General features: G+C 45.4%; 1 protein-coding gene across 1 annotated transcript; it reads right to left on the bottom strand.

The window, feature by feature from the left end:
• Positions 1–5,469: 5,469 nt before the first annotated feature.
• RAPGEF6 (Rap guanine nucleotide exchange factor 6) lies at positions 5,470–107,561 on the bottom strand (the record flags this gene model as incomplete). The annotated part of the gene is made up of 31 exons (XM_079542376.1): positions 5,470–5,495; positions 7,014–7,325; positions 11,040–11,551; positions 13,654–13,873; positions 16,857–16,970; positions 18,291–18,425; positions 18,895–19,080; positions 20,795–21,015; positions 23,346–23,369; positions 25,297–25,420; positions 26,295–26,506; positions 28,467–28,850; positions 29,939–30,179; positions 31,682–31,696; positions 32,752–32,909; positions 33,596–33,839; positions 35,759–35,867; positions 36,597–36,800; positions 37,145–37,252; positions 38,429–38,593; positions 39,163–39,315; positions 39,858–40,016; positions 40,948–41,084; positions 41,923–42,106; positions 47,780–47,911; positions 73,101–73,244; positions 77,985–78,054; positions 87,001–87,084; positions 87,558–87,614; positions 88,182–88,252; positions 107,493–107,561. 31 exons carry the CDS (start codon positions 107,559–107,561, stop codon positions 5,470–5,472), a joined length of 4,974 nt encoding a protein of 1,657 aa, XP_079398502.1.
• Positions 107,562–109,626: the final 2,065 nt, after the last annotated feature.

The following is a 109,626-nucleotide window of genomic DNA, read 5'->3' on the forward strand; positions in this document are numbered from 1 at the left end:
AGAGTCCAGACACATCCTGCAATTAACACCTTGAGTTATTGACTTCAAATTGACATCGGAAGTCTATTAAATGCTGCTGTAGGCAATGTGGATTTGACATTGCACAGGTGCACAACACAATGGCAAAGCATCCCCACAAATGGCAAAACTCCACAGGGCTGCAGACATTCCCCCCTGCACAGATGAGACAAAGCCACGCTGAGCTCCAGCCATCCAGCACCAAGGGTGATCTCCATCCAAAGGCATTGACTGAAAAGCCACCAGAGCCCCAACAAATAAGTCTTGTAACACAGACACACGTACAGGGACAGCCTAAGGACAGACAGAGCCCCCAAAGGACTGAACTCAGAACATCTCCTAGCAGCTCTGCGATTGCTGAGCTCTGTAGGGCTGCACTGAGCAGTTCGTACCCCATAGGAAAATACCCCCATGGCCCTTCACTTGGCACTGTCCAAATCTCCCCTTCTTACACTGGTTTTTATGATGCACTTTGGGCACAGGGGTTAGTTTAGAGGCTTCATGAAGTGTTTCCTTTTTCCCTTTTACACAAAGAAGCCCATATGGGGACTCTCCTCTGACCCTGGGGACATTCCGGACAGCTTAGCAACCAGCTATGGTGCTACTCAAGCCTTGAAAGTGAGCAGGAACGTTTGCACAGATATGTGAGGACACAGAGCCCCTTCTGAGCTGTTTGTCCTATGAAGGCCCTAATGACACCACTCCTCATTAGAAGCCACATCTCCAACTGCATTCAACTGCCACTGCTGTAAAACTAAGGGTGACGTCTTGCTGATGTGATGATCTCTGCAGATGGTAGATGCAGATGTGGATGGCAGACACACTGCATGGTGCAGGGGAAGGGACCTGGGGGGCTCAGCGCCCCACAGTGGGACATGGCACTGCTCTGAAATCTGTTTGAGACCCTCCTCTCCACTGGCTGTGTATGAGTACAGGAATTCAAAGGAGAGGAAGCCATGAGGAGGGCACAGGCTTTCCAGCCCTCCCCCCTATAGGTGCTGCAGAGGCTGGTGGATGTATCACACAAAAAGGGACAACTCAGCCAAATTCAGCCTGTGGTCACACTGGCAGACAGCACCACGCAGCTCGTGTAGTGCCAGCCATGTCTCAGCCCTCCAACCCCTATTATAACCCATAGAAGGGTTACATCCTGCGCACTCTGGCACCAGCGCTGTGCCTTCCCCAGAGCAGCAGACCCCAGGCACCGTGCTCACAGCCAGCAGCCTCCCAGAACACAGTTCCCATCTCATTGCTTTCCCCACAGAGATGGGACGACACCATCACCTTGCTCAGGGCCTTCCTTAGAGCACGATGGCTTCTGCTGCGTATCAGTGCCATCCCAGAACAAAAGTGCATGCTGCTCCCACCATGGCCACTGCCCCATAGCTTTGTGCAACACGAGTTGTGCTCGTGCTCGCTCAGAAATGAGCATGAATTTATAATACTGGTGCGAGTAGCAAGTCTAAAAAACAAGCCAGTTACCTGCCCCTCCCAGCTATGATCCTAACACAGATGTTTTGAGGGCATGAAGCTACGCCCTGAGGCTCAAGATTGCAGGTGCAATTACAACCTTCATTTTTACAGCTGCTCCTAAGCACTGAATGCAGGCAGAGCTGCAGCTGGAGCTCAGTAACTGCCACTCCACCCCCCACCCTACAGGGCATTGCTCCCACAGACCCCGTGCTTCCCTGAGTCAGGAATGGGAGAAGTGGGAGCAGTTCCATCACCGCGCACCTCCAGGACCTTTAGGAAAGTTCAAAGCACCCAAATTACGAGACGAACTGTAAGAGCTGTCAGAAACATCACGGGGTCTATAAGCATTCTAAGCGCTTCTCCCAAAGCGAGGGTGGATGAGCTGTATTTCCCCAGCCCCAGAACACAGGAATTAAATAAACACTCCGTGCTCAGAGATGGCCTTCATGGGATGGTGAGTGCACAGTCAGGGCGAAGGGAGAAGCGAGGATGAGAGCAGAGCACCCCCACGGGCACAGCCAAAGAAGCTTCTGGATGTAGATTGTTTATTGATTCCAACATATTAATAGATTGGATAATAAACAGTACTTTTAAACATTCTCTTAACCAAAAATATAACAAATATTTACAATCACTCAGTAAAAATACAAAAAAGCATACAGAGGCACTGTCTTTCTAAAAGACATAAGTGTAAGAGGTATCAAAAAATAGGAGACAAACATTGCTTGTTACAGAATACTTTACAATCACTGACTTGTGCAGTACAATTGCTATTGGAATATCATTACATCTGTGCAGTTTTGCCAATATGCTCACATAGTTAGAATTTAATTAATACCAAGCTAAACTGCATTCCAGGTATATCAAAAATAAAGATAAAACAATAAAAAGCACAACGTAAGCAAAAGCTGGATTGGGAATTCAAGGTAGATTACCCTCTATACAAGCATTCTAAAATACAACGTGTCAAGCTTTTCTAAAGAGAGAGTATCCCTTTTTTCCTCTGCTCTTGCACAGGCAGTGGGAAGCTTATCCTTAAATTAATTCTAACCCAAATGCTTTATGAGAACTGCCACGCCAGCATCCCTTCCCCACACAGGACAGGCTGAGTCACAGGGACAGCCTGCACACAGCTCCGTGCCATGCTTTGCACCAGGAGAGGAGGGACCACAGCTCAGGGCTCACTTACTGCCCCCTTTCTGCTGCTGCAGAGGCCTGCTGAAGTTCTCAGCGCTGCATTGCTCTTTAGGAAGGGCTGGGGGTAAAGGACGCTGCTGGAGGGCAGCAGTAGGACCTGGCTGGGGTCCTATCTGCACCTCACTTTGTGGAAAAAAAGGGATAATGTCTCTTCAAACCCACAGTGGACACAGCACACCTGGCTATCGGCCCCGATCAATGTGATCGGTTCGTTTTAAAACGGACAAACAGAAGGAACCACGGCAAGGACGAGCGGAGGGCAAACCACCGTGCGCTCAGGAGAAGCAGGAGGGGCAGCTCGCGTGTCGATAGTCGGCGCGTGATTTATTTACACTGGCTGTATTGGATGCCAGGGAACAAGGGGAGCAGACTTTCACTCGCTCGAGGAGTTTGTCAGTGCCCAGACAGACGGGCGGTTTGTCACCTGCGGCCACCCGGAGCAGCGCAGGGACACGGGAGTCTCAGCAGCCCTTATCCCCCAACCTTTGTTCAATGGCTGCAGCAATGGCCAGCACGGGTGGCTCACCCAGCACTGCTGGGACTGCACAAGGAAGGCAAACAGCAGCGCAGTGGGACGGCCGGGGTTCAGATCCCATCCCCACACATCAGTCTAACAGCTCCGTTACCAACACGGCTGTGCTGGAAGGAACTTCCCTGCCCTGCAGCGATCTGAGGCTCGCATTAACCTTCGTTCATTAAGGCCCTTGCAGGTTCGTGGTGCTCATTAAGGCCTCGAAAAAGCAAAACGCTTTTGTGTTAAGCTATACCTCACGTGATTTAAGACCATTTCCCAGCTACCCGCTCCTTGGATGCTCGTGCCATGAGGTGACAGGGGGCAACCCCATCCCTGCTCACAGCACCAGCATCACCATGGGGACAGCACATCAGAGGCTTTGGGGTGTTTTCGGTTGTGACACAGCACTCGCCTCGCACCCCCCCCCGCACACATACAGGGAAAAACAAAATAATAATCTTAAAGCTCTTCACAACTATGGATATAGAAATCATTTCTGAGGCACTGTAAAAATGACAAACATCTTCTTTCTAGCTTAGGCTGTAAACATCACAACAAAGATTTACAATTAAATGTTTAAATACGTATTATTCACACATTCGTGTCCAATTAACACTAGAATGGGTGTCATCGTGTGCTAGAAGGAAAGGAAAAGGCAGGTATTTCCAGTTTTAACCCTGTGCGCTCCGGTTAGCTACACAAAACCAAAGCAAATTGTCACCTACTCAACCATCACCAGACAGAAGCTACAGGGGCTGTGTGTAAGTCAGGGCCTTCAGGGGCACCAGCAGCTTCAGGGCTCCTACTTAAGGTTTAGAACAGCGCATTGGAGATCACCTCTATTTTCCAAATGAGCACAGAACACAACAGGTCTGGTTCTCCAATCCCCCACAAAACACACTGTACCCACACCTAAACGTTACGCCATCTGTAAGGACAGGAGGCAGCAGATGCAGCTGCTTTAAACCAGCTTCAGATCGCCCAAGAAAGGCAGCACTCACAATCTGGCAACAAAGAAAAAGCCCCCATTGTTACCCCATTCTCTTACCCCATTCCGAGAACCAGGGCTCACCCGATGCTCCAAAGGAGGCCATTTCCTAGCAGAGATCCTTCCCCTGCCCCTGCCAGTGCTCATATGAGGTTGGCGAGGGCTGCACCCTGGGGGGGCCCTGGGATTGCTGCCACCTGTGCTCGCAGGGCCGCCTACACCCCTCCACCAGGTGCTCAAATCACTGGCTCGGGCTGTGACCTAACAGTTCCCATGCAGTCGCCCAACATTCGGTTTCAGTCACTTTAACGTGAAAGGAAGGCAGTTTTGTTTCTCTACCTATTTCTTTTCTAACCTTTGCCCCTGAACACTGCAGCAGCTCTGGCAGAGGGCCGGGACGCGTGGGCTGAGCTGCAAACCCACAGCACGCGGCTGGGTTTGGGCTGCCAGCAGCATCTCTGCACGTGGAACCCGGCCAAAGCTCCTCCGGGAAAGCATCAAACTCACCCAGCAGCTGCGAGCGGCAGCTGCCGCTTCTCAAAGGGCTGCTTAGCAGGGGAGGAGAACACGGGCGACGCCACTCATCGGCCGGCGGCTGAAGAACATCCAGCAACGTGCAGCGTGCTGTGCTGGGAGGCAGGGCCAGCAGATGGCAGCGCTGCCCTTGGCGTCCTGCTGGAGCGCGCCTGGAGCTTTGGGAGGGCGCGAGGGTTTTACGCGGCGCTCTTGCGCCATCACGCGTGGTTCCACGTTCGACGTTAGCCAACCTGAGCGCTCCCGACACGAAGGAAATTCCCATCCCAAAAACCAAACCAAAACAACAACAAACAACAACAACAAAAAAAAACACCAAACCAAAACAAAAAAGAAATTTAAATTAATAAATTATTTTCAGATATTGCAGCAACGTCCTTCGGTTCTTGCTGACTTTTTTTTTTTTTTTTTTCTTTTTCTTCTTCTTCCGAGTTCATAAAACAACACTCTTAGATGTAGAAAATAACGAGGAGGGAACTACTGAGGGATGGATGGGATCCTACAGAACTCTTCCTGCCCCACGGCCCTCCCGGCGCCCTGCCTGCTGGGCACACAGCCCCGGGGATGTGGCAGAGCAGAGGGAGGGGACAGCAACGACCCCAACAGTTCATCCCATCCGTGACAGAGGCGAACTCGATGAGTGAGGTGAGTAGCAGCAAGTCGTTAGCAGTCGCTAACGGGATCCTGTGGTCCTCCTTCCAGCATCCCTCGTGCTTTCAAGTGGTTTATGTGGACAGCTCGATGGTTAGACTGCTGATACTTGTTCATCTTCTGCAAAACAAGAGAAAACAGCACCTTATTGCACGGGCCTGCTGCCTCGGATGCAGACAGCACAGAACAGAACCCAATCGCCTGATCGCTGCGGTTCTGTTAAGACTTCAGCGCTGCACTGCGGTGCTTCCGCTGTCTCAACAAGAGCCTGCAGCATATCGTGGATCCCCACGTGATGAACCCTCACACGTGTGAGAGGCACACAGTGTATGCACTGCGAAATGGGGAATCCCATTGCCTCCGAGGGTTGGCATGCAGCTCCCCATATCCCCCAACCTACAGACTCAGGGCGAAGCAGTAAATCACATCCCAGCATGCAGTGATGGTTGTGAAGACGTTCCAAACAAAATTAACCAGGCACTTGCAACACAGCGAGAGGTGTATCTACAAGTGCATGGTTCAATTTAGTTCAGAAATGTTTTAATTACGATGTTTGAAGCAATTACTTCCTTATTCTTACAGCAGAAAGATTTGATATCACTACTGAACGGATGCTGGGCAATTGTAAGACTTTTAACCCAAATTTGGATTGCAGTACTAATACACACATTAAGTGCCATTTACACATCGGAACAGGCCAAGACAGGATTACTTTGCATCAGAAATCATTTTCATCCCAATTAATGTTTGTTTTAAGCCAGGCAGATTGAAAGAAGCGACCACAACGCCCCGATAAATAGTCAGTTCACCAGAAAGGGTACAGAGAGATCACATCAGCGCATAACAATTAAAAGCAAATCAGCAGATAAACAATGGAGCAGTAATTGCCCTAGCTGGGTGTTGACACCATGTAAGAGCATTCTTGTACTCTGATCACAGGATATATGCTGTGCTCCGCAGCGTTGGCTGTTGCTTCAAACAAGACTGAGGGGAATTTCACTGCAAGGGACGCTGCCAGGGCTGGTGGGCTCAGCTCAGGTTCTATTAAATGCACTTTTCAGAAGAACAAAACATTACTGCTGTTTTCTTCAATGTTTTTAAGCTCATACTCCAGAAATCCCTATAGGGGAGGCACATTAGGGGTACAAATGGGACACGAGGTAAGAGTTACACAAAGCCTGACCACAGCGGAATTCGAAAGAACCAATTTAGGTCATCATCCCCAAAACAGTGGGATGCCAATTAATTAACCCAGGCAGGTTGGAGCTCATCTGCATGTAATTTAAGGCCTGACAGTGTCCCTTAAATCATCACCACTGAGTGGGGGCACATTTTAGAGAAAAACCAGCATCTCCACGCTTGTGAGCGTCTCGTTTGGATGTGGGAGGGCCCACCCACAGCAATTAAATTCAGTTTTCTTTTTCTGAAAAGAAAGCATTATTTTTTCCAGATGTGCATATATACAAACGTGGGTGTAGATACGCACACACCAACACATTTGTGCATCTAGAGGTGAGCGAAGTTTCAGCCTCAAAGCGGGACGAAGAGAAAGCCCGGACCGTCACTGCGAAGGAAGCACTGCACAGACCCATTAACACGGTGTTAATTAACGTCTCCCGAGCCAGGTGTTCCACATACCATCCTCTTCACTATCTGCGCCAGGCATATCTGCTAGCTGGGGGCCGGACGGCTGCCGACTATGCCACTGAGGCATCTTCGATGCAATACAGGCCACCGGGTCGCTCCCGAGAGGGGCTGACGAGAGTCTAGAGAGGTCACTGTGCAGCATCTTTGACCTCTGCACTGCCACACTATAGTCGGGAGGTTTTAGGTGTGGGTGGTGGGGCGATCCTTCCTTTATGTCCGCTAAAGATATCCCCATATATCCCGGAGGGGTGGGCGGAGGCTCCCTATACCTATCGTCCTTCTTAGGTGAGGTGACACAGTACACTGGCACGAGAAATAAGCAATGGAAATGTTAAGGAAGAAAACAAAGGAAACAAAACGTTAAAAAATCATGAAATGTTACAATGGCAAAACAGAAACTGATAACAAAATGCAAATGCAGAAACACTGGTTATAACGACAGCAGCAGGTATTTATGCTTTCGATTATGCCTTGTACTTATTTCAAGAAGTCAGAGCGGCAACAGAAGCAGGAACTCACTGGGCAGGGTGCCCAGCTGGAAGCACAGCATCCCCTACAGCCAGCCTGCAATGGCAGAGCTTGGTGTGCCGCTGCAGGACGAGGGAAGCTGCTGGTGCCAGCGGAGGGCAGCAGGGCACTGCTGCAGCCAGGTCTGTGAGCCTTCATACAGCCCAGGAAGCTGAAAGAGCAGCACTTCAGGCAGCAGCCCTGCCTTGTATGGCACAGCGTTGGCACCCGTGAGCAAGGACTGCTCCTTGACTCCAACGGCATCAAAGGCGCTTGGGGGCTTCATAGAAATTCACTGTAATTAAATACCACCTCATTAACTGATGTGTGGTAAGATATTTAACTATTCCATCAGCTGTGCTACAGGAGTTTTAAAAACTGTATCACATGAAGCTGCTCCTATGAGGCAAAGTATACATAGAGCCTGTACCCAGTATTTTGCACTTTGCAGTAGTTAACAATGGCTTAGAATATACACGCTTTTAATTATTTTTTATCCTGTATCTTAAATTCTCTGTTTACAGGTGATGAATAACCAGAAATCACCTTTGGAAAGGCTCCGTTACCTTCTGCACTCACCAAGAATTGCTGACAGTAGCATTTAATCACAGTGGCCATTTGCAGAACTCACCCCCTGCCTTCCTTTCCCATCCATCGCTCCTTCACATCTCACAGCCCCTCATCCCAAACTTAGCTTCCAGCACACGACCTCCCCTCCCACCCACTCCCAGCTCAAGGGCTCATATGCATGTTAAATTGGGCTTTTTCCATACACAAGTTGCAACAGGATCGTTTCAAAGCTAGGATAATTCAAAAATCTGTTAGCAGAGTAAATTTGCATTCTTCTTGTGGATACATTTAAAACAGTGCACGCTCGTTACAGTTTCAATTACTTCAGCAGCTGTAGTATCTTCTTACAATGAGGTGGAAGAACAAAAATAAAGCTGTGTTTCTTATCGTGTCGGGGACTTGTGTGATTCTGGGCAGTAGTAGCAGGGATGGGAGTTGGTTCCTAAGGGATGACCTGGGTACGTGCCTGGCTGCTAGCAAAATGACACTGGATTCATGTGGTAGGAGCTTTAACAAATGGGTAGAGGTGGGTAGAGGCAGTGACTCTGATTGAGAGAAACCCTTTTCATATAACTGGCATTACACTTTGTTGGGTCTGAGGCTGACAAGGGTGGGTTATGTTCTCCTGTGAAGGAGAAAGCTGCAGCTTACCTGGAGCTATAACGAGTCCGCCCTAATAATGAAGGTTGGAATAATGGGGACTTTGGCTCAGCTCTCTTTCATACTATTTTACAAATGCTATAAAAATAAATAGCACTTCATATCCATCATTTTTTGTCACTCACTCACAGTCCCTGGGATTACAGATTACAGACCCTCCCACCAGCTGTCCTGCAGGGCTGGGCTTTTTCTTGCAACTCCTTCACCCTCTCCTGTTCCCACCAAGATATTCCCTCCAACTAAAAATCACATCTCCTGGCCTTTCTCTCTCAAATAACAGAGACACTCTACCACTCTCTTACTGCCTATATACTCCCAGAAATATAAACTCCCTTCCTTCTCCATGTGTGCTCTCAAGCAGATGAAACACGGCAGTGATCAACTGAAGCTTGGAACACAGCTTGGGAAATCCATTACAGTGTTAGGAATAGCTAAGGAAAGCCTTTTAATAATTAAGATCTGGACTTAACTAGAACCATAATGTCATGGTGTGTTTTAGGTAAAATCTCGTCTTTTAGGTAAAATCTACTGAAGGTACAAAACAAAGTGCATCACAGATCCCCTGCAAAGAGCTGATTACCTACACAGACATTGACTTTATAAAGAAAACAGGGTGATCCACACAGTGGTTAAGGGAAACCTCACTAAGAGGCAGAAATAAACTGTGTACTGTGGGTACAAAGGAGGAGAAAGCTTTTCCATTTGGACATACAATGATGGTCCATCATCATCCCACACTTTCTTGCCTGTAAAGCAAAGGTTGCAGCAAGAAACGTTCAGTGCTACAGAATGCAGAGCTGGGCACGGAGCTGTGAAGTCATCGCACCCACTGCCTCTGCCAAGAGCACAGTCTGCCATCAGTGTGTGGGGAGTCGCTTTCCAGCCCTGTTTTAAAGGTTTCAGGCAAGAAAGCTCGTGCCAATTCTTTTGCGGACTATTCAACACCAGTTCTCATTAAGCAAATGAACTGAAGGTTCTTGTTTTGTTTACAGTATCCTGAATTCAGGCAGTCATTACGGACTCTGGTAACAAGCTGTTTGAAGGGAATAAGCAAATGGTGTGAAATAAAGCAAAAAATATCTTTGGTATATTGTATGATGATGCATAGCTCACAGATTAGCATTTGCAAACCATGAATCCTATCCACCTCCATCAGCTCTTTAAGCAAGTGAGCGCATGCTCTGCTGAAGCACACGGCAGGGTGCTGCTTACCGGTGTGCTGTGACTGCATACAGGAGGCAAGCTACACAGTGCAGTGTGCAAAGGGAATTAAAAACAAGGGGAGAAGCTGTGAGCAAACGCAGCACGTCCTGAACAGCAGCTAACGTGCCATACCCTACAGCAGCTCATCAGCAGTCCTGAGAGGTGACACTGGTGGAGTGCATGCGTAGGAGTGAGCTGTGAGCAGATCTGCTGCAAGGGACCCCACGCTGCCTCTGCAATTTGCACTCCAAGACCTCCACCCTGTGTGCAATCTTTATTCAGGCAATTACCTTTGATAACATAAGCCCTCTAGCAATCTAGGCAGTAATTAATGTGCATTTCAGCTGCACTCATGGCTTAGAATTTAGAAGCTTTGTACTCCATGTTTTATCTCGTTCATAACCCAGATCCTTTTTGTGGGGCAGTTTTGCCACTGAACTCACTAGGACAGTGGAAGAACATCTCACATCTCACTTGCTAAAAGCTATGCGTCTTTGAGAAGACATAAGGCTTTCTCCTTTCATCTGTAGTGAAACTGCAGCTGTGTAACCAAATAAATGACAGCGTAAATCAAAACTTTGCCCTCAAGCCCCCAGGGACAAAAGGACTGCAGCCAGAAGGTGCCCAGCTCCAGAGGTGGGGCTGCTTTGCATCACCCAGGAGTCACACTCCTCTCTCTCTGGATCATGGAAAGTCTGCTCTGTGAGGATGCTTCGAGGAGCCAATGCTTGCTGCTCCTTGCCAGAATGAGAGTTTGCAGTGATGAGGGTTTCAAATTCCAAAAAGATAAAAGGTCACCGTGCAGAGAGGAACTGCCTGACATTTTCATGAAGGCAGCTCTTCCGCAGACCCATGAAGTGTTTGGGAAGTGTGCTGCTTTGTTATTTCAAGATTCGTATTGCAAGGGAAGGTGGTTTGAAAACACACTGTCTGAGCAGCGCTCTAATTAAAACCACATGTAAAGCTGAATTTAACATGCAATCCAGCCCCCGCATCTGCTGATGTCATTTCTTAACAACTCAATATCAAAATGCAGACCAGATGTAGAAGCTCCCATGCGCCGTTGGCTTGCCTTACCTATCAGGCCTTTCTCTGTACTCGAAGTAACAGTTTTGTACGCTGTGTCAGTGCCAGGCTTAGAGTCCAAAACCTCCGTCTGCTCTGACGTCGAGTTCTCCAGCCCCCTGCGTTTAATGGTCCCATAGTTTGTCTCGTACGTGTCTGACAGGGAGCTCGAGGAGGCCCAGCTCTGCCGAGACTGATCGAGCTCCGTGCTGGCTTTCGACTGCCTGTTGTTTTTGGAAAAGGCTTCGGAATATAAATAGGCCTCCTCTGAGTAACAGTTTGTGGGATCAACCTCGGCGATGGGTCCGTCCAGCTGGGTGTGGCGGTAGGAATTGAGGAGATCCCAGCTCTTCTGGTTTGGGATATTCTGGAAGTTGTCATGAGAGCTGCTTGAGCACGAGGTCCAGCTGCCCCGGCCGCTGTCTGCTGCCTCCACCGTGATGTGCTCGTGGGAAATCTCCTCGTTGCTCATGGAGGAGGTGAAGGCCATCCCTCTGATCAGAGCGGGCCTGGTGACCGACCAGCTGCAGTTGGAAACAACGGGAATCAGACACCCGTCAGCTTTTAAAACAACAACATTTCTTGCTTAAACAAATGGTTGCTAAAAGCTCTGGTCAATATCACTACATAACTAAGAAAAAAATCAAGCAGTCAGGTTTGCAGGAATTTAGAATAAAGAAGTTATGACTAGTAGGCTCTGTCTGCTTATGTGAACAACACAGGAAGCACAACACGAAAACCCAACACTATCCTCCTGCAGTTTATTGACATACTGGAGATCAAGGAATTCCTCAGATACGTGCAAATAACTTCTTTTCTCCTTGCTTTTCTATTTGACAAATTCTAGCATAAAAACTGTTTTCTTACCTCCAAAACCCACTAAAACTAAGGCATGGAAAAGCAGCCACAGCCCTTGGATAATCTGCCTCCCACGTGCAATCAGAGCAGTGAGTTTAACAGGCAGCAACTCACTGTGCATCGGCACTGAAGGTGGCTTTGAATACCCAGAACCTTTGCAGGGACCCCTGCAAAGGGACATTTTGCTTGGCACACAGACTGCTCTGACTGCACTCTCAGCATGTGCTGTGCCTTTTAGAAAAGGGAATTACTTCAGTTTACAAAGCTCACCTTTTAATGCCCATTTCAGCACAACAGGATAAATCAAACTGACTTCTTAAAAGCTGCAAAGCATATGCTAATAATCTTTTTCACGCAGGAGAGAACACCACAGAATACTGGCACGTCAAAATCAATTACAGAGGAACACAAAGCTCTGTGTAGTGTCCAGTCATAAAAAGATTAGATTGCTTTTGAGTCGACCTACAATGATTAGAATTGTAAGAAGAATCTCCCATTGACTTGACTCCACAACATCTGAGGACAGAAGAAGCCATCCCGAGGAGATTCCCACATAATCAACCCTGTGGGTTAAAATGTAGTAAAACCCAAAACATCACAGTTGAAAGGGGCATCTCAGGATATGACCTCATTGCACTCAGGTAACACCACCTCTTGTGCAAGTGGCAGAAAGCTTCTGCTCTGCCTAAGCAACCAAAAGAACGGTAACAAAAAAATCCTTTAAAATCTTATTAGAGTATGTTAAGTGACTGCTTCTGCTGACCGAGGTAACTGCTGGGATCCTGTTCTGCTCTCCCAGCACTGTATGGTGAGTGCTTTGTTAAATATCACAACAGCTTTTAATGCATTTGCAGCCTCCTGCAGAAGACATCCAGCTGAACCCACTGATGCGATTAAGCTGTTGTCTATACATGTGATAAAGTTTCATGGGAAAACATAAATTTCCCACACAGAGCAGCCAATACCTCAGCTTCTGGCAAGTGCTTAACACCATCACAGTGTCACGGAACCATAGGGGTTGAAAGGGACTTCTGGATATCTTCCAATCCAACTCCATTGCTAAAGCAGGTTCCCTACAGCAGCTGCACAGAACAGCATCCAGGTGGGTTTTGAATATCTCCAGAGAAGGAGATTCCACCACTTCTCTGGCAGCTCGTGCCAAGGCTCTGTCATCTCCACAGCGCAGAAGTTCTTCCTCATGTTTTTATGGAACTTCCCATGTTGCAGTTTGTGCCTGGTGCCCCTTATCCTGTCACTGGTTACCACCAAACACAGCCCTGCCCCGTCCTCCTAATGCCCTTCAGATACTGATCAGAACTGAGCAGATCCCTTCTTGGTTCTCCCTCCCCAGGGCTCTCAGTCTGTCCCCATCAGGAGGTGCTCCAGGCCCCCATCTCTGCACCCTCCTCTGGGCTCTCTCCAGCAGCTCCCCATCTGCCTGCAGCTGAGAACCTCACACTGTGTGCAGTGCTCCAGATGTGCCCTCCCCAGGGCAGAGCAGAGCAGAGCAGACCCTCCATTGCCTGCTGGCCACACTCTGTGCCGTGCACCCCAGGGCACCATTGGCCTTTTTGGCCACCAAGGCATGCTGAGGGCTCATGGCCAATCCATCAGTCAACCACTGGTCAACCATGACATCACTGGCCTTCTTGACCATGAGGGCACACCGCTGGTCACGGTCAAGCACAGTTTGCAACCACCCTCCCTACAGCTTCGTTCCCCTCTCTTCCACCAGAAGAGCCCAGCCAGCCCAGCACAGCTGTCTCACCCGGGGCAGGGCTGCCCGTACTCTGCCTGGGAATGCTCCTTCCGTTCCATCCCTGCTGAGTCCACCACCAGCAGTGACTGTGACAAGCTGCGCTCGTCCTGCAGCGCGGCCGACATCGAGTCCACAGAGCAGTTGCTGACGATGCTGGAGCGGGAGGAAATCTCACTGTGACTGGAGTCTGAGAAGTTGTCAGATTTGGTGGAAGGAATGAGGGCATAGCCTGAGGGAGAGAAGGAGAAAACGTCCCATTCAGTGACAAACATCATAGCTCTCTAAATGAAAAAAAGAAGGAAAAAATCAAGCCCAACTTGATTACAAACAGTCCACTGAGGTTTTTATGGTACTAAAGCCTTTAGCATGTCAGCATCTATCCTGCAATTTATTAACGCAAGCCAGGTGCCCCCAATAACCTAAGCAGCAGCTCCACAGCGATCCACACCATATGGTTTCACCAGTACAGACAGGAGCAGTGTCTGCAGTGTGTGCAGTGGGCGGATGGGTCAGATCTCTCCCATTTTGCACCGTTCAGTCCCAGTAAAATTGCAGCACGCTCCCACAGCTTCCTCTGGCCGACTGCTGTGAGACTCACGAAAAGATTTTGGCAGTGGCTGAGGAGACGCTGACTGAGGTAAAAGCAAGCCATCAGCACTCGGGGATACACCATATGGCCCATTTCAGCTTTATTAGCTGTTCCAGGATTAACAGATCAGGAAGCGAAAGTGGGAAACAGCAGCAGGGCCAGGCCTGCAGGAAGGAACGGCTGAAAGCCTCAGTGGGTTCAGAGCAGAGCAACGCACTCCTGCTTGGTTCACCCTAACCCTCAAACAACAAGTTTCAAATACAAATGATGCACGTAGCCACATATATCCAAACCTCCTACAGCAACTGGGTAGACATTAAAGGGACCATCTTAGGGCCCTCCATGCGCTCTGGCTGCGTGCACCTTGCATACTGCTCTGCTGGCACAGCTGAGGTGACTCAGAACAGGACGTCTGTCCCTGCACAGTGTCACAAACTCCCTCAGTATGGACAACTCACTTAAACCATTTATTGCGAGCATCTTACAGGAGCAGGGAAAGAACTGCAATGAACTGAATAAGGCAAACTTCACCTGTGCTGATCTGAGGGCAAACATGCTCTGGGGTCCTTTGGGGTGATGGACTGGCCCTCTCCAGCTGAGGAAAGCTGCAGGAGGGTCCTACACTGTGCTGTTTCATCAGCCTCCTACTACCTGAGTTCAAGATCCTCAGATTTCAAGCTCTCTGCAGCATATACCTCTCTGGATAAGTCCATGCACCATTTTTCGGGCCAGCAGAAGCTCACTTTGTTTCTGCTGTCAGGAAACAAACTCAGGAGGTATCTGGTGTCTGTTACATCTGTCTAGTTTGTTGTTTGTTTGAAATACTTTGTCTCAAGTAACTGTCCCACAGCTGTTGCTTGCTCCCATTTGTCTGAGGGCAATAGGTCCTGGGTTAATGACTGTTTTGGTGCTGTTTTTGTTTGTTTGCTTAAATTTATTTATTTTTCTTAGTTCCCGTTGAGTTTCCCAACTGCAAATTCACCGCATGTCAGGAAGTACATCCCTGCCTTATGCTGCCTTCCCTGGGAGCATACAGCCTACGATGTGCCTTACACTGTGTGCAAAGCATTATAAAATTAGAATCTTTATTTGAAAATACTGGGTCAACAGCTGCTTCACATATAGGCAAATGAGTGTCTGTAAATTAATGGAAACATTGCCTTCTTGCTTTACAGGAGACCATATCAATACACAGTTGACACAGTCCTTGGATTAGTATTTTTTCTCCAATTTCCTGCCAATTAATCAGTTTTTCACATCATTTCTATCTACTAATGCCTTTCAGCTGGGCTGTCACACATTCACATCAGTTTGGTGAAAATATGAAGTGACCAGGAAATTAAAAACCACACCAGCAATACACACAACTTGAAAGCTGATGTGATTTGGTCCACAAAATACACTCCAAACAAAGATCATGTAAGATGACATTTGGAGCCACTAGCATACAGCCACCGAGTGCACAGCTGCACTTTGTGGGATTTCACAGTTGAAGCTTGATTATTGCTATAAGACTTTAAGAGCAATACAGGCAGAAAATATCATCAATATCATCGAACTACAGAACCGGTACACTTACGATTGAAAAACTTAACATTAAGGACCAGCATTTTTAATACTGAATTTCAGTTTCCTTTCCTTTGGCAATAATTAATATCTCATGTTCTTTATTTAGTCCAATAGTCTCTTTCAAATTAACACCACTGGAAGAAATGTGCTCAATGTGCCCCTTTTAAGGCACTCCTCTTCAAGAACCTGAGATCTGGAGAACAAAAGGACTCCTCTCTCTTAGTGAACGAGCTCTTGTCTGAAAGCTGGGACATTAAATAATGGCACTTACACACAGGAACAGGAGAAATGCAAGTCTTTGCTGGACTGAAAAGCTTAGCAGAATGAGGCCAGCGCAAATCCACACACAGACCCAGCAATGCTGGAAGTGAGCATCTGATTTCCATCACAGGAGGGACTACTTAGAGTCAAATGAAGAGAATGTTACAGAACTTACTGTTTTGTTGGCATCTGCCAACACTAAGAGAACTGCCACTGTACCTGCTCCTTGATTTTCCACTTCTCTCGTTACCTATGATGCTGTATGTGCGGTGAGTTGGTAACACTGCCACAAACACCTTCTTGTTTTGGACAGGTGAATGAAGTACATTGGACAGCTTAAACACATTTCAGTGCGCCTGTATGTAACTGGATAATGCTAACATAGATTGCATCAGTGTAACTGACACTGAATGGACATCAGTCTGTCTTCTAAAAATACATCAGAGAGTCTTCCTTCTCCTCCTAGGCCCCATCTGCAGACAGTCACATGTCAGTGAATTGCTGTTGCTATAGATACTTGCTGTACTCAGAGCATCGCTGTCTCTGTCCTTTTGGGTTTTGCTGCTTTCTGAGGCTTGAACGTGCTCTGCTTCCCTTTTTGCAGTAAAAGCTGTTCTTTCCCTGGAGAAGCTTCTTTCCCTAAGTCTTCTGAACAGGGGTCCCTTCTCTCTCCTGCGCTCACGCTCAGCTTCTGCCTTTTCACTCTCATCCTTTCTTTCTCCCTTTTCGCTTATGTCAGATCTGTCTCTTGCTTTGACAATCATCTGTATTTTCTTTTGTAAGTAAGCCCCACCTATTCCGTAGCTGCGCTGCCCGCTGTTCTTGTTGCTGGTTTCACTGGCGAGGGACGAGGAAGACCCAGAGAGATTCATCTGACTGCAGTTATCCGACCTTGGGATGTTACCAACTACAATGAAGTACACACAGGCAAATCTTGATAAATAACAGCGAAAGTAATGGGTTGATTTAAAAAAAGAAAACAAACTTCAGTCCTACTTGCACACCACTTGGGCATAGCTCAAAACAAAATGAAATCTAAGATTTAGTGAAACGTGTTCATGCCTAAAATTATGTCTTTCAGCTGTCTGTGAAGCACCTAATTTAAGTTCAATGAGCTGTGCACACGCAACAGGGTATGAATTACCTTAATCAAATTAGTCCAGTGCTAACAGTATGCTAAAAGCAAGTTGAATTAATGAAATAATTCCCCAAGAAACAAAGTATTTTCAAAGAAAGTCAACTAAATTAACATGTTTACAGGAGAAATAGAAGTGAAATCCCAGTGGAACTGGGTTTGGCAGCCCAAGTAGTCGAGGTTCTTACACATATGCTGTGTCTAAGTAAGTGACATTCTCCTCAAGAAAACAGTATCTTGTGAAGGCAGAAGCGGATGGGCCAGCAGATCTCCCACTGAAACTGGTGAGAAGATGCAGCAAGTCACCATGCCATGCCATGCCAATGCTGTGGGGCTCTGGGCTGCCAGTGAGTCAAAAGCAGCACAGAAGGGATGGAGAAATGCCTTACACTGTTGGACACTGACCACACTGGCTCACTATAAAGTGGTGCTAAGAGATTTCAAAGGAATTCCCATCCAAGCTTGACTAATGATGAAGTGATGCAGGTCTTTTACGAAGGTATCAAAAATAAAGGGATTCTCAGGGCATCAGTACAGACAGGGATAAATACAAAGCCCTGTGCACAAGAACAGAAAATATCAATAGCAACTCCAGGATTTGGATGAATGCACTACTTTTGTAGCTATCAAAACCAACTGTTCTGGAGATTTCATCTCCAGCTCCCTCTAATCCCCTGATACTCCAGCTACCTTAGGCAAAAACATAAGACGTGAATAGCTGCAGTCTGTGTGCAACACCTCTGTCTTCAGGAAATCCCCAGGTTTGTGAATCCTGTTCACCTGAGGGGTCACCTAAATCAGGACTGATGGACTGGTGGGTGCCCCAGCACTTAAACCTATTGGGAACTCTGTCAGAAGCACTTAAGCTATTCTAAAGAAATGAATCCTTCCAGTCCTTACAGATTAGGTCACTTTGGAGGCCAAAACATGTACAATATATTGGAAAACAGAGTCTATTATTAACGGACAGAAACACACGACTCTATTGTTGATATGAATTATGCACCTTACCACCCCTCTCACATGAAGTTACCAACAAATGATCCTGTGACAGATGCTGGCACCTGCTGCACACCCCTGGAGCACACGTACCTTTGCGTGGAGAGCCCTGAGGAGAAGCTGGGGGGCTGGAGTGCAAAGAAGATGCCATGGACATTGTGTCATCTGTCTGCTTCTTGCTACTTACTTCCTCAGACAAGCTTAATGACTTCTGTGGTGAGCCTGTACCTATGACAACAAAGGAGCCATTTCAAGCTATGCAAATACGTTACAAGTATTTTAATAGGTAATAGTGCTTTGCAAATGGCAAGCTTAGAAACAAAGTATTTGATGCTCAGAAGGGGCAACAAACAAGTGTTGCTCCTTTGGAAAAGAATGTTCTCACAACAGCGTTTCAGAGCTGAAATATTAAATGTATTTGATTTGTTCCAACAATTTGACATATATATTTCAAAATATATTATAATTCTTTCTGTCAGGAAAATAAACCAACTATGCCATTCTTCTCAACTGAGGCAAGACATCTTTAGAATGTAAAAATACACAGGAAAAGGCTCAGCACTGTACATCCAACCTGTTCAAGAGAGATATTAAGACTTCCTTAGAAGCAGTCAAGAGAAGGACTTAACTTAGATGCCTGCATAAAGGGATCTTAAATAACCCACCCAGCTCCAGCTGGCTGAGCAGGGATACTCACTGAAGGTGACATGATCCTTTGTCAGCCCCTTCTTCCTGCTGGGGTATAAGTTCACAGATGGAACCTGAAGAACTTGGCTCATTCTGTTCTGCTGATGGGCCTTAGTGGTCTGACCGATCGATCTCATGGGCACTGGAGACATTTCTGAGGATTTTGCCCCTCTTCTCTCACTTAAATTCTTTGTCACTGTTATGGAAAAACTGGATATCAGTATTTGGCCCTTTGAATTGCAGGGTTATTACAGGCACAACCAGATAAAGGCAACTGTGGTATGAAGCAGACAAAACATTTGGAACACTCTGTATTCCCAACACTCCTGTCTCATCACACTGAAGAGGCAGGTGCAAAATGACATTTAAAAAACTAAACTGTTAAGTGTCATAAAGGTACTCCATCCAAAACCAAAAAAGGTTGTGTTTTATTTCAACTGCAATTGAGTTCTGTATCTAAAATGCTCGTGCACAAAAGCAGAACAGCATCTCCTTCAAAATGACGTAATGCCACAGAAAGGAGAGGAAATGGTTGTTCTGCATCCAGCATCAGATCTCTCACTAGGTGGCACAATTGATTTACAGCACAGGGCACTGATTCAATTTCTACTTTAATTACACAGCAATTAATAAACTCTGGAGTTAAGGCCATCCGAGTTCCCCTTAAGTAACCTTGGAATTGTCTGGACTGCAGCATAACTGCTGCTCACTGCTCCTGCAAGCAGAACTGGAAGAAAGAAAGAAGGCGTGAGGGTGGGCAGCTCTACCTCTGACTTCTCTGAATGTGAGAAAAACAAATTATCTGCACCAAAGCCATCTGCAAAGCCATGCACCAGCACCCCAGACAGAAGAGGCACAACCTTAGCAACTCATGCCTTCAATCTTCCTATGCAGAGCTCCTCTGTTATTTCCAGCAACCTCAGGTGTAAGACCAATGCAAATGCCCTGAATTTGACATTTCAAAACGGAGTCAGGTGTTTCCCTACATAGTTTCTATCTGAGAAAAAAAAAAACAACACAGAAAGGCTCTCTGGGAGACAACAGGAATTTGCGCTCTTAATACTGAATAATGGAAAGGACTTCAAGCTTTATCTTCAAGGCGTCATTTCCTATTCATGCTTTTAGGTTACCTCATCACAGATAAAATGGTATTTGAGGACAAAAAAAGGCGTAAGATGCTGCATTTGCACATCAAACAAGCATGAGACATTACTTGATTAGAGAGGTTACCACCTTGCTATTTTGAGACAACCCTACTGATCAGGAATCTGAACATTTCTAAGGATCAAAATAAAATGCAATTACCATTTCTCAATTTGAAATAAGAATTACTGTGCACTGTGTAAGAGCAGATTTGTTCAGTTAGACAGCTGCACAGGACTTCAAATTACGAAAACTGTCCCGCTATCGTCCTCTATTTTGGACTGTCAAGCCATGTCAATCCCATCAGTCAATATTGACTTGACTTCTGCTTCTCAGCAATCTTGGTTTATTCTGAGCTGTAAGTCACTGCAGCTTCTGTATTGATTTTGTCTCGTTTCATTTTCTTGCTGTTCATATGGTAAACGTTACTTTTATCCTTCCTAATTCTGTACAAGGACAAGAGGGCAAGAACAGAGCTCATGTGCTATTGAATTTCCTTCCAGGCTGATAAAAAGACACACACTTTAAGAACTAAAGGTTAAAATAAAAAATGTCACTGAAGTTTTCTGAACTCAGCCAAGATCAGAATGTTAATGCTGGCTTGCTGAAACTCTATCAGTTTGTGACGACATGAGCTGACAAACAAGCTGCTTCCCAGAGCGAGTTTTCCTGGAGGGAGAGGACAAAGATCCTAGGTGCCGCTTCCAGGGAAGGAACCATGTTTTCAAACATTCAGAACTGCCACCCTCACAGATCGCTGCACTTACGGGTGCTGTAGGCAGGCTCACACTGCAGGGACAGGATCTGGATCTTCTCCTCGTCCGTCTCCACGTTGAGGTTGGAGAGGTACTGCTTGACCTTCCTCGCCATCTGTGCGTCCTCGTACAGCTTCTTGGCGTTGAGCAGTGAGCTGCGCCGTGCCCGCTTCTTGTGAGCTCCTCCCTGCACGTCCAGCATGTTGGAGTTGGTGCTGCCCTGGCTGAGAGACCTGCAAAGGAGAAGAGCACAGAGGTCAGGCCTGGGGTCTCAGCAGCAACTTGGAGCTGAACAGTGAGCGTCAAAGCAGGTTATTACCAGTATTCTTCAGTTAGGGCTAGTGCATGCTGATGCAAATGAGTTAAAAAAAGATGAACGGCATTAAAACGTCGGTTGTCTTAAAATATTCTGGTCAAAAGAAGAGCAGCGATTGGAGCCTAGGAAAAGGACTGCACGTGGAATTGTGGGACTTGCAAGAATGCGGCACAGGCTGTGCCAGGCACCCAATCTGCTCTGCTGATGGATTGTGCTCCTGTTCTGCACAGCCCACGCTATTTCTGCAGGACAAACTTGCTAACTTCGTTTGTCTAAGGAATTTGGTGCCCACTGTGTGCTGCAGGCTTACTGCAGTAACTTGTCACCATTGCCACAGCAACGACCACTTAGAAACCTGAGCTTCTGACTGCGCGTAAATGAGGGAAAAAACTGCGTTAAATATGCAAAGCACCACTTGTTGCATGCCTGATTTCTTTCTCCAATGAAGTAAAAACAGCAGCTCCTTGAAAATGTATTCCAACAAAGGTCAGGATGGCAGCCGTAACGTACATATGCTTGTATGGACTCACATCTATGAAAGGTGACGACATCAGTGCCCAAACAACTGATCAGATACAGTGAGTAATACACATCACATCTGTTCAACTGCCAGGAGTCCTACGGCCACTTCAGCTCTAATCCATTTGTGTGTTTGAGTAAATAGAGACCATCACATATGTTACAAGAAAACTCCCGTGGGAAGTTGCAGCAAAGCTGCTCGAAGAGGGTGTGATTTTTGGTTTTATATTTAAAAAAATGAAAAATAAAAAAGTCAGAGGATTTTAAAAGGCTGAATTCTTTGTCAAGTTACTTCTCAAAAGCTTGGGTGCGTTTCCAGAATCATTTGTGGGAGGATAAACAAAGCCCAGCACAGAAGAGCTGCCATAGCTAACAGACCCAGAATGAAACATACTGCTGGAGGAAGCCTGAAGGATTGAACAAGTTGAGTTTAAAAGCAAAGAAATGGTGGAAACCACCTGCCTGCAATATTTTTGAAGATGATTCATAAATGAAGCTAAGAGAAGATACAAGCTTAAAAACTGTATGTATAGCTTAATTAAACAAAAAGCTAACGCTGTTACAGGCAAAGAGCAGCAGATGGCACAATGGACTGTTGACACTCATTGGAACTGATCTCTGTACAGGCAAGAGCAAAGTTAATGCCTATTTTGTAACAAAACAGGAAAATATACCATCTTTCCTCATATGTATAATACATATTTTACTTTATGTGTACACACTGTTTCTTCTAACTTTGGAGTTCACTTTTTGAGTCAGCTTCATTTCCCTTAAAAATCATTTTCCCTTACGACCTCATATTCCCAGCAATGCCAAAGGCTGGCAATCACTACAGCCCAGCACACCTCCTGCTCTATCATGAGCACAGCACACCTCCTGCTCTGCCTGGAAGGATTCCAGAGGGACCTGGGCCCTCTCCCCTCCATGAGCCGCACGCTGAGCCATGCCCCGTCCTGCTGTCAGCCCAGCTCACTGCAGGGAACAGCACCCAAAGCCGTGCCCAGCCTGCCCTGCTGCTGGTCCCTCCCCAGTGTGCACCTGTGTCTGGATGCACAGCTGGCTTTGAGCCCATAGGATGAACAGGAGAGCTTCGAGGGGCAAAGGCACATAGGCTGAGGTCTGCAGGTAGCAGCTGAGGGGCAAAGACACAAGGGAGAATGCACAAAATACAGCTGCAGGTCACCTGCTGCTCACTGCCCCATGGCACTGCCAGCTTGCTCACCAGGTAACCCCAGTACCCTCCATCACAGTCATTTCAACATCCAGCCTTGAACAACTAAAGCTTCAGCGAGGACTCTGGAACATGAAGTGTATTTCAAATACACACTAAAAACAAAGACTTTGAAGCTTAAACTCTGAAGGGGGAACTGCTCAACCAATATCAACTCAATGCCTCTTCACAGTTTAAAACGCATAATGGCTTAAAGACCAAGTCATTAATTTCCAAACAGAGTTTGCCTCCTGCTATAACTGCACAGCCGTTTGTCTCTTTATGCAGTAAGCCAAAACTCCAACAACTTGTCTAGCAACAGAAGCGACTCAGCATCTCTACAGGTGCTGCACAAAGTCGACTGTCAAATCTCTTATTCCTGTTTTCAAAAAAATACGAATTGCAGGGTTAATAAAATGCATGCTGTACTTCAGGAGCATGCACTATCGAGGAGGATGCAGTATGTTAAGAGTTGCATAATCTTTATTTATCTTAGTTGCATTCAGCTCTACACTTACCCCAAACTTCTCCACCTCTTCTTCCTGTAAGCAAGAGCCATATACATTGAAGCATGTATTTGAACAGAAAAGCACAGGAAAAAAATAAAACAGTTGAGAGTCAGGAAGAAAGATGTAGACAGGAAAGAACAGAAAAGAAAAAAATCTCTATACAGCAAAATTCGTCTCAAACAATAACACAATGTTTTCATGGAATGCAAGGACAGGACTTGCTCAAACACTCCAACATGGAAGAACATCTATCAGTTTTTTTTGCTTATTTTTAAGATTAACCTTTGAATTGAAAATCCAAACTCATGCTACATTTTCTTGTTAAGTGATTCCCGTAAGTCACACTCAATTTTGGTGGAGCAAGCAAAAGCTTTTTAACTTATTCATACTGTAGAAAAAGTGATTAAGTTAATTTATTCTTTGCATTAGGATGGCAGTAAACGTATGAGAAATCATCAGCATTCAAGTTTATGGTGCTGTTTTCCCTTGATTGCTTGCTGGAAAACAAGCCGTTTGCCAAACACACCCTGCAAAGCTCAATGCTCTGTATTAATTGGCAATGAACTCGTTAGCAGGTCTCTCGTTACCACTAACAAACATCTTTTCTTGTTCGTTTTTAATCTTCTTCAAAAACGTTTGTTGGTGCTTCATAACACAAACTGATAGATCAAACACCAGAGGCAATGCAAATGAATCTAAATGCTGAAAACAAGGAGTCGTTTTCTTTTAATCTTTGGCAGCATCACTAATATTAGATGCTGTGCATTGTAACTCGGTAGGCACTTTTGAAACTGTGGTCATTAAGACGTGTTGTGTTAATTCTGGCAAGGATACGAAAGGTAACTATTTGTTTCCTACTAATTCATCTAGTGATTAGGCTTCATTAGGACTCAGAATGGGAAGGAGCATCAGGGAAGCTGATGTGCACATCATTTAATCTGTGAACGCCGTGTTTTTTGAAAAGCAGCTAACTGAGAAGAAGCTTTGTGATTAAAAAGGAAGTTTCAGTGGCTGAAATATGACAACATGAAGGCGACCCTCTGCTTTCAAATGAATCAATCCTTAAACAACTTCTGTGAGGGATCCATTATTTTTTCCTCAGCCTTCAACCAGTCTGATTTTAAACCAAATATTCACGGCTGCTGACAGCCAGCCCTGAAGGCCAGTACCAAACAGGACCCATTGGTGTCGATGAATCCCAACCACTGGCTTGTTCTGCTGCTTTTCTAAGCAGATGCTGTGCAGTTACTCATGGACCCAGCTCCCCAGTGGGCTGGGCACTGAGCTCAACAACGGGGTGGGATGGCCAGAGCTGGGGATGCTCTCTAAGCCAGGGACAAGCAAACAGATGCAGGGTATTACTCAGTTCCACTAAGAGTAATCTAGAGCTCACCAGCACCACATTAGAAGCCATGGCGCTTTTGTTTTGCAGTTTGTTAACATGAAGCCTGCTGATGTACTGCACTGAGGAGAAAAAGGAAGAAAAACAAGGCAGGAAGACACTCTCCACCTGCATACAGCCTGAAGACACCAAACATTACGTAGGTGTAGCAAGCTGTGCTTAGAACAAATTAAAAATATTGCTTTGTTGTTTTATTTTTAAATATTTTATCAGGTTTTTTGTGTGTTTAGATTGTTAAAAGCAACATTTCAGATTCATAGATTTCTGTGTGTTATTTTACATGTATGGTTTTTGCCTAATACTACATCGCTCCTAAAATTCGACTGATCATTTTATTGAGCATTTTCTTTTTTGCTTTATTAGACAAACTGATTCAGCAGTCATTAAAAGTAACTTTTAGGAGCATCGCATTGCCAAAACTTGGTAAAGATTTGGGTTCTGATGGTAAATGTCAATGGTAAGTCACACAATGAGATACAGACGTATTGATGCACACACAAACCCAGATCCCTACCCACTGAGCCACCTGCAGTCCTACTGCCTTTCTAATTTGCACACCTTTGTCTGAACATTACGGCTGGATCCATGTTGGCTGAGGTCATCCTCACCACTTGGCGGATTTCTTTGGCAATCATCCTGAGCTTCTCAAAATTTACCAGGCCGTCCACTTTGGAGTCATTTCCTGCACCATTGAAATGCACACACAAAAAGAATAAGAATTATTTCTGTATATAGAATGTGTTTCTAGCCCCTCCACATTAGCCTTCCTCCCTTCCTGCCCTCCATCCACAACTCTGCTTTAGTCAATGTAGCTTTAGTCAGTGTAGCAGGAAAACGAAGAACTCGAGCAAAAAGACAGACCCACTCCAACTATCTAGCACTGCTCTCATTAATCAATTTCTAAAGCAGTATGTATTAGGAAGAGGAAAGAGGAGCAAATGATGCCCAAATTCATTGGCATGAGTGCTAAATAAAGAACTGACATCTGTGGCATTCACATTCTGAAAACAGCACAAATAGCTCTGAGGGATCCAAACCAGGAATCCGGCATAGTTGTGAACACTCAACCTCAACCAACTGGGAGCAGAACTTTTTGTAAGGAGAAAAAAAGGGGATGGTTTAAACAAAAACCCTTAAAAATGCTGAAAGCAAGAGTAGGAGGTGTTGTATCATCATAGCTGTCTGAAAACCACAACATAGAACAAGAAACCTAGAAACACTGCAGCAACAAGTTCTTGTAAGAGGAATATATTTCTCCTAGCAGTGTCATTACTAGGCAGCACAGTCATCCTAAACTTTAGGACAGCTAATGAAGACTAAGCATTGCTTTTAAAATATTCAAAATACTCACTTCATGTTTATTTTTTTTGGGCTGGGATTGGTCTCTTCTATTATGCATTCACAGTTCTATTTCATTGTGCTCCTACAAAGGATGCATCAAAAGCACCCTACTGGCAACAGCTTCCTTTTAGACATCAGTTGAATCACAGAGCACCAAAGACAGGGCTGTAATGTATTCAGTGCCTGGTTTATTACTTTGCTGTGTTTGACATTACCTTCATGTAGGAATGTGATATCCTTCTTGACAACAGGGAAGAGCGGAATAATTGGAGGCTGCATGCTCTGACTGCTAAGGATGTTGCGGTACTTTGCCATGTTTCGAGATGGATCAAAAAGATCTTGAAGGTCTCTGAGGTGCTTCTCATACTTGCTTGGTAACTTTTCCCAAGTGCCTCTGAGACGTGCCACGGGAGCCAGATTTAACCCACTGCAAGGCAGACACCATTATTAGCTGTTAGTGGAATGGTTCCCTTTCGAAAGGAATCAAAGGGCTGTGGGGCTTTTTGGAGGGGTTACAAACAGTTTTCACAAAGTTAACTGAAAGCTGGGGGAATGCCAGGCTGCAAGTCCGTCAGAAAGCCCACTGCTGCTCGCTCTTGTAAGCAAGAGAAAGGCAGAACTGTAGACAGAATGACTGCTCCTTATTCACAAGGAACGAACTTGGAGTTCGTTGGAAACCGCACTGAGCATCATTTAATTTGCAAACCACTTTTCTCCTGTGAAAACATCTACTGCAAATAAGGACAAAAAAGGTGAGAAATTCGTGTGGCAAACACACGGCTGTAGAGGCAATGGAGAAGGGCAGCAGGCAAAATGGCAATGCTGGGGAGAACTATAAGGGAGCACTGAGGGACTGAACTCAGAGAAGCAGATAAGCTGCACTTTGTCACTATGCCCCACTCCCACACTAAGTAAAGATATAGCCAGAATTAGTTGGACACAGTAAAAAAAACATAATTAACTGTAATCACTCCCAATGATAACTGGTCACCAATTTTGCTCAAGAAGTGTCACAGTCATTGCAAAGTTTGACCGTGCTTCTAGGTGCAGTACTGGAAGGCGATGTCCTCCAGCACTCACTGTCAAACCTGGATTGATGCAATTTGCTCCTTTAAGAAGATTTTTCCTCAGTTTAAAAGTCTCCAAAACTTATTTTGCCATTTTTTTGACCACAGAGTTCTCCCCATGCTATTGTAAAGTCACAAACAAAGCCTTTCTCTCACGAGAAACCTAACATATGTCCCCACACAGCTTCTCTTTTCTGTGCTATATTAAGATGGTATCTTCCTGTTTCATGTAACACATGGCATCGTATTGACACGAAATGCAAGGCAGGAAAGAGAATCCTTGTGCCATATGCCAACAGAAACATACTCCTCTGGAAACCAGGGCAAAATAAAAGCTAATTTATTTGCTACTTTTTGATCAAAGACCACTTCAGTTGTGGCCTTGTGAGGCTGAACTCAGAAATAAGACAAGTTAATTTTCCACCTACAACAAAGCATGGGAGATTAGGAAGCAGGAAATAGAAATTAGGCTCAGCATCCACATTTGTATTCACCATGTACCAAGTACAGCCCTGACGGCTGAGCAGCATCTTCTAAGGGAATTCATTAACTCTTTAACACACGGCTAAACAGAAGCCTATCTCATTTGATACAATGGCAATGCATGGAAGCAGACCTTCTGAAATTAAAATTATAAAATGGTATTTTCTACGACAGGTGCTGGGATGCAGTACGAATCCAGAGCTCTGTCTGATGAATCACAGTGATTTTTTCTTTTTAATACAATCAGGGCTTTGCAAAACTGCGAATAAAAGAAATGCTGAACTGTCACCATTGAAGTCAAAGTAGCAGCACCAAGTATAAATCAGAAGAGAAAGTCTAATCGTGAAGAGGGAAAAAGAGGAACGAGCCGATGAGTAGAAAGAATGAGAAGGAATATTCAACTAAAACAAGACTGATTTGAGGAAGCCCTTACGATGAAAGGAAGACAGTAACCTCATCACTGCAGATATGACTCAATGCACATTAAAAAATAACACTGACTGAAAAAAGGGAAACTGGGTGCTAGAATCACAGAAAATGGCAGCAACTTTCAGGCACGTTTCTCAACTTCATCAATCAAACGGCGTTCTTGTCCAAATCTTCTCCTTCCCTGCTAGGTAATGGTTAAAGAGGAGACAGTCACACACAGAGACTGAGCTTCTGAGGGCAAGGGAGGCACAGAACACAGTGACAGTGGGCCACTCTGGCATTTGGAAAAGCCTGGCTCTTCCCTTGACAGCACCCCACACCACTGGCAATCTGTGAAGATACACCTTCATATTAACAGAGCTGCCCGTGACACCACGAATCAGATCTGACAGATGAGAAGTGCTTTACCTTATAACTGCAAACATGGAATTGAAGTTCTTGCACTCTCGACAGTGGAGGGCAATTTTAATAAAATGCTTAATAATCTTCATCCTTTTGAGTTGATTGGGCTCTGCTAAAATCTCCATGGCAACCCAGAAGGTCTCTTGATTTATGACGTCCTCAAACTGCTTCAAGTGAGCATTTCCTGTTTTGGAGTCCAGCTTATAAAGGTCATCGATGTACTCTGTAGGCTCAATGTTACGGAATAACTCGAAGTCTCTCATGGAAAGCTGAGTGGCCACCTCAATGGTGCTCAGCTGCAGGAGGGAAATCTGGCTCTCTCTCAGCAGCTCTTGAGCATCCTCATCTGAGCATAAGGTTTCCGTCTCCATGTTGTTTTTCAAATAATACCTAAGAACAGTGGAGTTGCAACAGAATGTTAGAGATGCTCTTCAGAGGGTGCGTGAGAACAAAGGCGCTGAACCACAGCCAAGCAATGCAGACATTACTGACACCAGAGGGGTGTTTGGAGGAGAGCATTTCCACCTTGTTGGTGACAATTGAGAATAAGAGGCAAAGAGAGAGGCAGGGACAGCGTACCCTTTGTACGTTATGTGCCTCATCCTTCAGCATTTCAAAGCTGTTTCAGTCTATCTCTTTGCTAATGTTTTCTGTACCGTACTCAGTAACATGCTGCAGCTTTCATCTTCAAACAAAGGTCACTTTTCCATTCGTAAATTTAGCAGAGAAATAACACTTTAAATGCACATTAGTCTTGAGAAATCTCTCATTTCTCTATTTCTTAAACAAATTAAGCATGGTTTCTTATGTAAATACAGTGTGGCATATTAATATTTACATGAAGTTCACAGTATTCAGGAAATGAAAAGGTATCTGGAAAATTAATTTCCATGGTCAAAAGCAGTTCGTTTTCAGATACATAGAACTTTATTTCTCATAAATTCTCTCTGTTGCTCAGCAGAGAAGACTAAAGAAGTTTTTACTTAATAAACTCCTTTCTGGCATGGAGCAGGTCATCAGATAGAGCTGAAGCACTTTACATGTCAGAAAACATTTGTAACAGTTTACATAAAAATGGAAGAATTTATCTCAGGTTAGTATCAGTTCATTGCAACATGACATCACTGGCAAAAGTTAATTGCATACTTTAATCCTGAAGTACATATGGAAAGTGTCAGACGAAATACAAGTTTTTCTTTTTAAGTGAAAGCCACTATACGTTATCCTGATTTGCTGAACTTAGCTCTCATAAAGAGAGCTTGCTGTAAAGTCAGGGAGGATGTTTTTGCTTAAGGAAAAGGAAGGTAAAACAGGGAGAGAAGGAAAGAGAAGGAAAGCACTGCTGACATTCACTTCCTTACTCTCCCAACAGACACCCGTCTGTTTCCATTAAAACATCGCTCCCCACGTTCTTTCAGATGCTTCAACCCTAACATGCAAACAAACCCCAACCCAACCCCAAACAGAGGCTGCATTACCTCCCATTGAGCTGAATCCTGTCGGCCAGCTTGGAGAACTGATCAGGAAGGCGGCGCTGCTTGATGACCCCCTCGGGGCTGACGGACACCTCGCACAGGGAATACGTGTCCGGGGCTCCGGTCAGGTTGAACTCATTGACGGCGTGACTCACCACCTCCTTGGCCGTGGTGTCCTTGCTGATGATGATGTAACAGCTCTGCTGGTCTGCTTTGAAAACTCTTATTACTTGGTCTGGAATATCTGAAATAACAGAAGAACACCTTGAAAGTAGGAAGTTACTTTTTGTGTGAAAAGACAAGAGGTTGCTTTCTGCATCGTTGGGTAAATGTCCATGTAAGCATTCAGTCTTTGAACGGAAAAAAGAGGAGTCTTTCACCTCTCTGCACTTCCACAGCTGAATTAACTTCTACCTCATCCCATGAACACGAAGCTCGAGACATCTACATGTCCAATGACTGTCCTGTACACGGCCCTTCTCAGCATACACCAAAGTCCTTGGAAGCACTGCTCCTTTTTGGCTTTTGTCCTGTGATCCAGAGTTGAGTGCCAAGGTGCTCCTGCAGGGAGGTGCACGCACGTGGGCAGGAGAATGCAGGTGAGAAGGGAGACCTGGCTGCATCTGTGAACTAGCTGCACACTTCTACACTCCCTCTCTCAACCTGAAAGAACTCAGCTGCTGCCAGCAGCTAATTCTTTTGCTAGTGGAACTATTTAAAACATATTTTAGGAATTATAAACGTGTCAGAGAACAGTTTTATCTGGGGCAGACTATCGCATGAAACAACTATTTAAAGAAATGCATGTTTAGTTTATAACTTGACACTTGGAAATAATTCTCTCCATTACAGTTATTACAGATTCTCAAAATATCTCTGACTGGCAAAAAAAAAAGTCTGAGGCAAATGTATCTTAAGCCCCACAGCAGAGATGCCCAGGGCTATTGCAGAGGTGCCTCCTCCTCTCTGTTACTTGCCCAGCCTTTAATAATCTCAGTGGTAAGAGCCGCATCCACAGACAGGGGCTGGCCAGGCAGGGCATCCCCTGCCCAAGGGAATTGTTTGGGAAATGTCTGCGCTCATTAAAATCATCACAGATTAACACAAGAGCCAAAACACCCATACCGTGTTATTAGCATACCTAAAAATCAGAACACACTCAAGTTTAAAGCCCAAACTGAAGTCTAGTTTGGAAGGAAAGGAATGCCATGCAACCAGAACACGATGTGACTTGTAAGTAGCAGGTGATGGAAACAAGCACACGTCCATCTCATCACCTTCTCTTCTAAGCAGGTAAACATTAGTAAAAAGTACTTTCCTACACACAATTCAAGTTCTGACTGAACAGGACGCATTTCCAATTTGCATGCACAAATTTTAGTTAGGCAAAGTTCAAAAGCAGAACAAACCCAATCTCAAAATGCATTATCATCCAGCTTCCATAAGAGGGATGCAAGTAATTACGTTTAAAGCAAGGTCTCAGAGAAGTGAAGCAGCCTGCCTGATATGTCTTCCAGCATATCAGTGGCAGAAATGGGAATTAATGAGGCATTCTCTGCTTCAGCCCAGCCCTCTGCCACGAGCTACAGCGCTCAGAAGGAGCTCCTATGGACTTTTATTAAAGGGAAGCTCACAGGACTCATGATTACCCACTGCCCACACAGTATAACTACACCAGTGCAATGTGTTATCAGGCAAGCCATGCAACATTAAGGCCTTCAGGATGCTGCACATCGGGATACTTACAGTAAAACCCAACAGCTGCGGGCAGGGAAGAAAGAGAAACACCGTGTCAGCATCAAATCAAGATGTAGATGTTTACAAAACTTAAAGAGCATGTATTAGATGGTCAGAAATATTTTGGTTTTCTCTAGCATTCAAAAATAATTGCATAGTTGTTATGGTAAACTTGCGAAGGTCCAGTAATCTACTGCTCATATGATGCAGTAACTTGTACGGTAGAAGATTATTCTTAGAGAACATGTGAGTAGCTCTCTCCTCTCAATGTAGACAGTAAGAAACTGGGTCTCCAGAAAGAAAAGGAACTTATTTGGCTATGCTATGGATATTTATGCATTTGATAGGATGCATTTGTTCCTTTTAAAGGGGAAAACTGCAAGTTTACATAAACATAAGCTGTAGCCAGAAGGCACTTCACAGAATATATAATTATGCACAGAACTTACATCTGAAATAGGGAAACGTGATTCTGACTTGACATGTTTACAGGCAGCTGCATGTAACAGCAAATACCTCCTGCAGCCACCCTATCTACTGAGTTCCTTCAGTACCAGCAATGGAAGCCCCGATTGCAAATCTCAAAACACTTTTCAGTTTTTCAGACATATAACTGAAAGACCTTAAAGTCTGCACGACATTATATAAAAAATAACGTAACGATGTTGGTACCAAAGTTGTCTAATTCTATCCACAGTACTGTTAGGAATATTTACAAAAAGATGGTGGATGGAGAAATCAAGCCACAGAAGTATTGGTATAGGGAAGAGATGAGAACACAAGACAGAAGCAGAGGACGACAACCTGCTTCCACCAGAGCTCTGGTAAATCAAAGACATTTGTGGGTGGGAAAATGGATGTATTTATTTATTTATCTAAGAGAAACCAGGTCTCACACTACAAAAAAGCAGGGAATAGAGGTTTGGGCTGTCTGCACTTTCAGTGAATTGCCAGTTTGGACCCGTTAGGGTCACAAGAGAAAGAGGTAAACTCACTCAGTGTGCTTGGTCTGGCAGAAGGTGTAATTTTCCCCCCAAAACCAACAGTCTTGTAATTACCAAGCTCATGCTCTTGTTTACCTGAAGGATTAGAGAAATCCAGAATGCTTGTTGTAGGCTGCAGCAGGTCGGGGCTGCTGGATGAGAGGGTCCCAGGAATAGGCATGATGGCCAGGCTGTGCCGGCACTGCCGCGTCCCAACGATGCTGTCGTCCTGCGATTGACTCACGCTGCCATCACTGCAAAGCAAATTGGTTTCAATCAGGTGGGTTAAGTTCTGCATGATCATCTTGGGATGAGTGAATCTTGGGGAAAATAACAGCGGTCAGATGTTTTAATTAAGTGCAGTAGGCAAGCTTTAAGAACAGAGAGTAAGGGAATGTGTGTTTGAAAGCGTTCACTGGGACAGAAAACATATTCTGGTTTTGTTCTGCAGTTCAGGCCTCATTGTGGCCTTCCAGTATTTGAAGGGAGCATATAAACAGGAGGGGGAATGACTGTTTATGAGGGTGGATAGTGATAGGACAAGGGGGAATGGTCTTAAACTGAGGCAGGGATGGTTTAGGTTGGATATGAGGAGGAAGTTTTTCATCCAGAGGGTGGTGACACTGGAACAGGCTGCTCAAGGAGGCTGTGGATGCCCCATCCCTGCAGGCATTCAAGGCCAGGCTGGATGTGGCTCTGGGCAGCCTGGGCTGCTGGTTGGTGACCTGCACATAGCAGGGGGTTGGAATCAGGGATGATGATCATTGCGGTCCTTTTCAACCCAGGCCATTCTATGATTCTATGATTCAGATTTACTGCTTTTTAAAAGAAATAAAAACAATAACAACAACAACAAAAAAAAGCAGCATGGACGTGTCTGAAGGTAGAAAGCAGCTACAATAAGGAACAACTGCTGTTCAACCAGGAGAGCCCAACGCACCTGAAGAGTTTTGGAGGCAAGATGCTGAATCGAGTCTTATCTAAAATTTTCCTGATTCTGTTTCTCCCACCAGATACGGTGTTTGCTTTCAATTTCTTGTTTCCTTTTTCACGGGGGAACATCTGTTCCACATCTCCAGGCATATCTGGGATGGAATAACGGTTGTTTTTCTTCTCTGCAATTTTCGGGATATGTGGAATTCCATTCTTCTCTTGCCCTATCCTGCAGAGCAGCTCCTTGAATACTGAAAGGGAAGATACAACCACTGTCATTTACCTTTGCACACCTAAACCTTCGTGTTGCATTCTTCTTTCCCCTCAAACCCTTGGTTTCCCACATACCTGCAGAAAAATTAAAGCAGAATCCAAAACAAAAAGGTAATGCACTGCCAAACCAGGCTATAGATTACATTTTAATCTTGATTCTAAGGGGGCAGGTCTTTTCCCATTGAAGGTTTGCTGTGGAATTCCTTGGCAGAAAGTTTAACCCCAAATGCTGAACCAAAAATGATGCCCCATTCTGCACAGCTGGACTCTCCTGGCTACCTTCAGAATGAGCACAAACCTCAGCACATTGAATGAAGATATTTCAGCCTTCACAAAGGCAGCCAGATCAATAAAAAGGAACCTCTACATTCACACCAATCTCTCTACGTATTTAATGACTGTTGTCATCTGCATCTTTGCTAATGGTTCAGGTGCACCCTGAAGAACTTCAGGACAGCTCAGAATTTCCTTTTTTTCCTTCATTTTCCTTCAGTAAAACATAAGGTGCATCAAACCTCCTCCTGCATTTATCAAACTAAGGCAGTCAACCACTGACACTCCCAAAAGATATAAGGAAAAGAAGCCAGTCTTCATTGTTTCTGTTTCTCCCCACAAATAAAAGGTAAAATCAAATTGTTCGGACTGGTTTATCAATGCATAGGGGTTTTCCTGCTTGTTGTGGGGTGCTTTGTTTTGAAATCTTTGAGGTCACTCATGTCAGAAATGTGGTACTTTCTGTTGAAAACATGGTACCAAGAGAACACAGTGCTGCGCAGAGCTGATTTCTTGGCCTGACAAACAAGACATGAGGGACTTTATGCATATTCACAGCCAAACTGCATATTTCTATTATGTGACACAATTTCTGGCTATAATCCTTCACCATATAAACTCAAATCTAAGAAAGGGGATTGTCCACTGCCAATTCCAGGCACTTAGCACTCAATTAAAAGGACAGAATCACAACTACTGCAGTTCAAAACAGCTTCATGACGTGAATTCATTAAAACGTATCAGAGAAATCATCTTGAAATTTTATCAGCTTGCAGGAAAAGAGGTTGGAACCCATTTGTTTGTAACCATCACTGCCTCAGCTACAGCAATGCTTTATTTTATGCCTTTTCATTAGTCTAGTCGACTGATTACTGCAGTCGTCCTATGCTGTGATTAGAGTTATGATAATAAATAACAGCTAGGATCTTAAAACTTTTCACATGCATAGCGATAAATAGAAAATCATAACTGAAAAGAAAACTCATAGGGAACACAGGCAGGTAACCAGCAGGAGGAAATATTAGAGGGGAACCACCATTAGCTCTCAGATAGCACTACAGAGGAAGGATCTATCTGGTACGCACAGCCTTGTACTTTCTGTAGCTGTGGTTATTCTGTTTCCTGAACAGGATTATGGAAAGAGAACAGATGGTTTGAATGAGTGTTTAAGGAGGTATTTATGTGTTTATATTCACACTGACAATTAAAAGCTAACATTTATATACTACACCGCTTTTTATATTCCCTTATCGATTTGAGACAGAAAGGCCATTCATCCTATTGTTCTTACTGCCATCATAAAAAGTTTTACGAAAACCCAGTTTGACATTTTTTGCTGTTTCTTGGCAAAATATTTTGGCCCAGCTCCTTTGGCTCCGTGTCAGCCATATCGCATGCAGGGACACTAAAGCTGCTAAAGCAGCCGTTGGAGGATTTCTCACGGAGCAGAGCGCTGGCTACGCTGGCTCAGTGCCTCCCCATGAGGCTGCACACTCTGAGCAAATGGAGGCACAACCAGGGGACTCCTGCGTGATCTTTCACTCCCAGAGCAAGTTGTAGAGCCAGAGAGACTGGAGGTTTTGTGCACATACACGGAAATACATCACCTGTGAAGTCTACTCACCAAAAATGTTTGTTTTTACAGTGATGGAGAGATGAGTATTGTTCCTTAAGATTTCGAGAGCTTTTGCAAAGGTAATGTTCTCAAAGTTCTGTCCATTTACTTCCATTATCTTCAAGGAGAAATGCAAATTGAACTATTAGAACAGCTGTTTATAATGGAGTTACTTTACAACAGTTACAAATGTAAAGGCAACAATACAAGCATGTTAAGTACTTGCCAGAAGTTATCATACTATCTTTACAGTAGCTGTACCATGAAAGCATTCTTTGTAAAATAGCTGTTTTCATTTCCCCACTCAAGTTCCATCCCGTAAATGAGCCAGGAACTCCATTCCTATCCATCAACTACTTTAACCAAACTCAACTTCTGGGACAACATTCTTACATTTAGCATCTGCACCTGGTGGATCACCAGCTGCACATCTGGTGTTACAACCAAAGCACAGATCAACTGCAGGGCCCCGAGGCTCCCCGGCCCCAGGCTGGGATGCTGAACACCCAATGAGAATCAACCCAAGAAAACGATGTGACGGCTTCAACCCAACCATATTCCCCTAAGAAAGTGTCCTAAAGCAACCAAAATTCTCCACAATTTGTCTACTTTTCTCCATTTTGTTTTTGAAATACCTAAACACTTTAGATATTTCAAATGCTATTTAATAGGAACGCATATTAAACATACAAACCTAAAGTATTGGTATTTTTGCTTTTTTTTTTCCCCACTCTTATCTAACAGTCAACAGGATGATCTTTTTCTTGGAAACAATACAGTCGGCTAAGCCAGATTTTTTTAATTAAGAGATGGATGTTTCAAATTAACTTAGCTTTACATTTCCTACCTGATCACCACGCTTGAGTCCAGCTTCTGCAGCTTTACTGCCAATTTCCACAGTCTCAACAAAGATACCAAAACCTTTGTCACTTCCTCCAAGAAGGCTAAAAAAGAGAGGGGAGTCTCTAGAAGGCTTCTGCAAGGTAATTTGTCTCCATTTTGCCTTGGCAGCACAAGCAATATTCAGCAATCTGAGATGTCCCTTCATTTTCTGTAACACAAGAGACATGAAACCAAGTGTGATGCTTCTGTTAGTAGAAATGGAAAAAAAGTTGTGTAGGAAAAAAAAAGTGTCAGAAAGAGAAATTACGATTCTATGTATCCAGTTCTTAATAAACCTTCTGCAGTGACGCGAAGACACAGAAATGAGTGCTGTGTGCACTATTTTATGAGAGCTTTGTACCTAAATATATATTTTATAGCAAATACACCCATGTTAAAAGCCACCTCTTCAGTGCTTTCTTATGGACTACAATGTGTTAGCCCTTGCAGACACGCTGGAAAATGGAAATGCAGGATGTTAGAGGTGTGACAGTTGTCCTTTTTCACTCCTACCGTATTTTCTAAGTTCTTTTCAAACTCTTCCAGAAATCGAGTCATAGCAGGATCACCTTCAAAGTCATTGAAATGATTGTTCACCCACAGTAAAACCACTCTGGTAACCTAAAAAAATAAAAGCACACATCAAAATGTTTCTTCTCCTACAGGCTGTAATCTACAAGCGAAAAAAGAATACAAGGACACAACAGAATAACACAGCACAGATTAATGCATTCCTCAGCAGAAGCAGAAGCCATTTGCACTTGAAATCAACTCCTGATTTCCTCTCCTTGTGGAGATGAATCAACAAACCAAGCATCAGACATCTCTGTATCTGGCTTATTACATCACCCAGTACTCAGCGGCACAGTCATCTACCTTCAGTTCTCTCTTCCTTTTGCCTTTCCTAAAACACATCCTTTTAAAGCCTCCTAATTACATCCTCTCCTAGGAAGCTGCACAATGTAACAATAAAAAACTTGCTTCTAAGTTTTGAAGCTAATTGTTTGGGTTGCATTTATGTGTGTGACAGTTGTGTGCTACTCATGAGGAATTCAATCTGACAACTGCTTTATCCATCCTCACTATCAAGAAATGCTAATCCAGGGCAGCTTCTCTTCTAAAAATAACAACTTCCTCTTCTATTTGCTGAGATTGCTTTCTTTTACTTTCCTTCTTTACATTCATTTCCCCCCCCAAAAAAACAACAGTTGTTGCCAGAAGGAGAACAAGGAAAAAGGGAGCACCAGTAACCATAGTGAAGGAGCACAGTCAACTTCTTCCACAAAAACCTGCCTTGCCTCCATAGCTGAGTTTCCTTCGGCTCCATCTCAAACATATAAAACTGATGGCCAAGAATTTTACTGCCACCATTTTCAACAAACTGGATATGAGTACAAGTTCCAAACCATGTAAATTTTCCGTACGCATCTGCATACAGTTACACAGAGTTGAACGTGGTTCTGTTCATGGAAGAGTTATCAGCAGCACGGTTTGCTTTGAGTACAGACTTCTCAGTAAGCTGCTCTAAGAAGATATGTTCAAAACACCGAAAAACTCTACAAAGAACAACTACAGAAGGTGAACACAAGGCTGATGTGAGAACAGGGGTGATATATCCAAGAAATCATGAACAAAAAGATCCCCCAAGGCGTTGGTAAAAAAAAAACAAGAAGAATTTCAAAGAGACAGACGTTTAAATCTTAACATTAAAAAGGCAATCATCCTGCAGAAGAGAAGCAGTGACACTTTGCAGAGAACACCATGCCTGTATTTGACAGCCCGGAGGCTGGAACCCACCTTATCCCTGAGGCTGTCCACTGTGAACCACTCCAGGAGTTTATTCCCAACTTCCAAGGGGCTTGTTAGAAACGTTCGGTACGTTAAAAGGAAATCTTCGATGTAAGTTGGATCCACAATAGAATGCTCTTCTATCAAGTGCATGATGAGCCGCTCAGGTGTCGCCTTAAAAATGGAACGCAAATACAGCTGACATCTCCTGCCAGTACCTTTCTCAGAGAGTCCCCATGTTCCAAACTTCAGTTTTGGAAAACCCATGGAAAAAAAATGCACTAATATATTTAAATCAAGTCCTCATGTTCCTCCCAGACCATTTTGCAGCTTGTAACTGGCCAGAACAATCGGTAACATCTCCTAAAAGCCATTTACCTGGTGTAGGGAACCTGCTTTGGCAGGGGGGTTGGACTCGATGATCTCTGGAGGTCCCTTCCAACCCCCCCAATTCTGTGATTCTGTGATAACTTTGTTTATTACAAACAGATTAAGTTCTTCTTTCAGACTACAGAAGCCAAACCACTACACAAGAAGTGCTGTCAGTACAAACCCCAAAGGTCTACACTGATTAAAAGACGTATGGAAGTAGATTTTTGCAGAGCAATACAAATTCCTTAGAATTAAATTTTCGAGGTGAGACAGACAAAAGTGAACATGAGTTCCAGGTTTAAACCAAAATGAACAAAAGTTTAATTATTAAAGGTTTAATAGATTAATGGAAAGAATGGGAAGAAATTCACCTTGATAACGATGTGTCCTTTTCTGGTTCCACTGCGATCCAGCTCCCTGTGTTCCTTTACCATAACAATCTCTCCTTCTTCCTCAACTTTATGAGTGTTTTTTTCCACGTGGTTTAGAATTCTCCAGTAGTCTTGCTGGGCTATACACACAAACTGTCCCAGACAACATGTGATCATTAATAAATACTCAAAACATGAATGCATCCTCGTGCCCCATCTCTGGGCTGCTCTGACACAACCACCACAGCACAGTACTTGTTATCAGCCCCAGTCTGCTCTGCCCAGCTACACCAGAAAGTTATAAATAGAGGAAAATAACACTCATCAGCACGTTTTGTCTCCAAAACATAATGATAATCATACAGGGAACAAACACTGCAAAAGCTGGACATGGCTATTGTCTGTTTATCTGTTCTTACTGCACATCAATCACACACACAGCACAGCTAGGGTGAACTAAGGTTACAGCCAAAGTTACATTTCAACAGAAAGGTCCTGTTTCTCACACAACAGCAATGTAGAATAAATCTCTGCTGCTCAGTGTACAACTATCCTAACACAGGCAGAGCCCCTGGCCCATCCAACACCAACCTCCTTTCTTCTGCTCCTGGAATAACGATTGTGCCTTAAGATGAAAGAAGTTTGCTGTCTCTTATTGGATGTTTAGAAATACGAGCTAGATGTACACATCTTACCTGACAGTCGTCTACTTTGGTTCTGACCACTCCATTCATGTACTGTTTGTCCAAAGAGGGAGTAATCCCAAAACTATTTCCCATACAGAGGCTCTCGCTCTTCCCATCAGGATAGCTGATTTCCACTGTGCCATTTAAAATAACATACCAAGAATCGAGCTAGAGGGAGTGAAAAACAAATTTAAAAAGTGAAGCTCCTTCAGCAAATTGTATAAGCTGTTCCAGCACTCTGATCTCAGAAAGCTTTATTCTTGCAGTCTCCAGTTTGTTGCCACCACAGTTTTGCAACATGTAATTCACCAGAAATGTGTACTGTAAAGCAAGCAATAAAGCTGACTGAAACAAGAATGCTTTTCAGCATTCTTCTTTCATTTCAGTACTAATTCAGTAGGGAGCAATGCTGATGAATAGATTGCTTTTTAATCAGTGTGCTAATTGCTACAGTATATTTATACTATTTAACGAGCATGAGGGCTCTTCCCCCCACTTGGTCACTACTGGAAACAAGAGCACATTCAGCACCCACAGAGCATTGATGGGCTCCAGCTACCCCAGATCTCTGGATCGATGGACAGGGAGAGGCTGCAGGTAAGAATTCAGAGCACCAGCATTGGGAGTCCAACCACTGCCTAACTGGCAACTGCTTCCAATGTAGATATTTAGGTTATGGTACCTACATCTTATTCAAGGATCCATCTCCACGATTATGGAGATTCTTACATTGTAAGAAGAGAGTTATTTGACCAATGGAAATCATGCATTCTTCTGCACAAGTGATCTCCAAAATAAAGTCTTAAATTTTAGCCCTTACAGTAATCCACAGCATGAATTACTGAATGCTGGTTTTGTTTTCTTTTTTTATCTATACTCAACCACAGTGAAGTCCTGAACAAGGAAGTCAAGAGCACACAGGCAGGATCTAACACATAGATGGACTAAGGTTTAGGGATTTTGGAAGTGGGTCACGATAAGAGATGAGGAATTCTCTAGCTTTCAGGAGTGGGAGAGCAGCAGAGGACATTCCCCAGCCCCTCACCACCTGCAGCCTTCTGCCCATGGTGCTTCAACTGTGTTGCAGATGGTTACTTACCTCCTGGCCATCTTCAAGTATGATGGCTCCCGCTTGCTCCACTACTTCAAATATCATCACTGAGCAAAGTTCTCTTCTTACAGACATCGTCATGTTTGCGAAGGCAGGGAGTTGATGCATGAACTCCAATAATTGCTCTGTTAGACAAAGGAAACATTGGTACGAAGACTGCAAAGCCCAGGGGTTCCTTAGATATCATGCCCTCCCACAGGTACATTAAACCTCAGATTAATCCAAGGAAGGAACTGCTCAGTGGTGTTACAACCCTTGTTAGTGCCTGCAGCTAAATGAGCCCAGTACGTGTTTTGTCATCAAAACTTGGGGAAAAAAGCTTGGCTCCACAGTCCTGATCATGCCCTGATTGACTCTTAAGGCAGCAATCTAGCTAAGTGTAAAAGCACTTCAGCTTCAAACATTTAGAAGAAGTAAAAATACTCTTACTGTACAGTAATTATAAGCTCATCAAGAGCACAAAACGCATTTCAGAGTTCACAGAAGTAATCAAAAGTATAGCAGAACCTAAATTTTGCCATTAAACTAATGCCAATTTCCAGTTAGGCACTGCAATGAATTATTTTCCTTTCAAATATTTTGCAGTTCACGATTAAGCTTATCTACACTGCAGCACCAGCATGTTCTCTTCAACATTCCATACTTAATTAATTCAACAGTCACAGGCAGTCAAAATTACCACGTTACCCTCCTATCAACAGATACAATGATTGTAACACTGAACACATAGTAAGTTTCAAAGACTGTTTTTTCAAAATGCTTGAGTTCTCAGAACAAATACTCTTCAGATAGAAGAAAAAACATTTAATTAGCAGTATCCCTAGTGCAAAGTGATCTCTGGAAGGCATCATTCATAATGATGATGATACACATTTAACATTAAGTCAACAGTTTACATGTACGCTCTCTGGCTGAAGTTACACGACACAGGTTTACACAAAGATCTGCTTTTTTTCTCCTCACCAATGTCATCATCAGTTTTATCTGCAGGCTCTTTCTCAAGGCACTCTCGTACAACATCTCGCCCTAGAAGTGGATCTGAAGTTCTGTCAATATCTTCATCTTCCTCTTCTTCTTCATCTTCAGAGTCTACAGGTGCTTCAGGAAGACCTGTTAAATCAACATCTCCCATCTCACTTTCTGTAGCCTACAGAGAAGACATCCATCAGATAAAGACTTCAATGATTCCATTCAATTAATTTCGGTCTTATCTTAGTAGAGTTAATAATACCAAAAAATTCTAAGACCAACAATTTAAACTAGAAAGTAGACAGTACAAATATATACCCGTGGCATGAAGCAACAGCATGCTACTGAATTACCATCACCAGTTCTGAATTGTGTACTGGGCACGTGCCTTCTTTACTAATGACACTCCCAATGATCTGCAGGCAACACAAGCCCACTGACACCAACTGTGTGACACTGAGGGACAATAATCCAGGCTGAGTGGGATCTGATCTTACTTTTAATTCCAGTATTGTGCAATGGTTTGTAATTTTGGTGTATGATCAATATGTCAGGTGGAGAATTGCCTCTGAAAAAAAGAGATCAGGACGACTACTCCTACCTCTGCTGGCCAATTCTCCCTTCTTTATGGCACTTAGTGCCTTGTGAACTCACGTGAACAAATGGCTTCTCACAATTTAAGACTTAATATTAACCAAGTAGTAATATAATCCAGTAATAACAGTAGTCACCCAATGTCTATAGACACATTTCTGCTGTCATCAATAGATGGCAACATAGACATCAAACTGAGCAGACGCACGAGGCCACAGTTGAAGATAAAGAAATGCTGGCACCAAAAAGCAGCATCACACAAGAACTGTTTGCAATATTTTCTCATGTAAAGTTTAAATGATGTAATGGAATGAAAATAACTTTCCAAGCAGATGGAAGGCAAGAAAAAAGAAACAAAACCAAGCAGTTTCAAACTTCCAGTTTCCACAAAATACCTCCTCAATCATTTCATCTTAATTTAATGCAGCAACTGATCAATGCACACCTATTGTAAAATCCTCTGTAAACAAACTCCCACTGGCAGTTGTTAGACACAAATTGTCTGAACATTAATTTCTATGATTTTGTTTTGCAAAGTGCCATTGGTACACGGTGTATTCTGAACACACATATTCCATTTTGGTACGTTTTCAAAGGCACACATTTGAGAAGGTGGCAGAATTATGAGTATCTATGCCCATCTCCTTTATTGTCATTCATTTTTACAACCATCGGAAGAGCCCCAGTGGAACCTTCCCCCACAGTCAATTAGAATATTGTTCATTAACACCAATTCCCTGACGCGCCCACAACATTTCACTTCCAGACACTTCCAGACACGAGAACGGCTGGAGATCCAGCGATGAGCTGACGACTACAGCACAGAGCAGAGCTGTTAGATGCCTCTGCTCCATTGGGTGCAACCCAATGTTTGATGGCAGGATATTAAAAAGGAGACGGAACGCTCTTTGCTCTTCTGAAGTGAGAAATATTTATCAATAACCCAAGGACGGTTACTAATCCTGTCTCCTGTCTCCTGCTCGAAGCCCCAGACGTGACATAAGCAGCACAATGCTGAAGCACTGCTGTTTTCAAGTCTGAGTTGCATCACCAAAGCCAGCGTTGATTTGATCAGCAAAGCGCTGCCCCCGCTCCTCACAGGGCTGCCAATGCAAACCTGACCTCGGGCAGCTGGAGCAGCACTGCCCTATGCACCAGGCAGACAAACACTGGGTCAGGTATATTCCTGAGGTCTTTGGACTTGTCCTCCTTGTTACAATTACTCACCAAACCTAAGAAAAGTTTACGTGACTTAACAAGCATTTCCTACAGAGCAGGGTGGCAAAACATAGGGTTAAATCTGTTTTTATTACATCACTTTGCTGGCTTATGGAGCTCACGCATTAACAGTTTTGGAATTAAGCCGAAGTGCAAATTGTGCTTGGAGAGCCTTGGCAGCACATGCTCAGTGCTGCGTTTCATTCTAAGACCTTTCCAGCATCTCTTCATCTGAACAGCCACAATTCATATTCAATTTCCCAGGCAGAGTAAAACTGAGCACAGTGTGAATTCCCACTTCCATAACATTAAGCTAAGGCAACAAAATGGAGGATACAGGTTCTACAGGAGGTGATATTTAACACGTGCTCTGTACAGCCTGTATGGAACAATTAACCAATCTTCCCTTTTCCTGATAAATAAGTTGCAATCCGATCAAGCTACATTCTTAAGAGAAAAATAACGATTCACTAATTTACGACAAATAAACCAGAAGCTCCAATCCTCAAAGTTGGCACAAATATGGTTCTTCACGGTTGGGTCTATTGGGCAAAAATACCGGCTGCCAACCCAGCAGCACGCACAGCACAGGACGCTGAGCATCAGCTCACTGTCAAAACCCTCGTTTGCTATTTGAAAATCACACCATTTCTACTTGATATCGCCTGTTAACTTCTTTGAGGAGACAACAGGACTGTGTTTGGTGAAGCTTGTTCCTAGAGATGCCTGCATTGGCTTTGGAAGCCAAGGAGCCCTCATAACTTTGGTGATACTGACACGTATTCATGTGAAGGACTCTCTGTTCTGTAATAACTCTGCATGGCAGGTAATTTTAGTGCTCATGGCTCCCGGTGCAACCTGCTATTAAGAACATGGGGATTTTACTTCCCTTCATGTCAATTCTTTCGGGGGAAAGCTGTCCAAGTCTTCAGAATTGACAGAAAACTCGTTAGTAAAGCCCCAAACCCTGATGCATATTTTATAGACAATCCATCTTCACTCAAAATCCTTAACCACAGATGGAACTATTGCTGGGCAGTAACATTGCTGCCCACAGATAACACATACTGCTGAAGTGACAAATGAGAGATGGAAAAAAAAAAAGAGAGAAAAAAAAAAACACTGAGCAACCACTGGCAGATCTTAAACAGATAAGGAAAAATAGATGAGAATTTGTCACTCGGTAAAAGAAGAGCATTGGAAGTCATTGATAAAGGCAGCAACTCCATTGCACTCAAAGTGAGACCATGAGACCATGCCCACCCAGGCCTGGACTTACAGCCTGGATTGCCTATGCGACCCTTGCTGGCCTTCTTAGAGCCCACCCCATGGAAAAGCAAACGGAAATGTTTGCTGACTGTAATACCTGCAGAATAGCTTTTCCCTGAGGATGCCTATTACAAGGCCAAGGGGCTGTTTGCAGAAGTTATAATCCCTCATTTCAACTTATATGCATAACCACACAGCTTCTCCTAAGAGCCTGAACACCCGAGCTCTGAAGGGAAGCATACTGTCAGAAAGAGGCTGAAGAAAAACAAACACATAAATTAAATATATTTAAAAAAAAAAAGTAGGAAAAGCTTTCACATACATATAAATGAAGGTGTGAAGGGAGAAAACATCATCATAAATTTATTCTCCTCAGCAGTTTTGGCTTCAATGCAATGTGTTTGCAGCCGTGCTGCAGGCAGGGCTCGTTTCTGCTGAGCTCACCTTCAGCTCCTGTGCTCATTTCCTGCCTAACATCCTGCACTGAGAAGCAGCTGGAAGAAGTGAAAACTCATTTCAACGCTGTCGATGAATAAAGTGTACACAGATGAACCAAAACCCTTTCCAAATCTTAATAAAAAAATGTCTCACGCTTTGTTTCTATCATTCTAATCCGTTTCCTGCTCTGGAATTAGAGTTGCGCTACGCGCTACAAATTAACCTTATGATATCATTCATTCAAAAGGTCATTTCAAGGCTACATTAATAAAAATTATTTAGAAATACTCTTCCTTTGACATTAATGATAGTCCTGGAGAGTTTGGCACACAGCAGAGATGAAACTGACAGCAGAAGCAAAGACAATGTTTTCCAAATGCTTCATGAAAAGCCTGTTTTAATAGGAGTAAATTTGTAACTCCTTCAGGGGCATAAATGCATTTCACCACCTTTGCAGTGCAGATTAAAATGCTACTCCTTCATTTATTTTATTTATGTAATTTTTCTTTGTTTAACCATTACGCTCTTCTGGCATTTTCTTAAGAGCAGGAATGCAACATTTCAAATGCATTTAACCACAGGTGATAAGAGTACACCCTCCTTACTGGAACGATATCTGCTTCATCAATAATACATCTGAAGTGCTTTTCCCTTAGTATAAGCCTCCCAAAAGGCTCAGGTAGACAGGCCAGCAAAAGTGCCATCAGCCTCAGTGTGTGAGCCGCCCAGGTACCACAGCCACGCTCGTTCTGGTGACTGCAGCTAATTATTTTTTGAGCTAGGAGAATTAATTCCAAAGGGAGAAAAGGGGGAAAAAAAAGAAAAACAAACCCAAAAAATAATGTGAAGAACAAAATCTTTCCACGCTGCTGCTAGGAATGCAGGGTGCGTTTGGAAAGAGCCATTGACAATCAAAGTAATTCTGAGCTGGTTGGTAGAGAGCAAATGGAATGAAGTAAAATAATAGATTGAATGGGACAAACACATACTTGGAATGCCTTATCTTCAAAGTTAATTTGCAATACTTTGCTGTAAATAAGACATACTATCAGTCTCTCTTTATTATACTGTACCCAGACAGTCCCCAAGAGAGGGGAACAGGTATCTACATTCCAGCTACACCTACAGAACACTCAACAGTTCCTGTTTAGTTGGTAATGTAGCTGAACTCGGAAGAGAAAAAGCTGTGCCATTTCTGCACTCCTCCATCAGAAGTGCACCCATGAACCTAGCTCTGCAATTTGGCACGAGGCAGCAGCTCTGCTTCGTTTGCAGATAACGCATTTAATAAGTTATCTCTCGATGTTCCTCAACTTCTATTCCCAACAAGAAACACTGGAATTTGCACAGTCAGTGGGTGCAGAGAGCGTGTTTATTACATGCTTCTGTTTGCAGAACAGGACATCTGCAGTGAGCAACAAATGCAAATAACCAAGGAAGGAACCTGACAGGCAGAAGGGTTTCATGAAATCTGCTCCATAATTCAGCACATAAATCACCACATATGTCTTTTAAAAGCAACAGCACACGTGCTGGTACACAGAGAGGTGAAAAGCAAGGAGGGAGCTGTTGAGGTGGAAAGCAGCGCTGGGTTTGCAGAAGCATTAGGAAGGGGAGGCAGTGATAAACTGCCACTGCTTTAGTGTCACGCAATCTATAAGCAATTCCTCTTTTTCCAGAGAAAATGGAACAGGAACAAGGTGTTCTTAATGTTAACAAGACTGGGGGAAAAGAAACACATCAAAACCAAACTCTGAGTCTTCCCTTCACATGATAAAGCAAGAAATAAACCAGAACCAAGCTCCTTTTGTAGGATACCACATGGGATAAGAACTCGCTGCATTTATTTTGTTGCACTCTGTACTGCAACTCCACTCATTTTTATTATATTTTATTCTTTACCAATATAAGCCGTGTTTAGCAAGTACTGAATCAAACTGCAGAGAAGCCAAGCACTAACATAAGTGCTCACCTGCACACGTACTGCCACCGCCCCCCTCATCTGGTCACTGTCACCTACCTCACTGCTAACAGATTGTGTGCCAAGGAAAAACCAGAAAGGAAGTGCCATCAGAAGAGCATGCAGATGTCACTGCAGAAATGTTCCCACCAGGTCTGTGCAGCAGCTCCTGATGGACTTCCGCCCAAATTCTGGCAGCCAACAGCAAATACAACAAACAACCGTGTGTGGTGAACGTCTGACCTCATGCTTTCTGATAACCAGCCGGCGTTACAGCAGCACAAAACGCTGCCAGAGCAATTAGGAAAGGCAAAATGCAATTTCCAGCTGGGGGGGTGGGGAAATAGAACTAAGAAACAAATGCAATTCTACCTGATAGATATCAGACAGGCTGCTGCTCCCAGAATCGCTGGCAATGCTGCACCCAGACTGGCTTGAAGGGACGTGAGTCACCTGAGGGTGAGGATTGTCTGTAAGATGCATCTTGGTAAGATCAGCTGGAAGCTGTAAACAAAAGGGATTTGGGGAAAAGGCAGGAAAAAGAAAAAAGAAAAAAAAAAAGTCATATAAATCTGGATTGCATGCAAAGTTTTTCATGAAATTTTTGTTAAATATCTGAATATTCACCTGAAACCTGACACGTATTTTGAGAAAATGTGAATTTAGATGAAGCCTGCCCAGTCACACTTGTGATCTTGTGGGACTGATGTTTAATGATGCATCACCTGCAGAACAAAGGTCTGGCCCTTTGCAGCTCCCTGACACACAGCAGCAGAACGAAGAGCCAACGAGATGGCTAAGGAATAATGCCAGCCACAGTCCTAAACATCACCTCATCCTGCAACCCAGGATGAAGAACGTAACTTAAAAATAGGGAAATTTCTTATAAAGGTCTGAAATGCAAAAGATTGTTAAGCTGTCACAAACTGCCACTAAAACCAAAGCAAACCAAACTCATCCTCCCAGCCGTAGATACCAAGCAGCAAACGATCCAAACACACGGGACCCCTAACACTTTGAAGACTATTTTTTGCAGCCAAAAAGTTGTACAGGCTGAAAAAAAACTCTGCTTAGGGGAGCAGTAAAAAGGTAGAAGCCCTCAGCTGGCAGAACCCAATCCAGGGGCAAAGGAACCTATCTGTATATGGAGAGAGCTGACACCAGGGAGGTGGGATTCAACTTCAGCATGGATGGGGCACTGGTTGGCTTTGTTTTAAATCCAAATGAGTGCTTCTTACAGCACACGTTTTTGTGCCGTACACAGAAAAACAGCAGACACCACTAATGGATGCAAGGCAGAATATACTCCACTATTTCCATTAAAGCCTTCTGAGTTAAGGCACTGGTTAAGCCCCTGAGGCTCTGCTGGTTCCCGTGGTGTGGATAGAGGCTGCTCAGTGCAGGGTGAAGTGTGGAAGCTGAATTCCAGCTCTGCTTGTCAGGCTCACAAAGCCCTGCAGCCTTTGGGAATGGCTCCGAGACCTTCAGGAGAGGAAGGAGTGGGATCAGGAGCAGAACCGACTCGATGCGTTTCCCTGCAGCTCTCCCCCAAATAGCTTTGCTGCCAAAGTGCCACGCCAGCCCACCTGCTGTAACTGGCAGTGCAACATGTGAGATGTGTGTGACAAAGGCAGTTTTATGTGCTGAGGCTGAGAAGTATTGCAGGAACAAAACGCAGCTCTCAAAACAAAGGAAAGTCAGGTGTGCCATTTGTATGTACTTCTCACGAATGCACACTGAAGACTAACTCAAACCACCACCACTCCTCCCCAGAGGAGTACTTCTAATCAAGTCATTAATCACTTAGAACTGATCTCCGCTCCCCCAGCCAGCACTCACATTAATTTCCATCACCTATAAAGCACATGGGCACCCACGCTGCTCCAGCTGGACTTTGCCATATGTTATTGGGAAAGACATTTAATGCAAGCTAGGTGTAAGGAAACACTGCAGCATCTCTTTAAATCTGAGAGAGATATAAGGTTTATTTGAGACAAGTGACCTTTAAAGTGCTGCTTGCCACTCTACTCAATCTCCCAAAATAAATCACAGCTTCTGTCTTTTGTGTGTCATTTTTATTACCCAAAGCAATTTTCTTCCCTTCAGAACTCACTAAGCAGCACTACGAGGAGCGGATGTTTTTGCAGCAGCGGACGCGGGGTGGACTCACTGCATGTGGTAATGATGTTGCTGAAAGCATTTTGGAATTGCCTGAGCTACTGCTGCAAAGCATTCCCCTGTTCAGCTGTGGTTTTTATATGGGAGAAACTTAAGATGCTTGTTCCAAATGCGTCAGTATCTTGGAAGATTGGGTGTTAAGGAAACAAGTCCACAACAGCGACATTCACCTGTGTCCACACTAGAATCTTTCAGAAACAGTGCAAAAAAGAAAAAAAAAAAAAAGAAAGAAAAAGCTTATATACCCAATAATCTGTTCCAAAATTGTTCATCTCCTAATTAACCACTCAGAATGTGCACTGCATTTCAATCAATTATTTTATTTATTGTAAACAGAATTAAGGAACAGCATGCAGCACGCTGACTGAGCGCAGCAGTTTGGTGTTTGGTGTGCTGGTGCTCCATGGAGCAGCTCTGCTCTTCCCTTACCCAGATGTACCTCCAAAAGAGATACATTTATATTTTACAAAGGTAAATCGAGACATCTTGATCTTATTTAGAATTATGAACTTCCTCAGGCTGACTGCATGACAGGAGCAGAGCAGCGATGCGATTCCTCCCAGACACTGCTGAGGTTTCCATCCAAGAGCCAACACACTTGCCCAGCCAGTCTAGAGATGCATGCTGTGGCTAGAAATGCAGCACTTACCTCACACAGCACGGAATCACGCCTACACACCACAACCAGACACTAAAAAATTAGAGAAAATTGCATATTCCTTCCTGTTCAGCAGGCAGCACCCAGCAAAGACTCATTGGTTGTGTTTTCAGGAGGAGATGTTCACAGTATTACATTCACTGCTACTGAAACTCTTAGGAAAAAGTGTTGGTGCTTCCTTTCCCCACCCAAAAATACTGACTTCGCCCCCAGACCTGGCAGCTGTTGGCTGAAGGCAAGAGGACAAATAACCCACCAGGAGGAGCACCATGTTCAATAACCATGGCTGTCTTTGGTTCCACGACAGCTTTCTACACAACCAATGACACAAAGCGTTCTGTGCATCACAGGAGAGTATTTGTGGTCTTAGCATTAAAACAACCAATTTCTCTCTCATCTGGAGGTTCAGACTTCGTGCCATTGCTAGGTGTATGAACTGGGACTTCCATCTAAATTATTCATTTAGCCATATGTACCACTCTGCTAAATGGCTAACACAGCAAGCATTTGTCAGCATGGGATGGAGAAGAGCCACACAGCATGTAGAAACACGCTGTAAAAATCCCTGAATTACTTTGTAAAGATTGTTTCTGTCTACAGCTGTCCTTCATGAGGCAGATATGCTCTGTACAGCACCCAAAGCACGCATCCTTCTCTATCACTTTCTAGTCCAAACTTCTGACAGAGAGACTGAATGCCACAATATCCTCCTAAAAACACATCAGTTTTCCTGCTGCTCTCTATCCCCTAGCAGAAATGCTGAGCTTCCCATGTCCATTAGGATGAGCAGTGAACCAACCAGCTGCACACTCTCTCATCATAACCTACCCAAACTTCCAAAGCTCAGTCCTTTTCCCCCACATCCATCGTTGCTTTGCAGTGATTTCGACCCCTCTGAGTTTTACACACACAAATTTCCACCTCATTTTCCTGCTACTTCGCGCATTACTGAGCTGCACCTCCGTGCATCACATTTTCCAGACATCCAGACTGAGGTGTCTGATAGCCAACAATGCAAAGACAGCAAAACCCACCACGTTAGCGGGACGTGCGTGTCTGAACAGGAATTCTCAATTAACATTCATTTTCTAAATCAGTCCATATAATTCATTTAGTTTTGCATCAATAGATCCATACCTCTGATGACGCAGGATACACAAGTGGTGTGCCAACCTTCCCCGTGACATACGCTGTGTTTCACTAGGGAGCAGACCATTCCCACAGCCCCAAGTAGAGCACGTCTGCAGTGACATTCCCTTCTGATGTAAGCACCGCTGACTCTCAAAAGAGAAATCACAGAACACTTGGAAATTAAATTAAAAGCTCATTTTGGTAGGGCAGATTTTTAAGACCGCACATGTCCTGTGCAGCATTATGGGATCTTCTTACATGCTGATCACCAATCTCCTCTTGAGAAGCACGCTCACAATGAGCTTTACCCCAAGAATAAATATCTGATGTGCTTCTTGGGAATGCCTAAAAATGAAGGCTGTGGAAAAGTTATTGCAGAATTTACACAAAGAGAAAGCAGCTACCGAAGTCATGAGTTACTAGTGGGCAGAAGCTAACATGCAGGAGGGATAAAGTGAGAATCCAGTCTCTGCATTCCCTGTTCTTTGCAGGGAAAGGACTGAGACACGTCTTTGGGCACAGGGGTCCATGCTCTTCGTGCTGCTTTTCCTACGGGACCAAATTTGCTGTGCCTGTCCTACTGAGAAGCCACGTCAGTGACTTTGCAAGTTTTGAAAATAGGTATCAGCGTTTCCTTAAACAGTTTGGATAACCTTAGAACAGAGGTTGGAAGGGCATTTGCAACACAAATTAGCAACGTAAACTAACACAAAGGAGGACAAGAGACCCACACACTGACTTTCAGTATATTTCAGTAAAAGAAGCCTGACTTGGTTTATGGAATACACACGGAGTCACTCTGCAACGAGGATAACAACCAAAGGACTCACCACCAGAATCAGAACTACTGAAGAAGCACAGTCTGTGCCAATCTCCTGGCAGACAGCATCCACCAAAAGCAGGAATTAGAGGAAGAAAAATGAACCGTAAGGAAATAAAAGCTCCCCCTTGCCCTTTACTCCTTGGGAACAGAACGTGCCACCAGATTCCTGAGCTCCCTGCAGGGATGTGCACTGCAGATCGATGCCTGCAGGACACAGGAGAAGCACCGCCAGCCTCAGACGCAGGAACGCTCTGTCCTTCTGCAGGCTGCGTAAGCAAGTTTTGTCCTTGCTTTTACAGACTGGCGGTAACTTCACACCTTATTTGCTTTTTCTGAAGTTCCCTGAAACGTTGCCAGCATGAGCAATGTCCAGAAACAACACGGGGCTGATATCCCTGGAACAGAGCAGAGGAGACCGCGCAGCCCTCGCGCCCACCGGCTGCATGCCACCTCACAGTCCCCATTTAAAGCAAAATAAAAGATGTGTGCCTTATCATGTGGGATTTTCCATTAAGGAGTTGCCACTCAGAATCACAGAATCACCCGGGTTGGAAGAGACCTCAAGGATCATGTAGTTCCAACCCCCCTGCCTACCACTGTCTTAAGCTGGAACCCATTAACAAACCCCGAGGGCATTAACTGTGACAGCACTTGGTAACCCCTGAGATTTGGGAAATGCTCACACTCAAACTCCATCACAGCCCAGTGCAGCAGTTTTTCTTTCTTGGCTGATGCAGAAAGTTCAGCCCATTACAACCTGTGAGCTAAAGAAGGCTCCCTCCTTCCCTTCAAACGCTTGTTGTTCGTTGATGCCCTTGATTCCAGCCCTTTCACAGAGCTGCCATTGGAATGAACTAGCTCAGCCCACGTTTCTGCATTTCCATTCCTATTTGCACTTCCAGCCTCCAGGAAGCCTTCCTCTCCCCTGGCCAATGCCATGTACACCTCTGACACCTTTCCTACAAACCAAACCATGACTGCAACTGCTAGAAAGCTAAAGGTACATCCTCACTTCTGTCCCAGCCCTCAGGCAGCAGCTCTGCTTAGCACAGGAGCACTGCTCTGAGTTTCCTTGGCACAGGTTCTGCTGTACCTTCTCCATTCCGTCATCTCACCAGCTCCACCATCAGTGCTGCTTCACACACACCCTCAGCTTGATCAAACCTTGTCTTCTACATTCTATTTGCCACTGGTGTTCTCTAAAGTTATTTTTCAGTGTTTCATTAGCCCTTTTCTCTAAGTAATTATTACAAATAAACTCTGCTTTACATCTACTTTTTGCACACAAGCCACAGTTCTGCTCCAAATTAGAGATGTAAGTATAAAATATATACAGAGCTGTGCTAATGGGAGAGCAGAAAGCTGCTCCTCAGAGGGCAAAACGAGCCCAGCTCAATTATGTATGCTGACATCAGTCATCCACCGACTTAATGCAAACAAAACCATTTCCTCCTTACCACAGATATTCCACACAGGGAGCAAAAGATTTCTTCAGATTTTTAAAGAGCAGCAATGATTTATTATTATTATTGTTTTGACTCCATGAAGGCGATGCCCAGCCCTGGAACTGAATTCCCAAAGCGTGCAGCCTCAGAGCTCAGGGCTGATGTTCACCTTCTGATGGATCAAATATTTGCCCAATGGGTTTCAGCTCAAATCCTGTAGCTTCCAATAACATCATGCAAAGAAAAAAGGTACCAAACCTCTCAGGCAGCTCTCCTTTCTGAAATGTACAAAGGAGGCACTTGCTGGCAATTTTATTTCATATCTTACTTCAGCTCATTACTGCAGCGTGTTACTCTGAGTCTCAAAGAAACAGGGACCAAGCCCAACGCACGCATGACAGCCTTACAGTGCCTTAAACCTGCCTTTCTAGCCTTCCCACAATAACCCCAGGCTTTCAAAAGAAAATAGGAAAACAAAGCAGAAAGAACCAAAAAAAAATATGCAAAATCCCTTGAGGCTGCTCTGTGCCCACAGCAGCTGAGAGGTTCTGGGTCTGCACGGCTCATCCCATGCAGGGAAACATCCTCAGAAGTATGACATCTCCTTAGTTACAACAGGGTGACATGAGGACAGAATTTCAAATGGAATTCTGGTGTTGCCTTAAACCACATACGTAATGCAATTTTAATTTGGCTTTCATATGTTTAAATAATAGATTACCGCTATGCTTTAACTCACGGTAATGCTCAGCATCTGACACACAAATGTCTCAGTGTTGGAGATAAGGGTGGACTTTGGCTGAGAAAACCTTTGGTATGAAAACCAAGAGTGCCGCTGAAGCTCCGTAATCCTGGGAACAGCCAACGTGTAAACAGAAATTGCATTTGTTTTGTTGAGCTTTCGTTTGTTTGCTTTGTGATGTTGTTTTTTTCTTACCACCAATTAATACAGATCAACTCTGTTTTGTTCTATGGACTATATAGCACTTTAAAACACCAAGAACTGTGTTTTCTTATTATGAAAATGTTACAATAGCAATGCTCAAGAAGTCTTATTTTCAGTGCCCAAGTTTGAATTCTGCCATTTGTCCTCATCACTGAAAAACCAATATACTGCGAGACTAGAAGGAGCCTGGGCTAACCAGCTATGGCAGCACACAAGGAGTGATGACAGCTCTGAATGCTCCAAAGCCCACATGGAACCCACATTTCAGAGCCATGGCAGCCCTGGCAGCGGAGCAGGAGGCAGCAGCCTGCTGCCTGGGGAGCTCTCATCCACGGACATGCAAAATGCCAGATTTACACTGAGCTTCATCTCGGCTGCATAATTTATAAGTTCTTATATCCACTGATTGGTAAAGCATCGTGGTGATGGCAGTTCCAGCCCCTCAGGGACAGCGAGTGCTGGGCGGCCCCAGGAGGCAGCGCCAAGGCCACCAGCGCCCCACAGCTGTGCCACTCTGGCATTGTGATGGATCAGCTCTGGGCTTGCTGCCTTGTACACGAGGCCCTCAGCCCTATGGAGAACAAAGCAGCACCATTCCTCCACCTGCATCTTTTCTGCATCCATCCAGGAATGTGGCTGTGAGGAGCAGAACAGGGTGGTCCCGAGCCAGCTTGCTGCTGTGAGCAGAACTGTAACAAGGCAAACCAAACAAAGCCCAAGAGGAAATAAATGAAAAGCTAGATGTTTATTTGCATATTAAGAGCCAATTTCCGATAAAAACAATCCTTCAGGAAAAGGCTTTCTGTTGAAAGTAGTAAGATGTGAGCTTGCATTAACGTCAACTTATTGTACGCTGGAGTATAAGAAAATTCAGGCTTTCTAGAGTAAATGCCAAAGTGCTTGTATTAAAAATTTTTCGTCTTCATAAATTAACAAGCAAAATGTGCACGAAAAAGGAGATTTGCTTGAAATATCATGCAAGAAAGCAATCCTCCTGTTGGAGGGGATGGAGATGGGAGACATCAGGAAACGTGGAAAAGCAATATTTTGAGGAGCTGGCCAAAACTTCAAAAACTGAAACTAGAGAGCTAAACCACACAAAGCAAGGGACTGGGAAGTTAGATGAACCCACAGGGCAAACCAGGCCACATCTGTCCACACACAAGAGCCTGGCTGATGAGCACCCACGGGTCCCACCTGTGTCAGAGCTCAGCACTGGACACAGCTTTGGGCACAAGGAGCTCAGATGGAGAGGCAAGGCCAGGAGGACAAAGATGCTGCTAAAATCTACTGCAAAAAGAAAGTGAAGGGTTAGTTGTTCTGTTTGCACTGGCAATATTTTAAATTCATGCTACCTGGGCTACTTTCTACACGAGCGCATGAGCAAAGACAAGGATGACAACTAATCAAATCAAGGACACGCTATCAAAGCTCTGTTTTCTTTCTGATGAGCCGAAAATAATCTTTAATTGCATGAAGGTTTCAGCTCAGGATCTCAAACTGATGCCCTTTGAAATCAGAAGATGATGTTAGCCTGCTTTTATTTATGGATAACTAAAGCTTGCATCACATCCCTGCCAGACAGCAGCAGAAATGGGAATGGAAAGGAAAATGGCTCCAAATCTTCTCCTCTACCCCCGTCACAAACTTCTATGGAAGAAATGTACCTCTTGTTATTAAGGTTAGAATTAATAGATTTTATCTGAGCAGCAGAAAGGGAGAAGAGGACAGAAGCCTGGAAAAAGGAGAAAGTAAGTGTCTGTCTGACAACAGAAGACAACTTTAATATGCACCTGGGATCTTAAATGAAGGTGTTTCCTGCCAGGATCAAACAATTTAGAAGCTGAGATGTTAGGTCAAAGATCCTTATTTTCTGTAACAGGCACATTATCTCCAAAAGCATCCCTTTTTAATTACCCTTTATGGATATGTTGTCTAATCACTGTGTTTCCCCATCAGGCCCTACTGCCACTCTAAGAGGGCAGCTGTGTATGCAATCTAGGCTTGGGAAATTTTAGGCAGTACATAACACTTCTATCAGTGGAGGACCTGACACATCTCAATTGCTAGGATTAGCATTAAAAAGAGTTCTGACTTCATGATGTGTCTGTGTTTACAAGTCTCATACCAGAAAGTGCAGTGCAGACACTGGAAGATACAGTCAGAATTATAATGACAATCCCAGTCTTGCTGAGATGTATTTGAAATCATGACTTTGTTTGCATTCAAATACTGTGCATCATAGGAAAGGCACTTGATGTGAGCTGGGTGCTTGATGTCCTTGTGAACACAGCCTGGCCAGCCCACACCTCTGCCACAGCAGTGCCCCGATCACTGCTGGCACGATCCTGCAGGCAGGGCTCACACACCAGGCTGCAGGTGCACTGCAGAAACTCACCCTTGACATTTTTCTCTTAATTTATCCTCCTTCTTGCAGCCTTTAATGCAGGAAAACAGACAGCTGTCTGCTCCATCCCTTTTACTTTGGGACGCCAAAAGGAACAGACCTGCTCTCAGGGAGATGAGGGGCACGGATCTCTCTGCATCCACAGCTCCTCTCCTAGAGGCAACAGCTCCCAGCGCTCCCCCAGGCAGCTCCCGTGTCACCAGACAGCCATGAAGACCCACTGCCATACCCTCCTTTGCGTGCCCTCACACCAGCTCACCTTCCTGCTTAGTCACAAGAAACGTGACTTCATTCTGCTCTGATTTAATAGATGTAATGTTACTCTGCCACATTCTGAACAGCTCTAATTACGACGGAGTCAACCGTCCATTTTCAGACTGTTGTCCTACATCACACTTTAATAGCATCTAATTTAAAAATCTGGGGCAGATATCCACAGAAGTCTATGGAACTTTGGGTTTAGTCACTGAGAAAGCAAAGATGAGATGTTTGCTGTGCTGCACCCAGAAGCAGTTCCAGCTACAGAGCATGGTTATAAAACACCTGACATTTCCAAGTCAAAGTTATGAACTTGCATACTCAGAATTCTCAGGTCAGTTATTTTATTGTAACACATATTATGATAAAATACCCACAGAGAAAACATGGTACGAAGTTCAGAAAAGGGAATGAGATCAGATGGCACTCAGATAACCGCTGTGGTCAGTCCTACTTTCCAGAGCTGCAGAGCTTTAGGAACGGATGAGTTTCCAAAGCTTTGGGGGTTGCAGGGACTTAAAGGAGCTCTGGGGGGTTCTGCAGGAGGGGGAACAGCTGCTTTTCCTGGGTTGGTTTCAAAGACAACAAATTATCTGAGGACTGATATACAAAAGCAGCTACTAGCTTGCAGCGATTGTTTAAAAGAAAGAAAACAACAGCAACAACGACAAAAGAAAGGAAAAAAAACCCACCATGCTGCCCAACATTTTACAGCATTTCATTTATGAATTGCAAATGAGTGAACAAACGGCAGCAATGTGCTGGGTGCCATCCCCAGTGCTGACACAGGGGGCCACAAGTCCTTACAATCATTTTTCCCCCTGCAAAGCCTTATCTGAGCACAGCGCTTTCTCATTTTTTGGTTTCTCACTTAGGCCCAAACTCTCCTGAAAGCCATCCCAGCAGAAGCCCAAACGTGACTAAGCACTGCCATTTTTTAAGCAGCATTCAGACCTTCTTTACAAGGGCGGTGAGGGCGAGCAGAGCTCCAGGAAATCAAATCAAATCTGCACACTGCGTGTCTGCAGATGAGGAAGAGACAAAGTAAAGGAATCTGCACATACACTGGAGACACTGAGAGGTGTCCAATGGGACCCAAGGAGCCCACAGCCAGAGCCACATGTTCCAGCACATGAGTTCTGAGCGCCCGCTGCTCCCTTGGCTTTCGCCAATGGCATCAGTAGATTCAGCACGCAGCGCTGCTGAGCTGGGCCATGAACACACACCCAATTCCCACCTTTATTCTGGCAACCCTGCGTGGAAACCCTAAATCCCAGCACTACCCCGTGCACACAGTCAGCTCCTATTTCTAAAAAAGGAAACCCATCAAGCCCACCCAGCTGGGTTTCCCTGCAGTGTTTCTGCACACTGCTGTGCCACTTGGTCCCTGAAACTTCCTGGAACCAACTAGAGAGCGTATTTCTTGCTTTGAAGCCAGTGCCTCATCTCCTGATCCCTACAGCAGAGGGATTTCACCCGCTGCCCGCTGGCTGTGACACACGGGGAACGTGCACAGTCCTCACCCCTGTGTGGCAGAAGCTCACAGAGGCAAACAGAGAACTGTGAAGAGATTCCAAGCTGTGTGTGCCTGGCCTCAGGTTTGTAGGGCAATTCTTGTGCGTAGGGTGCTGGCACTGCTCTCAGCCTCAGCACAACACGGGGAACTCTTGCAACGTTCCGAGCAAACCAACCTGCAGCCTGACAAACAGGGCATCTTTTATATTTCTTTACAGGCTTTTATCTCCGTCGGTTGGGCTGCTCGAACGTTCGAGATCTCATTACCTTCTTGAGAAGAAACACCCTTCCTTCCCCAGCCCCACACGAATACGGCATCTTCAAACAGACTAAATAGTGCCTCTTGAAGCTAATTGTAATTTCATAGTTCAGCTAAATAATTAACCAGTTCCACAACGCTGCACAAAGGAAGCAAGCAGTGCAGCCTCATACTGCTCCAGTGTCAGAGCATCAGTGGGCTCAGACATCAATATGTTCAAGTTAGCAATATATACAGGCAGTCAGAAAAACATTACGCTTCCATTACACTTGCTCCATATATTGACAGGATAAAAAGCAAGCTTTAAACATTTCCTAAGAAAATGACATTTTTATGCCCCCTGTCCATTTGCAGGCTATTAGTACACATAACACCATCTCAATATTCCAAGGTCCTCCCTTCCCACTCAGGAAGGACTCCAGCAGAGGAGCCCAGCACAGAGCCCGCAGCTCCGAGATGCTGCACCCCATCAGCCCCATGCATTGCAGCCCACAGAAGGCATCACACACAAAATCCTTACTTACTTTGGAGGCCCACGGCTGCAGGCAGTTGGCGTAGCAGCGAACAAGAAAAGCCATTTCTTAGGCTGAGAAAAAAAGTTTCCTTTCTCAAATAAAAGCCACAGGGGGAAGGAAAAAAAAAAAGGAAAAAAAAAAAAAAAAAAAAGCAAGTAAAATCCTCCCTGGATTCTTGTGAAAAGTCATAAACCAAAGCAGCAAATATAGATGTATGCAACTTCTCAGGCTTGAATTTCACACCGAACTCGATTACAGTTCTCCCGTACCGGAGTAGTTTGCAGTGTTGCAGTGAGTTAGCAGCAGCAATTCCTATTCAAATGTTCCGGTTTTAACAAGCACATCAATTCAAGTCAAAATGTTTCCTAGCTCTTCCAATACAAATATCCAAGGGTTCCCCCAGGCAAGAGGCATGTACCTGAAAAGTGCTGCTAAGATGGAATTAATTCTGAAATGGATTCAAATTGCACGTTACAGCAACCATACATTAAAAGGTGAGATAAGAATTCTTCCAATTCCTTTTTTCTCTTCCCTAAAATGCATTTACAAGTGGCTTATCTTCAGGTCCACTTTTCGGAAACTTCACATTCCTATCGGAGATGAAATTTTGCACAGGTTCTTCAGCATCCCAGGCAATTCAGGAATCCCACACCCTGGATATTAAAGTTTCTTCTTTATACTCTTGTCCATCATAACTGCAAAAATTGAATTAGTCTCCGGACTGTAGCTCCAGGATATGTGCTCTAACAGGTCTGCACTGTGGAATGCATTAGAAGCTTCTGCAATACAAACCCTTTTCTCTTTTGCCCCCCCACCCCTCCTTTTTCTTTTTTTTTTTTTTAATGCAGTTTACAACTCTGCAGTGTTGCTTAGTATTCTAATGCATCGGTCAGACACAGTCCATCCACGCCTAGCTTTTCCAATTAAAACATTTCTGTAATGCACCACCAAACCGTACGTCCATGGCTACAGCGAGCTGCCTGCTGGAGCCCGAATTCCTACTATCTTTGCTTGCTTCTCAGCAGCTCCCTCAGGAGAAGCTCCCATCGATTGGATGCTCCGCAGCAAGATGAAATATCTAATAAGGAGGAAAGAGAGTGGGAGGGGAACCGAGCTAAAAGGATGACATCACCTGTATAGAAAGCCTTTAGAAACTGCATTAGATCAATTGGCTACTGTATCTGCAGATGCAGCCGGCAGAGCATCTTTATTGACCTAATACAAACACAAATCGGCACAGCACCCGCTCAGCACAGCACCCAGCACTGCATTCGGGTCACACACTGCTGCATGTGCTGCAGCCCTGAGCATTTTTCTTTCTAAACAATTTTAAAAGAATCCCAACCTCGTTTCTCCATTAACGCTTTTCAGTGGCATTAAGGTGAATCCTTTCGCATCTCCGCATCCACATTTAGAAAGAAGGAAAGGTAAAAAAATATATATATATATCTGCAGATACCGGCATGCATGCACAGATTTACCCGTCATCAAATAGACAATGCAATGATTTCTGCTTTGACGTACGGATGCCATACAAGAACTCCAGCATTTTTATCTCATCCTCTATTATTCCTCAGGAGATTTTTTACTTAGAATGAGAATTCCTTGCTGAACAGTGGTATTTATAATGCTCAAATTTTCAGTGGTTTAGGCACGTTTAAAGTTGCTGTGCCTTTCCTCTCCAATTAGCCCAATTATGTTCATAACAAGAACTGCTTGAATTCTGCAGTAGTCAATTTGATTTTACAATTCCTTTTTGCCACCAAAACCTGCCATGCTGGCTGGGCCCTGGGCAGCAGCCTGAGGGATCCCCCACCTCCACAGAGCAATGAAGGGGGGGAGGAAGGCTCGGGGGATGGGACAGGGGGTGCAGCTTCCAGCACAGCCACTCCTGACTCTTCAGGATCATTTACTTCATCTGCAACAAGGGGCACTCACTGTCTCCATTTTCTTCTCTTCGGAAAGAATCTTCATCGCTGTATCTCATATTTTCTATTTGCATCAGACTCAAGGTTAATTCTCCAGACCTGCAGGCAGACCGCACGGCTGCACCTTCGCCACAGAACAGCAGCTTCAGGGAGCGACCTGGGGGCAGCCAGGGCCCAAATGCCCTCTTCTGGTTCTGTTTGCTTGTTCGGGAACACCAAATCAGGCAGTTTGGAGCAATGCACGGTGGGTTGTGCACCAGGAGGCGCACACAGGATCCTCACACTGCAGTGGCCAAGGGGCACCCACCGGTCACCCCCCCCCCCCCCCCAGCTCAATTCCCCAGGCAGGGAGCAGAGCTGGGCTGTGCCCACCAGAGACCCCGAGCACCTCCCAGTGCCCTACGGGACACAACTGGCACCAAAACCTGGATTTATTCCAGCGCTGCTCAACAATGGAAACAGAAATGGATGCATCTAGGCTAATGACCGGGTTGAATTTGTGTTTAAACACAGAGTAAAAGCTGAACTTCAGTCCCGCTCTTGCAAAATTCGCAAAGCCGACATCCGCTTTGAAAAGCCCAAAGATTTTTAGATAACTCCTTTAGACTTCTGAAAGGCATTCCATCAGCTACCCTGTGCTGCTCCTTCAATACCAAACAATAGCCCTGATGCCAGCTTCATCTCGCATGCAACGGCACCGCATCTCTCCTAACAATTCACAACATTTAAAAAGCCTCCTATTCCCCCCCGCTATAAAGCCCAACTGATACATTTTCAGTAGAAACCAACGTCTGAATGCCATCACGCCGTGTTACCTGCATCATTACAGTTATCACCATCACAATTTCTATCAAGGAAAAAGCAAAAACAAAAAAGAACCAAGCGAGCAGCAGCCAGAGGAAACCTCTCCCTGCCTGCATGCACAGCGATAGCGCGCAGCCCCCCCGGCCGAGCGGGCGGACAGTCATCTCCCAGCCATGCTTCCAACCCGCTGCATTGTGCATGAAATCCAATCCGCTACAGATTTTGGCGAGGATGCCATATTTTACAACTACTGTAAACACCGGCTCAATAATGGGAACGAAATTCCATTTCCTTCTAGTTTTGCCTTTCAGCGAGGATGACATCATCCCGGCGAGCTGCGGCTGCGTCCCGGGGCTGCGCCAGCGCTGCGCGGGGAGAGCCTGACCCAGATCCAGGCGGAGGCTGGGGGCTTCCCCCCTCCTCCCCCCCGAATAACTGCAGCTCCAGCAGCCCATGGACCTGTGCTGCTGAGTGACACCTCGCCAACCCATAGGGGAGGGAACGCAGCCCGCTCTGCAGTGACTGCAGCCAAATTGCTGCTGAAGAACAGGCAGAGCACACACAGCAAGCTGCCCCTCTCACTTGTAACTGCATTCCAAGTTCTCAGAGAACCTTCAGGAAAAATAAACCTTCGGTATACAATCTCTGAATTTAAAACGCTCTTTGTTTCTCAACGCTGATTTGTTTTCACGCTTGAAGCCTCGCTCCATATGTTTCTATGCACCACGTTCCCTTTATCCTCCCCTAATGCTGAATCCTCCCGACCGTTAAATAAATCTGCACGTCCCAATTGTCTAACAGGAGCAAGTCACTGAAAATCAGGATGCTTCCAGAAGGATAGGAAGACCCTTCTGAATTTAAACACGTGTTCACTCAAACAGGACTAACGTCCCCCGTTACTGAAAGGCATCAAAACCCCAAGTTCCACCAAACCAGAGGCGCTGGGGGCTGGCAGCGGGCCCCAAGCAGCATTTCTCCATCACAGAGCCCTGTACCATAGCTGCAGCCAGCTGAGCACCAAGCTGAGCATCGAGCGTGGCAAGGCCAGGCTGTGCATGCTAGCCACCGACCCTTGGCCCTCCCAGCAAGGCTGCTGCATGCTGTCCCCACTCATCCCTGCTGCAGGTACTCTCATGTTCCCCCTCTTTTCAGTGTGAGGACAGCAGTGGCCTGCATGCACCCAGAGGTACCCAGCTGCTTGGGAAGCAATCCCTCACTTCACACTCTTAAGACATTTGGGGCTAAAATACATTTTGATGAGGTTTTCCTAAGTGGGAATTGCCAAACAGAGTAACTTAGCGCAGATATATTTTAGGTGTTAGCAGCACCTGCATCAGGAGGTTTGTCCAATACATGGGAGCACTTGAAATCCCTGTGCAGAGCAGGCGATGCTGAGCAGCACGGTGCCAGCTGCAGCCCCACAGCTCAGTGTCACTGGCACCCATCTCTGATTCCTCCTCCCCACCATTTCACTCGGGCATCTTAAATAAATCACCACGCTGTGTGCCAGTGCTAGCCCCCCAGTAGGGCTTCTCGGGAACTCCTGTTCAAATGGAAGAAATGAAAAAGGAAAGAAAGCAACTCTCCACCCTGCTCCTGACCAATTCACACAAATGGAGGCAGTGAGAGCAGTGCTGTGAGCTCTGTTCCTCCTTCAGGGTGACATTACGTGCTGCAGCTGCTTCCCTCCATAGATCGCCCTCCGCAGCAGCACTTAGGAGCACGCTGTAGAAAAATCCTGCTGCAAGATCTGTAGGATTCGTAAGTGGTATGAAAATGTGATCCATCCTAGGGGAGGGAGAGCAGGGAGGGAGAGGAGAGGGAGGGAGCTGGGGGGAGGCTGTCATCATAACCAAAGTGATGTAAGCTTCTAAATATAGAGCCTGTAACACAGAAGGAACAATAAAAAGGCACCATGGATTCAATTTCCCCACTGCTGCCGTGCTGCCCCAGCCATCCTTTTCCAGCTGCGGTGGTAAGCAAGGAAAGGTCATCTGCCATTTGCAGCTATTCAGATTTATACGTATGAGATTTATAACACTTTCTTAGATGCGCTTACAAATGACAGCTCTCCTCTGCAGACCCCCCTTCCTGCAGCCCTGAGCAGCACAGCACCATGCTGGCACACAAGGAAGGGGAAACCCTCTCCCCACAAGTCAAATATGAAAGTTCACTGTTGCAGCCTGACCGGAGGCAAACCATATTGCACCCCTTTCCTTCCTGACACCTCATTTCAGCAGCAGGCAGGGAGGTGCAGGCACGTACAGAGAGATCCCTGCTGGTGATGCTGAGTGGACACCATGCCAACACGGTTCTTTGTGGGACCAAACCCACCCAAAGATACCAAAAGCATGAGAATTTCCCAAGCCCTTTCACAGTTTTTGCTCATTAAACATCCCCTTGACCTGGTGTGAGAGCCCCAGCCCAGCGCTGACCTCAGTGTGATTTCCCAGCTGTCACCAACCGGGCAGCCACAATGTTAGGACTGGAAGCTGAAAACCCCACTGACATTTCATCCTGAACATTCTCTGCGTCGAAGCTGATATGAAATCAAACACAAAATATCAGTTTTTTCCTCCCACAACTGAAGTCAGTGTAAGCAGGTAAAGCCTGTCTGCAACACGAGGTGCCAGCGCAACCCTGCAGGAAAAACCCTTCTGATTAAATGACCTTCAGAACAATGCATTAACTCCACAGATGAGGTTATAATTATTAAAATGGCACTTCCAATATTTTTATTCTGTCATTTTTTTCTAGAAGTTGAACACCAAGCCGAAGGCCTGAAAGCAGGAGAGGGCGGGAAGGACCTGCATGCTTCTACCACAGCCAGAGAAACGTGGAGATGTCTGCCTATGCGCGGCTGAGTTTAGACAGTCAGCTTTCACTTCTCAGCAGACAGGGCAGCAGCCTGCAGCCATGCAATGTGAGCACCCATCTCAGGTGCTGAGCAGCCGTGCCAGGAGGCCGCACTGCCTCTCCCCATGCAGCATGCAGGCAGTGTCGCTGGGGGCTGCAGGGCACCCACATGCAGCTGCACTCAGCACCCAAAACCTGCTGTGCTGGGAAGAAGGGTTTGAAGCAGCAGTAAAATCCCAGTTATTGTCACCGGATCTGTGAAACCCGTCACACAACCACACGAGGGCTCGGCACACAGACACACCTACACGCCAAGCTGACAAACAAAGGCACGTTTCATCACAGCTGTCAGACACGCTCCAGAGCTCAAAATCATAAAAATAATACGCATCTGTTGCGGCTGCCCCACCGCCAAGGAAAACTCAGGCGTGAGAACAGAACTGAACAGTTAGCAACAGCAGGCAGGTCTGATTTGCAAGGACGAGGTACCAACAAGGAACTGCAGATTGCTCTGTTTAGTCAGACTCCATTTCATCAACTACTTCAAGTATTTCATCTGTCGAATATTTTCCCATTAGCAAAGTTTCTGCAGTTCAAATGCAAAAATTACAAATGCTGTTGTAATAGTCATTAGAAATAGCAACCAGTTCCATGCCAAAACCAGAGAGATTCTTCTTGCTGTTCTCTCATGGAGGCTTTCATGCCAAGTTTTTCGAGGAACACAGGGCATCTAAGGGCTTGCTCTATGGACTGACATCTCCCGATGGTGATTTTAACTGGAAATTGTTCCAGATATTCTCAGCATGGCTCAGAAGAACATCCGTGACTTGATGCAAATTCCCATATTCTAAAACACATAAACATTTCAATTTAAATACAGATTTGAAGATATCACAGCCCAAAACCTTCAATGCGCAGCGCTTCAGGATGAAATACAAGATGACTTTTCACAAGGCTGCTTCTCTCTAAGGTATCATAAGCCCACAAATGAGCAGAAGGCTGAGCTGGCAATCAACAAGGATATCATCAGGCTGCTTACTTCGTTACAGCACTGAACAGAAGAGCCCAGGTGGAGGGCAGGAAACAAAGCCCAAAGCCGGGCACACTCCCATGCACCTCCATGCAGGCTGCCAGCCTGCTGCCTGCCCCCACTTCCACGAGAATCCACGTGCGTGCCATCTCAAAACACAGCAGTAATCAAGCAATATGAATAGAAAAAGGATCTGACTAAAAGCAACTCATACACCAAAGGCTTCCAAGAGCCACAAAAGACTGACAGTGCTTTAACTGGTGCACAGCGCTGCTTTCTACCGTCAGCCACCAGAAGCACACAGCTTCCAGCAGTGGGCACAGCACTTGAACATGCTCAATCTATTTTGCTTAAGAGGCTGCTTATAAAGAATTAATATCCTTGGAACTGCCACCCAACCCCTCAGGGTCCATCAGAGCACAGTTTAACTCTGAACATGCTACATAAAATATTTTCCAAGGAACTACGTTAATTTCTACGAAGGTGTAAATACTAATTTGCAAGATATCTAGGAGGGACTTTTTTGTTTGTTTTTTAAAAAGATTGGCATCACAGACTCACAGAGCGGCTTGGGGTGGAAGGGGCCTCGCAGAACATTCTGTTTCAAACGCCTTTACATGAGCAGCTGAGGAAACTACTGCCTTACTGAGATCTCCTTCCTAAGGAAAACATTAAGGAAAGGTAACTGGGATAACCAGACCTAGAAACAAACAGGAATCAGTCAACGACTGGGAAGTAGCTGTGAAGCTGTCGAGCCAAGTTCTTCATGCATTCCATACTGCTAACTTATTTTTATCACTCGTAAATGATAAAAATAGAGCAAAGTTTAACAGAATGCCATAAACTTGTCTGGGCTTCACAAGCTGAGAGTCAGCTAGGGAACCATACAGTTCTCCCAGTGCCATCCACAATATGTACTTTCAGCCTCACTCGCCACGGAACCAACGTGAGCACAGCAGCAAACCTCAGTGCCACACAGGGCACGGTCCCAGCAGCTCCTTGCTTCCCCCACACAAAGGCATGGTGAGGTTCCCCCAAGGACGGGCTGTGCTTATTTTCCCTATCAGTTTTCAATACCTTGATCAGGAAGCGAGGCGGTCAGCCTGGCAGCCACACAGGTATCCATCTGTCTTGCAGGAGAGCCACTGCTCCACCCAGCATGCAGCAAACTGCACTGCTCAGCTCCACGCATCACTGCCAGCAGCCTGACCAGACCCAAGGAAATGCAGGTGCTCACCTAAAATAAACCCTCCAGCGTTTGTGTCTGAGCTAGTTTCATTTCTGCAGCACTCCTCAATGCTGCTCACAACTACTCGTGTCATCCCAGAACTGCGCTGATTTCGGTAATGAACTCTTCAGGGAAATTCCCAAATATAAGTTTGGAATAATTATAATCCCTCTCATTATTGATAAATTGGGGCATGCATGTTATGTATGTTTCAAAAAAGGAAAAAAATTAAGGGCACGGGTATCAACAGAAGGGCAGTGCTTTTCATACAGATCAGCTTATTTCGTGTGCAGTGCATCACAGTCATCACTCTTCAAAAACCTCATCAGACTGGAAAGCACCAGTGGCTGGGGAAGTTACCAGGAAGCATCCGAATGCACAGCATGTGAGGATGGGAGTTTTGCTTTGCCTGTCACCAAGAGCACTTGACAAAACGAAGCATGGTGGAATCAAGCTGTGAAACAAAACCCAAGCTGATGTGCTTTTGGGGGATCCCCTGCTTACAGAAGGGGACAAAAGGGCACCCAGCAGTCATGGTGGTGGGGTGAGCTCCGCCTGCACCAGAGCCCAGAGGGCCAGAACAGTGGCCCTCAATTCCCAGTTGCAGAAAGCTGTTCTTCACCCCCCTCCCTGCCACATGCCCAGTCTCCCAGCTTCACTTAGGGATGTGCCATCACGAAGCCAGAGCAGCACTGGGCCTCCTGGATGACAGGAGACAGAGGAACTGAAAACAGCAGTGCCAGCAGCTCCAGGGTGGCAGAGCCTTAAGGCACGCTGACACGCCGTGGCCTGTGAGCTGGGTCATGGGCTGCTCCACCCAAACTCCAAGACAAGCTGAAAGAGAGGAAATGCTCATGTTGTAATAACAGTGCAAGAGGGAACTTGCATGATCCCTGTGCACCTCGTGACCCACGGCGTGTTTTTCTGCTCCTGCTGCTCAGGACACAGTGAGACTGAGGGATTTCAGGGGGATCCAGATTTCATTCCAAATCTCAGATAAGAAAGCTACAATTGACAAACATATGAAAGCGTGGGGATCAAAACACGTTAACAAGCTACGATCTGCATAGAGAACAATCACCCAGCTCCAAAATGGTTCCAGAAGTGATTTCAGCCACTCGCAGCACAGCCACAGCCCTGCCAACCAACAGCTGCAGGCTGCTGCTGCGCCAGCTTCAGCAAGAGGCATCTGGAGGCAGGTTGCATCACAGTCACGTCCACACCAGGTACCACTGCAGCACATTTACCTGGCAGTGAGAAACAGATCACAAAATACCCGCAGCATTTTACAGCGTTTAAGAAAGAACCCAATGGGTTTGATGCGGTGCGTTAAGATGTGACTTGAGCTCCTGCAGTAGTGAGATACCCCCCACTGACTGCAGCCCCCAATGGGATTACATTAAGCAATGATCACACAACAAGGAACTTGCCACTCAAGCAGTCCTCCAGTGACAGACTGCTCTGCAGACAGATGCTTCTAACAGGGCTCCTGGAAAATCTGCACAGGAGGCGAGCATCAAGATGCTGTCCTCAAAAGTTAGCATTAGAATAAATCTCTTTAACCTCATCATCCTCTTAGAAGAGCTTTTTTTTATTTAAAAAAAAACAACAAAAAAAAAAGTAAATTTGCACATCTGAGAAAGGGGATTACTAAGAAAAGTGCAGTAATATTTCCTTATGCTGTTCTACGATGAAGGAACATTAAAAAATTAAAAACATTGCCACAACTCTCTGGAAAGTTACATCTTACATATGCTATTTCGAGAATATTCGTTATTTCAACCATCAAAAATTGTCAAAATGTGTATAATAATAATTTTTTTTAAAGTCTCATTAGAATCAAAAACATGCAGGCTTGGTGGTCACATTGAAATTTGTGTTTAAGTGTTAAACTCCATTTGGATTTGTTCACTGCAGGAAATATAAATGCAAAATTTACTGTATCTCGAGTTTGTGATTGTGAAGATAAATATTTGAACCTTTTGCTTTCTGAATCTTTATGAAATCAGCAGTGTAACTTCTATACAGCCCCAGAACTGACATCAAACACTTCTTCCCCAAACCATAAACTGAAGAAAGAACCCGGCTGCAGTTCCATCCATACCTGTATACTCACAACAGTTCAGAACAGAGCTGAACAAAGATGACCAGAATTACCTTTCTCCTTTTGTAATAAAAAATGCAGTTGCATTATTGATTGGCTTGAAAGCTAGACTAAGAACCAGGAATTACTGAATATTCATTGTGGCTGTGCCAGTGCCCTGCTGCCTGACCCTGGTTCCTGTCTGCGTTCTTATCTACGCTGCAGACAGACTTATGCACAAACAGAGCCTATATCCACGAAGATAGGCACCCATACTAACGAATCACATCTGAAGCAGTAACAAGAACAGGCATAATTAACACCAGCAGCACATTTTGCTCTCATTCATTAAGCCTGACGAGAGCCTTCTCCAGCCTCACTTCCCTCCCATCACCCAGGCCATCACCCAGGGTGACGGGCACAATGCTGATGCTCCTCCAGAGACAAAAGCAGACAGGGCAAGGGTGAGCAGATCTCACATCGCTGTGGCATTAAGCTTTGCCACAGTCACTCCTGCTCTCCCCACCGTGAGCATCACTGCTATTTCATGCCCTGGAGAAGCACTGGGTAAGTCTCTCCAAGCACCCGTCTATCCCCAGGATGCTGCTGGCTGGCTGTGCTGCAAGAGGAAAGCCACAACACCAGCAGAGCCCTGGCACAGCTCCTGGAAACTGTGAGCACAAGGCAGCCCTTGCTGTTCCACCTGCTAGTGAGCAGCTCTGCTATCACCTGCACACATCGTGTGAGAACCCATTCATGCCATTGCACTTTGAAGACAGAAACAGACACCAATTTTTAGCGCCGAGTTGTTCTTGAAGCAGAAGAGAAGGAAAAATGAAGATACCAATAATGATTTTGAATGTGAGTGATCCTGAAGATTGACAGTTAAATTCAGAACTGGAGGTCTTTCACTTAAGTAAGAGGTATAAGAGAAAGAGCTTCAAATACGGTAATCATAACTGAAAGCATTACTGAAAGAACCTGCGCACAACTATTTATCTCATGGCCAACCCCAGGGATTTCCATGGAACTCGTTCCAGCAGGAACTCCAGGCAGGGAGCTCCACACAAGGAACAGATGCAAGCTCACATCACCACCTAATGGGTAATGCTTTATAAAAACAAGGATTCACCTTCATCATAAATATTAATGGTACTATATTTAATACTCACGAGATTTACATTTCAAGGAGTAAACAGAAATTGCACAGATTAATTCCCCTTAAACAGAGGATTTCTTGTGTTTGCTTTCAATTGTCAAAAGAAAAGTCCTGAGCTGAGATGAAGCAACACTAAGTGCCAATACCTACAGGATCTTGTTTTCTTTAGAAGGCAGAAAGCTGCCTGTGCCCAAGAGGTGCTTCCAGACCTAACCACAGCACACTGAGCACTCAGCTCATCACACCACTGGAAAGCGGGGAGCCCTGGCAGGCTGTGCATGAAGCACCAAGCCTTCCTGCCCAAGCAGAGCTCACAAAAGGTCCGTCAAGCCACAGGCAGCATCTGTCACAGAGCATTCAGCAACAGGCTGGAGAGCGAAGTACAATGCTGCATTTATTCACTAGCATCGGGCCAGAGAGGAAATGTGCTGGCAAGTTTGTAAACAGTTTCCTCACTCTAGCAGAAACATTGTTTCAAGTTCTTGGCAAATTCATTCCAAACCCCTCCTCATCCTGCCCATTCTCACTGGGCTGAAGTGCAGGGTTACATTACCATGTTTGTTTTTCAAAAGCACTGGTGACCAATGGCCGAGTAGAACCAGATTTCTCAAGGCAAGACTTGAGCCCATGAAACCGAGGCACAGAATGAACAACATAACTCAGGAAAATTCATTATTTTAACAGATTTAAACAGAATATAGAAAAATACAGGCATCCTTTGTGTTGTTTACTTGTCAAACAAGCAGCTGGGCCCATTTCTTTGTCATCTGTTGAGATACAAATTAGTTTTCACTGCACCAAGTACCGCGACACACCACTTTCCAATTAGGAGTTTCCTAATGCCCCATCCCTGCAGGCACTCAAGGCCAGGCTGGATGTGGCTCTGGGCAGCCTGGGCTGCTGGTTGGTGACCCTGCACACAGCAGGGGGTTGGAACTGGATGAGCATTGTGGTCCTTCTCAACCCAGGCCATTCTAGGATTCTGTGACGAGGACGCTGTTTGCTGACTGATCACAGTCCTGCAAGTCCAACACACCAACTCCATGCGGGAAGAACTGGCAATCACTGAAACCATTTACAGCAGCGCTAACATGGCACCTCTCTGAGCAAAGGCAGCAGTCTGTCCATGGCCCCCATGTGAGCCAGGGGCACAGCAAGCGCCAGCACCGCTCCTGAGCTTCTCCTCCCTGTGGCATTGACGCCTAAGAATTTTTTCCTGCGTGCTTCTCAATGTTATTGAAACACCAAGCGACGGAACGAGATTTTGTCATACACAGATTGGAACTTAATTCCTAATAAAGCCTGATTAGGCTGCCCAGAGCCCGAGGAGCCAACAGCTCCGTTCGTCAATGACTAACACAGATTATTCAGTAATGATAAAAGGCAACATGTGACAGGTCTTGAAATGAGATGGAAGAGAACGTTTAGTTTCAAGCAGCACATCTGCTTCTTGTCACAGCAGCGAGAGCTATTCTGCTCAGCAGACAAACACCAAAGTCACCTTTGCTCACCAAAATGCTAATGCTGCAGAGCCTACAAGTCACCCACCTGCAGTGCCACGGTTAACAGCGTGGGGAAAGAGAAAGAAAAGAGAAACAGCATTTTATTCTGAAACAGAGAGGAAATCTTTTAAGTCTTCAGCTAACTGCACACTTCAGATATTTTGAAGTGTATAAACAGGAAAAAGGGGGAGAAACTGAATGTTTTTTTCTGTGCATGAAGACTAGCCGAAGTTTCAGCATTTCAGTGTTAGTATTATTTGTCAATGCTTGATTTTCAAAGAAAATCAAAACCTTTGGAACAATTATTTTCAATGAGCTCTTCTGTCTGATCACACACATATACATATCCTGCTAGTAGCAACAAGTTTGTACGTGAAAAAGAAGGGTAAAGAAGAGCCTTCAGAAAAGCATTGCGGCCTCAAAACCACAGCAGTACGTGCCTTCACAGAGAGCAGACAGCAGTCTGTGAAGGATTTTAAAAGTGGCAACTAAGCTGCCATTACTTCTTGATGCTCACAATACCATTATGCTATTTTTAAGCAGGTAAATGTGACAGATAGTGCTGTTATTGCATTGAACTGCCTTTGTGATTGACTCCATTCCAAAGCACGGCCTAAATCTAAGGGGAAAAAAAATACACACAGAAAAAAACCCAGCAACTAATTCCTGGATCTTACCAAAAAAACTCCAGCTAAAACCAACCAACACCCAGAATGACCACTTCTCTTCCAGCAGACACATTAAGATTTATTTGCAGTGCTCAATCAGCACTCATAAAGCAAATAACCCCTTTTCAAACCGCAGCCTGAATCTTCGCCACAACATGAAGTGCTCCACTCAAAAGCACTCAAAAAAACAGCATCCACAGCCAGGGCAAGCACAGCCCATCTCATCTCATCTCACCTCTCCTCTGAGGCTTTTCTCAACGCCCCCATGCCCAGGTACCAGCAAACAGAGAGCAGACTCACCGACAGGTAGCTGCTGGCATCCACATTGTCGGTGATGGTCTGGCGCTCACCCCTCTGGTTGATCTTCCTAAACCTGCGCCGCGACTGCCGGAGGGGGACTTCTCTTTGCAGGATGCTTTCCTCATTGTCTTTGGAGTTCTCCACCTGAAACACATGTTCGGGTTCCTGGTTAAACATCCAGTTCTTCCATAGCACCGAGAGCCGATGGAGCCGTAGCAAGCTCATGAGGAAGGAACAAACATAAGTTGAGACCAGTTAAATTTTTCTCAAGAAAACAACAGCAGATGCTTTGGAGAACTGCTGGGGCATGGCTCAGAGCGATGTTATTACAATGAGCCGGAGGCCGCAGCTTCCTTCCAGGAAATAGTGGGTTTTTTTTCTTTTTTAAAGCTGCACCCGTATCCTCCAAATAATGTCACTCGTAGGCAGAAAGGCTTTTGCACCACACACATTACAGAATGAGAGTTATACGCGTGTCAGATTCTAAGGATGCCCTCCACAGAAGTTACCATTTAGATATTTATGCTTTTCAACCCTGGCCATTCTATGATTCTGTGACACTTACAATCTGCTTAAAGCCACTGAATTATATTCCATTTTTAACGGGGTGTTTTTTCAAAACTTAACAATTTCATGCAGTAGTCACAGAGAAACAACTTACAACATCCCTGTTCTGTTGGTTGTTTAATTGGCGTGGGTCTTTGCTTTGGAAAAAGCTCTTAGCCCTACTTTCCCTATGCCATACCTATTTCTAACCACTTCCAACAAATCATGAAGAATTCACTGGAACTTGATTCACACCTTGCTGATAAATCACATCTTCAACTAAACATTAAAAATAAGGTAAATTTATCTTGTTAGGAAAAGCCAACAGGAATCCTTTTTATCTCACTAGCTCCAATTCCTTTTTCTTCTATAAAAAGCAGTCCCATCCCTCCCCACTTCCTTCTGATGTTTTGGAAAAGTGTATCCTAGCAGGAAACAGAGCAGACGTGCTGCAAATGGGCTGCAGCCAGCAAGAAGCTCCTCTACCATACAGTTACACTATGAGTTTCTACTGCCTTAAATGATTTTTTTAAACAGGCTTTCCCAAACGTAAGACTACAGCAGTAGAACAGGAGAAGCTCCACGTTGCATTATGCAGCCCTCCCTTCACACACTTGGGTAAATTATCTCCAAATTCAAATGCAAAAGGTGTAAAGGCATGAAAATTAGGAAGATTTAACGGGCAGTAACAAGTCTCTGAAAATAGCTGAACCATTCACAGAAGCAATATCATCTCCACTTTCCACATTGCTTTTCTCAGAGGTCAGAGGAAGGTGCAGGTGACGGGCTTATTTTGTGGGTTATTTTTAATTCCACAGAGAGAAATATACACTGGCAATGCAATTTAAAGATATGCTAGATTTTAAATAGAAGGCTGCTCTCCCATTGCAGTGTTACCAAAAAGAAAGCAGAAAAGCAGAGCTCCCTTAGTAAGCGAGAACCACGCTTTTCATTTCTCAAACTGCACACAGGTTTCCTGAAGCAGATGAGGTTTGGTTTCTTACACTTACTCTAATAAGTAACCTTTAAAACTGCCTTGTTTCCATTGTGAATTTTGTGCATGTGCAACACGAACTGCTTCAATAAATGCACTGCTTCTTCTTTCCTTTGGGTTCAGCCTTACGGGAGCACAGACAGTAAAGCAGGGCTGTGTGCATCTGGCACCCAGTGATGGGGCTCCCTGCAGCAGTAGGCAACCACCAGCCCAGCATTGAGGACCTTTACTATCAAACCCCCAACTGAACAGATAGTTTGAAGGCTAAAATAAGTACCTACTGTGAGATGATGCTGTTTTTCCTCCACAATTCTAACTGAAAACAAAGAGGTGAGCACAAACGCATGATTTGGTAACACAAGGGCAAAACAACCAACTGCCAGTGGAAACGCAGAACTGAGACCACCTGCTTCCTTCAGTTAGCACTGCAACCGACCAAACAAAACAAAAATACAAATCAAAACACCAGGAAAGAGCCCTGCACAGCTTGCAGTTCAGTGCCACCAGCAGATGGCTGCCAGTCCGGCTGGTGGTGCTCACGGCCGTCACTGCGCCTACTGCTGGTTCTGAGCACCCAGCTTCCCCAGCACAAGCAGCACTCAGCCCTCCCTGCACCAGGTTGTCACCCAGCCTGCTGGCACAGAGCACAGCCAGCCAGCACAGCACCACGGGACAAAGGCTTCTGCTGAGTGCTGCAACACTGCAGTGGCACAGCGCAGCAGCAGGCACCAGCTTGATGGCACTGCTGCCCAGCGTTCTCCTTCCTAGCATCTTGTACACCTATTACCTGAAAACAACTGGATCAGCTTACTAACTGGGCACGTTCTGAAGAAGGGTGCTGCTTTGTTTAATTGGGTTCTGGCAGCTGCAGGCTGCTCCATGCAAACTGCTTCCCCCGCTGCGTGTGCTGCCACAAAAAAATAACAAAAACCAAAGGGCTCATGAAATTGTCCTCAGTGTCGCTCTGCACTTGGTGCCAGCACCTCCAAATGCTGCTCCTCTGCTGTCTTACAATGAATCTAAAGACAAAAATGAAGATGCCATTGTACAATTTCCACGTACATGGAAACACTGCAGTTCTGGGCCATTTTCTTAAGTGACAAATGGCCCCATTATTAATTCAATAGGTTGTTCAGCCTCCAAAATATGAGCTACTCTGCCTACTCACACGCTATCTGTTATCCTCATTAACTTAAGATGACCACATTTTATGGCCTTTAAAATGGGTCAGTTCCCAGAGGATTCCCATTTCAAAAAACTGATTTACATTCTAAAAAGAAAGAGGAAAAAAAAATAGGAAAGCAGCAGCAAAAGCAGAGAATGGCAGCAGTCTTTAACTGGGTTAAAGTAGTGAAAGCTTTCACTTGAAGATAAATATTCATTAGGCATTGCACATCTAATTGGATGTTGCATATTAAAGAAAAACTCTCTTGGAAAAAAAGAGTGAAAGAAATTAAGAGAAAGTAATAAGAATTAATCAGGGAAATGAAGCTGAGCACGCTTTCTGTCACAGCAGCCCACTAGTGAGGCAATGCCACCACACTGAGGCTCTTTTCTCACTCCTCTGCAAGTCCCACGTAGGAAACTGACAGTACTTGAGCTATATTTTCCTCTAAGTTATGAACTGTAGACTTCTAGTTCACTGATTTTCCTACAGAAGAGGACACTGAAGTTCCATAAATGGACGTAAGGTACTTTCAGGTGCCTTTATTCTCTCAGTGGAACCTAACTACAATTTAACTAACAGGAAATCCAAGAAAGAATTTTAAAGCAGAGAGGACAGTCATCCAGGCTGTGCAGTTCTCTCCAGGAACAAGTGTCAGCATTTGGCAATGCTGATGTATACAAGTGGCTTCTGCAGGACTGTGACATTCCCCTGGGAAACCTCGCAGCAGTCACACACACAAAAAACTCTCCAGTTTCACAGAACCATAGAATGGCCAGGGTTGAGAAGGACCACGATGATCGTCTGGCTCCAACCCCCTGCTGTGTGCAGGGTCACCAACCAGCAGCCCAGGCTGCCCAGAGCCACATCCAGCCTGGCCTTGAATGCCTGCAGGGATGGGGCATCCACAGCCTCCTTGGGCAACCTGTGCCAGTGCCTCACCAGCCTCTGTGTTAAAAACCTCCTCCTCATATCCAACCTAAACCTCCCCTGTCTCAGTTTAAAACCATTCCCCTTGTCCTATCACTATCCACCCTCACAAACAGTTGCACCTCTTCTGTTTACATGCTCCCTTCAAATATTGGAAGGACAGCAACATGCTCTATGGAGATGATGCTTCTTTGTGTATATCTTCACTTTTTTTTTTTCCCCCATTTGGTTGCCCAGGTTTTTGTTTGGGTGTTGCTTTGTGGTTTGGTTTTTTTTTAATACAATGATGACAATAACATAAACTTTGCCCATGGAAAATATTTCATGCAAACCAGCAAACCCACTTGCAGCAGGTGAGTCACTGCCAGCAGGAGTGACACACTTTCCACCTCAAACAGCAGTTGCACCAGTCCATGGCATTTCTGCAGGACACAGCACAGTGGCTCTATGAGCACCTGGAGCAGCAGGTCTGTAAGCACAGGGCTGTGCAATTAGCTTGTGAGTGAGAACAGTCTAAACTGTTGGTCTGTTTAGAAACAGAGAGAATTGTTCTCAGCTCCTTCAGCCTGAAGGGCCTCCAGCAGACAGGAAGGCACCCACGGGGCCAGGCAGATCCCTGTGCCACAGTTTGGTGCAGCTCACCTGACAGAGCAGACATCTGTGCACACAGCATCTTTTAATGAACACATGAACTTGGCAGTTTGTAAGTATTCTCAGGAAGTGCAATGGACATGGAAAAGGTCGATGGCAGCGAAGCTGAAAGCTTTATCCTTCAAGCTTGGCTAAGCACCCTATGCTCCTTCAGCTCTTACTTAAAAGCCTTCACACTACGTGGAATTGCAAAGCTGAGAATAAGAGTACCACTTTCCAGCAGACCCAGCAGTGCTAGCCTGGCCAGTAAAAAGCAATGAATCAGGGGGTGAGGATGGAAATAAAATATTCAAGATAGCAGTCTATTGTTCCACAACTCAGGAATGCTCAAGCCAGCCCTAAATGGTAAGCTTTGGAACTCAAATAAATACAATTTTGAAAGGAATGACACAATCATTCTAATCATCACCATCATTTACCCATCTAGATTAAATGTACGTGACTACTGCCAGTATGATAGCAGCCCTAGGTGTAACTGAAATCAAGGCAGTTTTGCTGCAATTTTATAAAATACTTCACAATAAGCTTTTTGCTATAAGACAAAAAGAATTTGCAGAAATCAGCAATAGATTAAATACATCTGAAAAATCTGCCTTACCACAATCATTTCTGAAGGCTCCAGTATGATACATTCGCATCCTCGTTTTCCTCCAGACTGCTTGCCAAAACTACATAAGGACAGAAAGAAATGAAAAAGAATGAGACAAACAGCTCAGCTCATCTTTTCGGTACTAAAGGCCATCAGCTCTGGTGCAGATTACCTACTCTGCAAAACAAACAAACAAACAAACAAAAAAAAACCAATTGGGTGAAATTATTGTACAAAAAATTCCAACATAACAGCATCATTAACATATTTTTTTAATTATTATTTACTCAGTCCCTCCCATCACAGGTTGTTATGTAAAGCTCAAATACAAAGAGCGCTCATTCCTAAGATCACTGCTCTTTGCAGATGCACAAACCTACTCAACGCCTCCAGCACTGGCTGCAGACTTTCTGTCCCAGCTCAGCCTGTGCCACGCAGCCGGGCTCAGGTGAAAGCCTTCCCAGACAGACAGCAAATTAAAAAAGCCTACTTCATTAACAGCATCCCAACTGGATTAGCAGTGCTGGAGCTGTAGCTGCTGTGTTACAAAGTCAGGCTGCCAACGGCAATCAAGTTCTAACACATCAGCAGGCAAAACAAGTGAAGAATCAGCTAACTTGAAGGAAAGACTGATGTTTGCATTACAACAGGGCTAAGGCAAACGCAGAGATGAACCCTAGGAGGTAGATGTGCTTTGCTGGTTTCTGCTATGGTTATGTTTGGAAAGCACATCTGGAATTTCAGCCACAAAGCATTCGAGTTGCAGCCATCTCTATAGAAGACCTTCCCTGAAACACCACCACTGTGCAGACCTCTGAAAAGACCTGTGCTTATAAGCTGCACTTTAACATACAAAATCTCATCCAGGACATTTGTGTTCTCAGGAAAGGAAGTGAAGCTTCAGCTTTTTCCAGCCAATATATTATTGGTGCAATCCTACAGGCTGGCTGTCAGGATAAAGCACTGCAATTAGCAGAAGCACCGCAGATTAAAATGTCAAGTCTTGATTTTATTAGTGATTTACTGAAAAAAAAAATAACCAGTAAGTGAAATAACTGCTATGAAGTCATGCTGGAATTTTCTCATGCATGCTAGAGAAGGCCAGAAGAGCACAGGTTTCACACTGAAAATTGGTATTTTCCACACATGTAAAGCAAGCGACTGTTAGCTGAAGTTCTCACGGCTTCAGTCACTTGAAAAGCATTCACTCATGCTTTTGCCATGCAGTGTGAGCTTCTGAGCATCTGCAGTGCATCAGATCTATTCCTCCACTAACCAAAAGAGAAAAACAAAGCGAAACAAACCAACCTTCCGCAGCACGGCGCATTTGCATTGAGGAAAAAAAAAAAAAGCTGCAGTTCTAGTTTTACTTCATGCAACAAAGAAATTGAAAAGAACAGATCTTCAGATGGAAATCTAGAGGTGTTATGTGCAACTAGAAAATGTCTGCATCTTTTTAAAACAGAAATTATCTGTTAATAATAATAATAGTTCTGGTACAGTTGAGCTTCCCTCTGCTTCTGTTGCAACATTTGTCAATTAAGCAATGATCACGCACAGAACACGACAGGAAGAAGACGTCGCTTCGATCAAAGGTCAGGCTCTGGGCGCTGCCCCTTCTGGTCCATCAAGCACTTTACAACAACCAAACACTTGCAGAAAGGTTACATTCCAACAACAAAACCCACCCTGCAGATCCTAAGGAATAAACGCCTCACGTTTACCAGTCAATAGGTCATGGTTAATTACTTCCTGGCACGCACCACAAGATGTTCTCTCACCAAGCTGAGATGTGGGCACAGTTTCCCCAGCCATTACATTCTCATCAATGAACGTAACCAGAGTCTTAAATCTACACGCCTTTATTCCACAGCTGCCTGCTGCCATAAGACTCAGCTGTACGAGCCACATCACGGCTCTTACAACCACACTGCGTGCTCCTGTCGCTTGCTGCTCACCTATTACATCTGCACCAGCAGCTTTCAGACACTCACTGGCTTGTGACATGGCCACATGAGCAACAACTCCCATGTAAACAAAGGCGGCTTTGTTTACCCCCGCACGCCCTGCCCTGGCCGCCACAACCTTGCTTTCCTCCTCATTCACTGCTATTCATAATTAAATATGCTTAAGCAATGGCATCACATGAAAAAGGAATGCAAGTTGAACCGGCATGACGTCGTGCATTGACAGCTAATGGGGATTCAGGCCACAGGATCAGACAGAGCTGCCGACACATGAAGCACAGATAACGTGCTCCTCAGCAGCTGCTGCTCCCCTCATTCCAGCCATCCCCATTCTACAGCATGACTCCCTCGTGCAGACAAAGCCCCACACAAATAACACCCAGCTCCAAAAGCTCAGATCTGCAGCACTCGAGCATCTGCTTGACTTCACTGAGCCAAAGGGACCAAAGCTGGTTCCTCTCCTAGGAGCCTCCCACAAAGAAAGGCTGAGGGAACTGGGCTTGTTTAGCTTGGAGAGAAGGCGCTGTGGAGACCGCATTGTGGCCTCCCAGTATTTGAAAGGAGAGTATAAACAGGAGGGGGAATGACTGTCCACAAGGGTGGATAGTGACAGGACAAGAGGGAATGGTTTTAAACAAGGATAGGGGAGGTTTAGGGTAGATATTAAGAGGAAGTTTTTCACCCAGAGGGTGGTGAGGCACTGGCACAGGTTGCCCAAGGAGGCTGCGGATGCCCCATCCCTGCAGGCATTCAAGGCCAGGCTGGATGTGGCTCTGGGCAGCCTGGTCCGGTCCCGAAACAGAATTATCTGATCTCACATCTGATTTTCACATCTCAAAGCCTTCAATATAGAGATATCGAGCATCTTATAAGGCTGTATTTTCCAGGAACTAGAAAATCAAAGACTGGCTGTGTAAGTGGACACCACGATTGCACAGTTACTGATGACTTTCAGTAGTTACCTGCAGCAATGCCCTGCACCACATTACTGATACCTTTGTACTGCTGTATACCAAGCAAACGGCATATAATCTGCTGCAAGTATTTTGCTTTAAAGGAATATTCTCATCCCAAACTGCCTGCCTGTCAAACAGCTTGCAGGAACACACAGATGAGGACAAACTGTACTTTTTACCACTGCAAGCAGAACCCAGTGACCTCACACCCTGCCCGACTCAGTAAGCTGCCTGGGTTTCTGCAAGGCAAAGTCATCTCTCACCAGGAACGCACTGATAAGTTGCATAATAAAGGAAGTAAGGTCTGTTTGTTAAGTTTGGGTTTTGTTTGTTGTTGTTGTTTTTTAATTTGTTTATGAATAGAAGCATTTTTTCCCAAATCAGAGCTCATCTTCATTTGAAAATCACTTTCCTCAGAGCACCTCTCATGCAAAGCAGCAGCCCAGCAAACAGCCAGCATACCTGCTGCAAGGTAACTGCTGCCCAGGCCCAGACGGCCCCATCACCTTTCTCAGCTACTACCAGACACACTACACACTATTGCAAACAGCTTGGAACATCCATCTATATTACTGAACTCCCAGTAGAAATACTCTGAGCTTAATTTCCCTGTAATTGGCCAATAAATAAGAGAAAGCCTGCATAGTCTCATGATACACAGTAACACAACTGCAGTGTTTGCATGGAGAGGAGGCAGAATCCTTCCATGGTCACAGTATGGTGACCATTGGCACAGAAATCCTCGCAGGAATTACTGCCTTCCTGGGCAGCTGCAGAGCTGCACTGCTGCTGACTGCATTTCCAACAGCCCCTAAGCCTTTGATTTGCAAAATAAAGTAGGTAGGGAATTAAGTAACATGAATGTAGATCAGAAGTTGTATTAGAGAATCAAACTTCTCTATAATCTTCCCAAAAGAGGGAAAAAAAAAAAAAAAAAAAAAAAAAAAGGGAAGCAACACATAAGGATTTAAATATTTCACTTTTAATGGATAATTCAATAGACGAGCTAAAGTCAATAAAGGGTTACTACCAAAGTGGGTTTTCCCCATTTGTGTTATTTCTTTTTAAATTGGCAAATGTAGGTGCAGAGTTTCCAAGACACCATATGCTGTGCAGGTCCTGAGCATTTCAAAGTAACTTAATTATAAAAATATTACAATGTTTAATTCCATCAGAAAATGGCTTAAAGGAAACTTGAGACCACAAGGAGTACAGCTGAATGCAGAACACCACTTCCCATTAATGCTCGATCACCATACACCCTTTCTGCATTCGCTGTCAATAACAGCAACGTTCTGCAGGCTTATCTCTCAAGCTGGCTGCAAGCTTTAACTGGGAACGATTCTGAAGGCTGTGAAATGCACCCTCTAGACGCTGCCCTAATTATTGTGCTCAGAATCAGATGAGGTTCTGAGGCAGCCAGCACCTTTCCTACTACTGTCAGTGAGGGAAATTACTGGGGTTGGTGGGAACTGTGGACAAGAGATTGTGCCATCGTTTGGTTGTAAGGAAGAGATCTGCACAGAGATCTTTTGGCTCTTGTAGAAGATTATTCTGTGCCAGAAGAAATGTGCCAAGCGCTCATCTTGCTCTGCAACACATCACAGCCTTCTCTCGAGGCAGTGCCTGCAGAAAGCAGCACTCAGCTGTGGGACCAGCACAGAAAGCCTCAGCGGTCATCAGAGCCCGGGCACAGCTCACACACAGCAGGAGCAGCCAAGGCAGGATGCCTGGAAGGATGGTCAGCAGCAGAAAGATGCCACTGTGCCTTCATCACAATCTGGGAAGGCAGGAGCTGAGCTGCTCATTCACTGAAAGGCACAGATCCACTGTTTGCAGACAGCAGTCATACAAGGTTTAGGAGTAAAACTGATTGCTTTTGGATGATACATTCAAGGTGTAAATGTATTTGAAAACAAAATGTAAAGGTGTCTAAAGTACAAGAAATGTAAGCTGTGCAAATAGCAAGTCCTTAATCCTCAGTTCTTATCTGCCAACACTGTGAAAGCACAGCACTGGGAGCAGAGAAAACTGTGGCATAGAAGAGACTGAAATGTTCAACAGCCACTGCAAGCTGCAAAATATATTAAAAGATTGTTATCTACAAAAATTAACTTTATAAAAAATAAGCTAATTTCAACCTAAGCCACTATTCGTACAGCCAAACTGGAGTTGCTCTTTTATTATGGCCATTTTCTTTAATCCAAGCATTTGGGTTGGATTTGGGGTTAAAAAAAAAAAAAAACAAAAAAAAAAAACAAGACTTGTTTGTAGGCAACAAACGCACTACCTGAATTTGGGATAATGGCACCAATTTCCTCCACTTGAGATTTCAGAACAGCCATTTCTGAATTTCTTGGAAGGGGCAGGAAAAGAACTGTTAGCTTTCAAGACACATCTTGGATGCTTCAATACTTCGTATTTTTCCCTTCAAGGTTCAATTCTCACAGCTGTAGGAGGTTGTCATCCACATAATTGGCTTCAGAAGTTCCTCTAGGCCCTTGATACATTTCCTATGGCTAATCTTGCTGTGAGTAATCTCCTTCAAATACCCTGTTCAAATGAATTATCTTGATTAACAAGCAAGGTTAACAGAAAAACTCTTTAACTTGCTGACATGATTTTCCTGCCATAAAATCCCCCAATCCTGTTCTTTTGTTCTGGCCATCACTTTCATGTTAGGAAGAATATTCTTTTCCTACTATGCCAAGTGTACTGATAAATCCATTCTCTGGGCAATAGGGTAATCAAAATCAGGCCATCTTTGTACCCACTACTAATGACTGATTTGCTTATACTATTTAAGAAAGAAAAACCAAGTCTTACAGGGCTCTTCTTATCTTCGTCATCAGATGAATGAATGAATTTTATCCTACCTGCACACAAGTCTTAATCCTCCAATCTTCAATCCAATTACTGAATTACAGCTTGCACAGAAAGCCTTTCCCAAGCATCTGCCCCAACTCACTCGAGAGCCTACAGAGATGCACAGGCAGCTGCCTGCTTCAGCTGGGCTATGCCTCTTTCAGGCCTCAATCCAGATATTTCACTCTTTAATGATCTGCAGAAGGACAGGAAGGTTTTCCTGAGCTGAATATCAGAATGGTAGATAATGGATGAAACAAGACATGAAGAAAAGGGGAGCCTGGTCAGCATCTCAGCCAGGCTAAGCAATGGTCTACTGGAGCCTCCCCCATCTGTCAAGGTAAGGGCTGGGCAGATGACAGGGAAAGGACAAGCGGTGTGGGAAGGGAGCAGGAAATTGGCAGCAGGTCTTCCCCTTCCAGTCACACTTACGGAAATTGAAAGTATCTCACCAGTAACTGTAACAGCAGTTTCACACATGATTATTAAACACAGGAACAAGGCAGCTAGTTGAAAACAAAACAGATAATAACAACTAGAAAAATGGACATATACACCCCCCTCCCCCATAGGAAGTTTGTCAAATGCTCCAGAGATAAACACACAATTGGAATTACCACATCAGTGTTACAAAGGGATAATTGGAAGGAGTGACCACCAGCCACACGCGAGGATCGAGTTTCCAACTGAAATCCATTTGCTAACTACTATCTGTTACAGTAAATGCCTCTGTCCACCCAGTTCTTTCAAAATGAGAACTATTCCAGCCTGCCTCATAACCTTTTCAGAGCGCTAGGAGGTCTCCATAAAGCCTAATTTCTCATCCCTGGTATTTATAGCCTGCCACACATTAAGGATTCTATTTTGGATCTCAAACATTTTCCCCAGGAATGCCTCAAAGCTACCACCATCCTGCATCACTTTTGTGCACATGACACCTGTCTGCAACCTCTCCCACCTTTGCTCATGTGTTGACACATTTATTCCAGACTCATCAAATCAAATAGCTGGGCTTCATATCTGATACCTGAAAGCTAAGCAGGATGCCTTCCAAAAAGGCTGCTGGCTGCAAGGACATCTCCACTCCCTTCAGCATCACAGAACTCTTCAAGGATGATTTTTTTATTTTAAAGCAGCACAGATGCATCAATATACTGAGTAATGTTTTCCTCCATACAGTTTATGTCACTGACATGCAGGTAGAGCATCAGATGCTCATTAGGCAGAAAGTGCACAGCATCGAGATCCTTATCCAAAAAGGAATTACCTGAAAGGACAGATGTCCTGTCTTTTAAAACCAAACTCTCTCCCTTTCTTTAGGGCAAACAATATTATTAAGGTTGGTAAGGCGCATTTCTTCTAAAAAAATAAAGTAAAAATCAAAGCAATACTAAAATGCACTGAGAGATTCTGGAGAAAAAACAAAAGCCAAGCACATAGACACCAGCATCATAATCAATTCAGGAACTCAGGTAATTGTCATTACTGTGTTACCAACTTCCTATTCAAAGTTTGAAATAGCTTTTCTACTCTTGAGAAGATGCTTCACACCTCACTGTGCACTGTGGGCCATTTCCACTGTTACTGCTTAAGCAAAAAGAACAAGACAGAAGTAAGCAAGGAAGAAAACGACACTTTGTGTCCTATCAAAAGGAGCATCTCTGTGATACCCAAGGGGATGAGAATGAAGGCAATGCTATGCTTTCTTAGAGACACATATTTGAGCCTCCTTTCAGAATGACTTGGCTATGGACAAGGAATAATCCATAACATCAAGTGCTACTTTAAACGTAATTAAACAGTGCTAATTATAGTTATGGGAAGAACAATACTACATAATCCAAGCACTGTTTCATTGAGAATAGCCTGCAAACCATTGGTGACTGCAAATCCCTCAACTACAAAAGTGTTACGTGAGGTATTCAGACCAAGGAAAGCAACCAAACATTATCATATTTCACTCCATCTGAGATCCTGGCCCCGGAGCCCCAGGAGGACCAAGAGGGACTGGATTGTTGGTGCCAAAGTCAAAAGCTTTGGGGGAAACAAAAAGATTCAGACAGTTTCAACACCTTTTTGCCCACCTGAACTCCTCACTGATTAGCTATCCTTTCAGTTTATCTAGTTGTCCACGTCTGCACTTTCACTCCAGACCTTCAGCATACTAAAGGTCACCTCGAATTTCAATTCTTCATTTTTCCTCCTCCCGTAAAACGAGAACACAGACAGGAACAGGTTGGTTATTTGGAAGAGGAGTGCGATCCCTTTCATGTGCTCTCAATGCAAGAGGGGACAACACATCCCAAGAGCTACACCATCTAAACCATAACTTGCCAGCAGTTCACATAACAGAAACTTGTGACCCCTTTTCTATCTAGCAGCTATTTTTCCTCATTACCCATTATATACTGTAAACTAGCAACAACAGAATTGTTTTTCTTCTTTAAAAAAAGAAAAGAAACGTAATGATGCAGTTATGTGACACATTACACAAATTCAGAAAAACAACTACCTTCACATAGGCTTTAAGTAAATCTCAGCTTGTTACATCCTCACTTGTGGCACTGCTGGACTCCAGTTCAGTTGCTGGCAGCAGATGAAGCCCATCACACAACTTTTTTTGTTGTTTTTTAACCACTCCTGCCTATCCTAGAAGCACACTTTCAAGACACAATGAAACAAACACTGTGTGATGCACAAGGTCAAGCACAGCATCACAGCACAGCAAGGTCCAGCTCAAGTGAGATATTGAGCCTCTGTTCAAGCACATCCCAGTGCTGCAGCTCTTGGGAACCAACACGGCTGGCCTCTATTCACTTCCTTCACACAAAAATCACAGAAGCCATTAAAATACAGCCTCAAACCAAGGACAGAAACTGCATGATCTACAGCAGTGCTTTTGAGACAAGGACTTCTACAGAAAACAGTCATGGAGAAGGAATGATTCAAAAGGCCCCTGAGTTAATAAGCCAAATACAAATTCTCTCAAACTAAAAAAATTCAGCCAGGCAAGACTTGATGGTTGGTGTTAATGAACAAAGGGTGGAAGGGATTTAAATGAAGTTAGCAGAACATTTCTGTCCACTGCCCAACTTCAGGGAAAAAAAAAAAAAAGAAAGAAAAAGTGACCTTAAAAATTGTATTAAAAAAAAAAAAGTTACAGTAGCATCAACATTACTTTGAAAACAGATCTTGACTTAACCTGGAAAAAAAAAAACCAACTACAATTTCACCTACCTGCAAGGTGGTAAAAACATGGAGTCCTTCATGAGCACAGATCCAGAAAGCAGTATGTACCAGCATCTTGCGATAGTTTCTGAACTGTAAGAAAAGGCACCAGAAATCACTGCTATCGACCTTCTCTTTACAGCAGCTCAAAAACACCTCACACTAATTGTTATCCCAGCAAAGCCAGGGCTTCGTGCTCAGCAGCCAGCGCCAGGGGAAGAGTGCCACCTGCTGAGCATCCCCACCACTGCCACCAGTCCTCCCGAGGTGCCACCACTGCTGCCAGCCCCTCCTGAGGAGCCCAGCCTGCTTTTTTGCACTGGTTTCTAGGTGCACGCAGCCACAATGCTGCTGCCAACGGAGCTCCAGCTGGTGGGCACCACCCAGGCACCAGCACTGCTACCCCCAGCTCTTGTCAAAGCTCTTAGCCAGCCTGACTGAGCTTATGTGTTGTAAGTCTTGTATCTACAACTGCTAAAAGAGGAAATGTTGTATTACAGCATGCATTGCAGTGGTTTTGTTTACACTTCTGCTGGAGAACTCCCACCAGCAATATGGGTACTTACCAAAAGAGAACTTGGTTGCCCTTGTATCTCTCATAGCGAGCGCTGGATGACATTATTCTGAAGGAGAAGAAGACATTTAATTTCAATGGTAATCCCCAAAGATCATAAGCCATTAATCGCCACATTTCAGCAGAAGCGCTTTAAGGCTTTAAGACCTCAAACTCAACTGTTTTTGTTCTAAATAAAGGATGTGCTTTACCAGAAAATTCAAATTATTACGGTGTTCTTCATTAACCAAATAGATAACATTCAGCTTGTTCTTAAATCACTCCCACACGTTGGAATTAGCCATAGCAACAGAACTGAAGGCACTAAAATACTTCCAACGCACTTTCTGTGCTTTGTTGGCCTTCCATTTTGTGTGTTCTGAGATCATCTGGATGTCTGAAACAGTCAAAGGCATCTGCAACCCGGAGCTAACATGGGGTACTTCCTCCACAACCCCTTGCAGACAAATGGCAGTAAGCCCTGCCCTCATTGTCAGCAGAGCTCATTAGCTTGCACTCTGTGCCACAGCACTGCAGTGACACAGCTCACATTCTGCCACCTCTAAGTGCAGGCAGAGAAACCCCTGCTCACCTCCACAACACACAGCCCAGCAGCACCACTTCCACAGTACTTTACCTCAGCTGATGCTCCCTGAAGTGTGAGAGTATGTCCAGCCCATGAAGGAAGGAGTAGATAGTATTTAAGTCCTAAAAAGACAAAAATAATAATAATAAAAAAAAGATGTGAGCAATTTCATTCACAGCATCTAATCACTTTTTCATTACTTTCTCCAATACTTTAGTAAGTTCCCCAGCCTCATAGGAAATTGCATTGATGCTCACAGCCCAGCTCAGCAGCCAGGCTGGGATGCACAGAATGCTCGCACTTCAGCTGCTGCAGCAATGGCTGCACAGTTACCTGAGCAAGGCTCTGAAGCAGCCTGCTATTAAAATACCTCTGAAAATATGAGGTACGTGAATGGGTACCGCAGCAAATGCGGTATAACAAGCAGTATGACTTCTCATATTGGATGAATAGCACCACTAAAACGTTTTAACACCTGTTTAAAGAGGCAAGAGATCAGGCAACTCTGTAAAAATGCTTTGCTAAGAGCAAAGAACGTGAGAAAAGCTAAACCATAGAGCACAGTGCAGAGGGCTACAGCACCTTTCCATAACACGGTACAAGTGACTTTGCACCCATCTCAGACCCAGCTGCAGCACAATGGGCCTCTGGCTCAGCCCAGCACCAGCAGCTCCTCCAGCACGCTCTGACAAAGGCACAGAGCACACAGGTTTGGATTCATCTCCTTCCTCCTGCTGTGAGGGCTCAGCATCGCACAGCCACCCATCAGCAGCTACGGACAGAACCAACTTTCATGAAGCAACAATATTCCAACATGCAGATGATTCCACATGAAAGACAGGACTTTATGCAGAACAGGTAATTAGGAGAAGCAGCAGTTTGAGCTCCTCTCTGCACAGAATTCTTTTTATTCACCAAAATATCTGTGCTGTTGGTACAGACCACACGTCAAGGGAAGCTCACCAGGGCCATTCCTCACCCTGGTTTCTGTCCTGAGCAGGTAGGCTGCTGGCTTTAAACAACGTGCTGTGTGTGTTATATACCAATGAGTCTCCAGTTCAGCCTCAGAAAATATGCTCTGAGTTCTCAGCACTGCATTTATACAGCATTTGCAAAAGAGAAATCAATATGAATGCTAGCATGAAAATTTACAGTGGGTTTACTTTAGGAAAGTTCTTTGGCTTAATACCCAGTGTTTAGAAATATAGCGGATACGGACTGTTGTACCAAATGAAAGGTCAAATGTAATTGCAGGCCATGTAAAACCAATAAAACTCCCACTTTTTTTTTTTTTTTAAATGTCATTACCAAGCCCATGAAAGTTAAACAGACGGCCTGAATGCTTAGCATTCATATCTACAAAGCTAGGATTTCCCACCGCCCAGCCTCACTGCAACACCAGCTGCCCACCACCACTGCTATGAGCTGTTCAAGCTGTGTGCAGACAGAGCTGGTGCTCCTTCATTGCTCAGGCTGCAGCTCCAAGAGGTGACCGCATCCTCAGGGCAGCTCCTCTTCATAGAACAGAGCACGAGAGCAGGAGCGGTTACTTTAAAAACCTGATGTGTGCTGCAGCACCAGCCCAACACATAACCACAGCACAAAGGGCAGAGATCACTCCTGCAGATCGCCGTGGCAGAAAGTGCCATAAAAACAACGATGCCGAAGTGCAACAATAAATGGCACACGAGCAGAACTCGGAGCACTCAATCCCTGAGAGCTTACAGGCAATCTCTGCCAACATATGAAATGATTGTTAACAATAAAGCCATTCCACCATGTGCACACGGACCAAGGTCCAAGTTGTTGGGTTATTTTTTGTATTTCGTAATCTGCACTTTTAGAGCTTTTAACCACCCTGAAACTAAAACACCCTTTAAATAGTACATCCCAACACGCTCTTCAGTCTTCAACAGACAACTGCCCGCCCCGGTTTCCTTACGGAGGGGTCTGCCCATGTTTTCTGTGCAGCCAAGTGACATTACAAAGGGCACAGAGCAGCAAGCAGTGGTTGTGAACGCTGCCAGGATGGGCTTGAGAGCCACGAGGGCTGGGATGCAGATGCTGCAGCAATCCCTGTGCTATGGGCACCTCCCCAGCAGCAGCGTGCAGCGCCGCCTGCACACTGTTACTCACCCAGGAAAGCTGCTGAAGCACAGCTCACCCCTGTCCTAAGGACAAAGGGATTTCACAGCCTTCTTTGAGTTTTATTTGAGTTAACTTTTAACAGCTTATCATCCACTCTCAGTAAGGAGTGCCCCTGCCACCCCCTGAGGCTGTATCACCTCCTTCGCCTTCGCCCTTTAATCCATGGAGAAGCTGTAGGGGTTTGGATGGAGGATCCAGGGACAGAGGAAGAGGATTTGTTTTGAGAGTTCTGCTCACAGCTTTTTCTAAACAAACCAACCACAGCTCAGCCAGCACAACCGCGCTCTGTTAGAAGCACACTCACATGCCATAGGGTGGTAATAAGGTTTCTAAACCCTCCTGGGATGCTAAGGGCACTTTGGAACAAGGATGAAATTACTGCATCAGAAGTAAACATCAAACAAAAAGCTGATGTTCTGTACGATGTGACCCCAGCCAGGTGTCCCAGTAACACGTGGTTATTTTAAAACACCGAGCAGGAAATCTGTTCTGTTTCGAAGGAAAGCAGAGTAAACAGTTCCAACATGACCTCATTGCTGTGCATTCTGATAAATCACCCCAAGAGCCACCCTCAGCAGTCAAAGAGGTACCAAGGAAACTGAGGAAGCCATAAATCCCTCCACAACCCTTCTAGCACTGCCCAGCACATTACATGCAAGGGCTGAGGAAGGAGCCCCCAGCTACACCTGGTACACCATGCAGCACCAACCCAGAGCTCTGGGCTTCAGATGCCTTCAGTGAACAAACTGGCCTGAAGATAAGGGTTTTGACATACTCTGGGACAACAGCTGAACGTCTGAATTAAAGTAGTTATTTAAAATGTCTAGATTTCAGTAAAGCAAACAAAAGCAGTTCTTAGGAAACAGACAGCAAGCTGCCAGCAGCTCTCCTCCAGCCTGCCTTGCCTCACCCCGCAGTGATTCAGCAGGCTCCTTATATAGATTGAATGCATCTTTCATTAGGAATCCCGCCAGCCTCAATACAGACTTTGTCACCTGTAGGGGGTGCAGCAGAAGAGAGGAAATGTTGCTCAGCATGGTTTATGGTTTTCATTGCTTCCCTTCCTGTTACTTCACCAAAGGCTGGAATCCGCACCGTTTCCTTTACTCCCTGTTTAAGGCCAATTGTAAAAATAGTCCTCCCAAATTCTTTCCTGATGGTGTAACACAAGAAATAAAAACACAGAAACATTCTCGAGCTGCCTGACCCACGTTCCGTATATCTATCCAGAGATCACTGTGGCAGAGGCACTGACCCCAGGACGCACCCAGCTGTCCCTCACATGGGAACAAATCCATCCCTTGGCTGGGTGACCACAGCAGGACGGGGCACAGCCGCTCCTGGCCCCCACCGGTACGTGCCCTGCTTGGTGACGAGGCTATTTGACTTCATTAACGTTTACATGCAAAATAACGCTGCCTTTGGGCTCTCCACTCAGAGCCGGGCAGCACACCAAGAGAAGCAATTCCCTTTAAAGCACCCTCCTGCCTAGCTAGCGGCCTTTAAAAGAAATGGATACACAAAGCTGAGGCGTTATTAGGGAGAAAAGATGGATCGCTCAATCACACAGCACTTGCACAGGACAGCAGAGCTGAAGGAGCACTACTGAGGAGCAAAGCATGTCACACCACTTGATGCAAGAAATACCAGAAAATCCAAAAGCCAGCCTGAAGTGCCTCTTGTCCAACACAGCAGCAGCCTTGAATTGCTCAGGCTGCTCCCAATGACGTCTGTGTGAAGTGAACTGGTTCAGCTGCTTCAGGGCTACACAGCATTACTCAGGAAGAAATCAGAATGTATTTCATGAAGAAATCTTCTCTCTAAAGAAGAGCAACAAGTGAAACCTCCCTGGTCTCAATTAGCAGTCTGCTCACTCCGGGCGTTTATTTAAGAAAAGCTGAGCTTTCCTAGGATCTCGCTAAAAAACCCTGAATTGTTTACGATGATTTTATAGCACAGGATCACTGCAGGCAGACAACAGAACAGCTTCAGATGGCCAAGGGACAGCCTCCTCATGTACCCATTATCAGACAGCTCCAGGTACTGGCCGTGTTAGGACATGATACTGGGCAACATCCCAGGCTGTTCCACCCCACGTGGCCCAGCTGGCACACGCTGCTCCTGCCCACTGTGCTGCCTTCATCCAGCAGGAACAGATGCAAGGAACAGCATTTCTGCTGTGAATGCAGGAAGTACAACTGACAGCATGAATTAACAGCACAGCCACCAAGAGGAAACTGAAAATCTGGATTCCGTTTTTCTGGACCGTCAGAAGTTAACGTTTGCAGGCCTGGATTGGTTTTTCTTCCTGCAAACGCAGCACGTCTCTCAAAGGGGCTCGTGCAGTTTCCTATGTCTTAAATGCACTTCCCTACAACATGCATGCGTGGCCACAGGCACAGACTTCAGAATTACATTTCACCCCTAGGAATAGAAGCATCCTTAACACAAGTTGAAAAAGGCAGATCTGCTTTAAGAACGGAGGCTCCAGAGCCACCACTACAGCTTATTTATAGGCAGAAAGCATCGCCATGCGGCTGCTCATTTCCAGGAGAAAAAGAAAAAAAATAAAGCAAAGTTCTTCTATATGAAAATAAAACAAAAAGCGTCTCTGCTCCCCAGCAACTCCCCCACCCAGAACAGATAAACAGCCTCCACCCATGAACCCTGGACCGCGACGATAGAAGACTGTGGTAGAAAGAAAAACACTTGAAGAATGAGGGAGGGAATTTATTTTTTTATTATTGTTTTTACTGCTGTTTCATCACACTGAGTCAGCACTTCTGGAGCCCCCGCTTTGCACAAGAGGGAAGAAAGAGTAAGAACTTCCTTTGGGTTTTGCAGAGCAGATCCTGAGGCTCCAATTGCAGGGCCAGGAGCATCAAACAGCACAGCTCCAAGGCATCAGTGGGTATCTGATGCATGGCTCTTATCAAGGCTCAGAACACACGTACAGCAACGGAAAGTTACCTTTAAGGAAAACACTGCTATAAAGCTACCATACACTCATTACTTCAGTTTTAGTACATCTTTCAGATTTTTATGTTGAGCTTAGAAAACCAAAAGCAAGCTGAGCTCACAGCTCAACCGCATGGGGAGCTCAGAATGCCCAGAATTAGTCACAGCACTCACACCTACCAAGGAGCAGGGGTTCCTATCAAGTGTTGTTCAGTAAGAGACTAAAGAACACAAGAGCAACAAGTGCCAACAGGTGAAAAGGGAGCCTTCAGGCTTCCAGCTCAACCCCTGCTTCCTAGCCAAGCAGCTACTGCTTATCACTATCCGCTGCCCCCAAATAGCTGTACTTGGGTTAAATAGGCTTCATCCCAGCCCCAAAACACCTCCTTGCCTGCTTGACAGAGAAACTAAGAGGAACAGGTTTGAAAGCACAAGGGGGGGAAAAAAAAAAAAAAAAAGAGAGAGAATCAGGCAGGGAGGGCCTGAATTCTGAAACCCTAAGGAAGAGGTTCTTATTTTATAAGAAGTTTGGCACAGGAACCCAGGGAGAAGGAGAAAGGAAGCCGATGATGAAATCTGAAGGTCCATTACTGACAGCTCTGAGTGCCTGCACACAGCTTGCTCCACCAAGCACTGAGTACATGGTGTGGCCGTGCTCATCCAGCACAGGATTTGCTGGTGCTGCTTCCCCCTCAGCCCTGCTGGAGCTGAACTCAGCAGCAATGACATTCTACCACTGCTCCATCTTGCACCAAACATCCGTCACTAAGCTCTGTTTGACGTCACAAGCTCAGAGAGAGACTAACAGGCTGAACAGAAACACTTCCTTGCAATTAGTTCCCAATAAATTAACGCCAGGAGTTTTACATAAATGGGTCATCATAACATGTAGTTTTGTAACAGTGTATTTATGATTTTTTCATACATCATGAAGTATTTCTTCGTGAAATCAAGGAAGCAAAGATAAAGTTTGTCAGGAAATTAAGTTTTGCTTAATAAATAATACTGAAGTCAACATGAGATCTCTCACCAATATCGTAACTTGAGTCACCTGCTCAGATGCAGGCAGTAGAAAGGAACCCAGCTCTGCAAACTGTCTCAAAACAGCTTGGTACACCAGCAGAGCATTAAAGTCATCGCACTGCTTCCAGTTAAAATACTGTGTTTTCGTTCATCATTAATGACAAGGCATCAGCAGGTTGGGGGGGAAAAAAAAACAGAAGATGGCAATTGCAAACAAAGCACTGCATGAAAAGTAAAGCTCTCCCACAACCTCTTTCAATTAAACCAATGAAGGAGTAAAAGAAAAAGTCCATCTCCAGCTCCTTCATACCCACAACGCCATTAGAGATGAGAAGGAAAGCAGCAAGGAGCCGAGCAGCAGCTCCTGCTGGAGGACCCAACACATGGGGAGCAACCACCACTCTGCCCCAGAGAGAAGCTGTGATTATCTGAATGCTGATCCTGATAGCTAAACTCCAATACAGCTACAACAACACACAGGTATGTTAGCAGTTCTGCATGTGTATACACACACATTCTCAGCAGAAAAAAGGGAAATCAGTAGCTCCTAGTGCCCTTGCCTGCAGGGCCACAAAGCAAGGCAGGTTTACCCTGCTGCCACACCTGAACACAAACTACTGCAGCAGAACTCAGAATGCTGGCAATTGGCTGCTGCTTTAAGATCTGCTGCTGTGGTTCTCAGCAATAGTCAGAAACCACAACGGAGCTGAGGAGGAAATTTAATGATGTAAATACATGAAGAAAGGTTTGAAGCCCAATCAGTGGTAGTACAAGAGATACAGGTATCTTCCCTACTAATTACAAGTGATCATTTAACCATCAGAACATAAAATGAAGGGGCCACGTTGAGCTTGAGATACATGGAAGTTCTCCTTCAGCCAGCTCAGAGCGACCAAAAATCAGAGGCTATTTATTCTTACCTACACATACCTCAAACCAGCCAAATCACAGCTGCACCGTTCCAGTGAAACCACAATCACCACCCATTTGCAATGCAACACCCCCAGGGATTCCTCCATCACCTCACTCTCCATAAGAGTTAACAGTAATCTACGGATATAATAAACCCACTTTTAAGCATCAGTATCTCAGTGTTGAGTAGATGACTTCTGCTTGCTAAACTGCCATTATTCACTGCACATGAAAAAAACACCCAGTGCTAACTTATTCTGAGCCCCAAACAGGTTTCCAGAAGCAGCGCCATGCATTAAGACTCACTTTTGTTTCATCAGCTCATGTTGAAGGCAGGCACAGGGTGAGGAAATGCAATGCTGGGGCCACCAACAGAATGCTGCAATGCACCATTACAACACAGATCTCTGGACAGTTGTGCACGTGACAGTAGACATGGAGAACACACACAGCCCCATACACCCCTCCAAGAGGAACAGAAGGATCCTGTATTGCAGCTCAGGCATTTTACTCAATACAGCTGAAATTTGGGCACCCATATTCTTGAGCAGCACTCACTCGCAGCACAGCAGTGCTCAGCGGGACAGCCAGCCCTCAGCAGCACCTCCTGGGGCACCCACAGCCCTTCTTCAGGGCACAAGCACCCATGACAAATGCTTGAAGGTGAAAAGAAAAAAAAAAAGCATCATTAATGTGCACCATACTGAGTGCTAAATGCTGTCACCTCCAAATTCTCTGCAGCCACACTGGCAGGATTTGAGAGATGTAAAGTAAGGGAAGTTTCCAGCTTTTTTAAGATGGTAGTCATGCTGCCACCAATCATGCAGCGCTGCCCAGACTGCTTGCTGCAGGTCTGCTGTGCTCCATCAGCCCCTTTCAGGCAATGTGCACAGAGAAAACCAGCAGCACTTGTGAACACCACCCACGAGTGGGTCCTTCGCTTCCGTATGAGGGCTGCCCAGCTGTGAGAAGGACCACTGTGTCTTTCACAGAACCCTGAATCAAAGACTAAATGTAGCTTCTAAAAATTCAGAGTGCAGCAAGTCAGAAATGTGAGCACAGTCTCCTCTTTCTTGGGCAATACTTACAGCATAATGGCATCTCTTGTCTGAAGGAAAAAAAGCAGCAGAGGGACAGCCAGGTTCCACCAGTGAGGTTTGCAGGGCAGATGGGGTTACATACACTGTTGCTTCTGTCTTGGAAGTCGTAATTTTATAGACAGAGCAGCGACATGAAAACACAGCTTTTCCTAAGCTTAAAGCTTTAACTTGCATGCTCACGTGGGCTTTCTTGCATCTACGAAACTATTTTTGATAACTTTTGTTATTAAGGCCAGAAAAAATACAATTAAAAATGCTGCCAAAATGTTTCTTTAGGGAGGACAGGGCAGGATGCCATAAATTCACAGGACGTCACAGCACAGGAAAATCTCAAATGGAAGAAGGTTCTGGTAGCAGGCAGTGACAAGACAGCGTTCTTCCAAAATGCTGATATGGTTGGATCAGATGAAGGTTTTCAAATAATAACTACTGACCTGTGACTCACAGATAAAACAATTATTAGCCAATAATTTGATATCACAGACTTATAGTAAGAAGAAAATACCGAAGTGTGATAATTTAGCTATCCAAATATTCCTACCCTGGAAAATGCTTCCATACAGCTCTTACTCTATGCTAATAAGCCCCTTGCACCTTACAGCAGCTCACACTCTGAGCTCACACCCAAGTCTCACCTACAGAGATGCTGCCCACAAGATAGATCCTGGAAACTGCCAAAGAAACACGGCCCAGGTTCCAGGGTACAGTTGGACAACTGAGCACAGGTCACAAGTGACAGGCATGCTGCATCCCACCCTCAGCTCACTGTCACATTTTCTCATTTCTTCCTTTACAGCAGCACTGTCAATGATGGTTTAGTTCAGTAAATGTGCACCCACCAGGACAGGAGGAGCTGTAAGCTCTGCTCCCAGCAAAGCTGGGCTGACAAAGCAGCTACAGAGCACGAGGGGGGAGGACCACCTCCTGCACAAGTACCAGACAGTCCCACCAGCTCAGCAACCCCATAAACCCTCCTGCAGCCGCCCTGTGGGTCACATGTAACATCAGCTACACGAGACTTTGCTGAAGGAAGCATTATCAGCACAAATGGAAGCAGAAAGTTTATTGACAGGAGGTCAGTAGCCTAACACAGGACTGCCAGCTTCCTTCCTACTTCAAGTGGGAAACAGGAACAGAAACTCCCTCTGCAACAAGTTGGGAAGATCACTTCTACTTGGCCAAAACCAAGGCAGCCTATCACCAGGCTGTGACAAGAGCATAAAAACCCTCCCAGTCAACGTCCAGCAGTAGAAGTGATTCAAGACCTCACAACTCTGAATGCACAACACACAGTAAAGGCAGAACTCGCTCTCCAGCTCTTGTAAATGCAAATTGTCCAGGTGAAAAGTATTATCACAACCCTGGAACTCTGTCTGAAGGAATTCCTATGTGGACAAAAAGTCAAACTGTACGTGCCACAGCACAATGCAAATATCCTTTCCCTGCAGACCGAGAGGACCAACATTTATTAACCATGGAGGACGGGACTGCCTAAGTGTCAACACTTTACAGCCTTGTTTTTCCAATTAAGAGATAATTTTGTAAGGCAGTTATTTATTTATTTATTTATTTTAACTAGTTCTGCTACAACTTGATGCTCTCTTAACACGCTAAAAGACAACCAACAACTAGCAGAGCTAAGGAACCTAGAGAAATCAGACGCAGGATGCCACATAGCTTGTGCATTCTTCCCTGGATTAAGGGTATTTTCAAAATACTGTATTGAAATCACCAAGAGGAGAAGCAAGGTGAATTATGGTTTCAGCAGATAGAGGAAAAGCCCTCTGTACTTTAAGCCTGAGGTCACTGGAACTAGACAACCACCCAGTCCTAGGAATAACTTGAGTGAGAATGCAGGCATTAGCAAAGCAGCATTATGGCAACAGCAAACCTCACGAGAAGAGCCATCAGAGTTCCTGCTATTCTTTATAGATCTATTCTGTAATGTACTTCCCAATGAAAACAAGTTTGCACGTGTGGAGTGTGAGAGGAGAAACCCTGCAAGCTGGAAGCTGACCCAGAAAGTTCAGTCCTCAAGAGCATTCAGCTTCTCTGCCACTAACAAGACCAGCACAAGCCACTTTTTAATGCTAAGAGACTCATTTCCACCTACATATTACCAGCTCTTCGCACTCTCAGGATGGGATTACAGGCACACTGTGTGCACAGGATTATCAGCCAGCACAAAGCCTGCCATGGATGCCCAAGGCAGCAGTATGCCATGGATGCTCACTGACTGCTCCAAGGTATTGCTGGCTTCCCTCCTGGGAAACAGGGCCTGGGCACAAGTGAGCACTTTCCCTTCCAGTTTCCTTCTGCACCACACTTAATATTTCTTCAAGACTGAGCGTTATGTTTTATTTGTGCTGCAGACACCCAGCTGGCCTTACATAAAGCGATACAAGAATCAGTTGTGTCAAAGTTCAGTATTACAGAAGCACTCCTTGTAGAGCTTACAAGAAGCGAGTTTTGCCATACTACTCGAAGGATGTTCTTTTAAGAAGAATTACATTTTTTATGAGGACTTTTAGTTAGCGTGGTATTTCAGGGTTTAATACTGTCTCTGAGGAATTGAACCACCTACACATTTTGACTGCCTGCCCTCCACCTTTTTGCAATTTTGGAGAACAAAAGCAGAACAAAAATGTATTTTTCTTCCATTTGGCAACTTTTCCAAATGCCAGCAGTACTTGCAGTTCTCTCCCACCTCCCTCCACACCCTCTTCTCACCCTTCCTTTCTGTTCCAGCATCTCCATGGAGTTTCTATTGCAGGGTTAGTAACAAGGCACTGGGCTGGTCTTTTAGCTCAGATTAGGTTTTGTAAAACACTCTTACTACATAAAGGCCCTTCAACTCATTGTTTAAATTCAGATAACACCATGGAAGGGTGAGTTATTTTGTGGGTTTTTTTTTTTTTTTTTCCAAGGTTACATTACATATTCCAATGTTAATTCATCAACAACAACTTTTTCTTAAATAATTACTCCGCAGATGTAACTAAGTGCATGACTCCGCAGCATGAGGAAAGACAGGCATTAAAGGAATTAAGTTCAAGAAAGAATTCCAGGACTGCCTGATAATTTCTGGTTTCACTCCTACAGCTGTCACAGCTGCCATTAAAATGAGAAACCAGTTTTTCAGGAACAGTAACTGGAAGCAAGGATAGGAAAAGTCATCTTAGAGCAACACCACTTCCAACACTCCCTGGAAATCACTGAGAAGCTGTGCCACCTCGATGCACTACGGCTTTGTTTGCTGCTTTAGGGATGTTTAAGACTTGGATGATGCAGAAGCTGTATTATCTTGTGAAAATAGAACTAAACAGCTTCCTAGGGGAAAGCTGCAGGGAGCAGTTATCTGCTCACCAGCCGGGCACCCAAAGCCATGACCTGCCCACCCATCAGCAAGAGAGCATGCTGTCACTGCAGCACTACAAGTCTCCACTGTCAGCAATGTTCAGAAAACAGGAGCTGTTTCAACCTCCTACAAGCTAGATTTACAGCCATCTTATCATCACAGCTTAGAAAAACGGGCCTTGCAATATTTCATCGATTAACTCCCTGACCTAATCTGCAAAATCCTCTCTGCTGAGCTCCCAGTCCTTCATTTGCTGTGAAGATGATCAAGATGCAAGCTGCTGTCATCTCTGCTCCTCACAGCTGGGAGTTTTGGGATGCAAATCGCCACTTTGGCCATCAGCTTGAGAAAGATCCACAAATACTCTCTGCGTGAGCTTCCAGCATTCACTAACAGCCCCACAGTGAAAACAGCGAGGTTCTGTTTGATGGTAACAGCCCAGCTACAAAAGCCTTGCTGACAGCTGTACTGCGAGGCCAGAAAACCCCAGAACCACTGAGCAGGGCTTCTAAAGCCAGAACAGAACACAAATACACAGGGAACAAAAAAATAAATGCACAGAATCAGATGGACGGGCATCAGAAGACCAGCAGGTGAAAGGGGAGAGACTCAGGGAAGGCTCTGTGCTCCCAGAGTCATCTCACAGGAAGAGTGAGAGCTGGATGTATTCTGGAGAGATTTAATTAGGGATTCTTACCAACACCCACACCAGTTTCTCAAATTCCTTTAACCCACCAGCACTGAATCAACAGGCACAACGCTAATGAAATGGAACCAGAATATTTCCCTGTGCTGGGATGGTAACAGAACGCAAAGCTTGAAAAAACAAAGCAAGGAAAAACAAATCAGAGCCTGCTTCTGGCCGAGCTGTCCCTGCATGCACCCAGGGCACACAGAACACCAGGCACGGGAGGCTGCCCCAGGCTGGGGCCCATCAGGCTGACCTCACACATCACACCTGTAAGAGGCTCAGAAAATAGCTTTAAAATGCTTATTGTATATTCATATACCTGAAAAGGCAGCTAAACACCACACATTTGGCAGGTAACAGATCCCTGTCCACACACATGGAGGCACAGTGTGGCCACACCAGCTGTGTGGCCCTGCTTCCCTCAGATGCACCACAACGAGCAGCAGCAGTGGGATGGGAGGGAAAAGCAGCTTGTCTCTTTGCTTAACGACACACAAGAGAAATACTGTGCTCTCCTAGCACTTGCTTAAGACTTTCAGATCCCACAGCCTCATCTCAAGGCATGCAGGAAGCCACAAGCCCAACGGTGCTGCTGGCCTCGCTGTTCAGGCTCAGCTCCATCTCAGCCCATCAGCAGAGGAGCAGCACTGCTTCCTGAAGACAAAGGAGATGCCTGAAGAGACCCACTCACTGCTACCCCAAAGCAGAGCCGTGTTCTTCCTCCCCAGATCGTTTCCACCAATCAAACAGGCAGCTATGTAGAATCATTAAGGTCAAAAACCTCTACGATCAGCTCCAACCCAGCCCACCATGCCCGCTGAGCCATGTCCCTCAGTGCCACATTCACACTCCTCTTGGGGAGTCAACATCCATGAAGGTCTTCAAGGATGGCAAAGAAGCTTTTGGCCTTGCATGCTGTGAGACACCGAGCCCAAACCCTGAACTTTCTGCAAACAATGCCAACACACGAGCCATTGTCCATGGAGTTATTAGCATGCTGTAATTTGATCTCCTCTTTAATACATACATGCTCCATATAGCAGACTTCCCATTACATGCAGGAATTCGTGTGAGTCACGGCACGGAGCAGTTGGGAACTCTGCACCGAGCAGCAAACTCAGCTGGTTCAGGCTGACTACCGAGCAGGCTGGAACAGGCAGGAGAAAAGGGCCAAGGAGCCAGCTTACACTGAACGACCCTTCAAGTGCCGTGCATGCAACCCAAAAGCATCACCTGCAGAAGCACCACCTGTACCCTTCCACTCGCACAAGGCCGGAGGTGGAGACACTCCATACTGCAGTGCCAACAGGAGCAGAGGTTACAGCCTGCTGAGACTCAGGCTCTGCACACCAGGAATGCAGCAGAAATGCCACACTGTAACCATAAAACAGCACAATTGTTATAAAAGCAACTAACCTCAAGAGCTCAGGCACCTCCACTCACATTTCCACCTGAGTCTGTTTCACTCCTGCCCCAGCAGTCCTACCCAGGGCTGCTTCCTACCACCTCACCCACAAGATGGGTTGATATGGAAACTCACGCTAAAAACAAAGAAAAGGAAAAAAAAGAAAACCACCACCCAACAAACAGTCGTTATTTGCTCCACTTGTTTCATATTAAATACTTCGTACAAGGGCATTTTGTTAAGACAGAGTTGAAACTCAAGGAGCAGCTATTCATTAATACCATAATGACACTTCAGCAGAGCCAGGGTACGTACAGAGTCCTGAAATCTGATTTATTTGCCTGCAATCTAAATTTGACTGCACTCAACAGGCCTTAACTGTTAAGAAAGCTGGAAAAAAATACTTATTTGCTCAAACCACCAGCAAAGCTCCCTTGCAGGTACTGCAGACAGACAACAGCTGCAGAGCATCCACGCCAGACGCCCTGTTCTGCAAACATGGCACTCCGTCCAAGACTCAGAGTAACGGTATTTGCATCTGAGACATAAATAATCACAAGGCGAATATGAGCAACACTGGAAGAACAACAAAAACAAGCTCAAAACTTGGTCAGAAACAAACAGAAATCCCTAAGAGGCATTCAGCCTCTTACAGAGCAGTATTTACACATTAACATTTGGTTTAAAAAAAAAAAAAATAAATAAATTGGTAGATGCTGCAGTGCAGTAAGTAGGTTGCTCCAAAGTAATGCCTCATAATTATTTCCATGGAAAGTACGACAGATACAAAGAGCACAACTCAATACAGCAAGTTCTCCGCTACGCAACACTCTTTTCAACACCAGTGGCTGTGCATTTCTGCCAGCAGTGAATAAGAGCTGCATGCTGTGCTCATACAAACCTGCCCCAGCAAAACCCCACTGCTGCTGTCACCACTGCTCCTATGCACCATCCACTGCCTCGCTGTGCTGACAGCCACTGCTTGGTCTCCAGAAGCGTACTGAGACCACACCACATCAACAAGCACTTCTGGTCGGGCCAAAAAGCAGGCAAACCAACTGTACTCCTCAAGTGAGGAAAACAACTGAGCAAAACCACAGAAAAATGCCACTAATTTTAAGTGAGACTTTGCACTCCAGAAAGGCATGAATCCTGCGCTCAGCCATGACAGATTAGCAATGCCAGATGATTTCATTACCCAGAAGAGAACTGCTGCTGCCAGCCCCAGGAAGGGGGCACTACGAACCGCCTGCACCAGCCAGCAATACCTGCATTGACTGGGCTCTACTGGGATTGTTGGAATGAAAGATGGAGTAGGATCCATCAGAGAGCACCACTCTCCCTCATCCAAAGAGGCTGAGAGCTGTCGGCCGCTAACATGGCTCATTTTTTCACAAGGCTGCATGTAAAGTATTCGTAATTATATTACAATGCTTATATTCTTGTAACTGCAAACAGTAACTGTTGTCATGAGTACAGAAGGGCAATCTGCATACAGCATGGAACTATCTAACCAGGAATTCATTAGCAGTAAATTGCAAACACATACAGATACATTTGCAATCTCCTTCTCAACCCAGAGATAACCAATGCAATGGGGGAACGGCTGTTTACAAGGGTGGACAGTGATAGGACAAGGGGAATGGTCTTAAGCTGAGACAGGGGAGGTTTAGGTTGGATATTAGGAGAAAGTTTTTCATTTAGAGGGTGGTGAGGCACTGGCACAGGTTGCCAAGGAGGCTGTGGATGCCCCATCCCTGCAGGCATTCAAGGCCAGGCTGGATGTGGCTCTGGGCAGCCTGGGCTGCTGGTTGGTGACCTGCACACAGCAGAGGATTGGAAGTGGATGAGCATTGCGCTCCTTTGCAACCCAGGCCATTCTATGAATTTGAGATGCCTCTCTCCATCCCGTTGCAGCTGCACACAGACCAGCCCAGGGGCCCTGCAAGGTGAGGAGCTGAGGATGCACAGCGCTGGGCAGCCCTTCAGTGCCCTGTCTGGGAGCTCCTTACAAAGGCATCAAAGCACAGAGCCACAGAAAAATCTATTTCACACAGCACAACCACTGCCGTTCAGTTGGGGCTCCAGAACTGCTGCCTCTTGACGAAGGTTTAGAAAGCTTGGCTGTAAAAGAACTTAGCACTAAATAAAACCAAGAGGTAAAACCTAAGACAGAGGTTAAGCAGTAGGAAACCATGGCAAGGGTCAGGTTTCCATTGTCACCCTTTGCCAGTTTCGGAAGAGCCAACACACAACAAGGGATTTTTATTAAACACGAAGCAGCACATGCAGCTTCATTCAGTGTGCATCTCTTTTTGGGGTTAGGATCATTGCAAGAAGCTCGGGTTTGTAGTGAGTGTGCAGTTCTGATTACATTAAAAAAACTGCTCAAGAACGACACTGTCATCATCAAACACTGCTACAGTGAGAGCTGCACAAAGCACCAATGTGAGCAAAGCCAAACGCACTGCTTCACCTATGGAGTTTACAGAAAATTATTAAAAAGGATGAAAAACACCCATCAAAATACGAGTTATTTCTGGAAACAAGAAGCAGATGTTCTCCTCTGTTTGGCTCAGCTGTGCTCCAGTACAAGAGTGCCTTTGTTATGCTGTCAGCAATAATGTATTTTATTTATTACAGCCATTTTATAATGCCCATCAATGCACTATTTGTGCATGATTTAGATCCATGCAGATCTAAACCTCTGTGTATGAGCTGTCGAGAAGCATCACATGCACGCTCCAAATAGCAGACTCTGTTATGACACAATTGTGTAAATTAGGGTTTTTTTTTTTTCCCCTTTCCACTGTATTAATAAAAAGGGAACAGGAAGAGGAGGAGGAGTCGGTATTGCCAAATCAAGTTGAATTAACATTAATCACGAATACCCAGACAAGACATAGCATAAAGTTAGGAAAATACAAGAGCTTACAGTATAAAAATAAACTCTGACTCTTTGAAGCCCAATAAAAGCAAAAAGCTTTCTGGCCACGCAAAGGCAATGTCGACCAGAGCAAAGTCACGAAGAACTGAGAGACGCCTGCATTGGGAAAGGGATCTATTGGAGATGGAGGACAGCACGCTCATAGGAGTTCAAGGGGAAAAAGAAGGAAGAAAGAGAGGCATAACCACGCGCTGTTTTACTCTATCAGCCACTCAGACCCTACCTGCTGGAGGCATTAAACCACTCCCAACAGACCAACATCACAGCCTTCACATGGATCAGATAAGGAATTCCAGGCCTCAAAAAAGTGAAGCCTTTAATGAGAGAGCACACAGTGCCATCAACGTTCGCCCTTCCCTCCCAGCGCTTTGAACAAGCCATTTCCTCCTATGGAAATGCTCCCAAATTGCTCGTTCAATATCCCCACCTGCGATACGAGGCACAGAGCGGGGATGTGCGAGACAACACACAGCCATGCATGGAAGCACAGAAACGCCAGGATTTCCCAAATCTGAGCAGTTCCAAGGGGAAACAAATTGCTACACAGAGCAACAAACCAGCCATCAAATTGTATCAGTGAGCGTTAGCCATAACACCAAGAGCTCAGCAGAACAACCGCTCCCCCACAAATCAGCCATGTTAACGCACCAAGCATCTGAGCAACAACACCCAAAGAAAAAAAAAAAAATCAAGTGTGTACATGCCTAATATGCATAAGTTATGCACTTTCCCAATTAGCAAGCACTGGAATGCTACCACAGTGCTGAAAACTTGCCCTAACAGACATTTTTCCAAACAAAAATAGTTGTTGCGCCGATAATTAAAGTTTTTACTTGGGCAAACCATCAAGATATTCTCCAAAGTAAGTTGTATAAAGGTTTTAGTATCTCCCTGCTTCGTACCCTAGGTCTCACAAACGAACACATTTTGTTAAGATGAAGTCCTAAAAGTCATACAAAGAATCACAGCACCCTGAAGTGAAAACTGACGTGGTGTCATTTACCTGTACTTTTCCACAAGCTGATGCAGGCACTGCCCGTGCCACTAATCAGCACAGCCCCAGCCTGTAATTTGGGACAGCCAGGTGAGTGCAGGATCAGGGAGGAGAGGAGCAGGAAGGGACCAACGGGGACCAAAACCCACCCAGGTGAGAAGTTTCAGCTCATCACCACGTCTCAGCCACAGCTGAGGAAGAACCAGGGTGGTTTTTTCCTGCGTGCAGCTGGATGGATGCACATGGGAGGTGCTGACCGTGCCTTCCTAGGAGAGTAGGAGGGAGCCCACAGCTCTGCCCGTGCACAGCTGGATGCTTCCCGGCCGAGTCACCGGCACACAGCCAGGGAGGGACACCGGGCACAGCTCTGTGCTTCCTGCCCAGCACGGGGTGTGCCAGGATGCTCCGCACCGTGACCAAATAGAAATCAAATCCCTGTTGCAATCACTTCCTGCTGTTCCCTTATCACCCCATCCCCATCTGCTGTCCCAGCTCCCAGGTGCACGGGGCTCTCCAAGCAGGGAAATGCCTCTCTCAGATCAGGCCGGTTGCTGAATGTATACAGACAGAAAGGATCCAAGAAGCAGAGCTCCTTGGCTGCGAGCACCCGCCCCGTGAGAACAGAGGCCCCAGTGCTGCCAAGCTGCAGGGACGTGTTTAACTTTAATCACAAGTAGTTGGGCTGCTCGGTGTCTCTAAGTGCCTGCCAAAAAAGGGGCCACATCAGCAAGGGAATTAAGATTTCCTTTTTTTAATCATTTTTAAGAGGGGCTGTTAGTTAGGCTAGCAAATTCTTTTTAATTCCTCCAGAATTGAGACAACTTTGCAAACATCAAACCTGCATGCAGCCCTGATAGCAGAGTCCATAGGAACCTCCAGAAATCTACACAAAGCCATGAAACAGAATCATTCAGATTGGGGAAGCCCTCCAAGATCCCCAAACGCAGCCCACCCCACCATGCACACTGACCACATCCCCACAGCCATGGAACACGCCCAGAACAGGAGCTCCCCATCTCCCTGGGCGGCTGTGCCCATGCCTCATTGCCCTTTGGAGAAGTTTCTCACATCATCCAACTCAAATCTCCCCAGGGACACAAATCCACGTGAACCCCATGCATGGCCCGAGCATCCAGGCATCACAATGCTGTCAGGTTAAAGTCACACAGCTGTACAAAACTTACGCTTTCATAGAACCATAACGTGAAACACAGCACGGTTGGGTTGGTTGGGACTTCACAGCCCCCTTAGAGCCACTCCTGCCACGGGCAGCTTGCCCCAAAGCTCAGACCTCTCAGGACCCATCGGGCACCTCCAGGACTGGGGCACCCATCCCCTCAATGGGGCTCAGGGGGTGGCGGAACGGAGGGAACTCAGCAGACGGGAAAAGGTCTGCAGTAAAGGGGGGAAGAAGGGGGGGAAGGAAACAGCAAAGGGAGCAGCGGCAGCTCATCGTTACGGCAGAGCACAGCGGGCACAAATCCGATATCCGACGTCCCACGAGCAGAGAGCGCAGCCCCGCTCCGTGCCACCCAGCGCCGAGCGGGCACGCAATCGCGGCGAGAAGTTTGTTTTAGAAGGAAGGGAACCGCGGCCCCGGCCGGCACGGAGCGGCATGGGCAGCTCGCACCGCAAGGAGCGCCCAGCCACAGCGCCGAGCCCGGAGCCACGCGGGGCAGCGCCGGGCAATGGCACCGCGCCTGGACCGGGCCGTGCGGCACCGCGCAGCGGGCACGGATTCAAGAGGGAAAAAAAGAAAAAAGAGCTGATTTTGTCACGTTTTAAAATATCAGCAAACTCGGTGCCGACAGCGCGGTCTCGCTCACCTCCTGCGTCCGCTCCGCCGGCTTCTTCCGCAGCGCCTGTTTCACCCTGGGCTCCACGGCCGCGCTCATCCTCCCGCCGTGTCCCGCACGTCCCCGGGCCCGGCACGGAGCGCGCGGCCCGGCCCCGCCGGCGGCCCCTCAACCCCGGCACGGCGCGGCGGGGCGGCGCCCCCCGGAGGCCTCCTGGAGCGGCCCGAGGCCGAGGCGGGCGCGGCGCCGGGCTGCGCTGCGCTCCGGGCGGATCCCGGCTCCTCAGCGGCGCGGCTCCGGGCAGGTGCCGCCCGCTCCTCCCGCCGCCGCTGCCTCCCGCCGGCCGCCGCTCCCCATCGCGCGGGCCCAGGCGGCGGCGCGGCCCCGCCGTGCCGAGCTGCGGGAAGTTACCGGCCGGAGCGGGACTCCCTGCGCCCGCCCCTCCGCCCCGAGCGGTTCCGCCCGCCGGCTGGCAACGCGCAAAGCCACGCGGGCGGGCGGAGAGTTCGGCGTCACCGCGTCGGCGGTTTTTCCGACGAGCCTCGAGGGCGGAGCGAAGCCCGCACGGCACTCCAAGCACCGAGCTCGGCTCCCTCAGACCGCCGCCGCCGTCCCGTTCCCTCGCTCCGCTCGCCTACCGCGCATCCCGCCCGGAGCGAAAAACGCAAGAGCGGGCTCTTTAACCAGAAAATCAGCGGAGACCGAGGGGCGGGCGGGAAGGAGGGGAGGGGCCGAGCGAAGCCACGCCCCCCTGGGGCTTCGGTTCGGGAGCTGCGCGGGCCGAAGGCTCGCGAGGATTGGGCGGGGCGCGGCGCATGCGCGGGACGGCCGGGGGGCGGGGGGGCGGTTCTCGTCCCGTGCGCTGCTGCTCGTGCTGTGCTGCCTTGGGCTTTTTCCTATTTCCTTCCCAATAAAGAAAGGTTTCGTCTCTTTTCGTCCCTTTCCCTGCTATTTCTTCCCGTTCTCTCATTTGCCCTCTATGGCACAGTCGTTGTATTGAAGGGCTTCACGTGGCCGTTCCAAGCTGATCGAGGATATTTCTGGTGTTTTCCTACCAATACAAACTTGGGGAAGTTGGGCATTTCCTTCATTCCTTAACTTTTGGGCGCTGTGCCGAGCAGTGCAGGCACAGCAACAGCTGAACGGACGGCTGTGAACTTCAGAGCCAGCACTGATAACATCTCTGATATCCCCAACAGGGACGATGTAAGATGCTCTGTAATGACACAAAGGTCTAGACAGGGCTCTGCCCATAATATCTATCAAAATGATGTTTTTTTTACTTAATTTTGACCATTTCAACCATCATGACTATTTTTGTCCCGAAGGTCAGGAGGTTGTACGAGCCATCTGGCAGAGCACGTTATCCTTTGTCAATTTCAGGACATAAATATTGCTTCCAGCAGCGTGGGAATCTTCCTAGATCCCTGCCATAAACCCACGTGGGGGAGAAATGAGCGGAAAAGAAGTGGAACATGAAGCATTCTTTATGAAGAGGTTATTTTTCTCGTTTTTTACTTCCTGCTTTCTCTTTTTCAAACCAGAGATGGAAGAGCAAACCGAGTAATGTTCCCTTGTCAGCTCTCTTAGTTGGGAATCAAGGATCCGTCAGTATTCCCCACATGCAGGTGAGTGGGAAGAGCCTCAGGTGTAACTGCAGTCCGTGCTGTGCAGGTTCTCGTGGATCTGTGATGCTTTAAATCTTGATCCCGCCTTCCAGAAGCACCTCGTGGTGCCACTCCGTGCTGCCTGGTGGTCAAAACAGTGCACAAATGGGCACTGCAATGGGAATCAAATGAATGGCCTAACAATTCCGTTCTCTTTGCACACATTTGTTTCATTTTTGCACCTCAGCCAGCAGTAAAACATCGAGAGGGACCAAACAGGAGCAAAAGCTTCTATTCCCATTTAATTGCTTGGCTCAACTGGCCCACAAAATGAGGCTTTCCCCACTCCAAAAATACCCAAATTTAGGCAGGCAATGGCTGTAACAGCTGCAATTATTCCAGAGGCTGTTTGACTTGTTGGGTTTATTTTCCCAAATACCTGGAGAACAATGGAAATGAGTGTCATGATCCCAACTGCTGACCAGCATTACGGCTTACGCCTCCACATGGCAAAGCCTGTGTATTTAAATACAATTAAGGAGCTTTCACAAGCGGGT

This window comes from Tetrao urogallus (genome assembly GCF_951394365.1).
Source record: "Tetrao urogallus genome assembly, chromosome: 14".
NCBI lineage: Eukaryota > Metazoa > Chordata > Aves > Galliformes > Phasianidae > Tetrao > Tetrao urogallus.